At 46.5% G+C, this 142774-nt stretch overlaps 7 protein-coding genes, 1 long non-coding RNA gene and 4 pseudogenes across 26 annotated transcripts in view; 4 read left to right on the top strand and 8 right to left on the bottom strand.

Moving 5' to 3' along the window:
• The first annotated feature begins 13463 nt into the window (after positions 1–13463).
• Positions 13464–14488, top strand: LOC147977705 (rust resistance kinase Lr10 pseudogene; annotated as a pseudogene).
• Positions 14489–17700: 3212 nt separating this feature from the next.
• On the bottom strand, positions 17701–22169 carry LOC147977704 (uncharacterized). Its single transcript, XM_087514508.1, has 5 exons — positions 21973–22169; positions 21186–21844; positions 19495–19862; positions 19301–19430; positions 17701–18953 (listed from the first exon to the last, which is right to left on the bottom strand). Exons 1-5 carry the CDS (start codon positions 22167–22169, stop codon positions 17701–17703), a joined length of 2607 nt encoding a protein of 868 aa, XP_087370634.1.
• A 29175-nt stretch (positions 22170–51344) lies between these two features.
• On the bottom strand, positions 51345–54307 carry LOC147977703 (uncharacterized). Its single transcript, XM_087514507.1, has 2 exons — positions 52873–54307; positions 51345–52016 (listed from the first exon to the last, which is right to left on the bottom strand). The coding sequence occupies exons 1-2, from the start codon at positions 54305–54307 to the stop codon at positions 51970–51972; spliced, it is 1482 nt and encodes a 493-aa protein (XP_087370633.1). The 3' UTR covers positions 51345–51969.
• A 2530-nt stretch (positions 54308–56837) lies between these two features.
• LOC125546495 (rust resistance kinase Lr10-like) lies at positions 56838–63870 on the top strand. 2 transcript variants are annotated; one of them, XM_087545905.1, is made up of 5 exons: positions 56838–57095; positions 57195–57434; positions 61194–61869; positions 62004–62182; positions 62531–63870. In XM_087545905.1, the coding sequence occupies exons 3-5, from the start codon at positions 61475–61477 to the stop codon at positions 63655–63657; spliced, it is 1701 nt and encodes a 566-aa protein (XP_087402031.1). In that variant the 5' UTR covers positions 56838–57095; positions 57195–57434; positions 61194–61474; the 3' UTR covers positions 63658–63870. The 2 variants fall into 2 exon arrangements, with proteins under 2 accessions (XP_087402031.1, XP_087402030.1); XM_087545904.1 differs by lacking the exons at positions 56838–57095; positions 57195–57434 and having other exon boundaries at positions 60974–61869.
• Positions 57441–60723, bottom strand: LOC147977702 (rust resistance kinase Lr10-like). Of its 2 annotated transcripts, XM_087545907.1 has the most exons (4): positions 60440–60600; positions 59811–60015; positions 58935–58958; positions 57441–58760 (listed from the first exon to the last, which is right to left on the bottom strand). In XM_087545907.1, the coding sequence occupies exons 1-4, from the start codon at positions 60464–60466 to the stop codon at positions 57688–57690; spliced, it is 1329 nt and encodes a 442-aa protein (XP_087402033.1). In that variant the 5' UTR covers positions 60467–60600; the 3' UTR covers positions 57441–57687. The 2 variants fall into 2 exon arrangements, with proteins under 2 accessions (XP_087402033.1, XP_087402032.1); XM_087545906.1 differs by having other exon boundaries at positions 59811–60723.
• A 7252-nt stretch (positions 63871–71122) lies between the features above and the next one.
• LOC147977701 (uncharacterized) lies at positions 71123–75063 on the bottom strand. The gene is made up of 3 exons (XM_087545908.1): positions 73499–75063; positions 72584–72662; positions 71123–71452 (listed from the first exon to the last, which is right to left on the bottom strand). The coding sequence occupies exons 1-2, from the start codon at positions 74949–74951 to the stop codon at positions 72622–72624; spliced, it is 1494 nt and encodes a 497-aa protein (XP_087402034.1). The 5' UTR covers positions 74952–75063; the 3' UTR covers positions 71123–71452; positions 72584–72621.
• A 1864-nt stretch (positions 75064–76927) lies between these two features.
• LOC147977699 (rust resistance kinase Lr10-like) lies at positions 76928–84647 on the top strand. 16 transcript variants are annotated; one of them, XM_087545889.1, is made up of 7 exons: positions 76928–77182; positions 77950–78025; positions 78117–78292; positions 82410–82520; positions 82623–82904; positions 83023–83171; positions 83260–84647. In XM_087545889.1, the coding sequence occupies exons 1-7, from the start codon at positions 77052–77054 to the stop codon at positions 84393–84395; spliced, it is 2061 nt and encodes a 686-aa protein (XP_087402015.1). In that variant the 5' UTR covers positions 76928–77051; the 3' UTR covers positions 84396–84647. The 16 variants fall into 16 exon arrangements, with proteins under 16 accessions (XP_087402015.1, XP_087402013.1, XP_087402025.1 ...); XM_087545887.1 differs by having other exon boundaries at positions 82410–82904; XM_087545890.1 differs by having other exon boundaries at positions 76963–77182; positions 77823–78025; positions 82410–82904.
• LOC147977700 (rust resistance kinase Lr10) lies at positions 78317–80358 on the bottom strand. Its single transcript, XM_087545903.1, has 2 exons — positions 79762–80358; positions 78317–79565 (listed from the first exon to the last, which is right to left on the bottom strand). Exon 2 carries the CDS (start codon positions 79525–79527, stop codon positions 78493–78495), a length of 1035 nt encoding a protein of 344 aa, XP_087402029.1. The 5' UTR covers positions 79528–79565; positions 79762–80358; the 3' UTR covers positions 78317–78492.
• Positions 84648–86118: 1471 nt separating the features above from the next.
• LOC147977698 (uncharacterized) lies at positions 86119–87964 on the bottom strand. Its single transcript, XR_015599499.1, has 3 exons — positions 87898–87964; positions 87081–87169; positions 86119–86653 (listed from the first exon to the last, which is right to left on the bottom strand). It is a non-coding gene; the product is annotated as an uncharacterized LOC147977698 (long non-coding RNA).
• A 16-nt stretch (positions 87965–87980) lies between these two features.
• LOC125542982 (uncharacterized) lies at positions 87981–89868 on the bottom strand (annotated as a pseudogene).
• Positions 89869–92803: 2935 nt separating this feature from the next.
• On the bottom strand, positions 92804–116287 carry LOC147977697 (uncharacterized; annotated as a pseudogene).
• A 4955-nt stretch (positions 116288–121242) lies between these two features.
• Positions 121243–142774, top strand: part of LOC125529204 (uncharacterized) — a 25155-nt pseudogene continuing 3623 nt past the window's right edge. The window contains exons 1-9 of the transcript XR_015599241.1: positions 121243–121968; positions 122066–122331; positions 122672–122867; positions 124927–125103; positions 125322–125586; positions 137985–138056; positions 138199–138299; positions 138375–138531; positions 138652–142353. The product of XR_015599241.1 is annotated as an uncharacterized LOC125529204 (transcript). The remainder of the gene's footprint in view (positions 121969–122065; positions 122332–122671; positions 122868–124926; positions 125104–125321; positions 125587–137984; positions 138057–138198; positions 138300–138374; positions 138532–138651; positions 142354–142774) is intronic.

Raw genomic sequence — 142774 nt, 5'->3', positions numbered from 1 at the left:
GGTTTAGTCAACGGATCTGCTACATTCAGGTCCGTATGTACTTTACAAATATCCATGTCTCCATCTTGAACATTTTCACGAATGGAGTTGAAGCGACGCTTGATGTGCCTTGTCTTCTTGTGAAACCTGGGCTCCTTGGCAAGTGCAATAGCTCCAGGGTTGTCACAGTAGAGCTTGATCGGCCCCGACGCATTCGGTATGACTCCTAGGTCGGTGATGAACTCCTTCACCCATATTGCTTCATGTGCTGCCTCCGAGGCTGCCATGTACTCCGCTTCACATGTAGATCCCGCCACGACGCTCTGCTTGCAACTGCACCAGCTTACTGCCCCACCATTCAAAATATACACGTATCCGGTTTGTGACTTAGAGTCATCCAGATCTGTGTCGAAGCTAGCGTCGACGTAACCCTTTACGACGAGCTCTTCGTCACCTCCATAAACGAGAAACATTTCCTTAGTCCTTTTTAGGTACTTCAGGATATTCTTGACCGTTGTCCAGTGTTCCTTGCCAGGATTACTTTGGTACCTTCCTACCAAACTTACGGCAAGGTTTACATCAGGTCTGGTACACAGCATGGCATACATAATAGAACCTATGGCTGAGGCATAGGGGATGACACTCATCTCTTCTATATCTTCTGCCGTGGTCGGACATTGAGCTGAGCTCAATTTCATACCTTGTAACACAGGTAAGAACCCCTTCTTAGACTGATCCATATTGAACTTCTTCGATATCTTATCAAGGTATGTGCTTTGTGAAAGACCTATGAGGCGTCTCGATCTATCTCTATAGATCTTGATGCCTAATATATAAGCAGCTTCTCCAAGGTCCTTCATTGAAAAACTCTTATTCAAGTAGGCCTTAATGCTGTCCAAGAGTGCTATATCATTTCCCATCAAAAGTATGTCATCTACATATAATATGAGAAATGCTACAGAGCTCCCACTCACTTTCTTGTAAACGCGGGCTTCTCCATAAGTCTGTGTAAACCCAAACGCTTTGATCATCTCATCAAAGCGAATGTTCCAACTCCGAGATGCTTGCACCAGCCCATAAATCGAGCGTTGGAGCTTGCATACCTTGTCAGCATTCTTAGGATCGACAAAACCTTCTAGTTGCATCATATACAATTCTTCCTTAAGGAAACCATTAAGGAATGCCGTTTTGACGTCCATTTGCCATATCTCATAATCATAGAATGCGGCAATTGCTAACATGATTCGGACGGACTTTAGCTTCGCTACCGGTGAGAAAGTCTCATCATAGTCAACCCCTTGAACTTGTCGATAACCCTTAGCGACAAGCCGAGCTTTATAGATGGCCACATTACCATCCACGTCTGTCTTCTTATTAAAGATCCATTTATTCTCTATGACTCGCCGCTCAACGGGCAAGTCAGTCAAAGTCCATACTTCGTTTTCATACATGGATCCTATCTCGGATTTCATGGCTTCCAGCCATTTGTCGGAATCCGGGCCCGCCATCGCTTCTTCATAGTTCGAAGGTTCACTGTTGTCTAACAACATGATTTCCAAGACAGGGTTGCCGTACCACTCTGGTGCGGAACGTGTCCTTGTGGACCTACGAATTTCAGTAGGAGCTTGATCAGAAGTATCTTGATCATCATCATTAACTTCCTCTCTAGTCGGAGCAGGCACCTCAGGAACATTTTCTTGAGTTGCGCCTTTTTCCGGTTCAAGAGGTAATACTTCATCAAGTTCTACTTTCCTCCCATTCACTTCTTTCGAGAGAAACTCTTTCTCTAGAAAGGATCCATACTTGGCAACAAAGATCTTGCCTTCGGATCTGAGGTAGAAGGTATACCCAATAGTTTCTTTAGGGTATCCTATGAAGACGCATTTTTCCGACTTGGGTTCGAGCTTTTCAGGTTGAAGTTTCTTGACATAAGCATCGCATCCCCAAACTTTTAGAAACGACAGCTTAGGTTTCTTCCCAAACCATAATTCATACGGTGTCGTCTCAACGGATTTCGACGGAGCCTTATTTAAAGTGAATGCAGCAGTCTCTAAAGCATAGCCCCAAAAAGATAGCAGTAAATCGGTAAGAGACATCATAGACCGCACCATATCTAATAGAGTGTGATTACGACGTTCGGACACACCATTACGCTGAGGTGTTCCAGGCGGCGTGAGTTGTGAAACTATTCCACATTTTCTTAAGTGTGTGCCAAATTCGTGACTCAAGTATTCTCCTCCACGATCTGATCGTAGGAACTTGATTTTCCTGTCACGTTGATTTTCAACCTCACTCTGAAATTCCTGAACTTTTCAAAGGTCTCAGACTTGTGTTTCATCAAATAGATATACCCATATCTACTCAAGTCATCAGTGAGGGTGAGAACATAACGATAGCCACCGCGAGCCTCAACACTCATTGGACCGCACACATCAGTATGTATGATTTCCAATAAGTTGGTTGCTCGCTCCATTGTTCCTGAGAACAGAGTCTTGGTCATTTTACCCATGAGGCATGGTTCGCCCGTGTCAAATGATTCGTAATCAAGAGACTCTAAAAGTCCATCTGCATGGAGCTTCTTCATGCGTTTGACACCTATGTGACCAAGGCGGCAGTGCCACAAGTATGTGGGACTATCATTATCAACCTTACATCTTTTGGTACTTACACTATGAATATGTGTAGCATTACGCTCGAGATTCATTAAGAATAAACCATTCACCATCGGGGCATGACCGTAAAACATATCTCTCATATAAATAGAACAACCATTATTCTCGGATTTAAATGAGTAGCCATCTCGTATCAAACGAGATCCTGATACAATGTTCATGCTCAAACTTGGCACTAAATAACAATTATTAAGGTTCAAAACTAATCCTGTAGGTAAATGAAGAGGCGGCGTGCCGACGGCGATCACATCGACTTTGGAACCATTCCCGACGCGCATCGTCACCTCGTCCTTCGCCATTCTCCGCTTATTCCGCAGCTCCTGCTTTGAGTTACAAATGTGAGCAACTGCACCGGTATCAAATACCCAAGAGCTACTACGAGTACTGGTAAGGTACACATCAATTACATGTATATCACATATACCTTTTGTGATGCCGGCCTTCTTGTCCGCTAAGTATTTGGGGCAGTTCTGCTTCCAGTGACCACTTCCCTTGCAATAAAAACACTCAGTCTCGGGCTTGGGTCCATTCTTTGGCTTCTTCCCGGCAGCTTGCTTGCCGGGCGCGGCAACTCCCTTGCCGTCCTTCTTGAAGTTCTTCTTACCCTTGCCTTTCTTGAACTTAGTGGTTTTATTCACCATCAACACTTGATGTTCCTTTTTGACTTCTACCTCTGCTGATTTCAGCATAGCAAATACTTCAGGAATGGTCTTTTCCATCCCCTGCATATTGAAGTTCATCACAAAGCTCTTGTAGCTCGGTGGAAGCGACTGAAGGATTCTGTCAATGACCGCGTCATCCGGGAGATTAACTCCCAGCTGAGTCAAGCGGTTATGCAACCCAGACATAGTGAGTATGTGCTCACTGACAAAACTGTTTTCCTCCATCTTACAGCTGAAGAACTTGTCGGAGACTTGATATCTCTCGACCCGGGCATGAGCTTGGAAAACCATTTTCAGCTCTTCGAACATCTCATATGCTCCGTGTCTCTCAAAACATTTTTGGAGCCCCGGCTCTAAGATGTAAAGCATGCCGCACTGAACGAGGGAGTAGTCATCGGTACGTGCCTGCCAAGCGTTCATAACGTCTTGTTCTGCAGGGAGAACAGGTGCGTCATCCAGCGGTGCTTGTAGGACATAATCTTTCTTGGCAGCTATGAGGATGATCCTCAGGTTCCGGACCCAGTCCGTGTAATTGCTGCCATCGTCTTTCAGCTTGGTTTTCTCTAGGAACGCGTTGAAGTTGAGGACTACGTTGGCCATTTGATCTACAAGACATATTGTAAATATTTTAGACTAAGTTCATGATAATTAAGTTCATCTAATCAAATTATTCAATGAACTCCCACTTAGATAGACATCCCTCCTGTCATCTAAGTATAACATGATCCGAGTTAACTAGGCCGTGTCCGATCATCACGTGAGACAGACTAGTCAACATCGGTGAACATCTTCATGTTGATCGTATCTTCTATACGACTCATGCTCGACCTTTCGGTCTTCTGTGTTCCGAGGCCATGTCTGTACAAGCTAGGCTCGTCAAGTCAACCTAAGTGTTTGCATGTGTAAATCTGTCTTACACCCGTTGTATGTGAACGTTATAATCTATCACACCCGATAATCACATGGTGCTTCGAAACAACAAACTGTCGCAACGGTGCACAGTTAGGGGGAACACTTTCTTGAAATTATTATGAGGGATCATCTTATTTACTACCGTCGTTCTAAGTAAACAAGATGCAAAAACATGATAAACATCACATGCAATCAAATAATAAAAGTGACATGATATGGCCAATATCACATAGCTCCTTTGATCTCCATCTTGGGGCTCCATGATCATCTTGTCACCGGCATGACACCATGATCTCCATCATCATGATCTCCATCATCGTGTCTCCATGAAGTTGCTCGCCAACTATTACTTCTACTACTATGGCTAACGCGTTTAGCAATAAAGTAAAGTAATTTACATGGCGTTTCTCAATGACACGCAGGTCATACAAAAAAATAAAGACAACTCCTATGGCTCCTGCCGGTTGTCATACTCATCGACATGCAAGTCGTGATTCCTATTACAATAGCATGAACATCTCATACATCACATATAGATCATTCATCATTCATCACAACTTTGGCCATATCACATCACAAAACACTTGCTGCAAAAACAAGTTAGACGTCCTCTAATTGTTGTTGCAAGTTTTACGTGGCTGCAATAGGGTTCTAGCAAGAACGTTTTCTTACCTATGTGAAAGCCACAACGTGATTTGTCAACTTCTATTTACCCTTCATAAGGACCCTTTTCATCGAATCCGCTCCAACTAAAGTGGGAGAGACAGCCACCCGCCAGCCACCTTATGCAACTAGTGCATGTTAGTCGATGGAACCGGTCTCACGTAAGCGTACGTGTAAGGTTGGTCCAGGCCGCTTCATCCCACAATACCGTTGAAGCAAGATAAGACTAGTAGCGGCAAGAAAGTTGACAACATCAACGCCCACAACAAATTGTGTTCTAGTCGTGCAAAGAGAACTACGCATAGACCTAGCTCATGATGCCACTTATGGGGAACGTTGCAGAAAACAAAAATTTTTCCTACGGTTTCACCAAGATCCATCTATGAGTTCATGTAGCAACGAGTATTCAGATTGCATCTACATACCTTTGTAGATCGCGAGCGGAAGCGTTCACTAGAACGTGGATGAAGGAGTCGTACTCGCCGTGATTCAAATCACCGATGACCAAGCGCCGAACGGACGGCACCTCCGCGTTCAACACACGTAGGGAGCGGATGACGTCTCCTTCTTCTTGATCCAGCAAGGGGGAAGGAGAGGTTGATGAAGATCCAGCAGCACGACGGTGTGGTGGTGGATGCAGTTGTCACCGCAGCAGGGCTTCGCCGAGCGTCTGCGCGAGAGGGAGAGGTGTAGCAGGGGAGAGGGAGGCGCCAAGATGCAAGGGTGCGGCTGCCCCCTCCCTCCCCCCCTTTATATAGGCCCCTTGGGGGGGGGGGCTCCGGCCCTTGGGAGATCCAATCTCCAAGGGGGGCGGCGGCCAAGGGGGGTGGAGTGCCCCCCAAGGCAAGTGGGGCGCCCCCTCACCCTAGGGTTCCAACCCTAGGCGCAGGGGGTGGGCCTAGGGGGGCGCACCAGCCCACTAAGGGCTGGTTCCCCCTCCCACTTCAGCCCATGGGCTCCTCCGGGATGGGTGGCCCCACCCGGTGGACCCCCGGGACCCATCCGGTGGTCCCGGTACAATACCGGTGACCCCCGAAACTTTCCCGATGGCCGAAACTGCACTTCCTATATATAATTCTTTACCTCCGGACCATTCCGGAACTCCTCGTGACGTCCGGGATCTCATCCGGGACTCCGAACAACTTTCGGATTATTGCATATTCATATCTTTACAACCCTAGTGTCACCGAACCTTAAGTGTGTAGACCCTACGGGTTCGGGAGACATGTAGACATGACCGAGATTGCTCTCCGGTCAATAACTAACAGCGGGATCTGGATACCCATGTTGGCTCCCACATGCTCCTCTATGATCTCATCGGATGAACCACGATGTCGAGGATTCAAGCAACCCCGTATACAATTCCCTTTGTCAATCGGTATGTTACTTGCCCGAGATTCGATCGTCGGTATCCCAATACCTCGTTCAATCTCGTCACCGGCAAGTCACTTTACTCGTACCGTAATGCATGATCCCGTGACCAGACACTTGGTTACTTTGAGCTCATAATGATGATGCATTACCGAGTGGGCCCAGTGATACCTCTCCGTCATACGGAGTGAAAAATCCCAGTCTTGATCCGTGTCAACCCAACAGACACTTTCGGAGATACCCGCAGTATACCTTTATGGTCACCCAGCTACGTTGCGACGTTTGGTACACCCAAAGCACTCCTACAGTATCCGGGAGTTACACGATCTCATGGTCTAAGGAAAAGATACTTGACATTGGAAAACTCTAGCAAACGAACTACACGATCTTGTGCTATGTTTAGGATTGGGTCTTGTCCATCACATCATTCTCCTAATGATGTGATCTCGTTATCAATGACATCCAATGTCCATAGTCAGGAAACCATGACTATCTGTTGATCAACGAGCTAGTCAACTAGAGGCTTACTAGGGACATGTTGGTGTCTATTATGCACACATGTATTACGATTTCCAGATAGCACAATTATAGCATGAAATAAAGACAATTATCATGAACAAGGAAATATAATAATAATGCTTTTATTATTGCCTCTAGGGCATATTTCCAACAGGTTTATGGTACCGGCGAAAGTTGTGCGGTACTAGAGAGGCTAGCAATTGTGGAAGGGTGAGGGTGGATATAATCCATGGACTCAACATTAGTCATAAAGAGCTCACATACTTATTGCAAAAATATATTAGTTATCGAAATAAAGTACTACGCGCATGCTCCTAGGGGGATAGATTGGTAGGAAAAACCATCGCTCGTCCCCGGCCGCCACTCATAAGGAAGGCTATCAATAAATAAATCATGCTTCGACTTCATCACATAACGGTTCACCATACGTGCATGCTACGGGAATCACAAACTTCAACACAAGTATTTCTCAAATTCACAACTACTCAACTAGCATGACTTTAATATCACCATCTCCATATCTCAAAACAATTATCAAGTATCAAACTTTTCTTAGTATTCAATGCACTTATATGAAAGTTTTTATTATGCCTAAAGGCAAATTTCCATGTTGTTCTAAAGTACTCTCAAAATAATATAAGTGAAGCATGAGAGATCAATTATTTCTATAAAATAAAACCACCACCGTGCTCTAAAAGATATAAGTGAAGCACTAGAGCAAAAACTATATAGCTCAAAAGATATAAGTGAAGCACATAGAGTATTCTAGTAAATTCTAATTCATGTGTGTCTCTCTCAAAAGGTGTGTACAGCAAGGATGATTGTGGTAAACTAAAAAGCAAAGACTCAAATCATACAAGATGCTCCAAGCAAAACACATATCATGTGGCGAATAAAAATATAGCTCCAAGTAAAGTTACCGATGAACGAAGACAAAAGAGGGGATGCCTTCCGGGGCATCCCCAAGCTTAGGCTTTTTGGTGTCCTCGTATTTTACCTTGGGGTTCCATGGGAATCCCCAAACTTAGGATCTTTCCACTCCTTGTTCCATAATCCATCAAATCTTTACCCAAAACTTGAAAACTTCACAACACAAAACTTAACAAGAAAATCTCGTGAGCTCCGTTAGCGAAAGAAAACAAAACACCACTTCAAGGTACTGTAATGAACTCATTCTTTATTTATATTGGTGTTAAACCTAATGTATTCCAACTTCTCTATGGTTTACAAACTCTTTTACTAGCCATATATTCATCAAAATAAGCAAACAACACACGAAAAACAAAATCTGTCAAAAACAAAACAGTCTGTAGTAATATGTAACTAACGCAAACTTATGGAACCCCAAAGATTCTAGAATAAATTTCTGGACGTGAGGAATTTATCTATTAATCATCTGCAAAAATAATTAACTAAATAGCACTCTCCAATAAAAAAATGGCAGCAATTCTCGTGAGCGCTAAAGTTTCTGTTTTTTTACAGCAAGATCAAAAAGACTTTCCCCAAGTCTTCCCAACGGTTCTACTTGGCACAAACACTAATTAAACACAAAAAACACAACCAAAAAAGAGGCTAGATAAATTATTTATTACTAAACAGGAGCAAAAAGCAAGGAATAAAAATAAAATTGGGTTGCCTCCCAACAAGCCTATCGTTTAACGCCCCTACCTAGGCATAAAAGCAAGGATAGATCTAGGTATTGTCATCTTTGGTATGCAATCCATAACTGGATCTCATAATAGATTCATAAGGTAATTTAATTTTCTTTCTAGGAAAGTGTTTCATGCCCTTCCTTAACGGAAATTGGAATCTAATATTCCCTTCCTTCATATCAATAATTGCACCAATCGTTCTAAGGAAAGGTCTACCAAGAATAATAGGACATGAAGGATTGCAATCTATATCAAGAACATTGAAATCTATGGGCACATAGTTCCTATTTTCAACAATAAGAAGATCATTAGTTATTCCCATAGGTTTCTTAATGGTGGAATCCACAAGGTGCAAGTTTATAGAACAATCATCAAATTCACGGAAACCTAGCAAATCACACAAAGTTTTTGGAATCATGGAAACACTAGCACCCAAATCACACAAAGCGTAGCATTCATGATCTTTAATTTTAATTTTAATTGTAGGTTACCATTCATCATAAAGTTTTCTAGGGATAGAAACTTCCAACTCAAGTTTTTCTTCTTAAGATTGCATCAAAGCATCAACGATATGTTTAGTAAAAGCTTTATTTTGACTATAAGCATGCGGAGAATTTAGCACAGATTGCAACAAGGAAATACAATCTATCAAAGAGCAATTATCATAATTAAATTCCTTGAGATCCAAGATAGTGGCTTCGTTGCTATCTAAAGTTTTAACCTCTTCAATCCCACTTTTAACAATTTTTGCATCAAGATCTAAAAACTCCGAATTTTTGGGACGCCTTCTAACTAAAGTTGACTCATCTCCAGTCCCATCATTATCAAGATTCATATTGAAAAACAAAGATTTAATAGGGGAAACATCAATTACTTTTAGATCTTCATCCTTATTATCATGAAAACTAGAAGAACACGCTTTCACAAAGCAATCTTTCTTAGCACGCATCCTAGCGGTTCTTTCTTTGCACTCATCAATGGAAATTCTAATGGCTTTGAGAGACTCATTGATATCATGCTTAGGTTGAATAGATCTAAGTTTCAAAGAATCAACATCAAGAGAAATTCTATCCATGTTCCTAGCCAACTCATCAATCTTAAGCAATTTTTCTTCAATCAAAGCATTGAAACTCTTTTGCGAATTAATAAATTCTTTAATACTAGATTCAAAATCAGAGGGCATCTTATTATAGTTCCCATAAGAATTGTTGTAGGAATTTCCATAATTATTAGAGGAATTACTAGGAAACGTCCTAGGATTAAAATTACCTCTATATGTGTTGTTACCAAAATTGTTCCTACCAACAAAATTCACATCCATAGATTCATTATTATTCTCAATCAAAGTAGACAAAGGCATATCATTAGGATCAGTAGGAGCACTCTTATTAGCAAACAATTTCATAAGTTCATCCATCTTTCCACTCAAAACATTAATCTCTTCAATTGCATGAACGTTTTTACTAGTAGATCTTTCATTATGCCATTGAGAATAATTAACCATAATATTATCTAGGTGTTTGGTAGCTTCTCCTAAGGTGATTTCCATAGAAGTGCCTCCCGCGGCCGAATCTAAAAGATTTCTAGAAGTAAAATTCAATCCGGCATAAATTTTTTGTATAATCATCCATAAATTCAAACCATGTGTAGGGCAATTACGTATCATTAATTTCATCCTCTCCCAAGCTTCTGCAACATGTTCATGATCAAGTTGCTTAAAATTCATAATATCGTTTCTAAGAGAGATGATCTTAGCGGTCGGAAAATACTTAGAGATAAAAGCATCTTTGCACTTATTCCATGAATCAATACTATTTTTAGGCAAAGACAAAAACCAAACTTTAGCACGATCTCTAAGCGAAAACGGAAATAGCTTAAGTTTTACAATATCGTTGTCCACGTCTTTCTTCTTTTGCATATCACACAAATCAACAAAGTTGTTTAGATGGGTAGCGACATCTTCACTAGGAAGGCCAGAAAATGGATCTTTCATGACAAGATTCAGCAAAGCAGTATTAATTTCACAAGATTCAGCATCGGTAAGAGGAGCAATCGGAGTGCTAATAAAATCATTATTGTTGGTATTGGCAAAGTCACACAATTTAGTATTATCTTGAGCCATCGTGACAACCAAGCAATCCAACACACAAGCAAACAAGAAACGGGCAAAAGAGGCAAATTGAAAAGGAGAAGGGGAACGGAAAGAGAGAGCGAATAAAACGGCGCTAGAAATACTTCTTGACTTGGTGTAGATCTCCCCAGCAACGGCGCCAGAAATCCTTCTTGCTACCTCTTGAGCACTGCGTTGGTTTTCCCTTGAAGAGGAAAGGGTGGTGCAATAAAGCAGCGTAAGTATTTCCCTCAGTTTTTGAGAACCATGGTATCAATCCAGTAGGAGACCACGCGCGAGTCACCTCGTACCTACACACACAAATAAGAACCTTGCAACCAATGTGATAAAGGGGTTGTCAATCCCTTCACGGCCACTTGCAAGAGTGAGATCTGATAGAGATGATAATAATAAGATAAGTATTTTTGGTATTTTTATGATATATATTGAAAGTAAAGATTGCAAAATAAAATAGCTAGATTGGAAACTTATATGATGGAGAATAGACCCGGGGGCCATAGGTTTCACTAGTGGCTTCTCTCAAGATAGCATAAGTATTACGGTGGGTGAACAAATTACTGTCGAGCAGTTGATAGAAAAGCGAATAATTATGAGAATATCTAGGTATGATCATGTATATAGGCATCATGTCCGTGACAAGTAGACTGACTCCTGTCTGCATCTACTACTATTACTCCACACATCGACTGCTATCCAGAATGCATCTAGAGTATTAAGTTCATAAGAACAGAGTAACACCTTAAGCAAGATGACATGATGTAGAGGGATAAACTCATGCAATATGATATAAACCCCATCATTTTATCCTCGATGGCAACAATACAATACGTGTCGTTTCCCTTTCTATCACTGGGATCGAGCACCGCAAGATTGAACCCAAAGCTAAGCACTTCTCCCATTGCAAGAAAGATAAATCTAGTAGGCCAAACCAAACTGATAATTCAAAGAGACTTGCAAAGATAAACCAATCATACATAAAATAATTCAGAGAAGATTCAAATATTGTTCATAGATAATATGGATCATAACCCACAATTCATCGGATCTCGACAAACACACCGCAAAAAGAAGAGTTACATCGAATAGATCTCCAAGAGAATCGAGGAAAACTTTGTATTGAGATCCAAAGAGAGAGAAGAAGCCATCTAGCTACTAGCTATGGACCCGAAGGTCTGAAATAAACTACTGATGTCTACTACACAACCTTCTTCTTGTAGATGTTGTTGGGCCTCCAAGTGCAGAGGTTTGTAGGATAGTAGCAAATTTCCCTCAAGTGGATCACCTAAGGTTTATCAATCCGTAGGAGGCATAGGATGAAGATGGTCTCTCTCAAGCAACCCTGCAACCAAATAACAAAGAGTCTCTTGTGTCCCCAACACACCCAATACAATGGTAAATTGTATAGGTGCACTAGTTCGGCGAAGAGATAGTGATACAAGTGGTATATGGATGGTAGATAAAGGTTTTTGTAATATGAAAAATATAAAAACAGTAAGGTAAGTAATGGTAAAAGTGAGCACAAACGGTATTGCAATGCGTTGAAACAAGGGCTAGGATTCATACTTTCACTAGTGCAAGTTCTCTCAACAATAATAACATAATTGGATCACATAACTATCCCTCAACATGCAACAAAGAGTCACTCCAAAGTCACTAATAGCGGAGAACAAACGAAGAGATTATGGTAGGGTACGAAACGACCTCAAAGTTATCCTTTCTACTCTTAAGGCCTTAACTTTCTTGTTTGTGCTTGCAGTTCTTGCACCAGACCAGTCAGAAGGGCGCCATCATCAGCCTGATTGTCTTTCTTTCTCATGCGGCCCTTTCAGAAACATATCATCTCCATTTCGTCAGGCAAGTGATCCACCTGGGTGCGGCTATCAATCTTATGAGCTGGTTTGCGGTGATACAAAGGCTACAATTCACATCGACAACGTGACATACTATGTCTCTGCCATCAAAGATAGTGGTTCTTACTTCTGGGTAGTCGATGCCGACATGGATTTATACAGCAGCTGGAATCGGCCTCCCTCTTCCTTCCGGGTAGTCGATGACGACATGGAAGTCGAATTGGACCCCCTTTCACGTAGGCAGTCTTGCTTTCTTAAATGTTCTTGGGAAGTAAAGGACAATGGTATGTACATGCCTGTTGCTTGCCTTAGCAGCAATGATACTTATGTTTACGTGTTAACTGGTTATGGATATTGTTCTATAGAGTATCTCGAGCCTTCTTGTGGGTACCTGGCCATGACTCCTTGGCCTTGTCACAATCCATTTTGTTGGGACTACGAGCTGCTCGAAAATGCAAGTTATGTAGATGTTGTGAAATCCATGAGGATTGGATTTGCCATTAAATTCCCTTTCAGGAAGAGCAGAAGCATCAAAGAGTGCCTAATACTCCAGTTTCGGTGAGTTCAGAATTTTTGATATATCTGTATAGAGTGGTACTATTTGTTGCCTGTATAAGTGGTTTTGATATATCTTATCCCAAAACTGCTGAGCCCCTCTTTCATTCCTTTTATGTCTCGTTGGACGGTATTGCAGCGACTTGTCACAAGTGTGTAGTGAAGACGCCAGCAGTTGTGTTCAGCAAATTCTTATGGTCGATGGATATTTCTGGTACTGCTCACTGCGTGCAACTGGATTTGGTGATTATGCCTCATCAGTCATACCATTCATCTTCTGGTCTGTCAAGTGGATTGCTGGTAATTCGGAATGTTCTGCTCTTAATTGAAGTTTCTTCATCATCACATCTATGCATGTGTGTACCCACCCACCAAACCTATATAAACTTGTTTATACAGTGCTATGCAGATTTGTGTTGGCACCACTGGTTGTATTGATCTTCCTCACCCACAAGTATTGGAAAACGAGGATCACAATCGATGCTGTTGAGAAGTTCCTCCGAATACAACAAATGCTAGGTCCAATGACGTATGCCTACACTGACATCACAGCAATAACAAGCCATTTCAGAGATAAGCTGGGTCAGGGAGGCTACGTGTCTGTGTTCAAGGGTGTGCTATTGCCGGGCAATGTTCATGTTGCTGTCAAGATGCTAGAGGGCAATCCTAACTGCAATGGAGAAGATTTCATCAATGAAGTCTCCACCATCGGTAGGATCCATCACGTAAATGTGGTGTGTCTCATGGGATTCTGCTCAGAGGAAATGAGGAGAGCACCGGTTTACGAGTACATGCCTCAAGGTTCTCTGGACAAGTACATCTTCTCAGCTAAGAAGAGTTTCTCCTAGGACAAGCTCGCCGAGATAGCTTTGGGCATTGCCAGGGGGATCGACTACCTTCATCAGGGTTGTGACATGCAGATTTTGCACTTCGACATCAAGCCACACAACATCCTTCTCGACAACAATTTTGTCCCCAAAGTTGCTGATTTTGGCCTCGCCAAACTATACCCAAGGGACAAGAGTTTTGTGCCATCAAGAGCCCTACGTGGAACTATTGGGTACATATAGCTCGTGAGATGATATCACGGAGCTTTGGCATCATATCGAGCAAGTCTGATGTTTACAGCTTTGGGATGATGCTTCTGGAGATGGCTGGAGGAAGAAGGAACGCCAATCCGAACACAGCAAATTCGAGCCAAGCGTACTATCCGTCATGGGTATATGACCGGCTAACTCAACAAGACCATGTGGGTGAGATTTCTACTCATGTTGATACTGAGATGCATGAATTGGAGAGGAAGTTGTGCATCATCGGACTATGGTGCATCCAGATGAAATCTCATGACAGGCCGACGATGAGCGAGGTTATAGAGATGCTGGAAGGAGGCGTCGGTACCTTGCAGATGCCCTCAAGGCCGTTCTTCTGTGACGAAGGGCATGTTCATACCGAGGATACTTACCATTTGTCGTCCGAGCTAACTGAAATCTCGGAGGACATGAGTGAAAATATTGATGTGTGACGTAATGCACGAGATGATGCACTCTCGTAAAAAACTGAAGTAATGGTTGTATAGTTGTACTGAGTCCTATGTACTTCGAGCCAGAAGCATGTAATAGCTAGCAGAGTAGCAGCACTACCACTGCTTTGTCTCTTACATATGATATTTTGCTCAAACCTTTGTGCTGGGGACTCCAGTTTCCTTCATAAGAACTCTTGCCATGGATTTCATGAAAAAGAATAAAAGATGGGGCATTCCACCTACAAATTCCTAAAGCTAAGTTTCTTACAAACGTGTATATTACTAGATTAATTTTTTTTGCCGAAACACATTTTTTAAAACCTGGTAGAATCTTCAGGTGCAGGTTTGGAAGATAGAGAGCCTGAACTGCCGGACATGCCTACACTAGAATCTTCAGGTGCAGGTTTATGCATTTGCTGCAGTTCACATTTAAGCAATGGGTAACTTTGTTTAGTAAAACCGAACAACTTAATTTGCTAATCCTTCCTTTCAACTTTTATTAAGTAGTCACCAGCGATGATGACGAAGGTGACACCCCAGAGCCGTGCTGCAGTAGTATGTGACAGCTGCTGCAGTGCCTCAATTATCATAGAAGAATTCCACCTCTGAATGCAACATCACGCCGTGTGAGATTGCGGTCCAATCCTTTCACATCAGCAGCAGTAAACATACCAAAGACTTGGTAAATGCACACGATCATCAGTAGGAAGGTGGAAGATCTGGTCCATGGTACTGGTGCTACTTGTATAAATGCTGAAAGAAATGTCATTGAATCTGAAAGCAACACAATCTCCCTTACATTGCATCCATAAGTTAGAGGATCTCGGTCATTCTATTAATATGAAATGTCGAGTGCGTCTATGGTTTTAAGTCACAGAAATGATAGCTGGAACAGAGGAGTCATTTAAACACGGGCTCATCTCAAGCCTTTTGCCTAAATTTTCCTTACTAGGCTTTAGTTCTTTATGCGGTCCTGAGCTTTGGTAAAGATTGACCTAGTCGTCGGCGATGAAGGCAACATTGCATTTGGAAATGAGAGGGAAAAGATGGAAGCTCATTCCTATCTCTATCTGTAGGTTAGATGTCAGAGTCATATTGCATTATGTGATAGCTGTGGAAAGGCATTTCTCAGTTATCATGGACGAATTCCAACTCTGAATGGGAAATCTGAGCCTGAACGGTACAGAATAAGTAAATAGCCGTCAACATTAGTAGGGATATAGTGACCAGGTCTATAGTTTCAGTCCTAGTCATATTAATGCTGAAATGTTCTATTTTTGTGTGGTTGCCAAAATAACCTTACCAATTATTTACACATGACCAAAGTTTAGTCTTTGTGCAGATGATTGCAATACCTTCTTATGCAAAGTAATTCATTTCTCTAACCAGATTCTTGTAGATGTTTTATGGCTGGTCTTGATACTAGCAATAGATAAACGAAACCCCCATCTGTTGTAAAATGCACTGGCTATTCAGGAAAGTAGTATGCTAAGCTACTAGTATATCCCAAAATGAAGAATTTAGCTGATAAGAATGAAAAACATGTAAATATCCTAGTATTTTACCATGCAAATTATTCATCACTAGCCATGAGAAGGAGAAAATTTAAACATGCCAAAACCAATAAACCATAACAAGAAAACCAATCTTGTGTATTCAGTTTTAAATAAACATAGTCCAAGAGATAAGAAATTCAATTTTTTATGTGCACCAAGAATGTACTAGTCACCAGGGGGATGGGTGATCGGCAAGTGACAAAAACATATATAAATATTACGTCAGTATCCTCATCATACCCCAGCATCCGACCCGTAAATCTTTTAAACCAAGGAGAGATTCCAAGAATGTTATAGATGTCAACAATCTTCCACAACAACCAGTGGCGTAGTCAGGACCAGGCTAGGCCCCAAGCCGAACATGTTCTACAGTGTCAACAGTATAAAAAATGCTATAATCGACAAAGAAATCCAGTGCCACGAGCCTACGACCCGGGCCATGGCCCCTGGGTCTTGTCTACACAAATGACAATAACCATGTGGTAACACCCTGAGAACTGACCTTCAACCACCACATTTGAAAGCTAGTTGTAATATATAATACAACGATACCAATATCATTATCCTCTACCTTGATGATCTGGTGTCTGCGCTGTTCACAGTTAGGATCTGCCTATCCAAATCAAACTCAAGTATGTTCTCCATATTCCTGTCTCCAAATAAAGGCAATTACCAATAAGGGTCCACGGCATGGAGCAATGTTGAGACCTGATTGCCCCATATTCCTGTCTCGGAGGAGTAAAAACATATGATTGGTCGAAATATGGTTGTGACTATAGGCATATTCATTAAGACCACCTTGAAGGGGCTTGAGTGTCAGCTACCATGCACGTGGTCATGGGAAGGGGCAGCAGTGCAGAGCACCGCCCCCATTGAGGTAGCCCCTATGAAGCCCGGGCGGAATGGGCAAGCTGCACTAAGCCGGTGATGGGGTCACATGCAACGACCTCTTCCCGCAGGAAGTCTTCAAGGAAGACATGGTTGTAACGGGAATCGAGCACAATGTTAGCTGGACGGCTGACATAATGTCCACGGCGGCTAAAGTATCCACGGTCGAAGCGCTCGGGAGGGATACAGTCCGGAAATTCTAGGATCAGGGCGAACTTGATGTACTGATCACCACACGTGCACATTAAGGCTCGCAGGAGGGGCGGCCCCTCCTTCTGGTGCTTGGTGCGGAAGCCACGGAGGAAGCTCGAGTTGGTAACGAGTCATCACCAGCGCTTGCACACTGCAGAGGCGCGGGAGATGGAGGATGGTTGCGGTAGGAGACAACGAAGGATCTGTGTTGTCCAACAGAGAGGCAAGCACCTCCGGTGAGGTGGCGTGGTGGCGTACTGATGGATTATCGCGGCTCCCTCCTAGCTCGTGCGGGTTTGAGGATGGAGGCGTGTGGGCAGTATGTCTTCCTCGCCTGTGGCATGGATTAGTGGATGAAGCTGCCGTGAGAAGAATTGTGAAGCGTAGAACTCTTCGTCTGGGCCACATTGTATTATATAGAGAGCATGCCGTGGCTTACAAGGAAGAGATCGATCAAGAGAAGAGGAGATCAATCATGGTTCGGTACAGGAGGTTTAACAGAAGTAGAGATAAGAGGAGATAATATTACAAAGGTTTAAACTTCTCAACTATTCTCCTATCTCTATACAACGTATTCTAACATTCCCCCTCAATCTGAACCGAGTGAACTTTACCAAGGTTAAGATTGTTCTTGAAGTCATTCAATCTTCCTGTAGTAAGAGGTTTTGTGAAGCCATCAGCAAGTTGATCATCAGTTGGTATAAAGCGAATATCAAGTAGCTTGCGAGCTACTCTTTCTCTGACAAAGTGAAAATCAACTTCAATATGTTTAGTTCGTGCATGGAAAACAAGATTAGCTAAGAGATAGGCTGCACCAATATTATCACACCATAACCTTGCAGCTTGTGGAGCCTTGATCCCAAGTTCATATAACAGAGTCTGTATCCACATCACCTCAGCTGTAGCATTAGCCAAAGCTTTATACTCAGCTTCTGTACTGGACCTAGAAACAGTGGCCTGTTTTCTTACACTCCATGATACCAGATTTGTTCCCAGAAACACAGCAAAACCACCTATGGACCTTCTGTCATCAGCACACCCTGCCCAGTCTGCATCAGAATAGGCAGTAACAAGCAAAGATATAGACTTGACAATCTGAAGTCCAAGACCTGTTGAGTATTTGAGATACCTTAAAATCCTTTTTACTGCAGTCCAGTGTGTTGTTCTAGGTGCATGCAGATATTGACAAACTTTATTGACAGAGTAAGAAATATCAGGACGTGTAAGAGTCAAATACTGTAAAGCACCAACAACACTTCTGTATTTTGTTGCATCATCTGATCCAAGTGCTTCTCCACTGTTAATTGTAAGTTTTTCCAAAGGTGAAATTGGTGTACTCACAGGTTTGCAATGTTCCAATCCTACTCTCTTGAGTATATCAGTGGTGTATTTCTCTTGTGTAAGAAGTATACCATCCTTTATCTGTTTAACTTCCATGCCAAGAAAATAATGAAGATCACCTAAGTCTTTGAGAGCAAACTCCAACTTTAGATCCTTAAGCAAACAAGTGGTAGCATGTGCACTTGAACTGGCAACAATTATATCATCAGCATAAACAAGCACAAAAATAGTGATCTTATCTTTATGATAAAAGAACAATGAAGTATCTGCTTTAGATGGTGTAAATCCAAGTTGTTGTAATTGCATGTTTAACCTGGAACACCAAGCTCTTGGGGCCTGTTTCAAACCATATAAAGCCTTATCCAACTTACAGACATAGTGTGGTGCACTTTGATCCTCATATCCTGGTGGTTGCCACATGAACACTTCTTCCTCAAGAACACCATGAAGAAACGCGTTCTGAACATCAAGCTGACGTAGACTCCAACCTCTGGAAACAGAAATAGACAGTACAAGTCGAATGGTAGCTGACTTAATAACAGGACTAAAAGTATCTTCATAATCAATGCCAAACCTCTGTTTGAAACCTTTGGCAACTAGTCTAGCTTTGTACCTGTCTATGCTTCCATCAGATTTTCTCTTTATCTTATATACCCATTTACAATCTATGGCATTATGACCCTGCCTTGGTGGTACCGAAAGCCATGTTTTATTTTTCATGAGTGCATCATATTCATGATCCATAGCTTCTTTCCAATCTTTATGTGTAAGAGCATCATGCAAACAGGTTGGTTCTCCAATATGACTGAGAAAAGCACGCTTAACTTTGTCATACCTGACCGTGCCATCAGTGTATTCCTTTTCCTTGATAATACCTGACTAAGATCTGGTGTGCCGGCATGGAAGTGTTGATGACGCGAGCGCAGGCGCAGGAAATCCCAGTTCAGAAACTGGCGTAGGAGATCCTGTGGCGGATGGCGACGTAGAATCAGGCGCAGAAGATCCCGGCTCCTGATCCGAGGAAGATACCCGCGCAGAGGCTACAGCAGATCCTGGTGGATCCAGCGCGTGATCCAAGGAGGATCCAGGCCGCACAGGCGCGCCGCTCTCGTTGGCTGGATCGAGGCGCGGGCTCCCGTTGTTTAGTGCGCCACGTGGAGACACGGTTTCCCCTGCGCGGGGGCAGGCGCATGGGCTAGCGGGGTCCACCAGGCACAGCCCGTCGGCCACATCCGCCGCGGGAGAGCTGGAAGCCACTGGATTGGCTGCACGAGAATCCGGCTCGGGGCGAGTACCGAGCGCAGGCCTGACGCGCGGATCAGCGATGGATCGCGCGCCGCTGCTGTTGCTGCTGTTAGGAAGATCAGCCTCGTGCTCTGTGCCAAGTTCATCATGTTCTGTACACATAAAATCACAGCCTGTTCTTGCACATATATCATTAGAACCATCGGTTTGAGTGGAATTTTGCACATTATCAGCCTTATGTAATTCACCCACGTGATCAGAAAGAAGTGCTATCTCAACACGAAGAAGGGCTCCGGCGTTTGGACGAAGTTTGGCAAAAGGAAAAAGAGTTTCATCAAACACAACATCCCGAGAAATATAGATTCGTCCAGTTGAAACTTCTAGGCACTTATAACCTTTGTGACGATCACTATAGCCAATAAAAACGCATTGAGTAGAGCGAAACTCAACTTTATGACGATTGTATGGACGCAAGTTGGGATAGCAAGCACACCCAAATATTTTGAGAAAATTGTAGTCGGGTGTTTGATGATAGAGACGCTCTAATGGAGTGACATTGCCACTAACTTTGCTAGGAAGACGGTTTATAAGATAGGTGGCAGTGATAAACGCTTCGTCCCAATATCTGAGAGGCATAGACGCATGGGCAAGAAGGGATAAACCAACTTCAACAATGTGACGGTGTTTCCGTTCAGCGGAGCCGTTCTGTTGATGAGCATGAGGACAAGAAACATGATGTTCAATGCCTATGCTACGGAAAAAGGAGTTGAGTTTTTCATACTCCCCTCCCCAGTCACTTTGGATAGTCAAAAAATTTCGATCAAAGTGTCATTCAACAAGTTTTTGAAACTCTTGAAACACAGAGAAAACCTCAGATTTGTACTTGAGCAAATAAATCCATGTAAAATTGCTATTATCATCAATGAAACTGACATAGTATTTCTTTCTGCCAAAGGAATCTCTTGCATGCCCCCATACATCACTGAAAATGAGTTCTAAAGGAGCATGAGATATACTATTCGACTTGGGATAAGGTAGTTGGTGACTCTTGGCATATTGGCAAGCTTCACAAACAGACTCACTAATGGAACTATGTGACAACAAGAGGTTGCCTTTATTAACTACTTGTTTAACAATGATCGAAGATGGATGTCCTAATCTTTGATGCCACCTTGCCAAAGAGGGCTTGATGACGGAGAAAACTTGACGACGCTTGCGACTAAATGCTCCGGATGTGATGGGGTAGAGACCTCCAATGCATCTACCGTGATGAAGGAGTTCCCTCGTTGCCCGATCATTGATAAAAAAGTAACGAGGGTGAGTTTCAAACAAGACATTATTGTCATGAGCTAAACGAGACATGGATGCAAGATTTTTATCAGCTTGAGGCACATGAAGGACATCTTTGAGAACTAGATCACGTTTAAGTGTAGGGGAATTAATAAGGGCTTGACCAATGTGTTGAATATCCATACCTCCACCGCTTGCGGTGTGAATTTGATCGCCGCCGTGATACTGTTCACGAAGAGCAAGTTGTTCTAGCTCGCTTGTGACGTGATCCGTGGCACCAGAATCCACGTACCACACCCCTTCTCCTCCTTGTTCACGCATGGCCGGAGCAACATGCTTAGCATCAGGGACGAAGTTCTCGTCATAGCGATGCCAGCAGTCCATGACCTCATGGCCTGGCTTCTTGTAGAGTTGGCAGCGAGAACGTGCTCGGGAAGAAGAAGGAGGGCAGCGGCTGTTGTTGTTGTAGAAGCCACCACCCCTGGCCCTATTGTTGTAGTTGCTGCCGCCGGTGTTGGTGTAGCCAGCGCTGCCGTTGTTGGAGTAGTCGGCGTTGCTGCGCCCACGGCCGCCGCTGCGTTGCCCCTGGTGACCACGCCCACGGCCGCGGCCACGAGAGACAGAGTTGGCAGAAGACTGTCGAATGTTGGCGCCGTGAAGGAGGCTGAGGCGGGCGTCGAAGCTTAGGAGCTGACTGTACAGCTCCTGTACGATGACCGGCTCCACCCGAGCGGCGAGGGCGGAGACCACAGGATTGTAGTCCATGTCGAGGCCGGCGAGGATTTTGGACACGATCTCCGGTTCGGAGAGCGCGATGGCGGTGCAGGCGACTTCATCGGTGAGACTTTTAATTTTTCCAAGGTATTCTGCCATAGACATGTTACCTTTTTGAAGATTCGTGAGCTCAATGCGCGTGTTGATTGCTTGAGCTTGGCTTTGAGCAGCAAACATGGCATGGATCGCAGTCCATACTTCGGCGGCGTCGAGAGCGTGGCGACCTGGGCGAGGATCTCGCGGGATAGGGATCCCATCAAGAATCCTTGGAGCTGCTGCTGCTGTGCATACCAGAGGGATCGAGCGAAGTTGACTACCTGTTCGTCCTTGCCATCCTTGGTGATGGTGAGCGTGGCCGGCGGTGGCGGGCTCTGCGGGTTGAGGTGGTGTTCCATCTGGGCCCCCTTGATCTGGGGCAGCACAATGGCTTTCCAGAGAAGTAAGTTTCCCCTCGTAAGCTTCTCTTGGGGTGGCGATCCGAGCAGGGAGGTGTTGGTGGAGGTGGAGGAGGAGGAGGCAAAAGAGGATGATGATGATGTGGTGAGCGTGCCCATGGTGCTGGCCGTCATGGCGGCGGTGGTGGTGGAGATGCTTCTCGGTCGCTGCGGTAGCTAGACACGATCTATTCCTGATCTATAGAGGAAGAGGCTTCGTTACCAGGTGAGAAGAATTGGAAAGCGTAGAACCCTTTGTCTGGGCCGCATTGTATTATATAGAGAGCATGCCGTGGCTTACAAGGAAGAGATCGATCAAGAGAAGAGGAGATCGACCATGGTTCGGTACAGGAGGTTTAACAGAAGTAGAGATAAGAGGAGATAAGATTACAAAGGTTTAAACTGCTCAACTACTCTCCTATCTCTATACAATGTATTCTAACAGCTGTGCCATTGCGGCCCCCTCTTCAATGCAGGGCCGGCATGACCTAGCTATCATCTAAAGGAAGAAGGAACACACGACACGACGAGGGGGGAGGAGGGGGGGTCAGTTTCTGTTTTTAAGGGTGTTCCTTCTTTGTTCTTCATGCTCCTATTTAGCGCGTGACGCGTTGGCGAACGAGCCAGCACGCACCCCCTCGCCTCCTGTGCGGCCTGTTGGGCCGACGCAGGAGGGGGCGAGATGCCCCCCTGTTTTTCATTATTTATTCTTGCTTTTTTCTTTAAAAGAATTCAGGATTCGAAAAATATCCAAATTTCAAAACAAAAGTGAATTTTGGAAAAATGTTCCGAAAATCATAAAATGTTCGTGCATTAAAAACTGTTCGCATTTAGAAAAAAGGTTAGTGAATTTGAACAAAATTTTCACAAATTCAAAAAATGATCAAGATTTTCTGGAAAAAATAAAAAAAATAAAAAAATGGTCGTGAACTACAAAAAATTAACCGATTCAAAAAATGTTCGTCAAACAAAAAATGTTCATGGATTAAATATATGTTTGTGATACAAAAAATGTTCACCAATTCAAAAAAATGCTCATGGAATGAAAAAATGTTCGCCGATTGAAATAATGTTCACTGATTCAAACAAAATCTTTATCGATTCAAAAAATGTTCACGATTCAATGTTGACCAATTCAACGAAGTTCACCGATTTAAAAAATGTTTGCCTATTCAAAAGAATGTTCAAGATTTCAAAAAGAAATGTTCACAAAAATTAATAAAATGTTCATGAATTTTGAAAATGTGCATGGTTTCATAAAAATATTCGTAAATTCAAAAAATGTTTGCTCGTGGCATTAATTGGGCCCTGACCGCCTGAGAAAGTAAAGTGGTAGTGGGCCTCCGTACATTGTTGGTTGGTCCTGCGTCTGCTGCTATGAAGTTTCAGTTTCGTTCTTGCTGCCATTTGAAGAATGCTGTTTGGCAAGGCGGTGCTGAATTTTGAACAGCAAAACTGAAGTACCCCATATCACTAGTCTTCTCTGCAAGAAAGTCAAGATCACCCGCACTAGTAAAACCTACAGCAACAACAAAAATCAGGATTATTTCCCTGCTTTTGCAGAGCTAGGAGCATTCTGAAACATGCTTTTGTTTGAGCTACAAAACACTAGCTAGTAACAGATTTGTGGTAGAGAAATAAATCTGAACAAGGGAGTAAACCTGAGTTCCTCACTCTGTTGCAACAAAGTCATGATGCACAACAAAGTTTGTCAGGATCATAAAGCTCTCTCCAAACCACATGAAAACAGGCAGATGTAGCTCATCGATCCAGACTTAAATTCCAGCAAACCAGCAACACATTCAAACATTCAGAAGTGTATTCTCCAATCATGCCAATATATATACACCACTTCACCAGCGTATGTTGGTAACCAGATCTCAGCGTATGACAGAGAGCAAAGCATATACAGTTCTAGTATAAAAAAATGCATATATTTTCAGTCCGTGTATTGTGGGTTAGATCAGGCAGCAGTACTGATCAACATCCCATATGAGAAACCGAACTTGCCAAAATACCACTATGAAAAACCAACTTGCCAATATATCACTGCACGCTCAGTTTTTCTTGTCAAAATAACACTTCCATTAGTTGTCAAACTTTTTCTGTTAGTCAAATCGGAGGCAACTTGGCAGTTTTTGGGTATTCCAAAATTACCCCCGTGGCTCTTAACCCTATCCACGAAGAGATCTCATCCACGAAATCCTCTCCTCCCCCTCTCCTTCCGCACGCACACACCAGGAGCATGGCGGCGCGAGGAACCAACCGTCGCTGGCGCCGCCCTGCAGCTCCTCTCTCCCTCTGACCCTCTCCTCATTCTTTAGTTCACCACCTCCAAGTATATACTACACTGATAATAGATAGCAGATTTCTTCAGGTTGTCAGAACAGAATCAGATTCAACAAAGCCTACCGAAGTTGAAGCCTCCGGGTTGCTCACCATCATTACAGAAAATTACAGCCAAAGACTTGCTGCCGTCCAGACCCGCATCTTTACAAGAAAATAGCTGCTGCTAGGATGACAGAGTCCTCTGGCTCATAAACCACTACAAAGTACTCCCACTGAACCTCATTCACAGTGTAAGAAAGCCGCACCTCTGCCATTCAAACTTCTACATCACTAATTTCAGTTATGTTAACAACGGTATCACTTCTTTACCGACACCCAGAACGCATAAGCCGAACCTCATTCACAGTGTAAGAAAGCCGCACGTCACCCACACCGTGCCGACGAGGGTTCACTCTAGTCGAAGGGATGCAAATTTGATTTGATCTAACTCTCTGCCATGCAAACGATCTAGAATTTGTAAAAAAATGTAAAAATCTAGAACAACTTCCTGGCATTCCCAAGAGCTGCCAAGCAGTGGCGAATCCAGGACCCAGGCCGGGGGGGCCTGGGCCCCGGGCGTGGGGAGGAATTCCTTTGTTGATTGTAGCTTCTCATGCACTGTTTGACACTATAGCGGCACTGTAGTAAGCCTGGGGCCCGGGGCGTCTCGCTGGGCTGGCTCCGCCCCTGCTGCCAAGCACATGCTACATATATTTTCAAACCAGAGCTGACGAGCGATGCCTTTCTTTTCAAACCAAAGCTGAGCAGACAAAAACATACAATTACTTTGTGGCAGATACTCTCCTGGCTGAAGAGAAGAGCTACCAAGCACAAGCATATGGAAAAGGCAAGACAGGATGAGATCCGACTTGAAATAATACTAGAATAATTAAGCTAAATTTCCATGGATTAGATAATGAAAAACATCTTGCTACATTACATACTTGGCTCGGCTAAGGCATGATAATTTTTTGTAGATAATAACTTATAAACCACCGACCACGTGGGTTTGCGATGTGACAAACTCACTGACAACTAACAACTGCAGCAGCCCTTTCTTCACCTGGGGAAAATAAAAGCATCAAGTTGTTAGTACACTAGTAGAAAACAGGGCTATGGTCCAGGCCGGCTCAGCCCATTAGTCCCGGTTCAGTCTAGAACCGGGACCAATGTGGGCATTGGTCCCGGTTCGTGAGCCCAGGGGGCCGGCCGGGCCACGTGGGCCATTGTCCCGGTTCATCTGGACCTTTTGGTCCCGATTGGTGGGACGAACCAGGACCAATGGGCCTCGCTCATGGCCCACCACCATTGGTCCCGGTTGGTGGCTTGAACCGGGACCAAAGGCTCCCCTTTAGTCCCGGTTCATGCCACCAACCGGGACCAATGAGGTGCCTATATATACCCCCTCGCACAAGAGCAGAGCACAGTGCTCTGTTTTTTCTGGCCGAGGGGGAAAGGGCTTTGTGGTGCTCTAGCTCACCTCCTATGCACATGAGGTGTTCGATGGAATACCCGAGCCACACTACTTAAGCTTTCTCCTCTCGAAGCTCGACCTCCAAGCTCCATTTTCCTCGAGATTTGTCTAGATTTAAGGGTCCATCACGCCCCGTCCCCGTCTTCACCGCCGTCGATCACCCGCGCCGATCCCATCACCGACACCACCGTGGTGAGCCTCTTGTTCTTATCTTCTTTCTGAAAGGAAAAATATTCTTACTTGTATGTTTAGATAGATACTTATATCATTTTCTTACATTTTTATTGCATCTTATATAGTGCGATGGTTTTGGTATCCGCCCTCGTCGGCCCTCGTCCTGTCTATGATTCGGATTTGGTATGTATATTATCTTTATAACTATTGGTTCATTTATTGTTTATGAAAATTATGCCGACCAACGCGACATAGATTTTATTTATCTAGGATGTATGTGAATCGGAAATGCCAACCGATCCTATTGTCGAGAGGTTAAATTTAGTTGAAGAAGAAAACAATTTGTTGAAGGAAAAAATAAAAAAAATTGAGGAGGAGAAGATGATATTGGAGTTGCATGTTGCGGATGTCGTCGATGATCACAAGATCAAGATGGATGCAATGCGCTTGAAGATTAGAAAGATTAGAAAATATGCCATTCATACCGAGGCTTGGTATCATTATGCCGTTGGATCAATTGTTACCTTGGTTGCGATTATGATCGCATTTGTTTTCGCATTGAAATGTTTTACATAGTTTTAATGTATGGTTTAATTAATTAGATGCTTTGGAGAGCTATATGTTGTTAGATGAGAACTATGTATGCACTTTGGTTTTAATGTGATGATGAACTCCTATTAATTTGGACACTTAATTATATATAATGCACGCAGATGAACCGGCAATGGATGTACGGTGACAGACACACCCGCGAGTACATTAAGGGCGTGCATGAGTTTCTCGATGCGGCTGAGGCAAACAAGTAGAATGGTTTTATGTGTTGTCCATGCACTGAATGTGGGAATACGAGGTCTTACTCTAACCGGAAAATCCTTCACTCCCACCTGCTTTACAAGGGTTTCATGCCACACTATAATGTTTGGACGAGGCACGGAGAAATAGGGGTTATGATGGAAGACGGCGAAGAAGAAGAGTATGATGACAACTATGTGCCCCCTGAATACGGTGATGCTGCAACGGGGGGAGCTGGTGAAGATCAAGAGGAACCAGACGATGTGCCCAATGAAGCTGCCACGGGTGAAGCTGCTGAAGATCAAGAGGAACCAGACGATGTGCCCGATGATGATAATCTCCACCGGGTCATTGTCGATGCAAGGACGCAATGCATTAGTCAAAAGGAGAAGCTGAAGTTCGATCGCATGTTAGAGGATCACAAAAAAGGGTTATACCCCAATTGCGAAGATGGCAACACAAAGCTCGGTACCGTACTGGAATTGCTGCAGTGGAAGGCAGAGAATGCTGTGGCTGACAAAGGATTTGAGAAGCTACTGAAAATATTGAAGAAGAAGCTTCCGAAGGATAACGAATTGCCCGACAGTACATACGCAGCAAAGAAGGTCGTATGCCCTCTAGGATTGGAGGTGGAGAAGATACATGCATGCCCTAATGACTGCATCCTCTACCGCGGTGCATACAAGGATCTGAACGCATGCCCGGTATGCGGTGCGTTGCGGTATAAGATCAGACGAGATGACCCTGGTGATGTTGACGGCGAGCCCCTCAGGAAGAGGGTTCCCGCGAAGGTGAAGTGGTATGCTCCTATAATACCACAGTTGAAACGTCTGTTCAGAAACGAAGAGCATGCCAAGTTGATGCGATGGCACAGTGAGAACCGAAAGAAAGATGGGAAGTTGAGAGCACCCGCTGACGGGTCGCAGTGGAGAAAAATCGAGAGAAAGTACTGGGATGAGTTTGCAAAGGACCCAAGGAATGTATGGTTTGCTTTAAGCACGGATGGCATTAATCCTTTCGGGGAGCAGAGCAGCCATCACAGCACCTGGCCCGTGACTCTATGTATGTATAACCTTCCTCCTTGGATGTGCATGAAGCGGAAGTTCATTATGATGCCAGTTCTCATCCAAGGCCCTAAGCAACCCGGCAACGAAATTGATGTGTACCTAAGGCCATTAGTTGAAGAACTTTTACAGCTGTGGAATGAAAATGGTGTACGTACGTGGGATGAGCATAGACAGGAGGAATTTAACCTTAAGGCGTTGCTGTTCGTGACCATCAACGATTGGCCTGCTCTCAGTAACCTTTCAGGACAGACAAACAAAGGATACCACGCATGCACGCACTGTTTAGATGACACTGAAAGTATATACCTGGACAAATGCAGGAAGAATGTGTACCTGGGCCATCAATGTCGAAATAAAGGCAAGCATTTCAAAGGCGAGGCAGATCACCGGAAGAAGCCTGCCATGCGCACCGGTGATCACGTTCTTGCTATGGTCAATGATTTACACTACGTAATTTTTGGAAAGGGTCCCGGTGGACTAGCTGTTCCGAATGACGCTGAGGGACACGCACCCATGTGGAAGAAGAAATCTATATTTTGGGACCTACCCTACTGGAAAGACCTAGAGGTCCGCTCCTCAATCGACGTGATGCACGTGATGAAGAACCTTTGCGTGAACCTGCTAGGCTTCTTGGGCGTGTATGGGAAGACAAAAGATACACCTGAGGCACGGGAGGACCTGCAACGTTTGCACGAAAAAGATGGCATGCCTCCGAAGCAGTATAAAGGTCCTGCCAGCTACGCTCTTACGAAAGAAGAGAAAGAAATCTTCTTTGAATGACTGCTCAGTATGAAGGTCACGACTGGCTTCTTGTCAAATATAAAGGGAATAATAAATATGCCAGAGAAAAAGTTTCAGAACCTAAAGTCTCATGACTGCCACGTGATTATGACGCAACTGCTTCCGGTTGCATTGAGGGGGCTTCTACCAGAAAACGTCCGATTAGCCATTGTGAAGCTATGTGCATTCCTCAATGCAATCTCTCAGAAGGTGATCGATCCAGAAATCGTACCAAGGCTAAGGAGTGATGTGGCGCAATGTCTTGTCAGTTTCGAGCTGGTGTTCCCACCATCCTTCTTCAATATCATGACGCACGTCCTAGTTCATCTAGTCGACGAGATTGTCATCCTGGGGCCCGTATTTCTACACAATATGTTCCCCTTTGAGAGGTTCATAGGAGTCCTAAAGAAATATGTCCGTAACCGCGCTAGGCCAGAAGGAAGCATCTCCATGGGCCATCAAACAGAGGATGTTATCGGGTTTTGTGTTGACTTCATTCCTGGCCTTAACAAGATAGGTCTCCCTAAATCGCGGTATGAGGGGAAACTGACTGGAAAAGGCACTCTTGGAAGAGACTCAATAATATGCAGGGACGGGTATTCTTGGTCTCAAGCACACTACACAGTTCTACAGAACTCTACCTTGGTGACCCCGTATGTCGATGAACACAAGAACAGTCTGCGCTCCAAACACCCGGAGCAATGCGACGACTGGATTACATGTGAACACATTAGGACTTTCAGCAGTTGGTTGGAAACACGTCTCAGAGGTGACAACACTGTTTGTGATGAGTTGTACTTGTTGTCCAGGGGACCATCTTTGACTGTATTGACTTACAAATGATACGAGATAAATGGGAATACATTTTACACGATCGCCCAAGATCAAAAGAGCACCAACCAAAACAGCGGTGTCCGCTTTGATGCAGCAACCGAGAGCGGAAAGGAAACATATTATGGTTACATAATGGACATATGGGAACTTGACTACGGACCTGATTTTAAGGTCCCTTTGTTTAAGTGCAAATGGGTCAATCTGTTAGGCGGCGGGGTACAGGTAGACCCACAGTACGGAATGACAACAGTGGATCTGAAAAATCTTGGGTACACTGACGAACCGTTCGTCCTAGCCAATGATGTGGCACAGGTTATCTATGTGAAGGACATGTCTACCAAACCGAGAAAAAGAAAAGATAAGGAAGCGAATACATCATACGATGAGCCAAAGCGCCACATAGTTCTTTCAGGAAAAAGGGACATCCTGGGAGTGGACGGCAAGACAGACATGTCTGAAGATTATGAAAAGTTTCATGAAATTCCTCCCTTCAATGTCAAGGCTGACTGAAGCATCCTGATAAACAATGAACATTATCCATGGTTACGGCTCAATAAGCAAATGACACAAGCGAAGAAAAAGTGAAGACTTTCTCCCGCAACTATTATGATGATACCATGCCAAATTTGTAACAGACGAACATGCTACCATTGTCCGTTTTGTACATGCACATGCTATGTGGGTGAAATTATGATACCATCCCAACTTTCAACTTTTTCAGAGTTCATTTGAAATGCTTTCATGTCTTATGGTTCGAAACTTTGATACTTCGAAAGTGATTGTCCATTTTGTACACGAAGTGCATCAAGTTTTTGTCGTAACCCTCTCTACTTTTTGGAACATGCTATGTGGGTGAAATGATGATACCATGCCAACTTTCAACCTTTTCAGAGTTCATTTTGAAATGCTTTCCAATTTCAGAGTCATTTAGCTCAAAGAATGAATTAATAGCAAACAGAATGAACTACAAAACTTTTATGAAAATAAAAACAATCAATTAAAATATTATGTTATGATCAACTAAAATAAAACTATAATATTCTTCAATAGCAAAAAGAATATAATTTTTGTGACCTAAAATCAAACTATAAGTATTTAATTGTAAGTATAAATAAAAAATAAATAGCAAAGAAGAAAAAAAAATTCTATTTTTATAGTAAAGTTACTCATAAACTAGTGATTCACACAAATTTTATAAAATTCAAATTTAAACTATTCAAAATTTTAAAACTAATGGCACTAACAAAAAGTTTATAATTTTTGTGACCTAAAATCAAAAATAAATCACTAAAAAACTATAAGTATTTAGTTGTAAGTATAAATAAAAAATAAATAAAAAAATTCTATTTTTATAGTAAAGTTATTCATAAACTAGTGATCCACACAAATTTTTAAAAATTCAAATTTAAACTATTCAAAATTTAAAACTAATGGCACTAACAGAAAGTTTATAATTTTTGTGACCTAAAAGCAAAAAGAAATCACTAAAAAATTGTAAGTATTTAGTTTTAAGTAGAAATAAAAAAATAAAAAACCAAAAAAATGTAGAAATAAAAAAGAAAAAATCAAAAAAAAATGCCTCCTACTGGGCCTCCACGGCGTGAATACGACTAGAAACCCTACATGGGCCAGGATTCAGGCCCGCAGAAGGCCCAATAGGCCCACAGGCAGTAGCAAGTTTAGGCCCGAAAGCCTGCATTAGAGAGGAGCTCGAATGGGGAGGCACACCAGGGCTTATAAACCAGTGCCGGCGCCCTTCAGCTAGCGATGTGGGACTAAACTTTTGGGCGCGGGGCAGCACAAGGCCATTGGTCCCGGTTGGTGGCACCAACCGGGACTAAAGGGGGCATTGGTCATGGTTCGTGGCACCAACCGTGACCATTGCCCCCCTTTAGTCCCGGTTGGTGCCACCAACCGGGACCAATGGCCTTCGCTTCCCGCCCTTTGGGCTGCCGAAAAGAGGCCTTTGGTCCCGGTTTGTGGCACCAACTGGGACCAAAGGGGTGCATTGGTCACGGTTGGTGCCACGAACCGTGACCATTGCTCTGGCTATATAAGCCGACACTTGTGAAAATTTTGGATCAGTTCTTCAATCCCGCCCCGACGACACCGCCAGGCTGCCCCTCTGCTCGCCTCGCCGTTGCCGCTGTTGCCCCTGCCCCGCCCCCGAGCGCGCCCTGCCTCGCCGTCGTCCGCGGCCGCCCATCCACCGCCCCCGAGCACCCCCTGCGCCGCCGAGCCCATCCGCCACCCCCGAGCACCCTTTGCGCCTCGCCCTCGCCGCCGTTGTCCCTGCCCCACCCCCGAGCGCTCCCTACCTCGCCGTCGTCGCCGGCCGCCCGTCAACCGCCCCCGAGCACCCCCTGCGCTCCCGATCCCGTCCGCCACCGCCGAGCGCGCCCCGTCGTCGCCGACCCTGAGCGCGTCCTCGTCGCCGTCGCCCCCAACGCCGGCCGCCCGCGTCTCCTCCCCGATCCCTCCGGGAGAGGTAGCTACCGCCCCATCCTCCCCCCTTCCTTCCTTCACTGCTCCTTAATTTGCAGATGTATGTATGTATGTATGATGAATTTTGATATTTGTTCATATATACTGTAGATGTATATATGTATGATGAATTTTGATATTTTTTTTGTTCATATATACTGTTCATATATACTGTAGATGCATGTATGATGAATTTTGATATTTTTTTGTTCATATATAATGTAGATGTATATGTATGTATGGAATGATATCGATGGATGTATGTATATAGAACATTCGTAGAAAATATGACGAATCCGATATGACCAATGTCCCCCTCCGGTTCACTCGGGAACACTAACTATCTCGGAGAAAAAAATGTTATCGGGTGGTAGAGGAAGAAGAGGATAAAAAAGAAGAGGAAGAAAAGGAAGAAAAAATGCCCCCCTTTGGTCGAGGGTCGCCGAGCGGTAGAGGAAGAAGAGGATAAAAAAGAAGAGGAAGAAAAAAAAGATTTCTTCTCCTCTATTCTTTCTTCTCCTCTTTTTTTTCTTCTTCTTCCTCTTTTTTTTATCGGGAGCGAGGGTCGTCGAGGGTCGCCGAGGGGTTGAGGGTCGAGAGGGGGTCGACGGTCGCCTAGGGGTCGACGGTCGAGAGGGGGTCTAGGGTCGCCGAGAGGGGAGAGGAAGACGATAAAAAAGGGGAAGAAGAGGATAAAAAAAGAAGAGGAATAAGAAAAAAAAAGAGGAGAAGAAAGAATAGAGGAGAAGATATCCTCTATTCTTTCTTCTCCTCTTTTTTTCTTCTTCTTCCTCTTTTTTTTATCAGTAACGAGGGTCGAGAGGGGGTCTAGGGTCGCCGAGAGGGGAGAGGAAGACGAGGAGAAATAAATAAGAAGAAGAAAAAAGAAGAAAAAGAAGAGGAGAAGAAGAAAGGAATAGAGGAGAAGAAGAGAAAATTAGAATATATATTCTATTTTCTCTTTTCTCCTCTATTCCTTTCTTCTTCTCCTCTTTTTTTTCTTCTTTTTTTTCTTCGACACATGGGGGGGTCGAGAACGCCGGACATTCATGAGAGAGGCGAGGAAGAAGGGGAAGAAGAGGGAGAAGAAGAGGAGAGGAAGAAGAGGAAGTCTTCTCCTCTATTCTTTCTTTTCTTCTTTTTTCTTCTTCTTCTTCCTCTTTATTTTATCGGGAACGAGGGTCGTCGAGGGTCGCCGAGCGGTAGAGGAGAAACTCTAAATAGAAAGTATCGTCGGTGTGAGATACATGTACCGTCGGTGTCGTACACTACATCCACATCCCACAAGTGGCGTGGGCTTCGACTCCCACGTCACTTGTGGGACGTGGATGTAGTGTCCGACACCGACGGCCACATGTATCTCACACCCACGATACTTGCTATTTAGGGTTTCCTCTGCCGAAAAGAAGAGGAGAAATAATTAAGAAGAAGAAAAAAGAAGAAAAAGAAGAGGAGAAGAAGAAAGGAATAGTGGAGAAGAAGAGAAAATAGAATATATTCCTTTCTTCTTCTCCTCTTTTTTTTCTTCTTTTTTTTCTACGATCTTCTCCTCTAGCTATTCCTTTCTTCTTCTCCTAGTGTCAAAGTATTGAAGAAATCCATGCCTTCATCATTAGCCGAAAGTAACCAGGGCATGTTGGTACGAAGTTCTGCAAAATTGTTCTGGAATGGAGTCCCGGATAGAATAATCCGCCTTTTGGTACGAATTCAGCAAAGGCCTTCCAAATAGCGATATTCGGAAGGCTCTTTCTGAACTTTGTACCAAAAAGCGAATTATCCTATCTGGGACTCCGTTCCAGAACAACTTTGAAGAGCTTCGTACCATCATGCACATGTTACTTTCGCCTAATGATGAAGACATGGTTTTGTTGAATCCTTTGACACTAGGCAACCTCCCGACCCCTCGGCGATCCTCTCGAACATTAGAGGAAGAAGAGGGTCATCTAGGGGTCGAGGGTTTCAGGGTCGTCGAGGGTTCGAGGGGTTGAGGATCGCCGAGGGGTCGAGAGAGGTTTCCTAGTGTCAAAGTATTGAAGAAATCCATGCCTTCATCATTAGCCGGAAGTAACCAGGGCATGTTGGTACGAAGTTCTGCAAAGTTGTTCTGGAATGGAGTCCCGGATAGAATAATCCGCCTTTTGGTATGAATTCAGCAAAGGCCTTCCAAATAGCGATATTCGGAAGGCTCTTTCTGAACTTTGTACCAAAAAGCGAATTATCCTATCTGGGACTCCGTTCCAGAACAACCTTGAAGAGCTTCGTACCATCATGCACATGTTACTTTCGCCTAATGATGAAGACATGGTTTTGTTGAATCCTTTGACACTAGGTAACCTCCCGACCCCTTGGCGATCCTCTCGAACATGAGAGGAAGAATAGGGTCGTCTAGGGGTCGAGGGTTTCAGGGTCGTCGAGGGTTCGAGGGGTCGAGAGAGGTTTCCTAGTGTCAAAGTATTGAAGAAATCCATGCCTTCATCATTAGCCGGAAGTAACCAGGGCATGTTGGTATGAAGTTCTGCAAAGTTGTTCTGGAATGGAGTCCCGGATAGAATAATCCGCCTTTTGGTACGAATTCAGCAAAGGCCTTCCAATAGCGATATTCGGAAGGCTCTTTTTGAACTTTGTACCAAAAAGCGAATTATCCTATCTGGGACTCCGTTCCAGAACAACTTTGAAGAGCTTCGTACCATCATGCACATGTTACTTTCGCCTAATGATGAAGACATGGTTTTGTTGAATCCTTTGACACTAGGCAACCTCCCGACCCCTGGGCGATCCTCTCGAACATGAGAGGAAGAAGAGGATAAAAAAAGAAGAGGAAGAAGAAAAAAAAGAGGAGAAGAAAGAATAGAGGAGTTCTTCTCCTCTATTCTTATCCTCTCTTTTTTATCGGGAACGAGGGTCGTCGAGGGACATAGATGTAGTGTCGTTGTTGTCGATATATACCCCCTCCCGATAGCTTACTATGATTAGGTAGCTACTTCTACGTTTGGCACTAATATATCCATCTGTCATGTTTGAATAATAATTGCCATGTTGTAAATATTTGTAGAAACTATGGACACCGCCCTAGACGAAGCAACAAAAGAAGCGTTGTTGAGGGACATAATCGCAGAAGGAAGTGATGCCATCTCGTTGTTTCTCAATGAAACCGATGGTCTGGAAGGAGAGGGTGAATAAGATGGCTACGGTGACCTAATGCCGGTGCAAGAAGAAGAACATGAGGACGGCTCCGGTGACCCAATGCCGGTGCAAGAAGGAGACCGTGATGACGGCTCCGGTCACCGAACCGAGTCCGGCCAGGTATATATATTAGTTAAGCCTATGCTGACTAGCTGATTGATGCATTCATTGTTTTGGTATGTACACATATTAATTAAGTCTTTGTTCTTTTTTCTAGCCCTCCAGATCGAGCACAACTTCGGTAAAGAGACGAGGCCCGAAGAAAAAGTTGAGCTCGGATGAAAAGTTTGAGATCATAGCAATCGCGCCCGACGGCCAACCTATTGAACCCCTCCGGACAAAGAGCGCATTTGTTGCTCAGTGCGGGGTTCTGGTTAGGGACAAGATCCCGATAAGCATCCAGCAACGGTTTAAGCCGGCTACAGAAGACCCTGAGGTGTCTTATGTCAATGACATGCAGAAAAATGATCTTTGGACTGAGCTGAAGTCAAATTTCACCCTACCGCCTGAGGATAATCCAGAGAACCCAGTTAAAGAGAAATTAATCAAGTCTTTTGCTCTGAACAGGATGGCAGAACTATTCAGGAGGTGGAAGAAAGAGCTGAATAAGTTTGTCGAAAATAATGAGACACCAGAATTCAAGGGCAGATATGAGAAGATCAGAGATCACTGGCCCGCATTTGTGGCCCACAAGACATCGGAAAAGAGTCAGAAGATGTCGGCGACAAACAAGCAAAATGCTGCGAAAAAGAAGCTTCACCATCGCACGGGGTCAGGTGGCTACCTCGTAACCCGGCCTAAGTGGTCCAAGACTGAGAATGATCTGGTTCATAAAGGGATCGAACCATAGACAATTAACTGGCCAGACCGTTGCCGGACTTGGTTCTTCGGGGCTGGCGGAACCTTGGACCCTGTAACAGGGAAGTGCATTTGGACGAACGATCAAATGGACATACCAGTCAGTAAGCTTAAGCAGTATATCGAAGCAGCGCAGGAAGGGACATTCTTTCCAGACAGAGAGAATGACGAGCTCACAATGGCCCTCGGAAATCCTGAGCACCCTGGACGGACAGGAGGCACGCCAGGCTCCGTTCCGTGGAAGGTTGGGTTTCCGGACGCAGGCGGTTACAAATCCCATGAGAGGAGGAAAAAAGTGCAGCAGACCCAAATGCAGGCGCTGCAAGCAAGGGTAGACGCGATAGAGGAACGAGAAGCAAATCGCAGCAAACGTACTGCCGAAGCCTCCCCCGAAGCTACCCCGCCATCTCAGCGCAGAAGCAGCGTGGCTTCCACCGAGCTGCTTTAGCCGGAGCATGCCTTGACGGCTCCTGCTAGCTATCACGTGGATGCTATAACGGAGTCTCAAAATTGCCACCTTATGACACAATGGATGAATTTGAAGGTCAAGGCGGCTGTTGGCTCTGTTTATCCTACTGAACCCGGCGCAACTTTTCACTGCCGGCCTATTCCAGAAGGATATGCTAGGGTGATGGTGGATGAGATAACGGAGGGATTTGAGGACCTCCAGCTTGACCACCCTACCGGTGAAAGGGAGACTCGGCTAGGGTCTGCTCTGAAGACTCCGTGCCTATGGCGGAAGGATCTCATCAACCTTCCGAACTGGACACCTCCGCCTCCTCCTCCTCCTCCGGCAAGTCAGGGCACTCCGCCTCCACCGCCTCCTCCTCCGGTGAGTGACGATCAGGGCCCTCGGCCGGCTCCTTCTCCGGCGCGTGGCGGCACTCCGCCTCCTTCTCCGCCTGCGCCGACGCGTCCGAGCAGCCAGCCTCCTCCTTCTCCGCCTCGTCAGCAAGGGCGGAAGAGACCTGCCGCCGCTCCAGCTGCTCCGGCGCGTCGTAGTCCTTCTCCTCCGCCTCTTAAGCAAGTAAAGAAGACAACCGCTCTGTCTGCTCGGTCGGCGTCTAGCAGTACAACCAGAGGCGGGAGGACATACAGATTCGGTCCTTCTCTGAAGACTCCAGACAAGTTACCATATGAGAGGACCCTGGAGGAGAACGCCGAGATCACGCGAGAAGAAGTGAGGAACTTCTTTGAAGGGGTGAAAGCAAAGAAACATCCACCTCCGGAGGAGAAGGTAGATCGGGTGAAAGTGAAGCGCACTCTGGCTGCCCTGACAAAACCACCGAAGTCTGATCCGCCGAAGGGAAACTATGACCGCATTATTGGAAAGGAATTTGCCGAAGCAGAGAGGTCGGGAAGTACTGTCAGTGATCAAAGGCTGAAAGAACGACGAGCTGGGAAACAAATTGCCCAGCTCGGCGAACAAGCGAAGCAATCATGCCCCCCGCTCAAGGTGCCTAGCCACAACGTCGCTAATGATCCGAGGATGGTGCCCGGTTATAGCAATCTTGCAAATTACCTGCCCGACGAAGTACATTATGAACCCATGGAAATGCAGATACAAAGATACGAGTACGGGAAGCCTCTCGTCAAAGATGAAAGATCTCTATCAACGATGATGCGAAGATTGCATGATTGGTACTTGAAAATCTGCAGAGACTCTGGGGGGAGGAGTACTTTGTATGTGAAAGTTAAAAAGGAGCATGACCTCATTGGAATTGATCTGTTGCCTGTTCCATTTGAGGACTTCTATCAGTTTTTCAATCAATTGGCCCTCGATAAAACAACGGTCGCCTGCTACTGTCTGTAAGTAGTACTACTTCTGTCATTAAGTTTCTCTATATAGCTTAGCTCTTTCATTGCATGTATTTATAATCATCCTCACTATATTATGCAGATTGAAGATCGTCGAATTGAAGAAAAGACAAGTCGGTGATATTGGGTTCATTAACACATATCTCATAGATGCAACTCAGGTTAAATTTCATGCCGCAGAAACCGAGGCCAGCATGCTACAATCGTTGATAATAAATCAAAACAAAGATATAATACTCTTTCCTTACAACTTCAAGTGAGTGTTACTGTCTTGTGCGTATTCGCTTTCCCTTATATATTAGTCAAGGTTATAGTAATGTAATTGATGAGTTATGCATGCGTGTGCATTTTCCACTATATTCTCCTACATATTAAGCTTGAGCAGGGACTAGTAACCGTCTTAGACTCAAGACGAAAAGATCCCAAGGACTATGCAGACATGACTCAAATACTCGAGAAGTAAGTCAAATCGATCATTATCCACCATATCAGCAACTTTGTTCATTTCCTGATATATCAAGTAATTGTTTTCTTTGTCCGGCAGGGTTTGGAGAAAATTCACCAGAAAAGCTCCGGGACTGCCGAAGGAGCTGCAATTTAGACACCCGAAAGTAAGTACTAGCTATAGTAGCATTTTAAGCGCATCTACTAGTCATTCAAGCGCTAGTTTCATCAATATCATTTGGCATTCTTGCTTATCAGTTTGATTAACCTCTATTTCTTATAAAGTGGTTGTGGCAGGAACAAGGGAATGATTTCTGTGGATACTATGTTTGCGAGTCCATCCGCCACACGATCTGTGAGCGGTGCTACACTGACGAACAATATGAAGTACGTAAATAACAACATTCACAATTTTATTTTATTACCATCATTTGTGTTGAGTTTCATTCATTCATATATATATATTGACCCCCTTCTTTAAATTAGATGTTTTGGAAGCGGGATGAACTCCTAGCACCAGCTCGCATGCGAGCAATTCAAGAGGAATTGGCGGCATTCTTTCTTGACCACGTGATCCCTGAAGACGGAGAATTCTATGTTGACCCTGAGTCCGTATGATTATATTTGTAAGAGATAATTATTGTATATATGTAGCCGGTAGTGTCAGATAGATATACGAGAACTTGTTGTTCGACCAATCTCTCGGAGAAGGAGAGGTGGTCGATATCACTTCTCTCTGTATGCATATATGTTCATGACGATCTTCTGTTTTCTTCGTTTGCTTACTAGCTAGCCAGCGTGTCTAGTCCTCTCTATACGTATGTATAGTACGTAGCGTCGACCAAGCACGGACATAAGAGAGGACACTTCTCTCTATTAATTATAGCTAGCTAACACAATATATGAAACACCTAAATTAACCCCCAAAACCCCCAACCCCCCCCCCCCCCTTTCAAAAAAAAACAAAAACCCCAGCCACAGAAATGCTGACGCGTGGATGCCTATTGGTCCCGGTTGGTGCCACCAACCGGGACCAAAGGGTCTCCTGCCTGGGCTCTGCGCACTGCCCACGTGGAGGCCCATCAGTCCTGGTTCTGGATTGAACCGGGACTAAAGGGTCGGGGCATTAGTACCGACACTTTAGTCCCGGTTCAGGAACCGGGACTAAAGGCCCTTACGAACCGGGACTATAGGCCCTTTTTCTACCAGTGGTAACTTGACGCAGATACCGGGAAAACCTAGTAGTAGCACCTAGGAGTATGTAACATCGTATGAACAACGCTTGCGTACACACTCATGATCAACTCAGCAACATAAAGTAGAGCTCTATCATATCTCCTTAAAAAAGGAAGAGTCGTTTCATATTGCTGGCTACATAAAAAAGGAATGTTTGTAATAGCACAATGGGCTAGTAATATATTGCTTTCAACTTATGGATTAAGATACATGGACGGGTGGATAGACCCCGCCACGGAGGCCACACTCTCATCGGCGGTCGAGCCGAATATCGACCTTACCCTTCATGGGAGCCATGACGCCGAGCAACCGGATTCTTCCCCGGCCACGGACTCCGAACCGCCTGTGCCCGTGTCTATCGAATCCGACTGGGTGCCGATCATGGAGTTTACCTCCGCGGATATTTTTCAGCACTCGCCCTTCGGCAACATGCTGAACTCATTAAGGTCTCTCTCCTTGTCAGGAGAGTCTGGGCCAAACTATGTTCAGCAGGATTAGGACGCGGATAACGAAGAAATTCGCTGCCCACCCACCACCCACTTAGTAGCCACTGTTGATGATTTGACCGACATGCTCGACTTCGGCTCCGAAGACATCGACGCTATGGACGACGATGCAGGAGACGAACAGGAATCACTGCCCACAGGGCACTAGACGCCACTTCATCATATGATGTATACATGGTGGACACACCCAAAGAAAACAACAACGAGGAACGGAAGGAGACAGCGAAGGGTTGTTCCCTCGAGAAGCAGTCAAAGCGGCAGCGTAAGCGCCACTCCAAATCCCGCCTCGGCAGAAACAACGGACATATAGACCCAGCGATAGAGCAGGGTGAACCATCGCCCGACCAGGGCAACACGGAGAATCAAACCGAACAACCCGACCCCGTCGAAGATAACAGTCCGGACGACATCACACCGGACAAGCACCCGGAGCAACAGAATGCCCATCAAAGGCTGGTTGCCACTGCGAGGAGTCTGAAAAAGCAGAAGCAAAGGCTTAGGGATGCACAAGACACACTCAGAATCAAATGGAGTGAAGTACTCAACACTGGAGCGAAGTACAGCCGTAATCGCCACATCAAGAGCTACCCGAAGCGAAAGCTGCTACCTGAATTCGATGAGGAGGCCTTAGATCCCCCGCAATCAAAAAACAAAACGGCCATCCAATCGGATAGATGACCTCGTGGCCAAAAAGAACGGCAAACGACGCCGCACATAAGCCGGTACGCGATCCACATGAGGATTCGCATCAAAAGTACGGCGCAACCAGATCCATCTACGGGCCACGCAATGCAACACAACAAGCATCCCAATACCACGGTACACCCAAATACAGGGGTGCCGCACACCCCCTTATGTTTCACCGATGAGGTGCTGGACCATGAATTTCCAGAGGGATTCAAACCCGTAAACATAGAGGCGTACGATGAAACGATAGACCCTGGGGTCTGGATTGAGGAATACATCCTCCATATCCATATCGCTCGAGGAGACGATCTCCACGCCATCAACTACTTACCCCTCAAGCTCAAAGGGCCGGCTCGGCACTGGCTTAAAAGCCTCCCCGAAAACTCCATTGGAAGCTGGGAAGAGCTCGAAGACGCCTTTCGGGCAAATTTTCAAGGGACCTATGTCCGACCACCGGATGCAGACGATTTAAGTCATATAACTCAACAGCCCGAAGAGTCAGCCTGAAAGCTTTGGAACAGGTTCCTCATTAAAAAGAACCAAATAGTCGACTGTCCGGACGCCGAAGCCTTAGCAGCTTCCAAGCACAGCGTTCGAGACGAATGGCTTGCCAGACACCTCGGTCAAGAAAAGCCGAGAACAATGGCAGCATTAACAAGCCTCATGACCCGCTTTTGCGCGGGCGAGGACAGCTGGTTAGCCCGATGCAGCACCAGCGACCCAAGTACATCCGAAATCAGGGACGGAAACGGGAAATCACGACGCAGTAAAAACAAGCGCCGGAATAAAGAAGACAGCCCGAAGAGCACAGTGGTAAACGCCGGATTCAAAATCTCTCGGCCAGGTCAGCAAAAGCTGCCCCCCAAAGGCAACAGAGACGAACTGTCCAGCCTAAACAAGATTCTGGACCAAATATATCAGATCCATAGCACCCCCGATAAACCTGCAAATCATACCCATAGAGAATGTTGGATCTTCAAGCAGTCCGGCAAGCTCAACGTCGAACACAAGGGGCAGGATACACCAAGCGAAGACGAGGACGAGCCTCGCAACAAAGCACTGGGGAACAAAAGAAGTTCCCACCAGAAGTCAAAACAGTAAACGTATTACACGTGACTAAGGGGAGAAACAAAGCGGCACTCCTAGAGACACATGCCCCAGGGCCTATCACCGCGGAGTCCTGCCACTGGTCGTTCCAACCGGTCACTTTCGACCATCGAGATTACTCGGCAAGTATCCGGCGTGCAGGATGGGCTGCCTTGGTATTAGACCCAATAATTGACGGATACCACTTCACACGAGTCCTGATGGACGGTAGCAGCAGTCTAAACCTGATATATCAGGACACAGTCTGCAAAATAGGGATAGACCCAACAAAAATTAGCCGCAGCAATACTACCTTTAAAGGAGTAACGCCAGGCCCAGAGGCCCATTGCACGGGCTCCCTGCTACTAGAGGTTATATTCGGCTTTCCCGATAACTTCCGTAGCGAAAATTTAACGTTCCACATCGCTCCGTTCCAAAGTGGCTATCAAGCACTACTCGGACGCGAAGCTTTCGCTCGCTTTAACGCAATACCGCATTACTCTTCCCTCATGCTTAAGATGCCCAGTCCACGTGGCATCATTACAGTAAATGGAAATATTGAGCACTCCTTGCACGCGGAAGACCGTGCGGCTGCCTTGGCAGCCGCACACTAAACGGCCTCACCAACTAAAGCATCCGACATGTCGTTAAGACCACGGACACGGTTGGACGAGTCCGGTACTTCTATATGTAATTGATACAGGTTTGATGGCTATACCCCTATTACAATATAAGGGGCTCAACGCGCGCACACAAGTGACAATCAGGCTCAACTTTACTCATGTTGTTTATTTAGTATAACTTACCTTTTGCACGGCAACTTTTCAATTATGTTCCTCTCTTTTTCAGATGACCATCGTGCTACACCCGTCCAGAATACGGAACAACGGAGACACAGACGCAGACGTGTAGCAGGGACCCGTTCCAAGGATTCTTTTTAGATTAAGACCCTGCGTAAACCTTTTTTATTGTCTCTTGTTGATACACATCCCTCGGATTCTCAGTACAATTGAGAAGGATGCTGACGTATTGACATGTCGCCACGTCAGAATATTGCACATACCTGGACACCAGAGGCTTATTACAAAGGGCACTGTTTAGGCCCGGTTTACACCATAAAGACTGAATACCTTAGGGAGTGTTCGGCGTCGTGAGTTTGGCCTTATATGCATCAGCTCCGAATCATGTCTTTGGTCAAATGTTGGGTTTGCCCGGCTCCTGTGTTTTGCTGCCTTACGTTCCGCTCTATCGGCTAAGGCGGCACCAGGAGAACTACTGCGATTGTGCCCTGGTTCATCCGGACGAGCACCTCACTAGAGAAAGCCGAAAATCGACTGTCATGATATAGCATGAGACTGGTCAACCACTCGATGACCTATAGGAATCTTCAGGATTCCTCCGCCTTAACGAAGGGTCGTTTCCCGGCCAGGCATGTATGCACCCTGAATTTGGATAAGTGCGGAGCCACCAGGGGCTATATAGTAGCCCCACTGTCAAACTCCTCTGGCTAAGTGAAAGTGTTAAAGCATTATAGTCCGGTTGCCTAGTTCGCTGCGCTATCACCTCCTTAATGGACCAAGACGTTGGGTCAAGTGTGAACATGCGTCTTCTTCTGCGAACACCCCCACATTATATGCGTGGGGGCTGAAGCCGACGACTGCAATCTTTCAGGTTATATACATATATACATAAACGGCCGCAGAGGAGGCATCATAATACTTTCGGGCAAAAGTATAAATACAGCCTTGATAAACTTAATAAAACATTGTTTTTACAATGGGAATACATGTCACTCAAACATAATATTCTTCGAGCACTAGGCCTCTATCGAACGAGCGCCTTCAAGAACTTCTTTAAACTAGTGCTCGGCAGCCACTCGACCTATGACCGAACCCTGCGCCGCAACAGTGGTGGCATCCATCTCCGCCAGTATGTTTTAACACGGGAAAGGGCCATCCGCGAGACTTCGATGCACACCGACCTCTTCATCGCATTAATGCGCGGCACCGCCCCAAGGAACTGCTGCACCAAACTAAAATAGCTATTCGGCTTTGGCTTTTCCGGCCACAGATGATCCACAACAGACCTCATGGCGAGTCCGGACAATCTATTCAGCTCAGCCCATTTGGCAAGCCGATCAGTTAATGGAAGCGGACGCTCTGGAACATTAAATTGTGACCAGAATAGCTTGTCCACTTCACGATCTGTTTGATCTCGGAAGTATTCGGCCGCATCGACAGCACTCGCCGCCAAGTCCAGATATGCGCCCGCCGAACTCCACAGCCGGTCCAGAGGGGCATACTGAGGATCTCCAAACTTCCTCCGCAGCATAAAGGGTTTCCCAGCCGTGATATCCTCGGCTTGACGCAGCTCCTCCTTTTTCGCTCTCATCGCAGAGCGGGTATCTTTGGTCGCCATCGTGGCCTTTTCCAGGTCCGTCGCCTTCGCCCGGTTTTCTTCTTCAAGAAGCTGGCAACAGTCGGCATTATCTTTTAACTTTACAGCCATCTTGGCCATTTTATCTTTGCTCTCGCAATGTGCGGCCTGTTCGGCCCTTAACTCTTCGGCTGCTTGCAAAGCAGCCGCATTGCTACTCCTTGCTTGCTCCTTGACTCGGGCAAGCTCCGCAGAAGGGTCTCCACGGTAGCCGCTCCATCTGCAGTCACAACATATTAAAGATACTGGCATCATGCTGCTCTTATTATGTGACGATCACCAGAAAGGCCACTCACCCTGTGCCTCGTCAAGCCGCTCGTTGACAAGCACGATGTCGGCATCTGCCACATGCAGCTGTCGCTTTAGTTCTGCATACCCATCAGTCCGGCTAGCCACCGGAGCCTCCATCACCTGCACATAAAGGCAATCTGGTTATTACCTGGGACTATGATCCTCTGTTTGCCGCCGTTTTCGACGACAACCAGAGTCTCAGGGGCTACTATCTACACATGGCACATCTAAAAATGTGCGGTACTTTCAAAAATATACATCATTTCACGTACCTCAAAACCCGTCAGTAGACTCATAAAGGCTTCATGCAGCCCACTTTCGGCGGACGAAATCCTTTCAATCACCGTACCCATCAATGTGCGGTGCTCTTCTGAGATAGCCGCCTTCTCCAGCAGATCCCTCCGTACATCTGACCGCGCACCAGACGATGCCGGACTCTTTTTGCTCTCTTCGAGAGCCAGATACTGAGGACTTCGGGTGGCCATAGGATTACCTTCTAGCCTAGCCGGATCAGGAGAAGCCCTCCGTGACGACACCTCAGGGTCGCCCGCTTCGTAAGGCGGCGTAGCAGGGGGAGGCGTTTCACTCTCCATCATCTCCGGAAGAAGATCCCCCGAAGACGAGCTCAGCTGAGAAAGCTGAGAAAGGCTAAGATCCGAACTGCAAGATAAATACTTCGGTTATTTTCCTCAGAAGTAAGGTAGGATATCTTCACCATTAAATACCTTTTGATTACTTACAGCTCGTTAGAGGGCTGATCCCCGCGCGGACATTGTGCGGCAAGAACACCCTCCGAGGCAGGACCCTCTGGCGGAGATTTCTTCTCCTGTTTGGAAACCTTGATTTCTGGATCTTCGGAGGTAATCCTCTTCCTTCCCCGGGGAGAGAGAATGTCAGATTCTTCCCCTTGGTTATCCTCCCTCGCGGAGGCGCTCATTCCCTCGGTTGGAATAGGTAGCGATGGAGGCCCGCTTTCACCCTCTTTATTCCCCCCTTCGTATTCCTTTGAGGGCACCGGACAAGGTGCTGGCTCGAGCATCTTTTCCAGCACCGGATTGTCCAAGCCTTCAGGAAGGGGGAACGAACACCGGATCATCTTCGCCTTTGTTATCCAGTCCTGGTCAAAGAGCGATTCTTCAGAATGATGTCATGATAAATAAAAGGATGGTGTGTTCGGCCATGGGATTACTTACTTGGGTATAGCGGTGAGGTTGCTGCTCAGGCCCACGTCCTCGGTAGTGTCCGGACACTCTACTTGGGGTCCGAAAAATGATTTGTACATCTCCTCGTGCGTCATGCCAAGGAAATTCTGAATAGTGCGCGATCCTTCTGGGTTGAATTCCCACATGCGGAGGGGCCGGCGTTTGCAAGGCTGGACTCGAAGAACCAGCATGACTTGCATTACCATAACCAGAATGAAATCTCCCTCGAAGAGATCTCGGATACGGCTCTGCAGTATTGGCACGTCCTTGGCTGGACCCCAGCTCAGTCCCCTGCTGATCCATGACATCAGTTGTGGTGGAGGGCTCGAGCGAAAGGTGGGGGCAGCTACCCACTTGGCACTTCGGGGAGCTGTGACGTAAAACCACTCCCATTGCCACAATCCGGACACCTCTGGAAAGGAACCCTTTGGCCATGGAGCATCAGCAATTCTGCTTATTAAAGCACCTCCGCACGCTGCGTACTGTCCCTCGACCATCTTCGGCTTCACATCGAAGGTCTTGGACCACAAGCCAAAGTGAGGGGTAATGCGGAGGAAGGCCTCACAAACGAGAATAAATGACGAGATGTGAAGAAGGGAGTCCGGGGCCAGATCATGAAAATCCAGCCCGTAATAGAACATAAGACCCCTGACAAAGGGATCCAGAGCGAGGCCTAGTCCTCGGAGGAAGTGGGAGACGAACACAACGCTCTCGTTGGGTTTGGGAGTAGGGACAACCTGCCCTCGGGTGGGCAGCCTATGCGAAATTTCGGCGGTCAGATATCTGGCCTCCCTCAACTTCTTGATGTCCTCCTCCGTGACGGAGGAAGACATCCACTGGCCTTGAAGGCTGGATCCGGACATGATTGAAGGTCCGAAGCACCTGACCTTGGCTTTGGGTGTTAGAACTCAAGGCGGGGGAGGGATTCGATTGAGCACGGGAGGGAGAAAAGTAACAGCCTTGTCCATTTCTAAAGAGGGTGAATATCAAGCGTCCTCCTCGTGGCCGTTTGGGACTTGCCTAAAATCTAGGAGTCCTAGGCATGGTTGGGTTACCCACGTACGTATTGATGAGAATCCCGTAATAAGGGGAACACGATCTCTGCTTTGACAAGACGTGTCAAGAAACCGCCTTGTGTTATGTGCGGGGTTGGTTAAAGAAAAACGGTTCAAATAATTACCGGGCCGTGGCGTGATGTCATGCTGCCAAAACATGTCAGCAGATTAGATTTGTGAAAATATTATTCTCTCTACGGTGGTATGTGGAACTTATTTTGCAGGGTCGGACACTATCCTTGTATTCAAATTCTTCCGTGGTGTATTCGGAGGAGGAACCCGCCTTGCAATGCCGAAGACAACACTGCGCGCCGGACTCATCGTCATTGAAGCCTGGTTCAGGGGCTACTGAGGGAGTCCTGGATTAGGGGGTCTCCGGACAGCCGGACCATATCCTTTGGCCGGACTGTTGGACTATGATGATACCAGATTGAAGACTTCGTCCCGTGTCCGGATGGGACTCTACTTGGCGTGGAAGGCAAGCTAGGCAATACGGATATGTATATCTCCTTCTTTGTAACCGATCTTGTGTAACCCTAGCCCCTTCCGGTGTCTATATAAACCGGAGGGTTTTAGTCCGTAGGACAACATACAATCATACCATAGGCTAGCTTCTAGGGTTTAGCCTCTCCGATCTCGTGGTAGATCAACTCTTGTACTACTCATATTATCAAGAATAAATCAAGCAGGATGTAGGGTTTTACCTCCATCAAGAGGGCCCGAACCTGGGTAAAACATCATGTCCCCAGCCTCCTGTTACCATCCACCTTAGACGCACAGTTCGAGCCCCCTACCCGAGATCCACCGGTTTTGACACCGACACCTAGCCTCACCACCATTTTAATTGTTATTAGCATGTGCGAATCCCTATAGCCAAGTGGAAAATATTTTTAGGGTGCATGCTACCCACACTGACCACCTCATATATTCCAAAGGGAACATCAAACAGTCCAAATCTCACTAATTATATTCAGAGGATCTTACCTGTTGAACCGTTTCAGCACATTAGCACATCAAAACCAGAGTCATCCTAACATTTCAGCTCCATTAGCTCCACCTTCAATGGTTGTTCCTAGAAGCATAAGAACTCCAGCAATTAACAACAGTTTCACAATAAAGACAAATGGATAAGAGATGGCAACATGAGAAAGTTACAAAGATGAGCTGACAAATATAACTAGAACAAAATAATTCACTTATATAACTTATTTCTACAGATGTGGTGTTAGTCACTCTTGACAGTAGCAATAGATAAAACAAAACAACCTATGTTGTAAAATGCGAGGAATATTCATACAAGCAGTATACTTAGATACCTCATAATGGAGAACCTAGCTTGTAAGAAAAGAAAACATGACCTATAAATTTTCTCATGTGAACTCCTTACTCGTAATGTCAACCAGACAAAATTATGCCAAAACAACAAACTCTAGAAACAAAGGTATTATTGGGTATTCTGTTTTAACTAAATGGATCCCAGGAGAAGAAATGCATTTTATTCTACGTGCTATATGAATGTAACAATCACCTATGGAAGGGTTCATGAACAAATGAGAAAATCTAAATTATTTCAAAAGGTATGAATTGAACAGAATGTTTTTATGGAGTTAAATTTAAAAAGATCATAACAAATAATAGTAATAATAATAGGTAAAGAATATAACTAGCTTGGCCACTCAAACTTGCCAGCTAAGTTAATCATTTGACATTTGATTCTGGTATCTTCCAATAGAAAAGACAAGCACATTGAAACATATCACATAATAATAAAGTAATACGACAATAAATTCATCCATCTAGCAAAGATGCAATTACTAAATAAATTTTATCACAGGAAATTTCTTACTAAGTTCAAGTTGTAAGTGGACATTTAAGAATCACAATAACTGCATGCAAGAAATCATTTACAAAACACGACTAGAATGGGTTAGAGCATCCCCAGCCGCGCCCCCAGAACGGCCTCCCCAGGCGATTTTTTTGCGCCGGCGCCGGAAAAACGGCCCAGTCGCGCCCCAGGAGCCCGTTTTTCGCCAGCTTGGGCGAAATCATCGCCGGCGGACCCAGGTCGAACCCGACGCGCCGGGGGGCGGCGGGGCGAGTGTTTTGGCGCGAAACAGCCGCGGGCCCGCCGAGTCAGCGAGACAGGCGCTTCGTCGACCTCATCGCCTCAGTTCCCGCGGGAATCAATGCGAAGGATGCCATGCCGGTCGCCCTCCATTGATGCCTCACGGGCTGCGCAGTGAAGACGCCGCCGACGTGCGTCCCGCCCGCATGCGCAACGCGTCCGCCCGCATGCGGCCCCCCGGCCACCCCGCTTCGGCTATAAAAAGGCGCCCCTCCCCGCCGGTGAGTGCCGCAGCCTCCCCCTCTACCTCCAGTGAAAGCCTTTTCCCCGCCGGCGAGCTCTCCCACCACTCCCCTGCCCGCTGACGAGCGAAACCATGGCGGAGAGATACCCAGGCGACGGCGCAGCGGCGAACGGCTTTGGCTGCCGACACCTCCAGGAGCCGGAGGCGTGCCTTCTGTACGAGGCCGAGTACCCGGCGCCCCCCGACATGCGCGTGCCTGGCTTGTGGAGATTGAGCACCGGCGGCGTCCCGGTGCTGCCTGTGCCCGAAGGGGCGGCACGGCGGGAGGAGATCGCCCGTATCCGCTCCACGTTGACGGAGGAGTAGCGGAACGAGCCGAGGTACGCGCCCGACAGCGAAACGCTGTGGACGATGTACTTCCAGCGCCGCCGCGAGGAGCAGACCGCCTCCGTCAACGGCATCGTCCCTCGCGGCCGCCACAACTCCGAAGGATGGCGCGAGTGGTGGGGCGTCCCCGGCCGCACACTCGATGTCGTCCTCGACCACATCGAGACCGTCAATGTGCCATGGCTGGAGTACCCGACGCGGCCCTCCTTCTCCCGTCGGCACAGCAGTTCCTGGATGCCGCGGCGAATGGAGCCGGGGTCGTCCTCGTCGTCGGGCTCCGGCTCGCCGGCCCTCCGCCCCGTGAAGCCCTGTTAGCTTTTTTAATCTTGATTCACATGTATCTGCATATTAGTTTGCTTGTCCATGCATATAGGTAGTTGTAGCAGGTGAAGCCTCGGAGAACATGCAGGAGGTGAGATGCGAGGCGCCGTGAGATATGGCGCATGTCGAGTTACCGAACGGTGGCGAGAGGCTGCTGTGTATGCATGTCCGAGGTTGTTAGCTGCTGCTGCATGAGTGGCCGGGTCGTGTGGTTCCTAGAGTGATTCTAGGAGAAGATCAAGTCATTAGTTAGTGATGTGCGTGGGTGCGTGCATGCAGTTAGTGGGTGAGTGTGTGGCCCGGCTACGTGAGCGTGAGTCTACTTAAGCACTTGTATGCATATTTGCTTTCAGGAGAGAAATACAGAGAAGAGAAAAGGGTCGGCTGTGTGATACAGCGGCCACCAAATATCTGTGTTCTTTTGTTCTTCCGTGAACTTTGAGAGGTAGCTAGAGGAAGAAGAAGAGGAGCTGGCGATCAGCTCTAACAAGCCCGAGCCGGAGGAGACACCGCTCGGGCGTCGTGCTCGCAGCAGCGCCGTCGTCATCAACGAGCCCTCGCCTGCGATTGCACCGACGAGGCGCTCCCTCCACCTGGTCTGGCCGAAGCCCGAGCCGGACGTGCTCCCCGTGAAGCCGGAGCACGCCCGCATGGTGGCCCTTGACGACGAGTCCGCCCTCAAATGGGCGAGGGAGGACTACATCCGCGAGCAGGTGCGCCGCCAGTGTCGGGCGTACCTGGAGACCCAGGCACATAGCCGCGCCGAGGAGCGTCGCCGTGTCGCTGAGGAGGGCGGCGTTATCATCATCGACATCAACGACGAGGGCGAGGGCGAGGGCGAGGCCGGGCCGTCAACCGCTATCGGCGACCCCGGCGAGGGATGCAGCAGGCACGCAGGTGTGGCGCGCGGCGGCGACGACGACGACGACGACGGCGACTACACCGGCTTCTACGGGCTTCTCGGCATGTAGACGGCGGCGGCGACGGTGCCGGCAGAGGCTTTTAGTTCGTTTTTAAGTTAGTTCATGGATGTTTTTAAGTTTTTGTACAAATTTCGTCGAAAATTGACCGAACTTCACCGAGTTTGCAAAAATTTGAAACGAACTTCGCCAAACACGCAGCGACCACGGGCGCGTGACTGGGAGCAAACCGAGCCCCAGGGGGCGATCTAGCGCTGGCTTGCCCCCAGGCCGCTCTTTTTCGGTGTCTTGGGGGGCTGAACGGCCGGAGATGCTCTTACTCCTAAGATATAAAGAATAAGGATGAGCAATCACCTAGTGGATAGAAACTCGTGAAAGAATAGCAATAATATGTAAAACCAGCTACATTAAGTCTCCTGGCTTGCATTGACTTCAGCTGAACCATACATACAACATCGTGCCAAGTTAAGAAGATTACACTGGTATCCTCATCATACCCCACCAATTTGAGCCATTCATTCCATCCCACTGTCCGAGGGATCTTAAGAAGTTTACGCAATGAAACAGTCTTCCGCAACGACCATATGGCAACACCTCGACAATTGACCTTTCTCTGCCACATTTGAAGCTTAAGGTGGGATAAGGCGGCAAGACCAAAAGCGCCATCCTATTCCTCAATGATATGGAAGTTGTCGAAATCATTCATATTCATACCACGAGGCTCCTTGATCACGGTAAGGTTCTGCTTGCACAAATCGAACTCAACTATGTCGTTTCCCTTATGCTTAGCCGGCCAGTACAGGGCATTACCTATAAGGGTGCTAGTACTGTAACCAAATAGAGTACCATGTGAAGCCTCTGTTGAGATGGAATTGCCCCATGTGTCAGTCTCGGAGGAGTAAACTCGGGCGACGAGTTGACTGGATCCCTATAGCCAAATGGACAATATTCTCGGGGTGCATGCTACCCACATTGACCGCCATACATATTATCCAAAGACAATATCAAACAGCACAAATCTCACAAACTATATTTAGAAGATCCTACCAGTTGAACTGTTTTAGCATATTAGCACATCAAACCAGGCAGTCACCCTAACATTTCAGCTTCATTAGTTCCACCGGTAATGGCTGTGCCTAGAAGCAAAAGAACTCCGGCAATTAACAACAGTTTCACAATAAAGACAAATGGATAAGAGAAGGCAACATGAGACAGTTACAAAGATGAGCTGACAAATATAACTTGAGCAAAATAATTCACTTATATAACTTATTTCTACAGATGTGGTATTAGTCACTCTTGACAGTAGCAACAGATAAAACGAAACAACATATGTTGTAAAATGCAAGGAATATTCATACAAACAGTATACTTAGCTATCTCATAATGGAGAATCTAGCTTGTAAGAAAAGAAAACATGACCTATAAACTCATGTGAACTCCTTACTCGTCCTGTCAACCAGATAATTATGCCACAACAACAAACTCTAGAAACAAAAGTATTATTGGGTATTCTGTTTTAACTAAATGGATCCCAAGAGAAGAAATGCAATTTATTTCTATGTGCTATATGAATAAACAAATGAGAAAATCTAAATTATTTCAAAAAGTATGAATTCAACAGAATTTTTTATGGAGTTAAATTTAAAAAATCATAACAAATAATAGTAATAATAATAGGTAAAGAATATAACTAGCCTGGGCACTCAAACTTGCCAGCTAAGTTAATCATTCGACATTTGATTTTGGTATCTTCCAATAGAAAAGACAAGCACATTGAAACATAACACATAATGAAGTGACTTGACGATAAATCCATCCATCTAGCAAAGGTGCAATTACTAAATAAATTCTATCATAGGAAATTGCTTACTAAGTGCAAGTTGTATGTGGACATTTAAGAATTACAATAACTGTATGTGAGAAAACATGTACAGAACATAATTAGAATGGGTTACTCCTAAGATATAAAGACCAAGGATGAGCAATTACCTAGTGGATATGAACTCATGAAAGTGTAGCAGTAATATGTAGATCCGGTTCCATTTAGTTTCCTGGCTTGCATTGACTTGGGCTGAACCATATATATACCGTCGTGCCTAGCTAAAAAGATTACATCGGTATCCTCATCATACCCCACCACTTTGAGCCATTCATTCCTTGCTGCAGTATGAGGAGGGATCTTCAGAAGTTCACGCACTGAAACGGTTTTCCGCAACAACCATTTGGCAACACCCTGACAATCAACCTTCCTCTGCCACATTTGAAGCTTAAGGCAAGACAAGGCGACAAGACCAACAGCACCATCTTGTTCCTCAATGATATGAAAGTTGTCGAAATCATTCATATTCATACCACGAGGCCCCTTGATCACGGTAAGGCTCTGCTTGCGCAAATCAAACTCAAGTATGTCATTTCCCTTATGCTTAGCCGACCAGTACAGGGCATTACCTATAAGGGTGCTAGTTCTGTGACCAAATAGAGTATCATCTGAAGCCTCTGTCGAGATGGAATTGCCCCATGTGTCAGTCTCAGAGGAGTAAACTCGGGCGACGAGTTGTCGATAATCCTGCATGTAGCGAGTGTACACGAAGACCAGCTTGAAGGGGCTTGAATGGCACGCGCCGTGTACATGGTTCTGGTCTCTGGCAGCGCAGACCACTGCCGCCTTGAGGTAGGCTTTGTTGAACTCGGGCGGAATGGACACGCGGTGCTGCTTGTGGCTGATAGGATCACACACGACGAGCTCTTCCAGAACCCAGTCTTTGACGAGGACGCGGCCGTGGCGGCAATCGAGCACCTTGTGTTCACTGTAGCGTCCAAGGGAGAAGCGCCCAGGGGGGATGCTGTCCGGAGGTGCGACGACGGGCCTGAACATGACCTGTTGCCCGCCGCCCTGGAAGAAGCCGAGGAGGGGCGGCTTGCCGTGGTGCGCGTAGAACCGGCGGAGGAACTTGGGGTCGACGAGGATGCCTCTCCACTGCTTGCAGACGGCGGAGGCGCGGGGGAGCGAGCATAGGTCCAGCGGGAGGCGGAGGAAGATCTCCCAGAGCATATCTTGGTTGTCCGGCAGGGAGGCAGGCGGCTCCGGCGAGGTGCCGTTGCCCTCCTCGCTGACCTGGATCTGGGGACGGAGACGCTTGCCGCCGCTGCCGCGGGTGAGTCGGTCGGCCCCCTCTCTCGCCTGGATCTGGATGCTTCGGCGCTTACTGCTGCGGCGGTGGCTGGCCACCCCGGCGCCATCCCCATTGGGCGGGCGTGTACCTCGCTCGCGTGGATCTGGGAACGGAGACGCGCGCTGCGGCGACGGCCGGGCATTCCGGCGGCGCCCTCGCCGGGGTGGATGTGGCTCATGTCGGCGGCGCCAGACGGCCAGAGGAAGACCTGGCTCGCTGGCTGGCTCTGGCGAGAGGAAGAAGGAACGCATGAGATATTTTTTAGGGGAAGAAGGACCGCACGAAATCACTAATTAAGACTAGCCATCGTGGGAGTAACTTCAGCGGTAATATTAAGTCCAACTTAACAAATTTACTTATGTGACAATGAGTTAATGAAGAGAGAGGTAATTGTAGTAACTTAGCTAGTTACTGTAACATCACATGTCCCAATGCAATATGAGTCTATAACCTAATAAATGAATCTTTGCATGTTACCACACTTAAGTTACTACCCACTATGAAGATAGTAACATAGTCTAGGGATATGTGTATGTTACTAGTGTACGTTACTATCCATTGTGGCTAGTCTAAAAAGAATACTCGTTGCAAAGAACACTCCACTTTCCTAGATCGTGACAAATGGCACGCTGCATATGGGTCACTTGTCGCAACCTGGGAGTTTTCCTTTTTTTCGTAGATCCATTTATTCAAAGCGTTTTATCTTTTAAACCATGCATTCAAATCTTGAACCGTTTTCACCATTGGATTCCTCGCGTCGAGATCTTTAAAACTAGATCCCATGTTGATAGGTTTTGACAAACTTTTTTTTTCAAGAAAAAAACCGGACGACAAAAAACTGGGCGAAAAAACCGAAATCGGGAGCACGGTTTTTTTCAATTTCCGAAAGAGGCACGCCCGTGCCTCTCACGAAATCACACCCGTGCCTCTCGTGAAAGCAAAACCGTGACTCTGGTGGAAGGAAAAAGAAACAGAGAATGCGGTTTTTTTTCGTTTCCGAGAGGCACGGCCTTGACTCTCCCGAAAGCACAACCATGCCTCTCGCGGATGCAAAACCGTGACTCTCGCGAAAGAAAAAAAAACAGAAAATGCATTTTTTTTCCTTTCTGAGAGGCACGGCCTTGACTCTCCCGAAAGCACAACCGTGCCTCTCGCGGAAGCAAAACCATGACTCTCGCGAAAGAAAAAAACAGAAAATGCATTTTTTTTCCTTTCTGAGAGGCACGGCCATGACTCTCGCGAAAGCACAACCGTGCCTCTCGCGGAAGCAAAACCATGACTCTCGCGAAAGAAAAAAAAAGAGAAAATGCATTTTTTTTCCTTTCTGAGAGGCACGGCCGTGACTCTCGCGAAAGCACAACCGTGCCTCTCGCGGAAGCAAAACCGTGACTCTCGCGAAAGAAAAAAAACAGAAAACTCGTTTTGTTTTTCCCTTTCCGAGAGGCACAACCGTGACCCTCGCGAAAGCACAACCGTGACTCTTGTGAAAGAAAAAAAACAAAAAACATGTTTTTTTTGGTTTCCGAAAGGCACGGCCGTGACTCTCGAGGAAAAAAATCGTGACTTTCGCGAAAGGTAAAAAACGTGTTTTTCGCGGGATTTTTTTTTTGAATTTTTTAATCGAAAAGCTAAGAAAGACCGGGGGAAAACCAAAACGTCAAAAAAACCAAAAAAAAAACCGTTTAAAAAGCCGAAAACGCGTGCGGAAAAATAAAAAAACAAAATCCGGAGGGAGCGTCCAGAACATGACACATGACAAATGACTGAGAGCGCGCCAAGTGGTGCTGATCGTTGCGAGGCTCCCGAAGAAGCACTCGTTAACTAGTTGCTCTCAGGACCGCATGTGGTAGCGGGGAGTAGACTTTCTGTCTGCAGCAGCAGTGGGTTGGGTTGGGCCCTGCCCCTGACCGACCCACCAAGTGCATGATAAATCCCCTAAAAAAGGACTCTCGAAAAAAAAGAGTGAACAATGGAGACATACATACAATTTGATTTTGTTTCGTCAGAGCTCAGACTATGCAGTGCAGCATTGTTAGCCTTTCTTTTCTTCTTTCTTCAACCAGGGACAAAAGTATTCTCTATTAGTGATCTAAAAGGTTTTATACTGGTTTACAAAGAGAGTACTTATTTATATAGCAGCAGTAATTAAGCAGTGATAAAATTTTGTAGCAACGTGGAAACATAACATAAGTTTGATAAATGTCATATTTTCTTAGGAAAGTGTAAGACTATTGTAACATTGAAGTCTAATACATGCAAAATACGTGTGTGTCTTATTCTAATCAAACTTATTCTAATACCGGCAAAGCAGTGTTGCCCGTCAATGGGCCGCCACAAACACTGGCATAGGCTCCAACATGAGATGAACATTTTATTACATATATGAACATTTTTCAGCTTTTCACAAATATGTTTACTTATGTTTAACAATATTTGTTTGCATTCTATTAATAGATCATATTTTATTTGTCAGGGAATTTCCAAGTAATTTCCTGAACTATATATACAAAGATAAGTTATTGATCATACTAGTGTCTGTCCGACTCCTCATCACTACGAACGCTTTTTCTTTTTGATGTGTTGGACACTAAGAATGTAGATTTTTTTTAAATATATTTTAGGGATAATACGAACGTTGAATTGGAGCCAACCGTACAATTTCTCGGACGAGCGGCGGTGCAAGAGAAGAGCCCAGCAATCTGGACTCCGCCCTTGGTTGTTTCATGGCCCATTTCATTAGAAAATCCCGGTTGCCAATCATTTTTGCAGGACAGCCCGACCCAAAAGTCCAACTCTGGCTTATCCACCAGACCACCAATCATTTTTCTCGAACAAAATGGAAAGACGGCGGCGAGCGATCCTCTAGTCGGCGGCCGGCGGCCAGCTGCCGGCGTGCTTCCGCGCCGTCGTCATCCATGCTCGCTTTCGGCCGTCGCACTCGCGCAACCACCGCTCGAATTCGCCGCCTCCCTCGCGTATCAGCGAAGCGCCTCCAATCCTCTGCTCTGGCGAGGGAGCTGTCTGCCATGCCATGCCATGGTGAGTAATCCCCTTGTATGCTCTCCCTTTGTTTTTGGTAGTTGTAACTGGTGCAGCGACATGATTAGTTACAGGATTCTCTTCTTTTTTTTTCTACAGTCGAATATAAGCAGGGGATCTGCGCATCTCTGTATCAGTTACAGGATCTCTGTATTGTGATTTGGAGAAGGAAATGGCTGCTACTGCTATCGGAATCACAGCAGGAAACACTAGTACTGATGTGGAATGCACTGTAGAAAATACTGAAGCCTGGAACCGCAGAATAAAGCTCCATGTGAGGAGCAATGCACTGCAGGAAGTACTCAAGTTGAAGATAAATCAGCGGAACATGACAACAATGTAAGCAACGAACCATTGTATTGTTAACTGTTATGCAGTCCAATTAAAATTAAATTTGATTCTCATATGGTCTTGCATATACCTAGTAGTACTATTATATTGCATGGCGACGGACGATTATTCATACAATCAGGTGCTAATAGTGGAAAGATGGAAATATACTGCATCCTTGTGCTATGCATTGCGGTGCAACACATGGACTAAGTGCATGTCTGCAATATGTACCAAATCATGGCAGCATGTTCTCGGTGCTTTATGTTCTAGGATGATTTTCAGACGATACAAAGGGCTTAGGGGGAATCTGCAGGTTGTGCAACCTCCCCGTTAACATGTTTACCACCTTTGTCATTGATGGCCGATTCTTCGGGTTCCACTGGATGCACCACAGGGCCACAACGGTCAGCTGCCTCATCTTTTCTTTGTCTTCTGCTGTCATTTCCAAAGTAAGCTCCCATTCATGCCCACTAATTACTCTCTCGTATACCCACTCCGGGAGATATACCTCGTCCTGGTACTCAACACTTGGGTCTGAGTTCCTCCGTCCGCTCACCATTTCCAACACCAGCATGCCGAAACTGTACACGTCTGACTTGTAAGACACCCCTCCAAAGTTTCGAGAGTATAGCTCTGGTGCAATGTATCCCATGGTGCCTCTTGCTGCAGTTAAGGTAACGATGCTCTGGTCCCTTGCACATAGCTTGGCAAGGCCAAAGTCTGAGATCTTCGGGTTGAAGTTGTAGTCCAGCAATATGTTGTGTGGCTTGATGTCAAAGTGGAGAATGCGCTGGTTGCACCCTTGATGAAGGTATTCCATTCCTCGGGCAATGCCTAAAGCAATATCTAGCATTTTGTTGGTTGCTAGGGGTTGTCGAGAAGTATTAGAAACTTGTGGAAATATGTATTTCTCCAGAGACTCGTTAGGCATGAATTCATAAATCAGAGCCCGTCTTCTTCCTTCGGAGCAAAAGCCCAAGAGACGGACGATATTTGCATGGTGGATCAGTCCAATGGTTGCAACTTCATTGATGAATTCCTCTCCCTCACCTGTAGAGCTCTCTAGCATCTTGACTGCCACAGGCACTCCATTTGGTAGCCCGCCTTTATATACGCTTCCAAATCCTCCTTGCCCTACCTTTTCCTTAAACCGTATTGCAATCTTTTTAACTTCAGAGAAAGTGTACCTTGTGGGTTTTGACGTGCCATATGTTTTGAGAAACATTTCGACCTTCAAATGTATCTCTTCATTATATCTTGTCTTCAATGAAAGATAAAGTGCAGTGGCCACTGTCAACAAAAGAACAACAATTGCGGCCACCGATGATGTTGCTGAATAAACAGAGAACAGGAAATAAGCATATTGATATGGTGATTGTCATAGGTATAAGAGAATGTAAGAGACTAATGACCAATTTGAAGAATTTTATGTATAATGTGGTTAGATTTGTTTCTTTCATGTTTTTCGTCATGTGAAGTGTAGAATGACATGGGTTGTAACTATACCTGCAATGACTTTGATATGCGAACCTGCAAATACAGAAGAGGAGAATCAGATATGGATAATAGTTTAGTGAACAAAAACAAAGGATACTTCTTGAATAAGTTGTCAATACATACATTTGACAAAATATTTTTGAAGGACTGTTGTCTACCCACAGCAATACACTGCTCCCTAGTGGGATACAATACAGTTTTACATTTTTGAGGCACATCTATACAATTATTTTGCCTTTTGTAAGAGATCATCAAATGTCGGACAGATTCATTCGTCATGGCATTTTGTTTTCGAAAATACAGCACAATTGTTTATCTTAATACTAAAAGTGAAGAGTTTGGTACAAACATGTTGTACATGTTGCTTTAATACTAAAACTTCTCAAGGTTCTACAATAGAATCAAATGCAACCAACAACTAGCTGTTCTAAATAGTAATTACCATCTAGAACTAGAAGTAACCTTTTTGTTCATGTATGTGTATTTGTCTATAGCTTATGTTTTGTGCTGATATTTTGTGCCGTTGCAGAGGACACAATTGCAGGTTGTGTTTTATTTGGTCCATTATGTAGCAATGTGGTATTATCTGTATAAGTAGACGGCGAGACAGTAGCATTTAAACATAATTTCTTTCAACTTAATTATCTCTATGAGATCTGTTTGTGATACGTTTGTGTCCCTCAATGTGATTGCTAAAGCTAGGCACTGAAATGATTTCTAATGATAGCGAATCTTTGTGGTTGATAAGGCTGGGTACTCAAACGATTTCCGGTGACAGCAAATCTTCATACACATCGAATTGTAGAATGAGTAAATTCAAAACTAAAGCTGCAGAACCAGTGTTAGTACAATTTTATTGTGCTTTTGGCCAGTTAGAAACATTACCATGATGCATGCAGAATGTTTGATTCCTTTGCAAGCTGAATGCACACTGTCCCCCTTGCCGTTCACATATTTGGCAAGCGATGCCGCCCGTGTCTACCTTAAACCTTGGATACGTCCATTCAAGCAGTATCTCTGCAAAACTAAGGGAACCGTTGAAGAATGGTCCGAAGGAAGTGGGTATCGAGACGACGCCATCTGAGCATGCCTTGCAGTCCAATGGAAGAACATAAATGAGTCGGGAAGCATCCACTAGGTATGAAAAGTGAGTTGTGTTGCTAAGGCAGGAGACTGGGCTAGCCACATCGATGAGCCTTGGCGTGAACTCTCTCGTACAACATATTAGGATGGCATCGTACTCAAAAAACATGTTCTGACATGGGCCCTGGTTCTCTGCATAGGCAGCATCAACCGGTATGCTTTTGGAGAAGAGTTTCTGGAGCAGACATGGAGATACAGAGTATACAAGCGGGGTGACATACATGCCACCACTGCTGTAATCTATGGCAGTCACCTTGCATCGGCCAAGGCCTGGGTGAGCTAGGATGGTGTCCTGGCCAGAGCATGCTAACTTTATGCATGGTGTACCGCATGATGATGATGTATTGCTGGATTCAAGTCGGAGAGGAAACCTGATTTCTGGCCCATGTTTGCTGCATTTTGATGGTGGACAGTAGCTGAAGAAATCTTTATCATCCCACGCTCTGGCCAATTCGGTTCCATGGTAGACAAGAGATAGCAGGATAGCAGCAACAAGGAATTTACCCATCTTGGTGTATATCTCTACCCAGAATCTAGAGGAAGAGGAATGGAGAAGAAAGCAAGCAATTATAAAAAAGTAGCACTAGCTTATTGATTAATCAGCTTCACATGTAGCAAGTCATTCTGTAATGCTCTGATATATAGTTGTACGCCTTAGTGCAGAGGAATTTCTTTCGACTAGTAGCTCTTCTGCCCTGCGTCAGGGGGCACTTGTGTGGAAACACTAGTGTACAGTCGTTGTCACCTATGGAAAATATGAACCCTTACCAAGTAAATGGGGCCAGAACATTAAGTAGGTCCTAATTAGAGGCACACCCGCCGTGCGGAAAGGGGCACTGTGGAAATCCTAATATAACTGTAATTGCCATCTCTGGGGAATATGAACTCTATATATTACCAGGTAGATAGAGCAGGGGAGAAAAAAAATCTTCCTTTCGTTCTCTACAAACTTGTTTTTCTTCTTATTATGGTGAATAGTATTCCCTCCTCAGGAAAAATAAGAGTAACCTGTACTCTTCTCAGTAACCACCAGGATATTGATCTGGGAAGCAACTATGGCTAACCCTGGTGCACTTTGTTGTTCCATTACCTTGCAAGCATTTACTTTCTTATCTTTGCTTGCAGCTGTGGTAGCAGATCTCCAGGGAGGTGACGGGTGCCCACATTTCTCGTGTGGACATCTCCGAAACATATCTTATCCATTCCGCCGTCGAGGTGATCCACCTGGATGCGGTTCTAAGTACTATGAACTGGAGTGCAGCGATAGCCATGCAAAAATCCGCATTGGCAATGCGGAGTACTATGTGGTTGGCATCAACTATAATGATTCATCCTTCTGGGCCATCGACACTATCTTTGATACGAAAAGAGGCTGCCTTCTTCCTTGCTACTCTTACCCGGAGGGGATGGTTGATTCACATGGCCTCGACATTTTGGAGGTTGAATTATTCCCTTGGGCATGCTTTGTTAATTGTTCGCGAGCCATAACGAAAAATAGTTGGTACAAGCCTGTTGCCTGCCTGAGTGCAAACAATTCATTTGTTTATGTCTGGGCTGGTTATTGTGACATCTTACATCTTGAGCATTCCTGTGGATACTTAGCCATGACACCTTTTGATGGTTCCTCAATCCTAGACAAACAGCTACAGAATGTGTCAATCCGAGACAAACAGCTACAGAATGTAAGTTACGCAGATATCATGCACTTGACAAGGAAGGGATTTCCTGTTAGCTTTCCTGTTGATGGTAGACTCGACAGGCTTTCGAAGATCATCAAAGAATGCCTGCACAATTCAACAAGGTGAGTCTGCCCTCTGACCTCTGGAGTGATGACGGGAACCATGTGGTTCTATTTCCTCTTGAATTCTGTTTATTTTATAATCGACTTAAAATTGCATCCTCTCTTAAATCATTTTTTTCAATGATGACTTGCAGCGATTTCAGGAAGCAAGTATCTCCTGCAAACATGATGAGTCAGATTCGTGCTTTCTTCTGGAGTGAGTTACAGTTCTTAAAATGCTTAAAAGGTTCTCATGCACTATCAACAACGCATATCATGTATGTGGAGGTTAGAGCCATAATATCCGCTATTGATATCCCCAAATTCCTTGTTGGTATGTGAGCATTGCCTTTTTTTAATCATCACAGCTATTATCTTGTACTCTCTCCGTTTCTTTTTACTATGCATATAAATTTATTTGAAGTCAAACTACACAAAGTTTGACCAAATTTATAACAAAAATACGAACATCTACAATACTAAAACTATATATAGTATGAAAATACATTTCAGGATCCATTTGATAATATTGATTTCATATCGTGAATGTTGATATGTTTTAATATAAAGTTAGTCAAACTTTACAAAGCTTGACTTTGACCAAATTTTATATGCAAACTAAAATGAAACAAAGGGAGTATACATGTTGTCTAACTTAAGGCACCCCTACTTGTTTGGGTAGTACTATGCAGGTTTGTGCTGGCGCCCCTGGCTGTATTGATCTTCCTTGCATACACGTATTGGAAAACAAGGATTACAATTGATGCAGTTGAGAAGTTTCTTCGGATGCAACAAATGATCGGGCCGATGAGATACGTCTACACCGACATCATTGCAATCACAGGCCACTTCAGAAACAAGCTAGGCCAAGGTGGCTATGGCTCTGTGTTCAAGGGCGTGCTACTGCCAGGCAATGTTCATGTTGCCATCAAGATGCTAGAGGGCAGCTCCAACTGCAATGGAGAAGACTTCATCAGTGAAGTCTCCACCATCGGCAGGATCCACCACATCAATGTGGTCCGTCTTGTGGGGTTCTGCTCAGATGAAATGAGAAGGGCGCTCGTCTACGAGTACATGCCTCGAGGTTCTCTTGACAAGTACATCTTCTCGGCCGAGAAGAGTTTTTCTTGGGACAAGCTCAATGAGATTGCTTTGGGCATTGCCCGAGGGATTGATTACTTGCATCGAGGTTGTGATATGCAGATTCTCCACTTTGACATCAAGCCGCACAACATCCTTCTAGACAGCAATTTTGTCCCAAAAGTTGCTGATTTCGGTCTCGCCAAACTGTACCCAAGGGACAAGAGTTTTGTGCCATCGAGAGCTCTACGGGGAACTGTTGGATACATAGCTCCTGAGATGATATCTCGGAGTTTTGGGGTCATATCGAGCAAGTCTGATGTTTACAGCTTTGGGATGCTGCTGTTGGAGATGGCTGGAGGAAGAAGGAACGCCGATCCGAATGCAGCGAACTCGAGCCAAGCATACTACCCGTCATGGGTGTATGATAGACTAACTGAACAAGAAGTGTGTGAGATATCTCCCGTTGCTGACATGCATGAGTTGGAGAGGAAGCTGTGTATCGTTGGACTATGGTGCATCCAGATGAAGTCTAATGACAGGCCGACGATGAGCGAGGTCATAGAGATGCTGGAAGGTGGCTTCGATGGCCTGCAGATGCCTTCCAGGCCATTCTTCTGCGACGAAGAGCACACCGCTGTTCCGGATTCTTACCCTTTGTTATCCGAGCTGACCGAGATCTCGGAGGAGGATGAGATCTCAGATTCTTATGTTTCCCGGGTCCTATGAACTTCTATGTGGAAACATGTAATAAAATCTAGCAGTTAAAGAGGATATATAACTCCAACTGCTTAATTGGTAGTAGAATCTAGAATGTAATCATCTTTCTGGAAGACACATATTATCCGAATATATGAATAACAACTTGTGAAAGCTGAAGTGTTATTTGCACTTGCTGTTAAAACATTGTTGGCATGAATACATGAAGGTTGACAGAATGTATTATGGTGATTCAGGCAGAGGCAAACCAAAACATGATGTAAGAAATGCAGAAAAATCCATTTTCGACAGCTGTTGGTGACGATATTTTTCTGTTGCCCCATCCTCTCCTGTCTAAACCCTTGTGTAGCCAAAACTTCTGTAAATGCAGAGAAATGTATAATGGTGTTTTGTAGGTCAAAACTTCTGTAGTAAGTGTGAACCATATCCCATTCTTTGTAAATGGTAGCCCCCAGTCTTTTGTATCGAAATTTCTGTAGTATGTTTCCTTCCTCCTGTAGCAAACTTACTCTTCTTGCTCTTGTCAGTGTATGGAGACGATGATGACCGCTAAGGGGAAGAATTCGTATCGACTGCGAATGCAACCTCCTACCGTGTTCACACTTTTTTCGAAGGCCAAGTTGTTACAACCATGAATGTGATTGTAGACATCTTGCCGTCCCAGTCCAGGTCAGTGTCTCATCAAGTAAATTGCTGCAAAAATTATGAGTCCTTTGGACCATTACAAATCAGTGGACAGCAGTAGCAACCTCAGCCTCAGGGTAAGAAATTGAGTTGTGGAATTTCAGTCAGAGTCGCAGTGCACTTACCTCTGGAATTTCAATGACCCGCAGTCCAGTGTCGCATATATGGAGTACTGGACAGCAGCAGCAACCTCACCGTCAGCTCAGGGCAAGAAAAATTAAGCCGATTTCTTGCTGTCACACGCATTCCGAATTAATCGGCGGTAATTTCAGCCGTATAAAAAACATTCAGATGACCTCAAAGTTCAACAGAAAACTACAAGCCAAGAATGAAACCTCCTGCATACGTGTTCCTGCGATTACGAGGGTGATTGTAGACTCGCTGCCACCCAGTCCCGCATCTTCAGCAGTAAACAGCCGCTGCGAGGACGACGAGTCCTCTGGCTCATATGAACCACTACAAATAACTGGACAGCAGCAGCAACCTCGCACCCAGGGCACCTCGCTCTCAGGGCAAGGAAAGTCCTGTCTCTGTCATTTAAATTTCTACAGCAATAATTTCAGACATGTAAATAACATTCAAATGACTTGGAAGTCCAGCAAAAAACTGCAAGCTAAGAGTGCGACCTCCTGCCGTATGTGTTCTTGCGATTAGGAGTACGACCGTACACTTGCTGCCATGTGTGTCCTGCATCTTAAGCAGAGAATCATGGATGTGATTATAGACTTGTTGCGGAAATTTCTGGCCCGGTATCATTACCATCAAGTAAACTGCTGCGAAAATGACGAGTCCTTCCATTACAAAATCAGTGGACATCCGTAGCAGCGTCAGTCTTAGGGTAAGTTCAAAAAGGGTTAAAAAATCAATCAAGTTTGGTCATAAGCGTTGCAGCAACATGGAATTTCAGTCAGAGTCAGAAATCAATCCAGCTGATATCAATTTCAGTCATAGCTCTCTAGGAATTCAGTGGACAGCAGTAACTACCAGTCAGTCTCAGGGGGCAATAAAATTCAGTCGTATAAAACTCGCTCGAGACGACTTGGAAGCCCAGCAGAGAACTGCAGCTAATAATCCAATTTCGAGTGCGACTGTAGACTCGTTGCTATCCAGACCCGCATCTTCAGCAGCCGCTGCCAGAACAACGGTCCTCTGGCTCATATGTACCACTACAAAATAACTGGACAGCAGCAGCAACCTCGCTCCCAGGGCAAATAAAGCCCCGTATCTCTCAAACAAATTTCTGCAACAATTATTTCAGACCTGTAAACATCGAAATAACTTCTAGACCGAGACAAAAACCATGCTTACAAGGGTTCGTTTTGGTCAAATGGGTGCAGATCTGATTTGATCTAGCATATAAACAGATCAAGAATTTCTAAAAAATCTAGAGCAACTTCCTGGCATTCAGTTAGCACAGCCATGCCAATTCTTCTCAGACAACGGCTGAATAGCACAGACAAACATACAAGTCTAGGATCAAGAGATGAGCTGCCAAGCACGCAGCATGTAGAAAAAAGCAAGACATGTAGAAAAAAGTATAGGCCGAAATTCCCCAGATTACGATAAGTTTTTTGCAGATAACATATAGACACCACCGACCACATTGATGCGATGCAATAGACTCGGTGACAACTAACAACTGCAGCAGCCATTCTTCACCAGGAGAAATCAAAAGTGTTAATCTACTAGTAACTCAATACTGATAAATATGAAATTTTACAATAGCACCTATGTAACATAGTGTATGAACAAGACAGTAAAAATAAGCAAGTGAAAAAAAAAGATAGTACAAACTCATGATGGGCTCAGCAAAATAAAAAAGAGCTCATAACCCCTAAAAAAAGAGGTATATCATAGTACTAGCTCCACCTCCCAGAACACCACCGACAACAAATGCCTTTTGACACATATTTGTTGGGTGGGGGAGTTGAATGATGAGAATGGTGATTATGCTAATAAAATTGGCTAGAAATACACTGGTTTCAACTTACAAAATATGAAACAACCAAATTACTAAGCACCTTCGCACGCATGGATTTATGCCAAACTTTCATATGCCGATAAACTTTGCCCAACAGGACCATGGTAGAGAGGAGGTGATATGACAACGCGTCGCTCGTTATGAGGATGATGGGGTTAGAGACATGCTAGATGATGTCTTTGCTGCACAGCCGACACCTCCGTCACATTCAGCGAATGAACCGGAGGAGCCGGAGGAAACCGCAAAGGCCTTTCTGGATATCTTGGCCTCGTCAAAGAAACCTCTTTATGAGGGTGCCAAGCTCTCTGTGCTGGATGCCATCTCGCAATTGATGGCAGTCAAGGCCGAGTACGGCTGTAGCCGAGGTTGCTTCGAAGCATTTCTAGGAGTATGGGCTAATAGCCTCCCTGAGGGCCATGAACTGCCGAAAACCATGTACGCTACGACGAAAATCATGAAGGCGCTCTCCAAGGATTATGAGAAAATACATGTTTGTCCAAAGAATTGCCTTTTTTTTAGGCATGAGTATGCGAATGACAACTACTGTAGGAAGTGTGGTTCCTCTCGGTATATTGAGGTGGTCGATGGCAGGGTTAGAAGCAGCAGCTAAAAATCCCTGTGAAGGTTGTTCAGTATCTTGATTTTATAAAAAGATTGCAGCGCCTTTTCATCACCGAGGAGTCTGCCAAAATGATTAAGTGGCACAAGGAAGGGAAAAGGTACTATCCAAATAAAATTGTACATCCATTAGAAGGTGAAGCATGAAAGTCATTCGATATAGAATACCCGGAGGAAGCAGCCAAGGCTGGGAATGTAAGAATTGTTATATCATGTGATGGGTTCAATCCATATTGTATGTCGATACAGCTGCTGGCCCGTGTTTGTTATTCCGCTCAATCTCCCTCCCGGCGCCATAATGCAACGCAAGACCATGTTCCTGTCGCTTACAATTTCAGGGCCTGAATATCCATGGAAGAATTTGAGTGTGTTTATGCAGCCGTCGGTGGATGATTTGCACCATTCTTGGTACTTCCCGAGGTTGACATACAACCGGCATCTGCAGAAAAATTTCTTGATGAAAGTTTGGCTACAGTATTACATGCATGACTTTCCCGGCTATGCCCTATTCTGCGGATGGTGTACAAGTGGGAAGATGCCTTGCCCAGTGTGCATGCAGGCTTGCGTTTCATTTGGCTGAAGAAGGGTGGCAAGTATGTTGCCTTTGACCTGAATCGACAGTTCCTCCCTCCAGACCATCCTGATAGGGAAGACAAGAAGAACTTCACAAAAGGCATAGTCGTCCATGAAGTAAACAAGATTCCAACGTTTTCTGGTGCGGATGTGCTTGCTCAGATGAAAGCTCTTAAGCCTGCCGGTGAAGGGAAAGGCAAAGCCAAAGCCAATGCCACAGGCGAAGACGGGGGCGAGGGCGAGGGCAAAGGAAAAGGGAAAGGAAAAAAATGTTTTGAGTTAGATTACAATAGTATGCTTAATCTGCTCTTCTGTTATTAATGTTCTTTTATGTATGCTTAATGTGCTCTTCTATTATTAATGTTCTTTTCTATATGCTTGTTTATTTGATATCCTTACTAATTGTTTATTCTCTTGTCAATGCAGGTTTGCTAATCATGGGCAAGTCCAGCGGCGCCTGTTTCCTCAACAAATTCAAATCACTTACTCGGAGTGGACGAGCCCACAAGGTCCCCCCTCCCCGGCTACGCGATGATGACACCTCATAGGGAGGTCGAGGGGTAGGGGGAGGAGACCCTAAAGGAGGAGGGGGTGGGGGAGAGCCCCTAGAGGAGGAGGAGGTGGGGGGAGAGGCACCCTGGTCAAAAAAACTCCGGGCCCTATCCGAAATAGGGGGGTCTTCTTCGATGCCCTCCTATACTGAGGCACCTTCTGAGTCTGAGGAGGAGGAGGAGTATGTTCCTGATGGTGAGGAGGAGGAGGGCGAGGAGGAGGAGGCCGAGGAGGAGGGGTGCGAGGAGGAGGAGGAGGAGGAGGGCAAGGAGGGTGGTGGAGGGGAGTTTGACCCCGAGTTGTGGGGTGACTTACCGTCGGGTGCTCCGAAGGGGTGGCTGCGTGGTATTGTCGGAGTACCTACACCACCTTCTATCGAGGCGCACAAGTGGCTCATTGAACCTGCGGGGATAGAGTAAGTGCCTCTCAATCATATTTTCAACACATGATAACATTTTCTTATTTTACACATGCCAATTCTTTGATTCTTTTGCGGGAACTGGATCCTTCACGGAAAGGGCCGTAAACTGAACGGCCTTATCACTGTCCTGTTGAAGGAGTTTTGGCCGGGCCTATTCTGCCCGCGGCTGGACAGGGACTCAGAGCTGTGGGTTTTGGCCACGGGTTGGGCCCACTACGAGGCTTCCAGCCACGCGGAGTACGGGACGGCCGCTAAGGTCGTGATCACCAAATTTTGGGTAAGTTCTCTTCTGAATCACTTGTCTTCAGTCTCGTTCATAGTTTATCATTGAATCACTCAACTCATGCCTTGTTTGCTTTTGGTTTTATGCATGATTGCAGGAACTCTATAGAGTTCTTGACGAGCACAAGGCCAGAGCTGACGTGGTCTTGCTGGCGGCTGCGAAGAAGAAAGCTCGTCAGTTGCAGTCCGAGGTGTGCTGGGTTGTCGTCTCGCACTACTACCTTCATCAAAAGATGAGCAAAACTGAACTGCGGAAGCAACGACTTACCTTGAACAGGGAGCAGTTCATGAGGGTAACTATTACTGACTTTTCATTCCAACATATAAGCAGTCTATTTAATTGTTTCGTGCTCACATGTCATGCTTCCAAAATTTGCATAGGTTATTCCTCCTTGGTGCTATGCAAAGGATGACAGATGAGCGATTTTGGTGGATAGGTGGCTTAGCGACAATGCAGAGTTTGCTGCCAAGAGCTGCAAGGGTCGGGCTAACCGTGGAAAAGACGGGACACGCGGCCAAGGAAACAGGAACCACTGGGCTTCAAGGCCATGAAGGTATATCTATATGCATGATGTATTTTTGTTCTTCTTTTTACCGTCATGTTCTTATGTATGGCTAACTTCTGTTTGACGTTGCAGGAGGACAAGTTGAAAAGGCCGCTCTCAGACATGGAGTCGTGAAAGATGGCCCATGAGCGGAGTGATCGCAAGGCCGGCGAGAGCCAATACCACGGCAAGACCGAGGAGCACCTGGAGTCTTACACTCAGTAGTTTCGGAGGTTGCGTCCGCCTGGTCCGGATGCTCGTGACGTCGTCCAGTCTCAGATAGACGACACGGCGGTGGTGGCCATCCAGCCGAAGTCCCATGGCCGGTACCCGTGTTTCGATGGCTTGATCACTCCTTCGGTCTGGTACACACGGCTTCGGGCTACCAACCCGAGCCTGTTAGAGAGTACGGGGAGTTCGCAGCGTCCCTTAGCCTGCCAGCATGTTGTAAGTACTTCCCCCTTGTCTTCTTTCTCTCTAACTTTCTCAGTTTATTTTCAGCATTGCCCACTTAGAAACAACCTAAATTTTGTAGGCATATAAGGCCTTTGTCGAGCATAGGAATCTTGAGGTGCGGGAGTACTTGCAACGAGTGAAGGCAAACGATGATTACAACCGTCAAATGATGGCGGTTAGTTTTGGCCTCTTAAAACCAAGCTAAAATTTGCACTTTCATTCCTTCTAACCTTCTAGTTTCCTTGTTTAACTAACATCCAGGCTATGTTGGCGTCTTGGACTAACCGCACTGATCCACCACAAATGTGACCCGCACCGCCACCTGCTGGAGAACCCCCACACGTGCCCACGTTCGATGAATGGGTGGCACTAGGAAGTGAGACTCCGGTTAGTACATTTGCCCTTACAATCTCTTCATTCAACAATATCATATCATATTTACCATTACAATCTCTTCTCAAACATGTAGGAGACCGGGAGCTCGACTCCAGTCACTCCGATCTGGTAAGGAGGTGGCGGTCTTGGCGGCGGTGGTCTTGACGGTGGTGGTTTTGTCGGTGGCGGTCTTGGCTGATGTCGGTGATGATACCCGTGTTGGTGCATGTCGTGCCATACTTTTCATGTTCCATAGTTCTTATTTACCGTTCTTTAGATGACGATGATGATGATGATGATGTCCGTGTCTCATACTTGTGTTCATTAAGTTTCGCCGATGATGATCTTGATGATCTTTAGATGATGACGATGATCTTTAGATGATGATGATGATGATGATCTTGAGATGATGTTGCTGTGATCTGTCATATTTGTGTGCTGCATTTGCTGTGAATTTGAATGAAATGAGCAAAACAAAGAATATATAAAAAAAACAGAGCAGAACTATGCCGACGGCACGCATAGCCTTGCCCAGGAGAAGCCAGGGGCCGACGCGTGGCAGTGGTAAGAGAAGCCAGCGGCTGCCATGTGGCAGTGGTATGCCGACGGCCATTTCCATCTATGACGACGGCTTGGCCGTCGGCATACCACTGCCACGCGGCAACCCGTGGTTGGCCAGCGTGTTTGACGGCGCCGGCAAGGTGAAAATCTACGCCGACGGTGTTTCTATGGTGACGGCCGTACCGACGCCTTCGGCATATATGCCTATGCCGACGGCTTTTCTATGCCGATGACTTTTCTATGCCGACAGTCTGACACAAGTACGCTGACGTTATTTACGCCGACGGGGATATGCCGACGGTAGCCGTCGGCATAGATCTAGGCCGACGGCCACGACCGTCGGCATAGGGTGCTGGACTTCTCTCGCTGATTTTCTGCTCTTAGTCTCAAGGCAAATAAAAAAAAGGAGGAAGCAGGGCTGGATCATGATCGCATTAGATCGACAGCGCTCACATGCTTTTCAAACCACAGCTGAGAAGCACACTCAAACACACACGTTTTGCTGATACACGAGGCTGAAATTGTCATGGCTAAAGAGAATAGCTGCCACGCACAAGCACATGCATAAAGCAACAAACGACGAAATCCGACTTGAAATAATACAAGGGTATTCAAAAGCATCTTGCTACATTAGAAACTTAGCTACACTAAAGTGCACACTTGGTAAGTTTTCTTCAGATAACATAATGCTGCCGACCACGTTGATGCACGACAAACTCATTGATAATAAAAAACTGCAGGAGCCCTTTCTTCACCCTGGAGAACACAAAAGAATTAATCTCCACATAAACCAGTACAAATAAAGATAAAATTTAACAGAAGCACCTATGTAACATAGTATATGAACAAGATGCATGTACAAACTCATGATCAGCTATGCGTGTACAAATTATTATTAGTATGTGTGAATCCCAATAGCCGAATGGTTAGTAGTTTCAGGGTGCATGCCCAGATTGGCTGCCAGATATTTTCCAAAGAGAGAATCAAACAGTTAAAATTTCACAAACTATGTTCAGAACACTAGTGTAGTGTCTCCTACTCACGGAAGACAAGGCGAGGGAAACTCCCTGGCTGGCTCTGTGCAGCGTGAAGAACTGATGGGCTGTCGGTCTACTAGGACCTGGGACGCCGGAGGCAATGGGGTCCAGGACCATGCTCAAGATGTTGTTCTGAAGAAAAGCTTACAGCTGCTATTTAAGAAGCGTAGCTGTTATCTCAGGAGCGTAATATCCATTCAGTTTTGCTGAGCCTTTTTTGGGCTGTGTTAAACTGAATTTGGTCTGCTGAGTTGTTCAGCCTGCTAAGGCAGTTGCAGGCGCTTAAAAGAATGATGTTACTGACATTTCATTTTAATAAAGGGAGCGGGGTGTGAGCCTTATGATCTATCAAAAAATGTGTGTACAAACTCATGATCAACTCAGCAACATAAAGAAGACCTATTTCATCTCCGCCAAGAAAAAGATGTATCATCATATTACTGGCTATATCTCCTAGGAATATCAATGAAACAAAACAAACCTTCAGCCTTTACACATGAATTTGTTGGGTAACGGAGTTGAATGATGTGACTGGTGTTTGTAATGACAAGATGTGCTACTAATATATTGTTGTCAACCTATAGATTCCAGAACAACTAAACCAAGAGAGAACTTCAGGCATATAATATTTGAATCATCTGGATATCCTTAATGACCAAAAAGGAGTCACTTTTCTTGGCATCACTTCCATTTTAATTGCTTGTCTATGTTATTACCATGTGTGAATCACTATAGCCGAAAGGACGGTAGTTTGAGGATGCATGCTAACCATAGTGTCCGCCAGAGATTTTCCAAAGATAAAATCAATCAGTTCAAATCTCACAAAGTATATTCAAAAGATACTTCTTACCTGGTGAACCATTCAGCACATCAAAACAGAATGTCATCCTATGTATGGGATCCATCACATCCACCAACAATGGTTGTGCCTACAAGCATAAGGCATGCATTTAATAAAATTCCAAAAAAAAAGACAAATGGAGATGAGAAGGCAACAGTGAGTCGTCTGTTACATAGATGAATTGACAAATATAAAAAAACAACTCACTTTTGTATTTATGTTTTATAGCTCTCTACTCTACTCATACTGCCAACAGATAAAACCATATATGTTGCATTTTGCAAGGGATATTCTTGAAAGCAGTATACATAGGTACCTCATAATGAGAAATTTAGCTCATAAGAAAGCAATACACTGCCTATAATTTATCTCATGTATACTCATCCCCCCTCATATGTCAAGAATACAAAATAAAAAGGTGCCAAAACTCATAAACATTACCGAAAAAAGTGATCTTGAGTATTCAAACTAAATAAAAAAAGCATGATTAGAGATAACAAACATTGGGGAAAAAAGTGGTATAGATGTACTAGTCACTTGCAGGACAGTATTGAGCAAGTGACAAGGAAAACTACTATTCCTGAAGGTACGCTTTCAATGAAAGTTCTTTTATGGAGTTAAGAAAAATAGGATGATTAGAAGTACTAGAAAAAAGAATATAGCTAGCTGAGTTGCCAAACATGCCAAATGAGTAAACCATTTGGCATTTGAATTCACATTGCTACACATTTCATTTGATATTTGATTTGTTATCTCCCAAGGATGAAGACAACTATATTGAATGATAACACAATGTACAACTATATTAAGTGAAACAGTATTGTTATAAGTTCATCTATATAGCGAAGGCATTCGAGCATCTATGTAAAAACATAACAAGACTAGGTTAATCCTACAATGCAAGGGCTAATGAAGAACAATCACCTGGCATATAGAAACTCTTGAAAGAATAATAGCGATTAACATAATGGGCTTCACAAAGTTTCTTAGATTGCATTGACTTAAGTTGAACCACATAGACACTGGTGCCCACATGGAGAAATATATCATCAGTATCCTCAGCATATCTCAGTCTACATAACTCTGGCCTCTCTCCTTCAAACCCATGGGGGATCCCATGAATGTTACGCATATCAATGGTCTTCCAGAGCACCCATTTGGCAACACCCTGACAATTAACCTTCATTTGCCACATTTGAATGTTATAGTAATAGTGAGACAATATGGCAAGACCAACAGCGCCATCCATGATCTCGATAACCTCACGCATGTCAAAGCAGTCGCGGGCATCATTTATAGTGCGAGGAGCTTTGATCAAAGCAAGGCTCTGACCTTCCAAATCAAACTGAAAAATGTAATCGTCGCACGACCAGTAAAGTGCATTACCAACTAATGACCCATGTGTACCAGTATCATGAAGCTGACATGGAGTCGGTGTTGAGATGAGGTCGCCCCATATGCCAGTCTCCGAGTAGTACACACGTGCTAAGGCAATCGGTGGACCAATAAGGTATCTGCCCATGGACAGCAAGACCACCTTGAATGGGCTTGAGTGGCAGCTCCCGTGCACATGGTTGTGGTCGGCGGCAGCGCAGAGCACCGCCCCATTGACGTAGCAGCCGCTCTTGAACTCAGGCGGAACTTGCACTCGGTGCTCCTTGCCCGTGATGGGGGCAATGACAATAATCTCTTGCTGCAGCGAGCGTATGATGAGGAGGCGACCGTGGCGGCACCCCAGCAGTTTGACCCCCGTGCCACGGCCACTGTCAATGCCGTGGAATCGCACGTCGAAGCGCTGATGAAGGATGCGGTCGGGAGGGTCCAGGACAGGTTTGAAGACGACACCATCGACTCTCTGCTCGAAGAAACCGAGGAGGGGCGGCTTCCGGTGGTGTTGAAAGAAGCGGCGGTGGAACCTGGGGTCGGTGACGGCGCATCGCCAGCGCTTGCAGACGGCGGAGGCGCGTGGAAGGGAGGAGGGCTGCGGCGGGAGGCGGAGGAGGATCTCCCACAGGAGATCGTCGTCCTCAAGCGGCGAGGACAGCGCCGCCGGCGAGCTGCCGCGGCGGCGACGACGACTGCGGCGGGTCACTGCGGATGCCCCCTCAATCGCGTGGATCTGTGGACGGAGGAGCGCGCTGCGCCGTGGAGCTACTCCGTCGCCCTCATCACTCGCGTGAACCCGGGGATGGAGGCGCGGGCTGCGGCGGCGGGCCAGTCCGTCGCCGTCGTCAGTGGCGTGGATCTGGGGATAGGGATGGAGCCGCGTGCTGCGGCGGCGGGCCACTGCTTGGCCCGCCTCACTCGCGTGGGCATGTGGATGGAGGCGCGTGCGCGTGCGCGTGCTACGGCGGCGGGCGTCCTCGGCCGCGCTCATCTCGCCGCCGGCGGCTGCGGCAAGATTCTAGAACCTTCCGAAAATAACAAGAAAAAGGAGAAAAATTGATTTGGGAAGGTTCTAGAACCTTCCGAAAATTGTAAATGAGCACTTCGGTCGGGCCGATGTACCTAGCGGGAAGCCAGGGGGTACGCACACGATCGTTATCTCGCGACCCACGCGCCAAATAGTTTCCGCCGTCCTTGAGGATCTGGCAGCTAGTCTCGACCCTTCTTCCACCCGTGGAAACCAGACCGAGTGCATCATCTTGTTATTTGCAGACATATTTTGATAGTTCACATGCCCCATTTCATAATCTGCGTTTCCAATCATTTTTGCAGGTAGCCCGACCCAAAATCCCAACCATGGCTTATCCAAAGGAAAAGAGGCCTTCCACACATATTCTACAACGGGTTCCCCTAGGCGACACACAGAGGTCGAACCGCCTCCTAACTCGTCGGAGGTGAGCACGGAAGACGACAAAGAGCTCGTGTCCGCGCCAGTTTCTGGCTTCACCATGGAGCAAGTGTTTTTTGAGGCCGCCATGGTGGGGGACTAATCGGAGCAGCTCGCGCCACCTGAGCCGCCGTTCTCCGTGTCCTGGATGTTGCAAGGGGAGCTGTGGTAAGAACATGCGTCTCCTCGAGCAGCACCAACTCGCAGAGGGACATATCATGAGTGAGCAGGCGAACGAGGATGCCATCGTGCCCATGGTCACGAAGAACCCAACCTTAGTGGATGAGCAGCGTGTGTTGTACGAGTCATGTCGCAGCGCCCGTGAGATCCACTGTGAGCTGTGGTGGGTATGCGTCATGGAAGCGGACACTGCACCATGTTCGAGCATGTGGAGGCAGGGGCGACGCAGACAATCACATATGGGAGCACGGGGAACCTGGCCACCTCCACGTCCTTTGAGCCGGGCTGTAGCGACCACAAGGCCGGTCTGTCCACTCTATCGAGGACCTCACCTCGGCCAAGGACGTCCATGGCCACACGGTTGACTCCCCAAAAGAGTAGGACATGAAAGATAGCACCGTCCACGTCCGACAAAGAGTAGGATGTGGAACACAGACGTGACCATGTCCGTTGAAGATTTAGAATAGGATAACATTTGCCATGTGTGATTTTTTAATGAAGTATGTCAAACTTTTCATGAATTTGGTCTGGTTTAAATAAAATTCGTCCGACTTGTTCAATTTACGCTTGAAATGCAAGCGGACACGTTAGGCACGGCGTTGGATGGTCGACTACCATATCTCTGTCCATGGACACGTCCAGACCAATCTAAGTACAAACACTATGTCCATATTATGGGACACGTCCGGACCAGTCTAAGTACAAGCACTATGTCCGTTTTATGGGACGGGTCTGGAGGTGCCCTATGCTCTATTGCCTCTTTTTTTAGGAAAAGTACGAGTGTGGCATTTTGGATCTTGGCCTCCATGGAGGCCGAATTTTTGAAAAATTCAAAATTTGAAAATTTTGATTTAAAAAAATCAGAATTTTTTTGTACAAGTAAATAAGGATGTGAGGTGTATGTGTGTAAAATTTCAAGATAAAATACGTTGAAATGCGACTTGTACAAAAAATACAAACTCATGGTCTGAGAGGATGAATAGTATCATGTGTTAAAAGGCTCCAGATTTAAATTATGTTTTTTTCACAGCCGTCATTTGAACTTATTTTGCCCTGAAAATTTACACATTTGTGCATCATGCCTTCGTGTATATCTTTAATTTTTTCAGAATTTTTAAATGTAAAAATATGAATTTTCATGAATTTTAAATTTTGCATTTTGGGGCCTCCATGGAATTCGGCCTCCAAGAGCAATTTCTCCAATAGTATGCTCTATTGTCTTTTTTTTTCTTCTATTGCCTAAAACTACCTATTCGACGCAGGAGCTCTGATCAATTCGTAATGTTCCCACGGCCCATTTCATAATCTGGGTTGGCAATCATTTTTGCAGTGGAGCCCGACCCAAAAGCCCAACCATGGCTTATCCAAAGGGAAAGACACCTTCCACGGGTTCCCCTAGCCGGCGGCCGGCGGCCGGCGGCCGGCGAACGCTTGCTCCGGCGTGCTTTCGCGCCGCCGTAATCCATGCCCGCTCCTGCGGGGGGCCATCGCGCTCGCGCAGCTACCGCTCCCATTCTCCCCCGGCTTCCCTTTCCTCGTCTTCCTCGCGTCTCACAGGTCCGCTGCTCTGCCGAGGTACACCGGCAGAAGCTATGGTAATCCCTTTGCTTCCCTTCTCCTTCCAGAACAGAAATAGTGAGTTTGTATTGTAGATCCTGCTTTCGGGCAGCGGCATGGTTAATTGCCCGCTTGCAGAGTCCCCTCTTTTTTTCTAAAATATAAGCAGGCCATCTCAGAAAGACCATCCTGTCAAGGAAATGGCCACAGTTTATGGTAGAAAGGAGATGAGATCACAGCAACAACAACATAGGATAATTTTATTTGACAAGTTATCGTTATTCAAGAGGGCGACGCGAGGGGCGGGGTGGGGGGGCTTGCTGCCTAATCTTACTACGAAATATACTCCCAATCCCGGATACATACATTCATTCACGTTGTAATGCACTGGGATTAAGATGTCATGACATGATTAACCTGCCTGTGGGATGAACCTATGAGATTCTCAGCGTAATAGCAAGTACCACGTTGTCCTGCTCACAGCTTACTGAGGAGTAATGCACTGTTCTACAAAATACCCAAGTGTGGAACAGAGGAATAATAAGGTAAGCAACGGGTTGTTGTTGTTTTAACTGTCTGTCAGGATGCAAATAAACTTCCATGTGATTCCGATATGTTGCAAATAGCTGCTAGTACTAACTATGACACGGTGACGACTGGTTATTTTTCATGCTTCAGGTGGCACGTGCTAATTGAGGGGGGAGATCAAAAAACATTCCATGCTAGTGCTATGAATTGCTGAGATTTGTAAGATAAGGCATGATTTTTAACAACTGCTCAATCTGAGCACACCTCCCCAATCCAGGTCTGCGATTAAAATGGCCTGCTTACTGAGGAGGAATGCCCTGAGAAAATACTCAAGCGTGGAACAGCAGGATAAGGTTGTTGCGTTTTATATGTCAAAATGCAAATAACGCTATGTGATTCTGTACTATGACGTGGTGACGACTGATTATTATTCATACACATCAGGTGGCATGGATTGCTGAGATTTATTCATACATCAGGTGGCCTGGATCCTCCGACATTCTCACCATAATCGGAGTGACATCAGATGGCCTCATAATGTTTCTCGAGGACTTCTATGAGGATGAATGCACTGAGGGAAATGCTGAACTGGAGATAAATCGCCGGAACATCATAACAAGGTAACCAACAGATTATTGTATTTTTAACTTTTTTTTACAATCCAAATAAAGTTCGATGTGATTCTGATTACAAATAGCTAGTAATAGTATTACATGGCAATGGATCCGTATTCATACATCAGATACTAATGTAGTGGAAACATCCAAATATATTACACGCCTCAGTGTTTACTAAGTTATGGTAGCATGCTCTCCATGATTTACACAACAGGATGATTTTCAGATGAGATAAATGGCTTTGGGGGCATCTGTAGATTCTGTAACCTCCCGGTTAACATGTTTACCACCTTTGTCATCGAGGGCCGATTCTTTGGGTTCCACTGGATACACCATAGTCCCACAATGGCAAGTTGTCTGACCTTTTCTTTCTCTTCCTGTGCCATGTCCAAAGTAACTACCAAGTCTTGCCCAGTGCTTACTTTCTCATAGATCCACTCAGGGAGGTAGACATCGTTCTGGCTCCCGACATTTGGGTCTGAGTTCCTCCTTCCACTAACCATTTCTAACACCAGCATGCCAAAACTGTACACATCTGACTTGTATGATATTCCCCCAAAATTCCTTGAATATAGCTCTGGTGCAATGTAGCCCATCGTTCCTCTTGCTGCAGTTAAGGTAATGATACTCTGGTCCCTTGCACACAACTTTGCTAGGCCAAAGTCTGAAATTTTGGGATTGAAGTTGAAGTCCAACAAGATGTTGTGAGGCTTGATGTCGAAGTGGAGGATGCGTTGGTTGCACCCCTGATGCAAGTACTCCATTCCTCGAGCGATGCCTAATGCAACATCTAGCATTTTATTTGGCACTAGGATATCTTCAAAAATATTAGAGTCGCGAGAAAATATGTATTTCTCCAGTGAATCATTAGGCATGAATTCATAAATAAGAGCTTGTCTCGTTCCTTCAGAGCAAAAGCCTAGGAGACGGACAATATTTGCATGGTGAATTAGTCCAATGGTTGCAACTTCATTGATGAATTCTTCTCCCTCTCCTGTAGAGTTCTCCAGCATCTTGACTGCCACGGGCACTCCATTTGGTAACTTGCCTTTGTATACACTGCCAAATCCTCCTTGCCCTACTTTTATCTTAAACCGTCTTGCTATTTTCTTAACTTCAGAGAAAGTGTACCTTGTGGGCTTTGATGTGCCATATGTCCTAAGAAACATTTCAACCTTCAAATGTATTTCTTCGTTATATCTTGTCTTCAGTGAAAAATAAAGGGCAGTGGCCACCATCGACAAAATAACAACTAATGTGACAACCGATGAAGTAGCTGAATAAAAGAGAATAGGTAATCAGCATGTTGCATCAGTATTAAAAGCCTTTACTTAGTGTTTGTTATGGAGACAAGAGGATGTTGAGTCAGAACAGGCAGCAGTAAGTGTTTGTGCATTAATGGTAAACCTTTCCTATTTTTATAATTAATTTCTTCTTCTTTAGAAATAGAAAAAAATTGGTTAGAGTAGTACCTGCAATAACTTTGGTGCGCACTCCTGCAAATACAAATAAGAGAATGAGATCCGATGGATGGTCCCAGTAAACAAAAGGAAGTACTTCCTATTGTCTAACTTCTAGAAAAATGTTGCTCAACTAACAAGTGTTTTAGTACTGCCTAGTGTCGTAGTGTTTTATGAAATCGGCATGAACAAGATTTAAACTGTGCTTGGACACAGAGATCGCTCAACATCCTATTACAGAGTGAAATGCAGCCAACAACTAACTGGAGTAGGGATCAATCTAGAACCAAGGTTTCTCTTTCTCATGCTTATGCAAGCTTTTGTCTGCTGTATGTATTTTTGTTTTGATTTTCTCATTAAATGTCCGTGTCTGACTATCTGGAGTTCTGCCTTTCTGTTGCTGTTGAGTTATGTTGCAGAGGATGTGGTATTGTGGTTGCAGGTTTAAGCTTTGTTTATTCCCTGGCTTTCAGTCTGTCTGCATCGCAATTGGTCAAGGGTTTGGGTACCTGACCTGAATGTGAGTCTTGGTAGATGACTTTGAGTGCAGTGGGATCATTTATATGATCAGACTAGGTCCATCTTATTTGGGTAACATGGCCGATTAGGGACTATCAGGTGGGCTACCGTGGATTATGGGCAATTTCTTATTTTATTTTGAATGAACAGATAATTTCTTAGTGCAAGCTCTATTAGATTTTTTTTAATAAATAAATAAGTACCCATTTCCACTTTACTTCTATTATTTAGGAATTTTGTGCTTCGTGGTTCTTTTTGTAGCAATGTTATATATGTATATCTCTACAGGAGTGTTAGACTAAATAACAAGTAAAGTGTTCTGAATTTTATAAAGGTCACAGTCTAACTGATACACGAACAATACAATTTCTTTCCATCTTAAATATTTCTATGATATTTTTAGGAGAATTGGGCACCTCATTATGATTGCTCAAGCTAACTGAAATGCTTATGTGAAAAAGGCTAGCTGCTCAAATGCTATTGTCAAAGAAAAAAAGGACAGCAAATGTTGTGGATACGTCAAACACATGGAAATGTTTGAATTAGAAACTCTAAAATAAAAACAGTAAAAATAAGGGAATTAAAAGTCCCATTACAAAATAAAACTGCAAATTATAATTGGTTTTGTCCAGTTTGAAGTGATACCGTGAGTGTTATGTATGCAGAATGTTTCGTTCCTTTGTGAGTTGAATGCGCAGCGCTTCCCATGTCCTTCACATCGTTGACACTCATAGCCACCTGAGGAGTAGAGTGCTCTGTCTTGCTGATCTAATCAAACTGCCCAGCTGACTGTCGTCGTAGCAAAATTGAGGATTCTTTCTGCCCTTCCCTTGAATGTTGAGTCATCGAGTAATTTGCCGGTACTAGGATTGTAAGTTTTGGGTATCGGAATGACTCCATTAGATACAACCTTGCAGTCCAGTTTAAGAACAGACATAGGCACATCAGAATCTACCAAATATGAGAGGTGGCTTGTGTTGCTAAGGCAAGGGATAGGGCCAACAATAAGATCGGATCGAATACTTGGCGTGAACTCTCTCGAACAGCTCACTATGCTCCCCCCGTTGTAGAAGTACACTGCAGTTGGATCATCAGTTTGACCACCAGCAAACTTTGTTGATTTGATCTTCTGAAGGGGGCATGGAGATAAGAAGTCTCCTAGCGGGGTAATGTCCATAACCTGATGCAGGTAATCAATCGAGGTCACTTGGCATGGGCCAAGCTGTGGGTGATCTAGGATGGTCTCTTCTTTTGCAGAGCATGATAAGTACATGGATGGTGCACTGCATGATTTATTGCTGGATTCAAGCCGGAAAGGAAACCTGATTTCTGGGCCATGCTCGTGGCACCGGGATGGCGGGCAATATCTGAAGAATTCTTCATCTTCCCATGCTGTGGCCATCCTGATTCCATCTTTGAGAAGAAGAGAGAGCATCACAGCTGCGGCAAAAAGGTTAGTCATCTTTCTGTGAAGTAGTGTAGAAGAAAATGAAGATGTAGCCAAGCAAGGAAGCTACCCCATATTATAAATGTAGTAATAAGTGGCCAGGATTGAGCACTTGCTTGTTATCGGTGGAGTAAAAGTTCTTCCGTGTGGAAAGGGGTGCAGTCCTGATTATGACTGTGATTGCACTACAGTCCTGTCTCGTCAGCCACATGCAAATTAAGCTCTTCTATGTGGAAAGGGGTGCAACGTGGAAAAGTTGGGAGCACCAATGTTGAATAAATGAAACAGAATCTGAAACCTCCACAAGAGAAGACTTGAAACAGTAGACTCGCCATCAAGAAAACAAAAGAAAAATAGCGAGCTCTATATATACAGAGGCACTCGTCTCTGCTCCCGAACTAGTCATGCCATCCACGTGTTGCGTCTGTGAAACCTTCATGCCAAACTTCATTATGATGAAAGCCTTAGTGGTTTCTTCTTTTCTTGCAGTCCTTGCAACAGATGCTTGGGGGAGCCCGTGTTCTCCTTTCTCTTGTGGTGAACTTAGACATATATCATATCCTTTCCGTCTTCTAGGTGACCCGCCTGAATGTGGTCTCAAAGCATACGAGTTGACTTGCAGTGGCCCCAAGGCTACAATTAAGATCAACACAGGTATGTATGTTGTCACTAAGATTGAGCCTTATTCCTTCAGGGTCATGGACGCCAACTTAGACATGAATAGCAGCTGCCCTCTTCCTCGGTGGAATCACATTCCTTTTCCAGACGATGGAACATACAGTATCGACTCAGGTGTAGATGACTGGTTAGTTGATTCGGAAGGTCGCACTGATTTGGTCAGTGGTGGATATTACTCGGCATGCTTTGTTAATTGCTCACGAGCAATAACGAATAATAGTTTCTACAGGCCGGTCACTTGCCTGAGTGCGAACAACTCATTTGTTTATGTCTCCATTGGCTGCTGCTCTTGTCCGGTTGGAGCTCTCGAACCTTCTTGTGGATACTTGGCCATGATTCCCTTAGACCTATATGATTATGATGAGTATAGAGAACCATACACAGGTCAGAACAGAAGTTATGGAGATATCGTGAAATTAATAAGAAAGGGATTTCGTGTAATGTTTCCTACTGATGTTGTTCCCCATACAAATTCTCAGATTCTCAGAACATGCTTGACTTATTCAATCAGGTGAGTCAGCACTCTGGGGAGCGTTACATTTTCTTTTTAATTCGCCTATTTTACCATTTTTACTGAAGTGTGTTACCCTCTTTAATACTTTCTTAATGAACAATCATGCGCCTTGCAGCTACTTTGACGACAGAGTCGACATTAGTACTTTCATCTGGAGTGTGGTGGGGTTCGCAATGTGCGTAAATGATTATTCAGAACAAACCAAGTTATTTTGGGTTGTAACAACCATAATATCTTTTATCGAAGTCATCAAGTACATAATTGGTATGCAAGAATTATCTACTTGGGTACTAATAATCATGACTGCAATCTTTGTATCCATATGTCTAACTTAGTTGTATCTGTTGTGCAGCCCTAGCCTTGTTATCCAGGTTCTTCTTTGTGCCTTTGGCAGTGTGGACATTCCTTGCCCACAAATTCTGGAAAACAAAGATATCCATTGATGCTGTAGAGAAGTTTCTTCGAATGCGACATGCTTTCGGTCCAACAAGGTTCGCCTACACGGATATCATTGCAATCACGAGGCATTTCAGAGACAGGCTAGGCCAAGGTGGCTATGGCTCTGTGTTCAAGGGTCTGCTACTGCCAGGCCATGTCCATGTGGCCATCAAGATGCTAGATGGTAACTCCAACTGCAATGGAGAAGACTTCATAAGTGAGGTCTCCACCATTGGCAGGATCCACCACGTCAATGTGGTCCGTCTCGTGGGATTCTGCTCGGAAGAAATGAGAAGGGCTCTGGTCTACGAGTACATGCCACGAGGTTCTCTGGACAAGTATATCTTCTCACCCGAGAAGAGTTTTTCTTGGGACAAGCTCAATGAGATTGCCTTGGGCATTGCCCGAGGGATCAACTACCTGCATCAGGGGTGCGAAATGCAGATCCTGCACTTCGACATCAAGCCACACAACATCCTTCTTGACAGCAATTTTGTCCCAAAAGTTGCTGATTTCGGTCTCGCCAAACTGTACCCAAGGGACAAGAGTTTTGTGCCATCGAGAGCCCTAAGGGGAACTGTTGGATACATAGCTCCTGAGATGATATCTCGGAGTTTTGGGGTCATATCGAGCAAGTCTGATGTTTACAGCTTTGGGATGCTGCTGTTGGAGATGGCTGGAGGAAGAAGGAACGCCGATCCGAATGCAGCGAACTCGAGCCAAGCATACTACCCGTCATGGGTGTATGATAGACTAATTGAACAAGGAGTGTGTGAGATATCTCCCGTTGCTGACATGCATGAGTTTGAGAGGAAGCTGTGCATCATTGGACTACGGTGCATCCAAATGAAGTCTCATGACAGGCCGACAATGAGCGAGGTTATTGATTTGCTAGAAGGTGGCGTCGATGGCCTGCAGATGCCTTCCAGACCATTCTTCTGTGACGATGAGCACACTGCTGTTCCGGACTCTTACCCTTTGTTGTCCGAGTTGACTGAGATCTCGGAAGAGGATGAGATCTCGGATTCTTATGTTTCCCATGTCCTGTGAACTTTTATTGGAAACATGTAATAAAATCTAGCAGTTGTAAAAAGAGGATGTAGAACTCCAACTGCTCAATTGGTTGATGTAATTATCTTTCTGGAAGACATGTATTATTCGAATATATATGAAATAACAGCTTGTGAAAGCTGAACTGTTATTTGCGCTTTTGTATGAACTAGAGCTGCTGCTGGTGTTCCAGTTTGTTGCTGCCCCAGTCTTTTGTAAGTCAAAACTTTTGTATGAACTAATTTTGCATTCTTTGTAAACGGCAGCCCAGCCTGTCCTGTATGACGCCCTTGTGATTGATTAAAAGCTTGGGCACCTGGCTGGCTCAGTGTATGCATATTTCCCTCCTCCTGTAGCAAACGTACTCTTCTCAATGTATGGACTATGGAGCGTTGAAGACGATTGCGGATGGACTTCTCATATTGACTGCGAATGCAACCTCATGCCGTGCTCAGTTTTTATATTTCTGCTGACCGAGTTCTTGTAACCATGAATGTGATTGTAGACTTGATAATCAAGCAAATTGCTGCCAAAATGAGGAGTCCTTTGGACCACTAGAAATCAGTGGACAGCAGTAGCAACCTCAGCCTCAGGGTAAGAAATTGAGCTGCGGAATTTCAGTCAGAGTCACGGTACATGGATAGCTCTCTACCTTATCTCCGGAATTTTGGTCAGTGTTCATGTGAGTGTAGACCTGCAGTCCAGTGTCTCGTATATATATGGACCAAAGTAGTGGTCAGTAGCAGCAGCCTCAGTCTCAGGGTAGGAAAATTAAGTTGGATTTCCTGCTGTCACACACATTCCGATTTAATCGGCGGTATTTCAGCCATATAAAAAACATTAAAATGACCTCAAAGTTCAGCAGAAAACTACTCTACAGGCCAAGAATGCAACCTCCTGCCGTGCATATCGCTCCAATTACGAGTGCGATTGTAGACTCAGCTGCTGTCCAGTCCCGCGTCTTCAGCAGTAAACAGGTGAGGACGACGAGTCCTCTAGCTCATATGAACCACTACAAATAACTGGACAACAACAGCAACCTCACTCCCAGGGCACCGCACTCTCAGGGCAAGGAAAGTCCCGCCTCTATCATCCAAATTTCTACAGCAATAACTTCAGACATGTAAACGTCAAAACGACTTGTAGACCGAGAACAAATTGCCACGGCATTCCAATTTAATCTGCGTTAAGAATGTGACCTCCTGCCGTATGTGTTCTTCTGAGTACCAGTACAGCTGCAGACTCAGCTGCCGTATGTGTCCCGCATCTTCAAAGGAGAATCATGAATGTGATTGTAGACTTGCTGCAAAAATGACGAGTCCTTCCATGACAAAATCAGTGGACATTAGTAGCAGCCTCAGTCTCAGGGTAAATTCATAAAGGCAAAAAAAATATCCGTCAAGTTCAGTCATATAAGCGTTGCAGCAACTTGGAATTTCAGTCAGAGTCAGAGATCAATCCAGCTGAGATCTATTTCAGTCATAGCTCTCGAGGAATTCAGTGGACAGCAGTAACTACCAGTCAGTCTCAGGGGGCAAGAAAATTCAGTCTTATAAAACACGCTCAAGACGTCTTGGAAGCTCAGCAGAGAATTACAGCTAAGAATCCAATTTCGAGTGCGACTGTAGACTCGTTGCCATCCAGACCCGCATCTTCAGCTGCCGCTGCGAGAACAACAGTCCTCTGGCTCATAAGTACCACTACAAAATAACTGGACAGCAGCAGCAACCTCGCTCCCATGGCAAATAAAGTCCCGTATCTCTCAACCAAATTTCTACATCAATTATTTCAGACGTCTAAACGTCGAAATAACTTCTAGACCAAGACCCAAACCATGCTTACAAGGGCTCGTTTTGGTCGAATAGGTGCAGATCTGATTTGATCTAGCATATAAACAGATCTAGAATTTCCGAAAAATCTAGAGCAACTTCCTGGCATTCCGTTAGCACAGCCATTCCAATCTTCTCAAAGAACGGCTGAATAGTACAGACAAACATACAAGTCTAGGCTCAAGAGATGAGCTGCCAAGCACACAACGTGTAGAAAAAAGTAAGACATGACGAAACCAAACTTAAAATAAAACTAGTATAGGCCGAAATTTCCCAGATTACGTATTCAAAAGCATCTTAGTACATTACATACTTGACTCGATTAAGGCATGATAAGTTTTTTGCAGATAGCATATAAACACCACCAACCACATTGATGCAATGCGACAGACTCGGTGACAACTAACAACTGCAGCAGCCATTCTTCACCTGGAGAAAACAAAAGTGTTAATCTTCTAGTAACTCAATACAGACAAATATGAAATCTTATAATAGCACCTCTGTAACATAGTGTATGAACAAGACAGTAAAAACTACCAAGCGAAAAAAAAGACAGTACAAACTCATGATGAGCTCAGCAAAATAAAAAAGAGCTCATATCCCCGAAAAAAAAGAGCTATATCGTACTAGCTCCAGCTCCCAGAACACCTATGACAAAAAAGCCTTTTGACACATATTTGTTGGATGGGGGGGTTGAATGATGAGAATGGTGATTATGCTAATAAAATTGGCTAGAAATACAGTGCTTTCAACTTATAGAATATGAGACAACCAAATTACTTAGCGCCACCACATATTTTCCGAAGAGAAAATAAAAAAGTCAAATCTCACAAAGTACAATAAAAAAGCTTCTTACTGGTTCAAATGTTTCAGCACATTAGCACAGCAAACCAGATAGTCATGCTAACATTTCAGCTCCATTGCACCCAGCAGTAATCGCTGTGCCTAGAATCATGAGAAGTCATACAATTAACGACGGTTCCACAATAAAGGCACATGAATAAGAGAGGCAACATGGGACAGTTAGAAACATGGTTTTTAAGGCGTTCATAAGGTGATGCTTAGGCATTTTGTCTGCCTTAGGAGCTTAAGTGTCCATTAGGCAATAAGGCAGGGGTTGATCGCCTCTAGATGCCTTGCTTCCTTAATAACATTGGTTAGAAAGATGAGCTGGCAAACATAACTTGAGCAAAATAATTCGCTTTTATAACTTAATTTTACAGATGTGTTACAAGTCACTGTTGATACTAGAAATATATAAGGCAAACAACTTCTGTAGTAAAATGCAAGGAATATTCATAGTAGCAGCATACTTAGCTGCCTCATAATTGAGAATTTAGCTGGTAAGAAGAAAAACAGACATGGCCTAGAATTTTTCTCGTGTAAACTCATTCCTCGTCAGGTCAACGAAACAAATTATGCCAAAACAACAAACTCTAGCAACAGAAGTGATATTGGGAATTCTTTTTTAAATAAATAGATACAAGACAGGAAATTCAATTTCTTTTATGTGCTACAAATGTACAAGTGGCAGTGAAATGCAGAAGGGGTCCTAACCAAATGACAAATTCACTTTTATATTCAAAAATATGGATTCAATATGGAGTTAAGTAAAGGATCAACAAATAATAATGGATAAAATAATATAACTAAGTACGTGCCAACTGACTTACTGATTTGAAGTTTGATTTGATATCCTCAAAAACATAAGACAACTACTCCCTCCGGTCCTTTTTACTCTGCACATTGGATTTGCCGAAAGTCAAATTTAGCTAAATTTGACCAATTTTATATTAGAAATTATTAGCATCTATAATATCTAATAAATATAATATGAAAATATATTCCGAGATGAATCTAATGATATTGGTGTTGTTATGTAAATGTCAATAATTTTTTATATAAACTTGGTCAAAGTTGGATGAGATTGACTTCAGACAAACCTAATATGCAGAGTAAAAAGGACCGGAGGGAGTACATTATAAGATAACATTATAAGACAACTACATAAGTCCAATTATGAAAGGGACAGTTACTAAGTAAGTTCTATCAATGGAAATCACTTAGTAAGTTCAAGTGATGAGTGTATATTTAAGAATCAAAATAATTGTATTCAAGTAATCATGTGCATAACATAAGTAGATTGTGTTACTCCTACGATATAAAGAATGATGAGCAATCACCAGGTGGATAGAAAACCGCCCAAGGGCAGCAGTTACCAATATCATGGGATGCACCAATTATCTTGGATTGCATGGACTGAAGTTGAACCATGTATGCATTGCCATCCACATGTATGAGTATCCTCAGAATATCCCAACAACGCAGTCATTCCCACAATACGAAAAGGGAGCCCAAGAATGTTATGTATTTCAATGGTCTTTCACATCACTCATGTGGCAACAGCATGGCTATTGACATTCCTCTGCCACAATTGGAGACAGTATGGCTAAGCCAAGAGCGCCATTCTCGGTCTGGATGATCTGACCAGCATCACGGTTGAAATCAAGTGTAATGGCAGGTCCCCTGATAACAGCTAGACTCTGCTCATCCAAATCAAATGCGAGTATGCCATCGGCAATATCATGCTGTAACCAGTAGAGTGCATTACCAACAAGTGATCCTTGATGGTCAGTAATATAAAGCCTACACGGAGACTCCGTTGTGATGATGTCGCCCCAGCTGGCAGTCTCAGAGGAGTAAAGAGAGGCAATGGGTCTCGGAGTGCACGTACTCACCAAGACAACCTTAAAGGGGCTCGAGTGGCAACCGCCATGGACGTGGCCCTGCTTGCTGGCAGCGCATAGCACCGCCGCATTGATGGGGATTTGCCGAACTCCGGCGGAAGTGACACGCGTTGCTGCCTGCTGGTGATGGGGTCGCACACAATGACCTCATTCCCCATCATTCCTTCGGCGAGTACACGACCATGGCGGCAATAGATCACAATCCCAAGAGAGTACCGGCCGAGGTCGAAGCGCTGAGGAGGGATGCGGTCGGGAGGGTCCAGCAGCGATGTGAACACGAAGGTGCCGCGGAAGACGCCGAGGAGAGGCGGCTTCCGGTGGTGCGCGTAGAAGCAGCGGAGGAACTTGGGGTCGGTGACGATGCCTCGCCAGCGCTTGCAGACGGCGGATGCGCGCGGGAGGGAAGGATGGGTTGGGCGGGAGGCGGAGGAGGACCTCCTAGAGGAGATCGTCATTTTTCGGCAGCGGCAAGGAGGCAGGCTGATCCGGCGAGGTGCCGCGGTGGTGGGGCATCCCGTCGCCCTCCCCGGTAGAGTGGATCTGTGGACGCAGGCACGGGCTGCGTCGGCGGCTGGCCGTTCTGGCGCAACCCTCGCCGGGTTGGATGTGGTTCACGTCGGTGCTCCGGCGCGTGCTGCGTGGGCGGGGAAGCCCGGGGCCCTCCTCACTCTCGTGGGTTCGGGAATGGAGGCGCGCGCTGCCAGAGGAAGACCTAGCTAGCTGGCTGGCTGGCTAGAGGAAGACGAGTGGGCTTTGTTCGTTCACTCGCAGTAGTTAACTGGATTGGGCCACCAAGTGCATGCAAGTGGCCCGGTTTATTCCCCATGGAAGTGACTCTAGATTCTCGAAAAAAAATGCAAGTGGCTCTCCGGAAAAAATCCCCTAAAAAAAGGATTCTCCAAGACAAAAAGTGAGTGAACAATGACACATACTCCCTCCGTAAAGAAATATAAGAGCGTTTAGATAACTAAACTAGTGATCTAAATGCTCTTATATTTGTTTACAAAGGGAGTACATACAATTGGATTTTCAGTTTTGTCATAGCTCTCAGACTATGCAGTTCAGCAAGTTAATCCCTCGATTCAACACAGCGGCATTGTTAGCTTCTCTTTTCTTCTTTCTTCAACCATGGACAATTAATTATTTTATTTATATGGAACCACAATTAAGCATTGATGTTGGAATGAGTACAATGCCGCTGCCTCGAGATGTTTGACGGTAATTTCCTCGCCATATCTTAAATATAAGGAAGTTAATAGAAAAAAAACATACGAGTTGAAATTTCAGCTTGAGGTTATGGTTTTCAAGCATTTTGTATGAACCGCAATGTTGGGGCTAAGTGTGATCTCCTTGCCATGGACGTTCGAAGAAGTCATCGTGAGCAGCTTGTAGTGGTGGACAAGGAACCGGTGAAGGAATTTGGGTTCAGCGATGAGTTCTCTCTAGCACTTGCAGATGACAGAGGTGCGCGGAGGGACGACTGTGGCGGGAGGCGGCTGACAAACTCTCATAGGACATCGCCATCATCTGGCACTGGTAGGGAGACAGACACCTCCATAGAGGTGTCGCATCGGGTCATTCCGGGGACCTCCTCGCTTGCATGGATATGACAATGGAGTTCGAATTTTAAGAGAAAAAGGAAAAACACAAAAAAAGAAAACAGTAGTCCGGCTACATGGGGGGGGGGGGGTAGTTCATACATATGGGCACATCGATATTTATCCATGTCTGGGTCTAATACGGAGCTTACTACTATTAAAAAAATTAAACATATACACCTCTTTTACGGGTGTTCATGAACTACTCGCGGCATGCCTCGATTTTCTTGTTTTATAGGATACTTATGATTTGGTTTATTTTGACTAAGAAAAGGTTTGTCTCATTTACTGCCAGTTTTTTAATTGTTATTCTGGTTTCCGGTCTAACCCTTTTAGGTCTTCTAAATGCAGAAGTCAAAGCCATGTCATTCAATATTGTACATCTTGCATTGTCCATTGACATGATCCATAGGGTTTTGTGTTTCGATAGTTAACTATTAAACTTGTTTTGGGGTGGCACCATCGGCGAATGGTTGGTTGGCGACTAGATCATTCACCTCTCTAGAATTGGCGGTTGGTCATTTGGCGCTTGACTTCCTCTGGTGAGTTGCTGGTTCGTTGGTTTAATGACTTCTCAACCACAAGTAGCAAAGTCATGCCAGCCTGACAGTGGATTGTAAGTGATAGTGCCCCACTGGCTCATCGGGAAGTAGAAGATTATCTGTCCAAAAGGACTTGGATGTAATTAATACTCCATCCGTTCCATAATATAGTGCATATTGATTTTTTAAGAAGTCCAAATTTTAATCAAGTTTGTGGAGAACAATATTTACATCTAGTATGCCAAACATATATTCCCTCGGTTCCCGGAAATTCAATTTGGCTCCCGAGAGCACATGCTCCCGGGGCCAATTTTTTTTAGATGTCAAAAAATTTGAGACAATTTTTTTTGTGATCTTTGTCACATACAAATGCTACCCATAAATTTTGAGGCAAAAAGGTTAAGCATTTTGGCCTGCGCAAATAAAACAAATCGAAGACCAAATGCCACCCAAATTTGTTTTTTTAACCGACAAAACACTGCACTCTGTTCCGCATGAAAATCGTCAAGCATGCTTGCGACACCAACACGATCATCTACAATATTTTTCAGAATTTTTTGAAAACATTTACCATTTTTCGGGTACTGTGTTCACCCGGGAGCATGTGCTCCCGGGAGCGAAAACACCGCTCCCCTTCGTTCCGTGATGTAGTGTGTATAGATTTTATAGGAAGTCAAACGTTACAAACTTTAATCAAATTTGTAGAGAAAACCTTATACATATATAATAGTTTTATCTACAAACTTGGTCAAATTTTGTAGAGTTTGACTACAGAAAATCTATATACACTATATTATGGAACGGAGGGCGTATCATTAAATTCATGATAAGATGTTGTTTCTTTTTTATATATATTTGGTATTGTAGATATCATAATTTTCTCTATAAACTCTGTCGAAGTTTGGAAAGTTTGAGTTTTTAAAAAATCTATATGCAATACATTATGGAACAGAAGGAGGATCATTTTGGGTGCTTTGTAACGCTGGACTTTGGGTGACGCATTTGCTGTCTCTCTCGCAAAAAAAGGAAGAAACCCTAGAGTCGGAGAACAACCAGGGGCAAAAGTATTACTTTCCCACAATAGTAAAATTGTATTGTCAACCAGGTTGTACTAGAAGCTAGAGCTGGTGTGAAAAGTTCTTTTACAGAGTTAATAAATATAGCAGGATTAAAAGTACTCGATAGAAGAATATAGCTTGTTGAGGTTCCAAACATGCCGAATGAGTTAACCATCTGACATTTGAATTTACATTATTAGCCAATTCATTTGATATTTTGTTTGTTATTCCCCAAGGATGGAGACAACTATATTTAATGATAACACAAAGTACGTCCATCTTAAGTATAACATATACTAAACAGTTCGGCTATAAGTTAATCTGTGTAGCAAAGGTACTCGACCACCTATGTATAAAATATAACAAGATAAGTCTACTCCTATGGTATAAGGACTAATGTAGAACAGTCACCTGGCATATAGAAACTCTTGAAAGAATAATAGAGATTAACATAATGGGTTTCACAAAGTTTCCTAGATTGCATTGACTTAAGTTGAAGCACGTAGACACTGCGGCCCACATGGAGAAATATGTCATCAGTATCCTCAGCATATCTCAATCTACATAACAACTCTGGTCTCTCTCCTTCAACACCAGGGGGGATCCCATGAATGTTATGCATATCAATGGTCTTCTAGAGCACCCATTTGGCAACACGCTGACAATTAACCTTCCTTTGCCACATTTGAATGTTATAGTAATAGTGAGACAACACGGCGAGACCAACAGCGCCCTCCATGAGCTCGATGATCTCACACATGTCAAAGCAGTGGCGGGCATCATTTGTAGTGGGAGGTGCTTTGATCAAAGCTAGGCTTTGACCTTCCAAATCAAACTGAAAAATGTAATTGTTGCACAACCAGTAAAGTGCATTACCAACTAATGACCCATGTGTACGAGTAGTAAACACGTGCTAAGGCAAGCTGCGGACCACTACGGTAGCCCCATACGCCAGTCTCCGAGTAGTCACTAGTAGAAAACGGGCCTATTGTCCCGGTTCATAAGGGCTTTTTGTCCCGGTTCCTGAACCGGGACTAAAGGGTCGTTACTAATGCTCTGACCCTTTACTCCCGGTTCTAACCAGAACCGGGATAGATGGGCCTCCACGTGGCCTGCCCGCTGAGCCCAGGCAGGAGGGCCTTTGGTCCCGGTTGGTGGCACCAACCGGGACCAATAGGCCTCCACGCGTCAGCATTTCTGTGGCTGGGGTTTTTGTTTTTTTGAAAGGGGGGGGGGGGGTTGGGGGTTTTGGGGGGTTAATTTAGGTATTTCATATATTGTGTTAGATAGCTAATTAATAGAGAGAAGTGTCCTCTCTTATGTCCGTGCTTGGTCGACGCTACGTACTATACCTACGTATAGAGAGGACTAGACACGCTAGCTAGCTAGTAAGCAAACGAAGGAAACAGAAGATCATCATGAACATATATGCATACAGAGAGAAGTGATATCGACCACCTCTCCTTCTCCGAGAGATTGGTCGAACAACAAGTTCTTGTATATCTATCGTCCGACACTACCGACTACATATATACAATAATTATCTCTTACAAATATAATCTTCTAAATTATGGACGCATGGTCCACATAGTATTCTCCGTCTTCAGCGATCACGTGGTCAAGAAAGAATGCCGCCAATTCCTCTTGAATAGCTCGCATGCGATCTGGTGCTAGGAGTTCATCCCGCATCCGGAACATCTAATTTGAAGAAGGGGGTCAATACATACATACATACATACATATATATATATATATATATATATATATGAATGAATGAATGAAACTCAACACAAATGATGGTAATAAAATAAAATTGTGAATATTGTTATTTACGCACTTCATATTGTTCGACAGAGTACCCGCCCCGCTCACAGGTCGTGTGGCGGATGGTCTCGCAGACGTAGTATCCACAGAAATCATTCCCCTGTTCCTGCCACAACCACTTTACAAGAAATAAAGGTCAATCAAACTGATAAGCAAGAATGCCAAATGATATTGATGAAACTAGCGCTTGAATCACTAGGAGATGTGCGGAACATGCTACTATAGTACTTACTTTCGGGTGTCTAATTTGCAGCTCCTTCGGCAGTCCCGGAGCTTTTTTGATGAATTTTCTCCAAACCCTGCCGGACAAAGAAAACAATTAGTTGATATCAGGAAATGAACAAAGTTGCTGATGGTGGATAATGATCGATTTAACTTACTTATGGAGGATTTCAGTCATGTCCGCATACTCCTGGGGATCTTTTCGTCTAGAGTCCAAGACAGTTACTACTCCCTGCTCAAGCCTAATCTCTAGGGGAATATAGTGGTACCTGCACACGCATGCATAACTCATCAATTACATTACTATAACCTGGACTAATATATAAGGGAAACCGAATATGCACAAGACAGGTAACACTCACTTGAAGTTGTAAGGAAAGAGTATTATATCTTTGTGTTCATTTATTTTGAATGATCGTAGCAAGTTGGCCTCGGCTTCTTCGGGCCTTTTGTCAACCTCAGTTGCATCTATGAGATATGTGTTAACGAACCCAATATCACCGATTTGTCTTTTCTTCAATTCGGCGATCTTCAATCTGGATAATATAGTGAGGATAATTATAAATACATGCAATGAAAGAGCTGAGCTATATAGAGAGACTTAATGACAGAAGTAGTAGTACTTACAGACAGTAGCAGGTGACCGTTGTTTTCTCGAGGGCCAATTGATTGAAAAACTGATAGAACTCCTCAAATGGAATAGGCAACAGTTCAATTCCAACGAGGTCATGCTCCGGTTTAACTCTCGCATACAAAGTACTCCTCCCCCCAGACTCTGCAGATTTTCAAGTACCAATCATGCAATCTTCGCATCATCGTTGATAGAGATTTTTCATCTTTGACGAGAGGCTTCCCGTACTCGTATCTTTGTATCTGCACATCCATGGGATCATAATGTACTTCGTCGGGCAGGTAATCGTCAAGATTGCTATAACCGGGCACCATCCTCGGATCGACGATGTCGCTAGGCACCTTGAGCGGGGGGCACGATTGCTTCGCTTGTTCGCCGAGCTAGGCAATTTGTTTCCCAGCTGCTCGTCGTTCTTTCAGCCTCTGATCACTGACTGTACTTCTCGACCACTCCGCTTTGGCCCATGTCTTTGCAATAATGCGCTCATAGTTGCCTTTCGGCGGAGACTTGGGTGGTTTTGCCAGGGCAGCCAGAGTGCGCTTCACTTTCACCGGATCTACCTTCTCCTCCGGAGGTGGATGTCTCTTTTCTTTCAACCCTTGAAACCAGTCCTTCACCTCGGTTCGCACGATCTTCGCGTTCTCCTCTGGGGTCATCTCGTGTGGTAACTTCTCTGGAGTCTTCAGAGAAGGACCGAATCTGTATGTCCTCCCACCTCTGGCTGTACTGCTAGACGCCGGCAGAGCAGACGGAGCGACAGTCTTCTTTACTTGCTTACGAGGTGGAGGAGAAGGACTACGACGCGCCGGAGCAGCTGCCGGAGCGGCGGCGGGTCTCTTCCGCCCTTGCTGACGAGGCGGAGAAGGAGGAGGCTGGCTGCTCGGGCGCGCCGGCGCAGGCGGAGAAGGAGGCGGAGTGCCGCCACGCGCCGGAGAAGGAGCCGGCCGAGGGCCCTGATCGTCACTCGCTGGAGGAGGAGGCGGTGGAGGAGGCGGAGTGCCCTGACTCGCCGGAGGAGGAGGAGGAGGCGGAGGCGTCCAGTTCGGAAGGTTGATGAGCTCCTTCCGCCATAGGCATGGAGTCTTCAGAGAAGAACCCAGCCGAGTCTCCCCTTCTCCGGTAGGGTGGTCAAGCTGGAGGTCCTCAAATCCCTCCGTTATTTCATCCACCATCACCTTAGCATATCCTTCTGGAATCGGCCGGCAGTGAAAAGTTGCGCCGGGTTCATTAGGAAAAACAGAGCCAACAGCCATCTTGACCTTCATATTAATCCATTGCGTCATAAGGTGGCAATTTTGAGCCTCCGTGATAGCATCCACGGGATAGCTGGCAGGAGCCGTCAAGACAAGCTGCGACTGAAGCAGCTCGGTGGAAGCCACGCTGCTTCTCCGCTGAGATGGCGGGGTAGCTTCAGGGGAAGCTTCGGCAAGTCGTTTGCTGCGATTTGCTTCTCGTTCCTCTATCGCTTGTACCCTTGCGTGCAGCGCCTGGAGTTCGGTCTGCTGCACTTTTTTCCTCCTCTCGTGGCTTTTGTAACCGCCTGCGTCCACAAACCCAGCCTTCCACGGAATGGAGCCTGGCGTGCCTCGTGTCCGTCCAGGGTGCTCAGGATTTTCGAGGGCCTTTGTGAGCTCGTCGTTCTCTCTGTCTGAAAGGAACGTCCCTTTCTGCGCTGCAGCGATATAGTACCGAAGCTTCTTCAAGGGTATGTCAAGTTGCTCATTCGTCCAAATGCACTTTCCTGTTACAGGGTCCAAGGTTCCGCCAGCCCCGAAGAACCAAGTCCGGCAATGGTCTGGCCAGCTCATTGTCTCTGGTTCGATCCCTTTTGCAACCAGATCATTCTCAGTCTTGGCCCACTTAGGCCGGGCTACGAGGTAGCCACCTGACCCCGTGCGATGGTGAATCTTCTTCTTCGCAGCATTTTTCTTGTTTGTCGCCGACATCTTCTTACTCTTTTCCGATGTCTTGTGGGCCACAAATGCAGGCCAGTCATCTCTGATCTTCTCATATATACCCTTGAATTCTGGTGTCTCTTTTTTGTCGACAAACCTATTCAGGTCTTTCTTCCACCTCCTGAATAGGTCTACCGTCCTCTTAAGAGCAAAAGACTTGATTAATTGCTCTTTAACTAGCTTCTCCGGATCATCCTCTGGCGGTACGGTGAAATTTGTCTTCAGCTCAGTCCAAAGATCATTTTTCTGCATATCATTGACGTAAGACACCTCAGGGTCTTCTGTAGCCGGCTTGAACCATTGCTGGATGCTGATCGGGATCTTGTCCCTAACCAGAACCCCGCACTGAGCAACAAATGCCTTCTTTGTTCGGATGGGTTCAATAGGTTGGCCGTCGGGCGCGATTGCTATGATCTCAAACCTTTCATCCGAGCTCAACTTTTTCTTCGGGCCTCGTCTCTTTACCTCAATTGTGCTCGATCCGGAGGGCTAGAAAAAAGAGCAAAGACTTAATTAATATGTGTACATACCAAAACAATGAATGCATCAATTAGCTAGTTAGCACAGGCTTAACTAATATATATACCTGGCCGGACTCGGTTCGGTCACCGGAGCCGTCCTCACGTTCTTCTTCTTGCACCGGCATTAGGTCACCAGAGCCAGCTTCTTCACCCTCTCCTTCCAGACCATCGGTGTCGTTGAGAAACAACGAGACGACATCACTTCCTTGTGCGATTATGTCCCTCAACATCGCTTCGTTTGCTTCGTCTCGGGCGGTGTCCATAGTTTCTACAAATATTTACAACATGGCAATATATTAGTGGCAAACGTAGAACTAGCTAGCTAAACATAGTAAGGAATCATATATATTAATTAGTGGCCTCGACGCTGCTTCTCCAGGGTTTGGGGTGGCCTCGACAACGCTTCAAGGGTTTGGGGTGGCCTCGAGAACGCTTCAAGGAGGGGGTAATATCGACCCCCCCCACGTGTTGAAGCTATCGGGAGGGGGTATATCGCCAACGACGACACTACATCTATGTCCCTCGACGACCCTCGTTCCCGATAAAAAAAGAGGAAGAAGAAGAAAAAAAAGAGGAGAAGAAAGAATAGAGGAGAAGAACTCCTCTATTCTTTCTTCTCCTCTTTTTTTTTTCTTCTTCCTCTTCTTTTTTTATCCTCTTCATCCTCTCATGTTCGAGAGGATCGCCGAGGGGACGGGAGGTTGCCTAGTGCCAAGCGATCCTCGACCCCTCGAACCCTCGACCCTAGTTCCCGACCCTCGACCCCTCGGCGATCCTCGACACCCTCGTTCCCGATAAAAATTAAGAAGAAGAAGAAGAAAAAAAGAGGAGAAGATCGAAGAAAAAAAAGAAGAAAAAAAAGAGGAGAAGAAGAAAGGAATAGTGGAGAGGAAGAGAAAATAGAATATTCTATTTTCTCTTCCTCTCCACTATTCCTTTCTTCTTCTCCTCTTCTTTTTCTTCTTTTTTCTTCTTCTTATTTATTTCTCCTCTTCTTTTCCTCTCCTCTTCTTCTTTCTTTCCTCTTCTTATTTTCTTCTTTCCTATCCTTCTTTTTCTAAAATTGTAACTTTTGCATATATAAAACTTTTCTAAAATTGTAACTTTCCATATATGAACAAAAAACTTTCTATGAACAAAAAAACATTTTTAACATATATATTTAGCAAATTCTAGCCACATACTCCCTCCGTCCAAAATACTTGTCATCAAAATGAATAAAAAGGGATGGATCTAGAACTAAAATACATCTAGATACATCCATTCCTTGGACAAGTATTTCCGGATGGAGGGAGTACATCACATACACATATACATTATAGCCACATACACATATACATCACATATGAACAAAAAAATAAACTAATAAAAATAAAAAAAACATATTGCAACATATGAACAGAAACATATAGCCACATACATACACATACATTATATATATATGAAAAAAAATAAACTAATAAAAAAATTGTTGGCGCCGGGGGGGCAGAGGGGCATGGCGGCAGCGGTGGCGCCGGCGGGGCAGGGCAGGGGCGGTTGGGCGGCGCGCGGCGCCAGCGCGGCCAGGGGCGGCGGCGCAGCGGCTGCGCAGGAGAGGGGCGCAGGGGCGCGGAACGGGAGGGGGCTGTGCTCACAGGGGGCGGCGGCAACGGCGAAGGCGATCAGCCTGACGGCGTCGGTGGCGGCAGCGACGGCGAAGGCGAGCAGCCTGACGGCATCGGTGGCGATGGCGACGAGGAGGAGCAGGGGCGTCGGGCGGCGATGGCGACGAGGAGGAGCAGGGGGCGTCGGGGGAGAAGTGCGTGATTTGGTCAAAAACTGCTAAGTGTTTGCTTATATAGAAAAGGCTTTGGTCCCGGTTCATGGCACCAACCGGGACCAATGCCCCCCTTTAGTCCCGGTTGGTGCCACCAACCGGGACCAAAGGTCCCTTTTCAGCAGCCCAAAGGGCGGGAAGCGGCGGCCTTTGGTCCCGGTTGGTGCCACCAACCGGGACTAAAGGGGGACATTAGTCCTGGATCGTAGCACCAACCGGGACTAATGCCCCCCTTTAGCCCCGGCTGGCGCCACCAACCGGGCCCAAAGGCCTGTGCTGCCCCGAACAAATATTTAGTCCCACCTCGCTAGTTGAGAGGGAGGTGCACCTGTTTATAAGGTGCGGTGCGCCATCCCTCTCGAGCTCCTCTCTAAAGCAGGCTTTCGGGCCTAACACTGCAATCTGTGCCTGTGGGCCTACTGGGCCTCCCGCGGGCCTGAATCCTGGCCCATGGTAGGGTTTCTAGTCGTATTCAGGCCGTGGGGGCCTAGTAGGTGGCACTTTTTTTGTTTTTTTATTTCTACTTAGAACTAAATACTTATTGTTGCTATATTTAATTTTTTTCCAGTTTTTTTGTTTTGTTTTCTGCATTATTTATTTTCTTTTGTTTCTTGCTTTATTTTTTTAATTCTTTTAGCTTTTAGTTTTAGAAAAATTATAAACTTTCTGTTAGTGCCATTAGTTTTCAAATTTGAAAACACTTTTTTAGTTTTTTTGTTTTCTTTGTTGCTTTATTTATTTTATTTTGTTTCTTGCTTTATTTTTTAATTCTTTTTGCTTTTAGGTCAGCAAAATTATAAACTTTCTGTTAGTGCCATTAGTTTTAGAAAAAATATAAACTTTCTGTTAGTGCCATTACTTTTCAAATTTGAATAGTTTAAATTTGAATTCTTTGAAATTTGTGTGAATCACAAGTTTGTGATTAACTTTACTAAAAAAATGAACATAGATGCACCTATAGAGAAAATTCGACCTAAATTCATAGTTTTCAAATGAACTCTGAAAAAGTTGGCATAGCATACTCGTCTGTTACAAATTTGGCATGGTATCATCATAATAGTTGCGGGAGAAAGTCTTCACTTTTTCTTCGCTTGTGTCATTTGCTTATTGCGCCGTAACCATGGATAATCTTCATCGTTTATCAGGATGCTTGGGTCAGCCTTGACATTGAAGGGAGGAATTTCATGAAACCTCTCATAATCTTCAGACATGTCTGTCTTGCCCTCCACTCCCAGGATGTCCCTTTTTCCTGAAAGAACTATGTGGCGCTTTGGCTCATCGTATGATGTATTCGTTTCCTTATCTTTTCTTTTTCTCGGTCTGGTAGACATGTCCTACACATAGATAACCTGTGCCACATCATTGGCTAGGACGAACGGTTCGTCAGTGTACCCAAGATTTTTCAGATCGACTGTTGTCATTCCATACTGTGGGTCTACATGTACCCCGCCTCCTGACAGATTGACCCATTTGCACTTAAACAAAGGGACCTTAAAATCTTGTCCGTAGTCAAGTTCCCATATGTCCACTATGTAACCATAATATGTGTCCTTTCCCTTCTCGGTTGTTGCATCAAAGCGGACACTGCTGTTTTGGTCACCTCTGAGACGTGCTTCCAACCAACTGCTGAAAGTCCTAATGTGTTCACATGTAATCCAGTCGTCGCACTGCTCCGGGTGTTTATAGCGCAGACTGTTCTTGTGTTCATCGACATACGGGGTCACCAAGGTAGAGTTCTGTAGAACTGTGTAGTGTGCTTGAGACCAAGAATGCCCGTCCCTGCATATTATTGAGTCCGCTCCTAGCGTGCCTTTTCCAGTCAGTCTCCCCTCATACCGTGATTTAGGGAGTCCTATCTTCTTAAGGCCAGGAATGAAGTCAACACAAAACCCGATGATATCCTCTGTTTGATGGCCCATGGAGATGCTTCCTTCTGGCCTAGCGCGGTTACGGACATATTTCTTTAGCACTCCCATGAACCTCTCAAAGGGGAACATATTGTGTAGAAATACGGGCCCCAGAATGACAATCTCGTCGACTAGATGAACTAGGACATGCGTCATGATATTGAAGAAGGATGGTGGGAACACCAGCTCGAAACTGACAAGACATTGCGCCACATCACTCCTTAGCCTTGGTACCATTTCTGGATCGATCACCTTCTGAGAGATTGCATTGAGAAATGCACATAGCTTCACAATGGCTAATCGGACGTTTTCCAGTAGAAGCCCCCTCAATGCAACCGGAAGCAGTTGCGTCATAATCACGTGGCAGTCATGAGACTTTAGGTTCTGGAACTTTTTCTCTAGGATATTTATTATTCCCTTTATATTCGACGAGAAGCCAGTCGGGACCTTCATACTGAGTAGGCATTCAAAGAAGATTTCTTTCTCTTCTTTCGTAAGAGCGTAGCTGGCAGTACCTTCATACTGCTTCTGAGGCATGCCGTCTTTTTCGTGCAAACGTTGCAGGTCCTCCCGTGCCTCAGGTGTATCTTTTGTCTTTCCATACACGCCCAAGAAGCCTAGCAGGTTCACACAAAGGTTCTTCGTCACGTGCATCACGTCGATTGAAGAGCGGACCTCTAGGTCTTTCCAGTAGGGTAGGTCCTGAAATATAGATTTCTTCTTCCACATGGGTGCGTGTCCCTCAGCGTCATTCGGAACAGCTAGTGCGCCGGGACCCTTTCCAAAGATTACGTGTAAATCATTGACCATAGCAAGTACGTGACCACCGGTACGCATGGCAGGCTTCTTCCGGTGATCTGCCTCGCCTTTGAAATGCTTGCCTTTCTTTCGACATTGATGGTTGGTCGGAAGAAATCGATGATGGCCCAGGTACACATTATTCCTGCATTTGTCCAGGTATATACTTTTAGTGTCATCTAAACAGTGTGTGCATGCGTTGTATCCTTTGTTTGTCTGTCCTGAAAGGTTACTGAGAGCGGGCCAATCGTTGATGGTCATGAACAGCAACGCCTTTAGGTTAAATTCCTCTTGTCCGTGCTCATCCCACGTACGTACACTGTTTACATTCCACAGCTGTAAAAGTTCTTCAACTAATGGCCTTAGGTACACATCAATGTCGTTGGCGGGTTGCTTAGGGCCTTGGATGAGAACTGGCATCATAATGAACTTCCACTTCATGCACATCCAAGGAGGAAGGTTATACATACATAGAGTGACCGGCCAGGTGCTGTGATTGCTGCTCTGCTCCCCGAAAGGATTAATGCCATCCGCGCTTAAAGCAAACCATACGTTCCTTGGGTCCTTTGCAAACTCATCCCAGTACTTTCTCACGATTTTTCTCAACTGCGACCAGTCAGCGGGTGCTCTCAACTTCCCGTCTTTCTTACGGTCCTCACTGTGCCATCGCATCGACTTGGCATGCTTTTCGTTTCTGAACAGACGTTTCAACCGTGGTATTATAGGAGCATACCACATTACCTTCGCAGGAACCCTCTTCCTGTGGGGCTCGCCGTGAACATCAGCAGGGTCATCTCGTCTGACCTTATACCGCAATGCACCGCATACCGGGCATGCATTCAGATCCTTGTATGCACCGCGGTATAGGATGCAGTCATTAGGGCATGCATGTATCTTCTCCACCTCCAATCCTAGAGGGCATACGACCTTATTTGCCGCGTATGTACTGTCGGGCAATTCGTTATCCTTTGGAAGCTTCTTCTTCAATATTTTCAGTAGCTTCTCAAATCCTTTGTCAGGCATAGCATTCTCTGCCTTCTACTGTAGCAATTCCAGTACGGTACCGAGCTTTGTGTTGCCATCTTCGCAATTGGGGTACAACCCTTTTTTGTGATCCTCTAACATGCGATCGAACTTTAGCTTCTCCTTTTGACTTTCGCATTGCGTCCTTGCATCGACAATGACCCGGCGGAGATCATCATCATCGGGCACATCGTCTGGTTCCTCTTGATCTTCAGCAGCTTCACCCGTTGCAGCATCATTGGGCACATCGTCTTGTTCCTCTTGATCTTCACCATCTCCCCCCGTTGTAGCATCACGGTATTCAGGGGGCACATAGTTGTCATCGTACTCTTCTTCTTCGTCGTCTTCTATCATAACCCCTATTTCTCCGTGCCTCGTCCATGTTGGGGAACGTTGCATAAATTCAAAATTTTCCTACGTGTCACCAAGATCTATCTATGGAGTCATCTAGCAACGAGGGAGGAGTGGATCTACATACCCTTGTAGATCGCGCGCGGAAGCGTTCAAGAGAACGGGGTTGATGGAGTCGTACTCGTCGTGATCCAAATCACCGATGATCCTAGCGCCGAGCGGACGGCACCTCCCCGTTCAACACACGTACGGAGCAGCGATGTCTCCTCCTTCTTGATCCAGCAAGGGGGAAGGAGAGGTTGATGGAGATCCAACAGCACGACGGCGTGGTGGTGGAAGTAGCGGGATTCCAACAGGGCTTCGCCAAGCGCTGCGGGAGGAGGGAGATGTGTCATGGGAGGGAGAGGGAGGCGCCAGGGCTTAGGTTGGGCTGCCCTCCCTTCCCCCCACTATATATAGGGCCAAGGGAGAGGGGGAGGGCGCAGCCTTGCCCCTTCCTCCAAGGAAGGGTGCGGCCAAGGGGGGAAGGAGTCCATCCTCCCCAAGGCACCTCGGAGGTGCCTTCCCCCTTTAGGACTCTCCCCTCCTCTTGTCCCTTTGGCGCATGGGCCTCTAGGGGATGGTGCCCTTGGCCCATATAGGCCAAGGCGCACCCCCTACAGCCCATGTGGCCCCCGGGGCAGGTGGCCCCACCCGGTGGACCCCCGGGACCCTTCCGGTGGTCCCGGTACAATACCGGTGACCCCGAAACTTGTCCCGATGGCCGAAATAGCACTTCCTATATATAATTCTTTACCTCCGGACCATTCCGGAACTCCTCGTGACGTCCGGGATCTCATCCGGGACTCCGAACAACTTTCGGGTTACCGCATACTAATATCTCTATAACCCTAGCGTCACCGAACCTTAAGTGTGTAGACCCTATGGGTTCGGGAGACATGCAGACATGACCGAGATGACTCTCCGGTCAATAACCAACAGCGGGATCTGGATACCCATATTGGCTCCCACATGTTCCATGATGATCTCATCGGATGAACCACGATGTCAAGGACTTAATCAATCCCGTATACAATTCCCTTTGTCTAGCGGTACGATACTTGCCCGAGATTCGATCGTCGGTACCCCGATACCTTGTTCAATCTCGTTACCGGCAAGTCTCTTTACTCGTTCCGTAACACATCATCCCGTGATCAACTCCTTGATCACATTGTGCACATTATGATGATGTCCTACCGAGTGGGCCCAGAGATACCTCTTCGTTTACACGAAGTGACAAATCCCAGTCTCGATTTGTGCCAACCCAACAGACACTTTCGGAGATACCTATAGTGTACCTTTATAGCCACCCAGTTACGTTGTGACGTTTGGCACACCCAAAGCACTCCTACGGTATCCGGGAGTTGCACAATCTCATGGTCTAAGGAAATGATACTTGACATTAGAAAAGCTTTAGCATGCGAACTACACGATCTTGTGCTATGCTTAGGATTGGGTCTTGTCCATCACACCATTCTCCTAATGATGTGATCCCGTTATCAATGACATCTAATGTCCATGGTCAGGAAACCGTAACCATCTATTGATCAACGAGCTAGTCAACTAGAGGCTTACTAGGGACATGGTGTTGTCTATGTATCCACACATGTATCTGAGTTTCCTATCAATACAATTCTAGCATGGATAATAAACGATTATCATGAACAAGGAAATATAATAATAACTAATTTATTATTGCCTCTAGGGCAGATTTCCAACAGTCCAAACATTATAGTGTGGCATGAAACCCTTGTAAAGCAGGTGGGTGTGAAGGATTTTCCGATCAGAGTAAGACTTCGTATTCCCACAATCAGGTCATGGACAACACATAAAACCATTCTGCTTGTTTGCCTCAGCCGCATCGAGAAACTCATGCACGCCCTTAATGTACTCGGAGGTGTGTCTGTCACCGTACATCCATTGCCGGTTCATCTGCGTGCATTATATATAATTAAGTGTCTAAATTAATAGAAGTTCATCATCACATTAAAACCAAGGTACATACATAGTTCTCATCTAACAACATATAGCTCTCCAGAGCATCTAATTAATTAAACCATACATTGAAACTATGTAAAACATTTTAATGCGAAAACAAAGGCGATCATAATCGCAACCACGGTAACAATTGATCCAACGTCATAATGATACCAAGCCTCAGTATGAATGGCATATTTTCTAATCTTTCTAATGTTCAAGCGCATTGCATCCATCTTGATCTTGTGATCATCGACGACATCCGCAACATGCAACTCCAATATCATCTTCTCCTCCTCAATTTTTTTATTTTTTCCTTCAAGAAATTGTTTTCTTCTTCAACTAAATTTAACCTCTCGACAATAGGGTCGGTTGGAATTTCCGGTTCACATACATCCTAGATAAATAAAATCTATGTCACGTTGGTCCGCATAATTTTCATAAACAATAAATGAACCAATAGTTATAAAGATTAATATATATACCACATCCGAATCATAGACAGGACGAGGGCCGACGGGGGCTGTCGGTGTCAAAACCGGCGGATCTCGGGTAGGGGGTCCCGAACTGTGCGTCAAGGCCGGATGGTAACAGGAGACAAGGGACATGATGTTTTTACCCAGGTTCGGGCCCTCTCGATGGAGGTAATACCCTACTCCTGCTTGATTAATATTGATGATATGGGTAGTACAAGAGTAGATCTACCACGAGATCAAGGAGGCTAAACCCTAGAAGCTAGCCTATGGTATGATTGTGTATGAAGATGGTTGTTCTACGGACTACAACCCTCCGGTTTATATATAGACCAGATAGGGTTAGGGTTACACAGAGTCGGTTACAATGGTAGGAGATCTTGAGTATCCGCATCGCCTAGCTTGCCTTCCACGCCAAGGAAAGTCCCATCCGGACACGGGACGAAGTCTTCAATCTTGTATCTTCATAGTCGAGGAGTCCGGCGAAGGTATAGTCCGGCTACCCGAACACCCCCTAATCCAGGACTCCCTCAGTAGCCCCTGAAACAGGCTTCAATGACGACGAGTCCGGCGCGCAGATTGTCTTCGGCATTGCAAGGCGGGTTCCTCCTCCAAGTCCTTCATCGAAGATTGTAGACACCAAGAATAGTGTCCAGCTCTGCAAAATGAGTTTCCACATATTGCCATAGATAGAATAATATTAACACAAATCAAATCTGCTGACGTATTCCGCAGTGCGTCATCACACTACGGCCAAGTCCTTTTACGAATTGTCTTTACTTTTTCCCCCCTCAGCACGTTTTGTGAGGCGGTTTCCTTGGCACGTCTTGTCAAAGCAGAGATCGTGTGCCCCTTTTTACGGGATTCTCATCAATACGGACGTGGGTAACCCAACCGCGCCATTTACCACGGCGCTTGGGAGGCAAGCGAGTTTTATTAGGTAGGTGGGGACGCATAACCACATCGGCCCATGTAAGGGGATAAGGATCCACCTTTTTACCTACGCCTTCTTCCTCCTTTGCCAATCCATCTCTTGCGCACTCAAGCTCCAGCGCCCAAGCCCGCCCTTCCCACCTCAACCTTCTCCAGCAATGTCCGGAGCAGGAGGCAAGTGGATGGTCTCCTCCGTCACGGAGGTTCAAGTAAAAAAGCTAAGGAAGGCCGGATACCTGTCCAAGGACATCCCGCACCGGCTTCCCGAGAAGGGGCAGCTTCTCCCCACCCCAAGGCCCCATGAGAGGGTAGTTTTCCTTCCCCACTTCCTCCGTGGACTGGGTTTTCCACTTCACCCATTCATCTGGGGACTCATGTTCTACTACGGCCTAGATTTCCACGATCTGGCCCCGAACTTCATCCTCAACATCCCGGTGTTTATCGTCGTGTGTGAGGCCTTCCTCCGCGTCCGCCCCCATTTCGGCCTTTGGCTCAAGACCTTCAACGTCAAGCCCAAGGTGGTGCACGGCAGCCAAGCGGAGTGCGGAGGCGCCATGGCTGGCAAGATAGCCAACGTCCTCTAGTTCGAGGGCTCCTTTGTGGAGACCCTAAAGGGGTGGCAAGCTGGGTGGTTTTACATCACCGAGCCACGCGACCCGGAATGGGTCGCGGACCCCGAGTTTAGATCCGGACCCCCCACGTGGCTCGTGTCCTGGAAAGAGACCGGCCTGTCATGGGGCAACGAGGAAGAGGTGACCGGACTGAAGACATGCATCCAGTCCCTGGTAAACAAGCCAATCCGGCTTGTCAATATAGTCCAGGTCATGCTCGTTCACTTGATCCTCTCGTGCCAACAACGGGACTTCAATTTGTGGGAGTTCGACCCGGCGCAACACCGAACCCTCAACAGGCTCTTCGACACGACGCATGAAGATGTCTGGAAGGCGCTAATCAAAGGCGCCGAGGCCCCAACATCCACTTCTGAGGATCGCGGATACAGCACGCAGCGTCAAGCTAGCGCGGTGAGCTATCTTTACCCTTGATAGGATATCAAGCTCTTTTTTATTTTTTCATAGTTTGACTCTATGCGGGATCTAAACTCCCATACCTTTAACAGGCTTGGCAGGCGATATCCGGACCAATTAACTGTTCGGCTCCCCTGCCCGAAGACCCAGCCCCTGCGCTCCTAGTGAAGCTGCTAGTTCTGGCACCTTATGTGGTGCCGGAGAAGAAAGTCAAGAAGAAGAAGACCACCGGGACTCGAAAGAGTGCCCGTAACGTGGTGGTGTCGGACTCGTCGGCTGACGAGTCCGAGACGCCCTCCTCCCATGAAAACGAGGGAGAAGATAAGAAGAAGGCCGCCCTAGCCGGGGGGCCCGAGGGGTCTAGAAAAAGGAAGACCCCTCCGCCGGACTACTCCCACGACGCCGAAGAGGGCGAGGAGGATTGGCCGAACAGGGCCAAACGTCCGGCGAAATCGTAAGTTCGGATGTCAGAGTAGCTTATGATGCTCCTTTTAGTGCACAGCTCTCCCTAACGACGATCATAATTATGCAGCCCGCCCCGGGCCGAATTCAACGAATTGTCGGGTGGCTCCCTGGACCCATCGGACGTGGACTCCGTCCCGCCCGCTGTCTCCCCCCTGCACTGCAGACGACGCCGAAGTGGCGTCGCGACAAGCTCCGGGGCAGGAGGAGGTGGTCCTGGAGGAGCCGCAAGGAAACCTCCCGGACTCCAGGATTGAAGGGGACAAGACCCCCCAGGGCTCCATGTCCGGCCTTGAGCCGGACACCGCGCCGGAAACTTCAACAGTTCCGGACCACGGCAGGCGAACTCCTCTCAAGAGGAGCAAGCCTTCTGAGCCAGCGGCTTCCGTCCAACCGAAGACGCTGGACAATCTGCTGGAGGTGCTTGACGGCGCCTCCATCGACGAGGGGCACCGTACTATCATGAGTACGGTGATCCAGAGGGTTCAGTCCGCCAAGAGCGGACTGACTGAAGCTTGCGCTAGCCTTCTGACAGGCTTCGAGGTAAGTAAAAATATGTCAAAATATTACCACATAGACAGTAGCCCCTGATGCTCTGTTTGGCGTTCGGAAAGAAAAGCCAAATAGAGGATCCAATAAATTTCGCAGGAGTCTAACAAAAAGGAGTCAATGTGCGTATGCAGGCTTCGCTGCTATCCACCGCCGCACTGACTGCGGAGGTGGGTGTCCTAAAAAAGGACCTCGAGCGGACCGAGCAAGAGCTCGGCCTTGCCAAACGGCAGCTCGAGGAAAAGGAAGGTAAGAAATACCCTACAGAAAAAGGTGCCTATAGAAAGGCGTGATTGCAAAAAATAACAGGATTGTACTGCTTATTGTAGGGGCCATGACTGAGGTGGCAACCCTCAAGCAGGCGCTATCTGAGGCCAAAAAGAAATTGGCTGAGGAGCGCACCGAGCGAGAGAGAATTGGGGCTCAGGTCGGCGAGGTGCAGCAAGAGCTGCAGGCTCTCATGAAAAAACATGAGGGCTTGGAGCTTGAGTCAAAGGCGCAAGCATCCGAGCTCGCGTCGGCCGTTGAGACTGCCAAGGGTGCCAAGGCCGAAGCCCAAAAGGCCCTCCAAGAGTTGGAGGAGATGAAAAGGATAGCAGTGGGTAAGGCATTCTTGATGCAAAGTAGAAATATAAAAGTAAACTACTTGTCACTTACCCGAATCCGGAGTTCTCCAGGGGCGTTCGCAGATCTTCCCCGCAGCGTATCCGACGCCGCCGCATTCTACCGAGCTGAAGAGGGCAGCTCGACGAAGAGTGTGTTCTGGTCTCAGTATTCTGAGGCCGGACACCCTGTGCCCTTGAGCGACCAACTTAAACAGCTGGTCGAGCTCCACAAGGCGGCCGAACAAGCCATGAAGGGCTTCATAGTTCAGCTGTGGCCCGGAGAGTCCCTGCCAGGGAGCTATTTCGGGCTGGTGCGGCGGCTGGTGGAGGCCTGTCCAAGGCTCGACGTCGTCAAGCGCTCCGTTTGCATCAAAGGTGCCCGGCGGGCCCTTGCCCGTGCAAAGGTGCACTGGCGTAAGCTGGACGGTGGGAAACTTGTGAAGGACGGGCCGCCGCCGGGGAAGGAGCATCGCAAGCCCGAAAACTACTACAAGGATGTTCTTGCGGGTGCCCGCCTTGTGGCGGATGAATGTACCAAAGATGTAATTTTTCAATGAACTCGCTCGTGTTTTATCCTGTGCGCTGAAAACTTGTTCATATGCGCTAAGCAATGCTTATTGAATTTAAAATATTATTTTTTGTGCGGCCGTTTATCAAAAATTGAGAGATGGCCAGTCGTCGGCTTCTGCCCCCGTGCCACTAGTGCTGGGGTGTTCGGGATAAACCTGAGCGCTCTTTTTCCCATGGTTGGGTCCTTCGAGGGAGGCGCTCAGCACAACGAACCAGGCAATCGGACTATAATGCTTGAACACTCTCTTAGCCATAGAACTTTATAATTTTAAATTTCGGCGAAGCCCCTAGTTCGGAAGACCGAGTTCGGGGCGCTATCCACGCCTTGGCCGGACAAAGCCAGCTCCTCGCTCGAAGCGGCATAAGTCTTTAGGGACTCAAAAAACCTCTCGAACAGCGACCGGTCTCTCGCCTTATCATGACAGTCAGTTTTAGCTTTCTCCACTGAGGTGCTTAACCCAGCTGAACCGGGGCACAATCGCAGTGGTTCTCCTAGTGCTACCTTAGCCGATATAGCGGAACGTAAGGCACCAAAACATAGGAGCCGGGCAAACCCAACTATTGACCCAAATCATGATTCGGAGCCGATGCATATAGTGCTATAAGTTCGGGGTGCCGCACTTGGGAAAGTGTACGGACTTCTCACACCAGATTGAAGGGTACTGAAGCCCCTGGCGTGTTTGTCGTACCATGGTGTACGGGTGCGATCATGTTATTTAATAAACATATATATGAAAGGAGGATAATGCAAAAAATAGACAAAAAGCTATGCATTGTTTATAAAGAGGCTATTGGTCAAAGCCGAACGATACAAGTAGTGCGATAAGCAAAAAGATATTGGACTATTTAACATGTCCTGACCAGGGGCAGGCCACGGAATTGTATTCAAAACAGGTATACTGCTCGTATCAGAGACCACCTGGGAGTTCCATAATGCGGCGTTGCTTGTCTGCCTCCCTGGATCTTGCATCGTTTGTGCGGCAGTCGAATTGCCGAACAGGTCGTCCGAAATGTAGAGTCCTGAAAGTAAGAAAAAGGAAAAAGAATCCGGCAGCCCCTAGTACGTTTTAAGCCGTATTTCGGGCGTGCCGTTATTGTGCCCCTTCCCCTGTGCCCATGGTATTTCGAGGGCGTAGTTATGTACGCGAGGCACTGATTTCGCGATGTCGCGAAGGCTGGGGTTGGGGCCGCATTGCTACGCCTGCTCAGAATGTGCCAGGCGGTCTTGTTGTAGGTTACTCTGGGCGCGCTTGGCAGTGTCTAGCTTTTGAACAGCCGGACTGGAGAATTGCCTAAGAAGGCTGCTTTGTACTTCCGCTGCGAGAGCCGCCGTGTGCTCCTCCGCACAGAGGGAGCGTTCGGTGTTTCCGTTGACCGTGATTACGCCTCGAGGGCCTGGCATCTTGAGCTTGAGGTATGCGTAGAGCGGCACCGCATTGAACTTTGCAAATGCGGTTCGTCCGAGCAGGGCGTGATAGCCACTGCAAAACGGGACTATATCAAAGATTAACTCTTCGCTTCGGAAGTTATCCGGAGATCCGAAGACCACATCAAGTGTTACTGAGCCTGTACAGTTGGCTTCTACACCTGGTATAACGCCTTTAAAGGTCGTTCTTGTGGGCTTAATCCTTGAGGGATCTATGCCCATTTTCCGCACTGTATCCTAGTAAAGCAGGTTCAGGCTACTGCCGCCGTCCATGAGGACTCTTGTGAGATGAAAGCCGTCGATGATTGGGTCGAGAACCAATGCGGCAAAGCCGCCATGACGGATGCTAGTGGGGTGGTCCCTTCGATCAAAAGTGATCGGGCAGGAGGACCATGGGTTGAACTTTGGGGCGACTGGCTCCATCGCGTATACGTCCCGTAGCGCATGCTTCCGCTCCCTCTTGGGAATGTGGGTTGCGTATATCATGTTCACCGTCCGCACTTGTGGGGGAAACCCCTTCTGTCCATTGTTGTTCGGAAGCCTGGGCTCCTCCTCGTCGTCGCTATGCAACCGCTTGTCTTTGTTTTCGGCTCTTAGCTTGCCTGCCTGCTTGAACACCCAACAATCCCTGTTGGTGTGATTGGCTGGCCTTTCGGGGGTGCCATGGATCTGGCACAAGCGGTCGAGTATTCGGTCCAAACTGGACGGGCCCTGAGTATTCTTTTTAAATGGCTTTTTCCGCTGACCGGATTTATAGCCTCTGAATCCGGCGTTAACTACCGTATCTTCATTGCTGTCGCTGCTAACGCGGCGCTTTTGCTTATTTCGACGTGTCCTGCCAATTTTGTCCTTGGTATCCGAATTACCAGGGTTCTTTGATAAGTTGTTGCTGCGAGCTAGCCAGCTATCTTCGCCCGCGCAAAAGCGGGTCATGAGTGTCGTGAGGGTTGCCATAGATTTCGGCTTTTCCTGTCCCAGGTGCCGGGCAAGCCACTCGTCGCGGATGTTATGCTTGAAGGCTTCTAGGGCCTCTGCGTCCGGACAGTCGACTATCTGGTTTTTCTTTGTTAGGAGCCGTGTCCAGAATTGCCTGGCCGATTCCTCTGGCTGCTCAATTATGTGGCTTAGGTCGTCGGCATCCGGTGGTCTCACGTAAGTGCCCTGGAAGTTGTCGAGGAATGCGGCTTCCAGGTCCTCCCAAGAACCGATTGAGTCCGCTGGCAGGCTGTTAAGCCAGTGCCGGGCCGGTCCTTTGAGTTTGAGCGGGAGGTATTTGATGGCGTGTAGATCATCGCCACGTGCCATGTGGATGTGAAGGAGATAATCCTCGATCCATACCGTCGGATCTGTTGTGCCATCGTATGATTCGATGTTTACGGGTTTGAAACCCTCTAGGACTTTATGATCCATTACTTCATCTGTGAAGCATAGTGGGTGTGCGGCGCCCCTGTATTGGGCTATATCACGACGCATCTCAGAAGAGCTATGTCTGTTGTGTTCGGCCCTGCCGGATTTGTTGTATCCGGAGTGAAGATCATCGTCACGTGTCGTAGGGCGCCTGCGCGATCCGTAGATCGATCTTGTTTGTCTTGCCTTATCCTCCAGTACATATCGCAGGTCTGGCACATTTTCCCGTGCCTTAGTTGAGCAGCGTCGGGGCATGGCTTGGTTGGAGGGCCGAGAGGCCTCTCTGTCGCGGCCGCGAGGTGGCCGGTCTGTGATGTCATGCGCTGGTGATGTAGGCGCTTCCTCCTCTGATCGGGGTAGCGGCCTGTGCTTTCGGTAGCTCTTGGAGGGGCGTTCGAGTTCATACTCTTCAGCCGCAAGGACTTCAGTCCATCTATCAGCTAGCAAATCTTGATCAGCTCTAAGCTGTTGCTGCTTTTTTTGAGGCTGTTTGCCATGGCTAAAAGCCTGCGTTTGAAATGCTCTTGTTCGGCGGGGTCTGATGGTACGACGAATTCGTCGTCATGGAGGCTTGCCTCGTCTTCGGAGGGAGGCATATAGTTATCATCCTCAACCTCTCGGTCTGCCGCTCTCTCATGAGGGCTGGCTTCTCCATCTTCCTGCGCCGAATCTTGCTGGGGAGGGTCTTCTTCGGTGCTATCTGGGGTGCTATTATCTCTGGTGCCGGAATCACCGTTTTTGCTTTGGCGGGATTTAGAGCGGCGCCGCTGACGCCGGCGCTTTGGCTGTTTCTTGGAGGTGTCATCCCCCGCTGTTCCGTCGCCATCTCCATCTTTTGGAGTATCCACCATATATATGTCATATGACGAGGTGGCCGTCTAGCGCCCTACAGGTGCTGGTTCCTGTTCGTCTCCTACCTCGTCGTCCATACCGTCGAAGTCTTCAGAGCCGAAGTCAAGCATGTCGGTTAAATCGTCGACAGTGGCTACCAAGTGGGTGGTGGGTGGGCTTTGAATTTCTTCATCGACCGTATCCCATCCTCGCTGACCGTAATCCGGCCAGGGCTCTCCTGATAAAGAGAGAGACTTGAGAGAATTCAGGATGTCGCCAAAAGGCGAGTGCTGAAAGATGTCCGCGGCGGTGAACTCCATTATCGGCGCCCAATCGGATTCGACTGGCAGGGGCGCGGGGGGTTCAGAGTCCGGGGAGGAGTCCGGACCCTTGGGGTCACAGGTCACGCGGAGTGCGGGGCTGGCGCTCGGCTTGATCGCCTTTGAGATCGCAGCCCCCGAGGTGACGTCCAACCGTTCATCCTCGCTTGGCGCAATAGGCTCCGAGTTAAGGGTCGGAACCGGTGCTTATGCGGCCCCCAGGACACTGTTCGGAGGCAGAGCTAGATCATGCCCCTCGAGATAGTGCGGCGCACTTGGCTGTGGCTCAAACCCGTCGAAGATCAAGTCTCCGCGGATATCAGCCGTGTAGTTTAAGCTTCCAAGCCTGGCTTGATGGCCAGGGGCGTAGTTTTCGATCTGCTCCAGATGACCAAGCGAATTGGCCCGCAGAGCGAAGCCGCCGAAGACGAAGATCTGTCCGGGGAGAAAAGTCTCGCCCTGGACCTCATCGTTGTCGATGATCAGAGGAGCCATCGGGCCTAAAGGCGACGACACAGAGTAACTCTCAATGAAAGCACCAATGTCGGTGTCAAAAACGGCGGATCTCGGGTAGGGGGTCCCGAATTGTGCGTCAAGGCTGGATGGTAACAGGAGACAAGGGACACGATGTTTTTACCCAGGTTCGGGCCCTCTCGATGGAGGTAATACCCTACTCCTACTTGATTAATATTGATGATATGGGTAGTACAAGAGTAGATCTACCACGAGATCAAGGAGGCTAAACCCTAGAAGCTAGCCTATGGTATGATTGTGTATGAAGATGGTTGTTCTACGAACTACAACCCTCCGGTTTATATAGACACCAGATAGGGTTAGGGTTACACAGAGTCGGTTACAATGGTAGGAGATCTTGAGTATCCGCATCGCCTAGCTTGCCTTCCATGCCAAGGAAAGTCCCATCCGGACACGGGACGAAGTCTTCAATCTTGTATCTTCATAGTCGAGGAGTCCGGTGAAGGTATAGTCCGGCTACCCGAACACCCCCTAATCCAGGACTCCCTTAGGGGCGGATACCAAAACCATCGCACTATATAAGATGCAATAATAAAAGTAAGAAAATGATACAAGTATCTATCTAAACATACAAGTAAGAATATTTTTCCTTTCAGAAAGAAGATAAGAACAAGAAGCTCACCACGGTGGTGTCGGTGATGAGATCGGCGCGGGTGATCGACGGTGGTGAAGACGGGGGTGGGGCGTGACGGACCGCTAAATCTAGACAAATCTCGAGGAAAATGGAGCTTTGAGGTCGAGCTTCGAGAGGAGAAAGCTTAACTAGTGTGGCTCGGGCATTTCATCGAACACCTCATGTGTATAGGAGGTGAGCTAGAGCACCACAAACCCCTCCCCTCGCCGGCCCAGAAAAACAGAGAACTGGAGTGCTCTGCTCGCGGGCGAGGGTATATATAGGCACCTCATTGGTCCCGGTTCGTGGCATGAACCGGGACTAGAGGCCCCCCTTTGGTCCCGGTTCAAGCCACCAACCGAGACCAATGGTGGTGGGCCAGGAGCCAGGCCCTTTGGTCCCGGTTCGTCCCACCAACTGGGACCAAAAGGTCCAGACGAACCGGGACCAATGGCCCACGTGGCCTGGCCGGCCCCCCGGGCTCACGAACCGGGTCCAATGCCCCCATTGGTCCCGGTTCTAGTCTGAACCGGGACTAATGGGCTGACCCGGCCTGGACCGTTGCCCCCTTTTCTACTAGTGAGTAAACACGTGCTAAGGCAAGCTGCGGACCACTACGGTAGCTGCCCATGGACAGCAAGACCACCTTGAATGGGCTTGAGTGGCAGCTTCCGTGCACATGGTTGTGGTCGGCAACGGCGCAGATAGCGCTGCCGCTCATTGAACTCCGGCGGAGTGGACACATGGCACTCCTCGCCCATGATGGGGGCAATGACAATAAGCTCTCCATGCAGCGAGCGTATGGCGAGAACGCGTCCATGGCGGCACCCAAGCACTTCGACCCCTAAGCAGCTGCCATTGTCAATGTCGTGGAGTCGCAGGTTGAAGCGTTGAGGAGGGATACGGTCAGGAGGGGCCATGGCGGGTTTGAACACCATCCACAGTATCCACAAAGATGCCTAGGAGGGGCGGCTTCCGGTGGTGTGCACGGAAGCGCCGGTGGAACCTGGGGTCAGTGACGGCGCATCGCCAGCGCTTGCAGACAGCGAAGGCGCATGGAAGGGAGGAGGGCTGCGGCGGGAGACGGAGGAGGATCTCCCTTAGAAGGTTGTCATCTTCAAGCGGCGAGGTTAACGCCGTCGGTGAGATGTCGCGGCGGATCCCTCCAGCGCCCTCCTCCCTGCCATCGATTGGGACGGGGGTGTAGCAGTCCGGCAACTTGCTTGCTCACGTCGACCTGGGGATGGAGGCGCAGACTGCAGGGGCGGGGAGGGGCCATGCCGACGGCATCCAGGGTGGCGCTCATTGAGGCGCAGCCAAGAAAACCTCGAAATCACTAATTAAGGAGTACTCGTTGCAAAGAACACCCCACTTTCCCTGGCCGCGACAAGTGGCACACATGCAGCATGCCACTTGTCGCAACCTGGGAGTTTTCCCTTTTTTCGTAGATCCGTTTATTCAAAATGTTTTATCTTTTAAACCGTGCATCCAAATCTCGAACCGTTTTCACCATTGGATTCCTCGTGTCGTGATCTTCAAAACTATATCCCATGTTGATAGGTTTTGACGAACTTTTTTTCACAAAAAACCGGATGAAAAAAACCGGGCGAAAAAAGCGAACCGGGAGCACGGTTTTTCCCTTTCCGAAAGAGGCACCCCCGTGCCTCTCGCGAAATCACAACCGTGCCTCTCCTGGAAGCAAAACCGTGACTCTCGTGGAAGGAAAAAAACAGAAAACACGTTTTTTTCCGTTTCCGAGAGGCACGGCCGTGACTCTCGCGAAAGCACAACCGTGTCTCTCTCGAAAGCAAAACCATGACTCTCGTGAAAGAAAAAAAACAGAAAATGTGTATTTTTTTCCATTTTGAGAGGAACGGCCGTGACTCTCGCGAAAGCACAACCGTACCTCTCGCGAAAGAAAAAAACAGAAAACGCGTTTTGTTTTTCCCTTTCCGAGAGGCACGGCCGTGACTCTCGCGACAGCACAACCGTCCCTCTCGCGGAAGCAAAACCGTGACTCTCGTGAAAGAAACAAAACAGAAAACACGTTTTTTTTCTTTTCCGAAAGGCACGGCAGTGACTCTCGCTAAAGCACAACCATGCATATCGCGAAAAAAAACCAGGACTTCCGCGAAAGAAAAAAAAGAAAATGCGTCCTTTTCGCACAAAATTTTTTTTTTTGAATTTTTTTATCGAAAAGCTTAGGAAGACCGGGGGAAAACCAAAACGTCCATTTTTTTGAAAAAAAACCGTTTAAAAAGCCGAAAACGCGCGCGGAAAAATAAAAAAAAATACAAAATCCGGGGGGAGCGTCCAGAGCGCGACACGTGGCGAATGGCTGAGAGCGCGCCAAGTGACGCTGATCGTTGCGAGGCTCCCGAAGGAGCGCTCGTTAACTAGTTGCTCTCAGAAAACCTAGATACTTCCTGGTTGACAAAGTGGGTTCGATTGAGTCGCATGTTTTTTTGGGCCCTGGGTGACAAAGTAGAGTGGTGTTGGGCCTCCGTTCGTCATGCTCTTGGTCTTGGCTGCTGCAATCTTTTTCTCAAATATATATGAAAAAACTCTGCTGCAAGTATTACATACGGTTGAATCTTCTCATCAAACTCGAAGAAAAAAAAAATAAAGATTGAAGTTTCAGTTTGTGATATGCTCCTTCTGTAGCAGGTATGCATAGCAAATGATTCTACTCTCCTTTTGGACTGGCCCGCAACATGGATCCACTGAAAATGCTATGTGCCCATGACACATGGCACCACCACAGGGGATTAATTTGCTGCAGACTGGATCCAGTTGGTTGTGTACACAATTTTTATAGTTTGTATTCAGTCAGACCAATTTTTTTTAAGAACAATTTAGTCAGAACAAATAACATTTTTGCACACTCTGTAGTAGATTATCCTGTAGCGCAATAGTTATTTGGGGCAAGCTGGTTCTAATTCGTATTGACCACAACGGAAAAAAAAGGAGCGCCACCGGATCATGACCATGTTAGATCGACGCTGATTTCATGCTTAGATCCAAGTACATACAGATTTATCGCCGCTGCATTTAGTTGTAGCATTTCAGGGATCTCTAGTCCATTCATTGTGAACACGACATAAATGGCAATTACTCAGCATTCTCATTGTGCATGCATGGTTTGTAGTTCTTCAACATCCACGTCTCGCTTGGATACCACGGTGTGATGAAGGTAGCGCAGTGTAACATGCCCTTTCGATGCACGATAGGCACAATATACCCTAGTCAATTTTTGGTGGAACATGTATTCACAAGATTTCATAGAGTACGTGGATCATAAGAAAGCGAAGTGAAACCAAATTCTCGATCCTTCCCAAGCCCAATGGTATGTATGCATGACCCGCGGCCAACTTGCTACCGAGTGTTCTCCATTGTGTTCTCTCTATCTATATACTACATCAAAATGTCTTACTAGAGCTCCTTTATATAACACCCTGATGTAGGATGGACGCATTTACATGCACTTCTGATATGAAGATGGCATTGGTGGCCGCCATCAAAGTTAGTGAGTTATTGAGTACAGTTGTTTTGTCCTTCTCAACCACACTTGTGTGTTGTTCAGTCGGCTCAAAGTAATAAGGTTTTGAAAGAAATTGAAAACAATGCATAAATGTGCATTAACAGGATGACTTGTGGACATATATGCCACTTCCTAGCCTCTCAAAAAAAAATTGTGTACACTCATAGTTATGATATAGACCTTCTCTCACATGTTTTTCTGCTTCTGGATAACTTTCCACTCTTGAGAATTCTCAGTTGTATGGAAGTTTCATAAATAGCAGTCACCTTAAGTTGCGCACATTACTAACACGACTGAAATTGCACCCTTATGTGGTTTTAGTACAACGTTAGACGATTTTATTAGTAAGTTATATATGGAGTAAGGCGAAGATGTGATAGTTTGATATTCATCCAAAGGCTTAGGAAACGGTAGAGATTCTAGAAAATTGTTAGCAACATACAAAATCACAGCCCCACATGCACACCAACCCAGAATATTCATCTATGAGTTTTGTGTTTTGGACATTTGTTTTATAGTGGCCCAAGCTTGCAGCAACTAAGCCCATGCCAAATAGTACTCCCTCCAAGGGAGTAAGATCTTTGTGTTTCTCGCTGCACTAGCTGCAACATGAGGTAGGTGCAACTCTATTGCCAATGAAATCATAGCATACTAGTGTAGCCTCCCCCTTCGTGTCTCATTTCTTACTGAAGAAAAACAACATGCTGCCATAATGATTCAGAATTGAGGGGACATGGAACTGCACTAATCATCGCGTTGTTCTCCAAATCCTCCATGGGCTTGTCACACGGGTTAATAGTTAGACTTTCACGAGATAGAAGGCATAATCCAGTTCTTGATACTTCCATGCAAATCCTCATACCTAAAAGTAGTGCACCAAATCTTCTCTTAAATGCTTATTTATGCACCTTCAAAACTTTAGATGAAAGCATTTCATGTATGTGCCTTCAATGTCAAATTGTCGATCGTTGTCACAAGTCAGAAGAGATTGAGTACACTAGAATCGTCCTTTGCCACCAACCAGTTGGTGTTTATTTACCAGGCGTGAAGATATTATGTGAGATTTAAGTGAAATTGTATTATTATCATGCTCACAAAATAGAAATGCAATCGCTGAAAAATAATTATGTACTGTACTGGTTTATGGAGTGTTGTATTTACACTAAAATTGATAATGATGTAATCCTACAAAATTCCTTCTATTAATCATTTGTTGTTGTTTTTTTTAGAAAAGGAGGATGTACCCCCAGCCTCTGCATCTAGACGATGCATGCAGCCATTTTATTAATTATTCACAAAGACCATACAAGGTGATACATCAATAAGCCTGAAGCCACCATCTTGACAATGCCTGTTGCTACTCCTATCCCCTCGATGAAGGTGTGCCGAATGTACGAGCCTAATACCAAACAGACATCGCACCAAAACCTAACATCTAAAACCGGATGCCCCATCCAAGCCACTACCTGGACTGGGTGACACACCGGTCTGGCACACTCCTAGTGAGCACCGCACGCTGCAAGGGCCGTCACCTCCATCTTCCATCTATCCATCCTCAGAGCAGAACTGATGCACCGACCTTGCCAGGCCTCTCTGCCGTCGACGCCACCACGATGCCAGACAGCGTCGTCCTCCTGCGCGAGGCCGCCAACCCGCATCGGACGCCGGAACTCCATTGCGCCACGCTGCCGAGATCCATCGGTGTCGATGCGTATGATGAAACACCGCTCCACCTCCTAATCCAGATCACCGCCAACGCCCTCCCAAAGGTGTCCATAGTCACACAGCTCCCAAGGCAGCGCCTTCAAGAAAAGGCGGCGTCTCCACCCACCACAGTTAGGGCTTTCACCCGGGAGACAAATGACGCGGTGGAAGTAGAAGCAGATCTGACGAGCGTCTCCATGGAGAAGAAAGTGGCGCCCTCGGGTGTCAGCGCCGCCGCGGCCGAAAGGTCGACTAGGGATTTCTCCCGATCTGAATCCTCACCTCCAGTTCCGTCCATATCGAGGATCGGCAAGTCTTGCGACCCAGATCCGTATGGAGAAGCACACCTAGCAGGGGGACGAAGGCTACAAGGCGTCCCGATCCAGATCAGGCATCGCCGGGCAAGCCCAACCGCCGGTGTCCCGAACGGTTAATCATTTGTTGTTAACCGATGTGTTTTGAAAACAAAGCTTTTGTTGCAATAGTCACCGATGTTTCTGAAACAATACTCCTGTTGCAAAGAGAAATTGTGTGCTGAGCAATCTAGATCACACGGCTCGCCAGGCGGCGGATCTTTTAAAAAAGATCCGCCGGTAGGCAGACACGTAGCACTTCCCAAATAGTATTACTTTCGGATGTGAGGATCCATAATAGCCAACAGCGGGAAATAAAAAACAGCAGGTCTCTTGCTGGGCTTAGTGGCGCCTGGTCTGGCTTGGTTTTGATGGGCTGGGCCTTTCGTTCCTACTTAGCGGGTTGGGTTGGGTCTTCTTCCTACCTAGGACCATGACCCCCGGCGGTGTGGTGCTCTGCTCTGGCGGCGGCAGCGACCGTCATCCTGTAGGGCGGCCATCGAGTCCACAGATGCCAGTATGCCGCCACATCGCGCTTCCAGTTGAGATCCGCCGCCACCTCCTCATCTGCGTCGCCTAAGGTAGCAACCCCTTTCGTTTTGCACTGCTCAATCTAAGCACGAATTCCATCTCCTTCTGTTTTGCACTGCTCAATCTGAGCACGAGTTGTACCTCAACCCCAATCTCGCTTATTGAAGAATGCTCTTTAGAAAATACTGAAGCTTGAAATAGCAGGATAAGGTTGTTGCGTTTTATCTGTCAAATTAAACCCTTTAACGGTCGCGCAAAGGGCGCATCGTGGCGACGTCCACGTAGGCGTCGCGATTTCACTGTGGCGATAGAAAAATCATTCCCGAGAAACATCCCCAGGTAACACCTCCCTCTGTGAAAATAGGGAGAGAGATAGAAAGGAAACTTCCCCACTAAGGCAGCCGTCATCTCCTCCCCTGCATCCCAAATCCAGTAGTCCACGCAACCGTCTCCTCCCACCACAAATCCTTCGACTTCGCCGCCCTTGCCACCGGAGGAAGGGCTTGGACGACATCGTCGTCCTCGCCCATCTACGCATGACACCTGAGAGAACCCCGTCGGCTCCGTCGATCTGCCAGACATGTCCAAGGAGAGGGAGAGGAGGGGTCGCGTTTGGACGCGAGGAGGGGGAGTAGCCAACCGCGCCCGGCCGGCAAGTACGGCGCCGCTGCATCATGCCTGCATGGCCCGATGGCGCCCGTCGTCGTCCAGGAGCAGCACAAACAGCTGGTGCTCATCAACGGCCGCCGACCACCTCTCAAAGATAAGTTTCTCGTCTACGTTGTCGTCAGCTCGGTGGTTGGTTCATGGGAAACGTTGCCAAGCGCTGGTGAGGACAAGTTGTGAGTTGCGATGATGGTTGGTTCTTCCCCTACTTCTTTTTGTCTCCTCTTGACCACTACTTGTCAGTTGTCACCTGGTTGATTCCATTCATCATCGATCTGTCCCTCTGCAGGTTGTCACTAAGAGACTCGAAAGTCAATTACAACATCAAGTTTAGAGAGTAAAAAGAAGTAAGCAGCAAGGAGATGTAGCATGGGCTGCACAGGGAAGTGGGCGTCTCTAAAGAATTCTAGATGGCGGTGAGATAATTTGGGTCAATAATGTGGAATTTCTATGTGTACGCTGCAAGAGCACTAACTTGCTTCCATTAACACACCCTTTTGCTGCTTGTGGGAGGGAAGTAATTATTTGCTGATGTCTCCGCCCTATGGTTTCCAGGTTAAAATTCAATCCTTCTCGATGCAGTTATTATTATGTAGGATCTAAGACTGAACAAGTCCCACTGCTGATAATTTAGATCACCCTTGCAAAATAGAGTTGATTGGGCTGGTGACATAGTTCTAAAATTTCATTAACTCGAAGTAGGCGGCGTCCTTTTTAATTGTTCTTCTTTTTCCTTGAATGTCAAATGCAAGCAAGCATGCCTGTGTTGAGGCTTAAAAATATCAAGGCGCATGTGTCCATGTCACTTTTACATAGTAAGCAACACTTTATTGTCCTTTCTAAATGCACATGATAGACCTGAAAGAGTTCTGTTATTTTACCCTTTTTTGTGTAGGTTTCTTCTCACCCAGCAGCTTCCACAAAGTAGAGTATATCGCAACTTCGGAAACTTATTGAAGATGATAGTTCTGATGTTAATATCCAGGATGATGCAATAAGCTCTTTTGACAATTTATCAGAAGAAAGAGCCGAAGAAAATGGAGGATTCTAAAATGACTCAAATAGAACTACAAAATATCTATGCCACAAAGGTAGGTATGTTCAAGGAAATAATATGATGCATTATATTTTGCCTATATGCCTAAGTATACTGACATGACGGTAAGCGATATGATATTGTTGAACAGTGAAAACCAATCCAAATTTTTTTTTCAGAACAATCTGTATGCATTAGTTGAGCTGGTATCTAGCTTTGCTATTTTTATGCAAGGTGCTGAAGTTCAATAACATTCATGATAATCCCCAGCTTCAGTATCCAGCAAAAGAGAAGTTACATTACAAATTCACAACTCAGCTGCGCAGCTGCAAGTCGATATATGATATCAATATTTTCAGTTCCTCTTATATGCTAATTTAGTTCCTTTTGATCTAGAAAAGATTTTGGTGTTTTTGTTCTAGAAAGACTGAACAGACGGAGGAGCCACTCTAATCATAAATATTTTTGGATTATGATTAGGGCTAGGGGAAGGTCATACCAACAACACATCTTTATTCCCTTGATGTCCCATAATAGGGAATAAAACTCTTGTTTACACTTGGTATTTGGTTAAGCTTAAATACAATCTAATCTCCCATGTGTTGGGACTTGGGAGCTGTGACTATATTTTTTATGAACTTAAGGACCAGTTGACGAAGATAGTCCAAATCCAGTTGGATCATCACTTCATGTTTGGACTCTTGAGTGAATTTTTTTTAGAAGGTTAGGAGCAGAGGGATACAGTTCTAAGATTAAATTGACCATTTTTTTCTATGAGTGTACTATTTATACGCTCATACCACAGAGTAATTGCTATTTATTTCCTTAACTTATTACCACATGCCTCCTAACCAGTCAACGATCAGATATTTAGCTCCATTGCTAATAGTAAGAAATGTGTTGTCCAACAATATGAAGAGGTTCCCTTTCCAGCTTATCTAATGGTACTGATATCCGCCGTAAGAGAATTTGATTGCTCTACTAAGTCCCGTCTATTAGATTTCTTGTTTTTTTACATGGTTTAGTTACTTTCAGAAGCACAAATACTCAAACTATTTGATTTCTTTGTGGCTGAGTTGGAAAGTTTTGCTGAAACTGAAGGAGACGATTTCCACTTGCCCGCAGGCAGACATAGGGATCTAGGTTTCACCTTTTCTTTCCAAGTACACCGAACCTTGATATCGCCTATGTTCCTCCACCATTAGGTTTTGTTGTAAAGAAAATTTTAACTCCCACGCTTGCTGGGAAAAACATAGAAATCAGAAAGTTCCTCGACACCGGATGTTCATATACATGAGTCAAAACAAGTAACAAACAAGTCAGTCCAATGTAAAAATCCAACATAGCACCAAACAAGTCGTCTAATGTACAGATCAAACATGGTAACACATATGATCGCTATCTGGAGACCCGCCATTGGCACACCACACATGTATTTTGGTCTTATTAATACTAGCCGATATCATGTTTCATTTTTTTTCCTCTCATGAAATTTATGTTTCAAAATATTATTGCAGAGTATGACATGGTAGGGAAATCTCAAGCATGGGTGATGTCTATAGCTATGGTATTGTTCATCAGGAAATGCTAACACATAAATCACATGAAGAATTCAATGATAAATTTATGCTTCATAAGTATATGTAGGCATCTCTTTCACGGACTGAAGACATTATTCACCTCAACGTTATTTCAGAAATATTATCTCTTCACCTCAACCTTACTTCAGAAATTTATGCTCAAGGATATATGTGCTCTCCGACTCTTTAAATTTGGCATTTTATGCGCGGTAGAATCACCAAAACAAATACACATGTATGAAACTACTATGCTTGCTCTGCTTTATCAATGAACACTCTTGCTGCTGCAGTTCTATCGCCATGTCTTGGATTTGTAACAACTAACAACCAACATGCAACTATTACTCATTTGGATTGATATAAGAATCCTGTCATACAGGGACGTTAACTAATTCGTCAGCTTGATTAGTGCGCACAGTCCCGACTCAAGAGGCGCCACCAGGTGGCGCCCCAGCCACTAGTGTCAATTAAAGCTATGTGATCCTGCACTATAACGCGGTGACAACTGACGGCTGATTATTATTCATACATCAGGTGGCATGGATTGCTGAGATTTATTAATACATCAGGTGGCATGGATCCTCTGATATTCTCAGCACATTCGAAGTGACAATCAGATGGCGTAATCATGTTTCACGAGGAGTTCTGTGAGGATGAATGCACTGCAGGAAATGCTGAACTGGAGATAAATCGCCGGCACATCAGAACAAGGTAACCAACTTATCACTGTATTTTTAACCCTTTTTTAAATACAAACAAAGTTCGATGTGATTCTGAACTTCTGATTACAAATAGCTAGTAATAGTATTACATGTCGAAGGATCATTATTCATACATCAGGTACTAATGTAGTGGAAACATCCAAATATATTACACGCCTCAGTGTTTACTAATTTGTGGCAGCATGCTCTCCATGATTTACACCACAGGATGATTTTCAGATGAGATGAATGGCTTTGGGGGCATCTGTAGATTCTGCAACCTCCCGGTTAACATGTTTACCACCTTTGTCATTGATGGTCGATTCTTCGGGTTCCACTGGATGCACCATAGTCCCACAATGGCAAGCTGCCTGACCTTTTTCTTTCTCTTCCTGTACCATGTCCAAAGTGATGATTGGGCTCTCTTTTACAGTTTTTGGAGCTGCCATGTCCTTCATTATGTAAAGCAATAATTCAGAGCAACAATTCCAAGGTATATCTGGCCAGACATGCAACTAGTCACTACCGGAATCGGCATAGCCCTGAAAGGCCGTCGGGACAGGCCTATGCCGACGGCACCCGTCGGCATAGGGCCGTCGGCAACATATCCGTCGCCGTAGCCAGGAATGCCGTCGACATAGAAAGGCCGTCGGCATAGGCCCTATCCCGACGGCGTCCGTACATCTATGCCGACGGCCCAGGCCGTCGGCAACGTTATCGCCTAACGGCGGCCGCCGTCAAGTGCTGACCAATGCTTGCTCGCCATGTGGCAGGTCTGTGCCGACGGTCTGGCCGTCGGCATAGCTGTCGGCTTAGGTTGAAACTATGCCGACGGCTAGACCGTCAGCATAGACCTGCCACGTGGCAGCCACTGGGAGCTCCTGGAGCAGGCCTATGCCGACGGCTTAGCCGTCGGCTTAGTTTGAAACTACCTGCGACGTGGCAGCCACTGGGAGCTCACGGCAGCTCTATGTCGACGGCCTAGCCGTCAGCATAGTTTCTGTCTGTTTTTTTTTCTTTTTTCTGTTTTGTTTCAGCTCAATTCATTTGAATATATACAGCACACAACAAATATATGCATCACATAACAGCTGGCCCAGCAGCATCACAGAACAAATTCATCATCACACATCATAAGAAGCATCGCAAAGCATAAACATATAAGTATCATCACCACCAAGCATAAGAATCTCACAAACAACAATAAGAAACATCACAAGCATATAAGTATCATCACCACCAAGACCGCCACAATGTGACCCAAAGGCTTAAGCGCCAGGACGTCGAGCACCACGGAGGTCGTCACCGCCAAGACCGCCGAAGCCCAGGTCGTCACTGCTAGCGGCAGCGCTACCGCCAAGACCGCCTCCTCCTCCGCCTCCGCCTCCGTGGATCGGAGTGGTCGGGCTCCGTGTCTCCGGAGTGCTGCGAAGACCACCACCAACGGTAGATCCACCTGTTCCCTGGATGTTGAAAAGACATATGCACGGGATATATGACTGTGTTGAAAGGCATGACATGCTTTGGGTGAATAGATTGGGGATGAACTAACCGGCGAGGGGCCAGCGGTCTGTGCCACAAACTCCTCAAAGCTCATCAGCACTGGTTGTGCTGGAGGGCATTGTGCTGGAGGGAACTGAGGACACCTGCCGGCCGCCATATCCTGAAAAGCCTGCTGCATCTGGCTATCCCTCTGCACATGGTGTTCATAAAGCCTCTGATGCCACGCCATGGTCTCCTGGCGTGTGTACTCTATGTAGGCCTACGGTATGACATGATGGAACTCATAAAACTACTAAATGCGGAAAATGAAGTGAGAAATGAAGATAAGAGGGAAAATACTTACAGATTGTTGCTCCTGAAAGAGGTACTGTGTACTAGTCACTGGCTGGCTCGTGCGCTGGCTCAGGCTCGGGTCGATCCGACGAAGCTGTGTGTAGGAGATACTAGGAGTGATCACAGCATCGAGAACCGCCTCCCGACCGTGCTCCTTGGGCCCCATCCTCACCACCGCCATGTCGTCCAGAGGTGCCGCAATGGGGTCAGGTGTGTCAGGATGTAACTCCAGATACGCTTCGGAATAGGCCTTCTTCCTCTCTGCGGTCTTCTTGCCGTAGTACTTGGGCTCGCCAGGCTTGGGGTCCTTCCGCGTATGGGCGATCTCCCACGCCTGCATGTGTGAGCGGCCGCTTCAGTTTCTCCTCCTGCACCACCAAACAGAGGTTAGTCATACATAAGAAAGTGATGGTAAATAGAAGAAGAAAAATGTTTAATGGGGTTAGTCATACATTAACTGCCTTGTGGAGATAGTGGTTTCGGTTTCCCTGAGCATGTACTCCCTCCGTCCCTCGGTTAGCCTTATTTTTGGTTCTCATAGCCGCCCAGGCTCCAGCCTCATCACACCAAAGAGCCACCAGTGCCGCCCAGGACTCGTCTTTTCCATAACACCAATTTGGACACACCTACATAATAAAAGCATAATGGCATGTAGGTGTGTCCAAATTGGTGTTATGGAAGCATAAAGCATAAAGCATAATGTACCACAAGGTAATGAAAGCATAATGAAAGCATAATATATGAAAGCATAATGAAAAATCTTTTATACTTACCGCCAAGAACTCGGGCCTCTCCAAGGTAATGCCCATCCTCCACGCTTCTTCCTTGGTCATCTTCACACCAAGATAGTCGTGGTAGTATGTGGAGATGGCCACATAGCGCACCTCGTACTGCATCTGGCGGGCCTTCTTCTTGCATTGGCGCAGCACAATCTGGTCCGCTCTAGCCCTGTGCTCCGGAAGAACTCGATAGAATTTCTACAATCATGCATGAAACAAGAATGGGAGAAGCCATGAGTTAAATCATTCATGAAACTAGAATGGACTTGTGCTTCTGAAGAGAACTCACCCAGAAAGTAGTGATCACGGCCTTGGCATGGGTCTCATGGTCCGCGTGACGGGCCGTTTCCCAGTGGTCCCAGCTCGTGGCCAAAACCCGACGGTCCGGCTGCCTGACTGGATCAGGACAGTACAACCCCGGCCAATATAACTTCAGCAAGACGGTGAAGACGCCGTTGGGAATACAGACCCCTTTAGAATATATCCAGTTGCTGCAAAAGAATGAACTATTAGCATGTCACAAGAAAAATAAATAACAACCGGAATAAGCATGTGACAAGCAACATAATGAACCACTTACTCTTTTCCCGTGGGCTCAATGAGCCACTTCTGCTCCTCAGTAGCAGGAACCTGCTTTGGTAGCTTTGCGTTGCCACGCAGCCACCCCTTCGTGTCAACCCCCTTCCCGTCACCACCATCATCCCCGCCACCACCCTCCTCCTCGCCTGCCTCCCCCTCCCCAACCTCCTCCTCCTCCTCGCCTGCCTCCTCCTCCACCTCCTCCTCCTCCTCCTCCTCCTCGCCTGCCTCACTAGAGGAGGGTACCTCACTAGAGGAGGGCCTCGAAGACAACACCCCTAAGTCGGTGAGGGTGCGCTCTTTCTGGCCGCGACCCCCTGTAGTGGCTCTCCCCCCAGCACCTCGTCCTCTAGAGGCTCTCCCCCCGCCCCCTCCTCCTCTAGGGGCACCTCTCCCTTGACCTCCCTGTGAGGAGTCATCGTCAAGTAGCCGAGGGGGAGGATTACGTGCTCGACCACTCCGACTAGGCAGGCCGACGACCTTGCGTAGGAAACCCACGACGTCGGCCTTCCCCTTGCCCATGTTCCACGAACCTGCATTGAAAAGAGAAAAAGCAATTAGTAAATTAATGAAATGAAGGAAAAGGCATGATAATAAACACAATAATAAAAATGCATAAAAAGGCATATTCCTAAACTATAGAAAAAAAATACTTGAAACGTACATCTGCTAGAACCCATATGAATCATCACTGTTGTAACCTCTTTCTCGGTCCGTCTCATCATCACTATCAATCATATCATCTTCGTTGTCCGACGGAGGTGGAGGCTCTTCCTCGTCGTCAGCGTCTTCGTTTAACTTTTCTAGCATAAGTATGTCATTTTCATTGACGATGGTCTCACCATCATTCCGTGCATCATGGAAGTTTGGGTCCACATCATCATCACCCAATGGTCTAGCGTCATCGTTTCTAACCACATCATCATCATCATCATCAGGTTGCTCTTGATAGAACACTCCCTCGTATGTCATGGGGTTAATGTTGTAGTAATCGTCTTCATTCGGGTCTGGTAGCTTACCATGTGGCGACACCTTGAACACAACTTCCCAACCCTTTAGATACAGTTTCTGGCATGGGTAAGGCAGAAAATATACTTGTGTAGCTTGGGTAGCCGCAATGAAGAGATCGGCTCCGGCATAGACGGTTGATGGTTTAACTTCGACCAAACCAATGGAAGGCGTATGTTTTACCCCCTCCCGCGGATCGAACCATCGGCATTTGAACACAGGCAGACTTAGGGTCTCACGCCCCTGGCGGAATTTAACCTCGTATATATTTTGTACCCTTCCGTAGTAGTCTACTGAATTTTGACCGGGGGTGTACACTCCAGTATTTATAGTTTGGGATCGGGGCGGCTGTTTTGGTGCTCCTCTGTATGGAAGCGATACCCATTCACATCATACTTTTTACATGTCATGACGGCAGGGTCAAAACCCATGGAAACCCATCTCAATTCATCATCCATAGATATGTTCAGATCTTTTCCCTACAAGTATAATGTAAATTGTTGCGTGCATTAGTTCGGTTAACTAATAAATGTTGAAGTAGGTATTTAATAGGGGAGTGTGGAAAATTACTTTCTCCATGAACCAAGCAACAAAATTTTTACGTCCAGGGTTTCCATGACGGAGAAGAGTAAGTGCCTCCGCCTCAGTAGGAGGATTCACTCCCGTCCATTCCTCTTGAACGAAATCACTAAAAAAAGATAAGCGGTGTTAGACCGGGACTAAGTGAACATGAAACATGATGATGTGGAAGACATAAAGGAATGGTGTAGTGGTATTACCTCATCCACACTTCCTCAACTTCCTTGATGTTGTGCAAGATATAGAACATGAGGTCCTCCCACTCTTGTCGTGGCATGTTATAAGATTTCGAGGCCCCATCCCTCCCACCTTGCACGTTGAATAGATCGAGCCTGGGTTGATACTTGGGCTCTTCTATATTGTATCGAGGCACCTTGTTATGCAGATGGGGAACGTGGTCTGGATAGTATGATGTCCTGAGGTCTGACACCTCCTCTAGGATAACTGCCTCAGTTATGGAAGCTTCAATCTTAGCTTTGTTTCCACATTTCCGTCGGAGATGCTTGTTCTGCCTCTCAGGGCCGTACTGCCAGCGATTTTGCACAGGGCCCCCCAACAATACCTCGTTCGCGAGGTGCAGAATGAGATGTGTCATCGGAGTAAAGAAGCCTGGTGGAAAGATCTTCTCTAGCTTGACTATCAACTCCGGTGCCTTCTTATGCAATTTTTCAAAATGGAGGAGATGGACTTGTAGCTCACCTTCGGCTGTAGGGGAAGGAGTCGAACAACAGAGGGATGCTCAGGGAACAACGCGTCGGACGACGGTCACTTTAATGAAATGCAACACCACAAAGCCTGCAAATTCCATCGGACGACGGTCAATTTATTTTTGCATCATGTAGGCAAAAAAAACTAAAAACATTAACAATATATTCATCATCGTCATCACATATTCATCATCATCATTATCACCTATTCGTCATAATCATTGACTAATCCATCGAACCAATTTTTTTGCAAGATATGCAACATATAGCACCTCATCTAACCAATTTTTTTTACTACATACTAACTATCTAACTATCTATCTAACCATCTACCTATCTAACTATATAACTATCTATCTAACTAGGTATCTAACTATCTAAATATCTATCTAAATACCTATCTAACTAGCTACAAAATTACTAAAAAACACTAAAAATACATAAATTTTTCACCTTTGAGAGGGCCTGCCGGAGTTGGGGCGGGGAGGCGCGGAGTCGGGGCGGGGAGGCCGGCGGGGGGTCGGGGCGGGGCGGCCGGCGTCGGGTCGGGGCAGGGAGGCCGGAGGGGGGTCAGGGCGGGGCGGTGCGTGGTCTGGGCCGGATGGTCGGAGGCGGGTCGGGGCGGGGCGGTCGGCGCGGCCGGCGCGGGGCGCCGGAGTCGAGGCGGGGCGGCCGGCCCGGGGTCAGGGCGGGGAGGCGCGGGCGGCGGCGGGCTCGGGGTGGGGCGGCGCGGGTCGGAGCGGGGAGGCGCTGGCGGGGGCGTGCTCGGGGCGGGGCTGCGCGGGCGGTGGCGTGCTCAGGGCGGGCGGCGAAGGAGGTGGGCGGCGGCGGTTGGGGTCGGGGTCGGGTGCGGTTGAGGGAGAAAATGAGTGGAGGAGGTCGGGTGCGGTCGGGTGCGGTGCGGATAAAGTTGGCCCTATGCCGACGGCATGGCCGTCGGCATAGGCCTGGGCCCACATGTCAGCAGCCGGGGGAGTTGATAACGTGCACATATGCCGACGGCCCGGCCGTCGGCATAGATGGGAGGCCTATGCCGACGGCTAGGCTGTCGGCATATATGCAAACCACAATTTTTTTTAAAATAGTCCCACCTCGCCGAGGAGAAAGCAATTTGACCTGTTTAAATAGTTCACTAATCCATACGTTACAAGCTCCGGTATTCATTAGACTTATATGAAGAAAACGGACAATTACTCTGAAACTTTCAGTGCCCGGGCAGCCGGCCCGGTGCCCGAGCACTAAAGGTTTCAGAGTGATAGTACGTTTTCAATGATGAATACCGGAGTTTTTAATCAATTCAATTATTACATTTTTAGATTTTTAGTTTACTGTCTGTGTGGGACCCGGTACCCGGTGCGACGACCGTGACACCGGGACCCTGGGAGGTTAGGCGCTATGGGGGCCGTAGGGGGTGCCGGCGGCTGCGCCGTCCGTGTGCGGGGGCACACCCCGGAGACGCGTGCCGCCTCTTCGGACATGCCAGCACACCATCCCGCATGTATGAGAGCCTGGTGCGATGCTCGGGTGGCATTGCTACCCCCCCCACGGCACCCGTCCCGCCTAACCCTGCAGCGTTTGACCACGGGATCTAGCCCTTTGACTTTGCACGGACGCGTTTTGACCAGTGGAACTATCGACCCGGTCGTGTTAGGTCAGCCCATACGAACACTTTAGAGCTACATCCGGGCCAAACCCACAGTAAGATCCCCTCCGTGTAGACCCGACGCGTCTGTTTCCCCCCTCCAGGTGCCGGCGTCGGCGCCGTCCGTGTGAGGGGGCACACCCCGGAGACGCGTGCCGCCTCTTCGGACATGCCAGCACACCACCCCGCATGTATGAGGGCCCGGTGCGACGCTCGGGTGGCATTGCTACCCCCCCACGGCCCTCGTCCCGCCTAACCCTGTAGCATTTGACCACGGGATCTTGCCCTTTGACTTTGCACGGACGCGTTTTGACCAGTGGAACTATCCACCCGGTCGTGTTAGGTCAGCCCATACGAACACTTTAGAGCAACATCCGGGCCAAACCCACAGTAAGATCCCCTCCCTGTAGACCCGACGCGTCCGTTTCCCCCCTTCAAGTGCCGGCGGCGGCGCCGTCCGTGTGAGGGGGCACAACCCGGAGACGCGTGCCGCCTCTTCGGACATGCCAGCACACCACCCTGCATGTATGAGGGCCCGGTGCGATGCTCGGTGGCATTGCTACCCCCCACGGCCCCCGTCCCGCCTAACCCTATAGCGTTTGACCACGGGATCTAGCCCTTTGACTTTGCACGGACGGGTTTTGACCAGTGGAACTATCCACCCGGTCGTGTTAGGTCAGCCCATACGAACACTTTAGAGCAACATCCGGGCCAAACCCACAGTAAGATCCCCTCCCTGTAGACCCGACACCTCCGTTTCCCCCCTCCAGGTGCCGGCGGCGGCGCCGTCCGTGTGAGGGGGCACACCCCGGAGACGCGTGCCGCCTCTTCGGACATGCCAGCACACCATCCCGCATGTATGAGGGCCTGGTGCGACGCTCGGGTGGCATTGCTACCCCCCCCCCCCCCCCCCCCCGCAGCCCCCGTCCCGCCTAACCCTGTAGCGTTTGACCACGGGATCTAGCCCTTTGACTTTGCATGGACGGGTTTTGACCAGTGGAACTATCGACCCGGTCGTGTTAGGTCAGCCCATACGAATACTTTAGAGCAACATCCGGGCCAAACCCACAGTAAGATCCCCTCCGTGTAGACCCGACGCGTCCGTTTCCCCCCTCCAGGTGCCGGCGTCGGCGCCGTCCATGTGAGGGGGCACACCCCGGAGACGCGTGCCGCCTCTTCGGACATGCCAGCACACCACCCCGCATGTATGAGGGCCCGGTGCGACGCTCGGGTGGCATTGCTACCCCCACCCCCCACGGCCCCCGTCCTGCCTAACCCTGTAGCGTTTGACCACGGGATCTAGCCCTTTGACTTTGCACGGACGGGTTTTGACCAGTGGAACTATCTACCCGGTCGTGTTAGGTCAGCCCATACGAACACTTTAGAGCAACATCCGGGCCAAACCCACAGTAAGATCCCCTCCGTGTAGACCCGACGCGTCCGTTTCCCCCCTTCAGGTGCCGGCGGCGGCGCCGTCCGTGAGCGGGGGCACAACCCGGAGACGCGTGCCGCCTCTAATTTGGACATGGCACCACACCACCCCGCATGTATGAGGGCCCGGTGCGACGCTCCGGTGGTATTGCTATCCCCCAGGGCCCCCGTCCCGCCTCTTCAGACATGGCACCACACCGCCCCGCATGTATGAGGGCCCGGTTAGACGGGAGGGTGTACCTGGGGGGTAGCAATGCCGCTAGGTGTTGCTTTGGGCCCTCCTACGGTTGTGAAAGCGTGGTGGCTAGCGCAGGCACCCAACACGCAGCTCCGGGGTGTGCCCCCCATCTCCGGCGTCGCTGTGGGGCACGGCGCGGCGGCAGCAACGTTCGTGAGGGGGGCAATCGATATACCATCTGGGTATGTTTTTTTGTGTTAGACAAGGCACATTTATGTTGTGAAAAAAACAGGGAAAAGTAAATAAAAATAAGTAAAAAAATAAAAATAAATAAAAAAGTAGAGATATGCCGACGGCAAGGCCGTCGGCATACCTGCGCACATGGCCACGGATCGATGACGTGCCTAAGGGCGCGGATCGGTGATGTGGCAACATCCATGGGCCAAACCTATGCCGACGGCCAGGCCGTCGGCATAGATTTGCCACCCCACGGACAGGCGAGCGACGCGGATCGATGACGTGTCGGGCGACGCGGATCGATGACGTGGCGTCTATGCCGACGGCCGCCGTTAGCCCGTCGGCGTAGATTGACGCCGTCAAAAGGCCGTCTCCGTCCGGGTAGCCGGGCCCACGAGCTATGCCGACGGCCTTCTCTATGCCGACGGCCACCGTAGGCATATTTCTATCGACGCCGACGGGTGAGCTTTGCCGACGGGTGCCGTCGGCATAGATTGATATACGCTGACGGCTTTTCTATGCCGACGGCCTGGGCTGGGCCTTCGGGATAGGCCAATCTATGCCGATGGGGCCCGTCGGCATAGGTTCGGCCGTCGGCATCGCCAGTTATTCTGGTAGTGAGTGCAGTTCTTGGTGACATGTGAGCAGTCATGCATGTGAGTGTGTACCTGGAGATCAATAATTCACCAACATCTCAAACCGAGTGTGCTGTCTTTCCCCCATTTCTATTGCCCACTCCATTCTTTCAGAGTGAGTTTCAGACTCAGCCAAGCCAGCTCTGTCCTCTGTGTCTTGAGGTGTTCAGCTGCAGAGAGAGACATGGCACAAATTTTATTTAAAAAAAAGAGAGAGACATGGCACTAGCAGGCTGTGACATGAGAAGTTGCTTCAGTTGTCTTCTTCTGAGGCTGCTGTCCGGCTGTCCGTCCTGCACTATTCAAAGCATCTCTAAGGATTCACAGTCCCACAGTCGCACAGCATGTTTTTTTCCGCTCAGGCTTGAATGAAAGGGTTTTGTTTTTCAATATTCAGTTTTTGGAGCGTGCGTGTGTGTACAACGTTATTATGATTAGAGATGAAAACCACACATCATGTGGTATGTGTTTTACTACCAAGTGTGTCAAATCTCACACGTAGTAGAGGGGCCTGTTGGATGCACGGCTGGAGATGCTTTTATACATCAACTGCAGAGACACCACAGCTCTCCAGACATGAATTCCTCATCTCTCTTGTTGTACAGTTTGCCAGTAGAGACACGATGCGGTCCTCCAACGTTGGCAGCCCACCTATGCTGATTAATGTGGCCACCGCCGTGCAACGGTGACCACGACTGACTGCCACCTCCTCGAGCTCTCCGCTCCGCATGCATCCGAACCCCAATCGGATCGGCAATTAAGCTCTTCATTGGAAGAGTTCCTGTGAGAATTTTTTAAGAAGAAGAAGGGCTTGGAGTTGCGAGTTGCAGCCTTCATTCAGTTGACAAGTATACTAAGTAACCGAGTGATTTGGTTGGCATTCAACTTTTTACTAATAAGGTTGAGACTAGTCATTCTAGTGGTAGTTTAATTGGCAATACAATATGTTAATTAGGTACTAACCCGACCATTGCTGGAACCACTTCAATCATCATCGGTAGGTTTCTCTCCCGTCTGAATGAACAAAAACTGCGTTCTCTGTCTTGAGGCTTACTATACAGCAGCTGCAGAAAGAGACATAGCTATAGGTATAAGCAGTTGGTTCAGCTGTCTTCTTCTCCATTATTCCAAGTGTCTCCAACGTTCACACCTACACGGCATCAAGAAAAAGGTTTGGTTTGGTAGAGTGTGTGCTAATAATTACTCCCTCTGTAAAGAATATAAGTGCGTTTAGATCACTACTTTAGTGATCTAAAGTTAGTACTAGTTAGTACCCAAAGTTGGCGAGTTTTAACCTCTTGCATGCGTTGAGAGTTCAGTTGACAATATACTAATACCGTAATACGTTTCCTTTCTACTTGTGAGATACCATGCAATATGTTTCTGGAATCATTTGAATCGTCATCGCTCTTTACACTCTGTACTCGGTTAGGTTTCTATCATCTGAATAAAATCTCTCATCTGTGTCTGAGACTTATACAGCAGCTGTGGAGATATCACAGGCAGTGAGTGACATGAATGGTTCAGCCCTCTTCTACACTTGTACAGCGGCCGGTGTCCTCTACATGTCCTCTTTTGAATTATTGGAAGCAATAATTTGATTCAGAGCAATAACTGCTGCAGTCCTTGGTGGCCTGCAGTGCACACAACATGACATGCGAGTGTCACCGTTGGAGATCAATAATTCACCCTGATCTCATTCATCTCACACGGACCCCCATTCCTGAGCCATTGCCCACCCCATCCTTTCAGTTTGTTTCAGACAGCCTGCTCAGCTCGGCCTTTCTCTTCTTCATTGCCGCTACTCTCTGCCGCCGCCGGCTCATCTGCGCCAATCATCTTTGGATAGGAGCAGCCAGTCAGGTAACTACACTCTGCGTAGATAGCGGTGTTAGGAAAGCAACTTATCTTTATTGAAGGCCCAAGAGGCATATATATATTACACATGACTTGAGGTGCAAGGAAACTAAACATAGACTAATAAGGACTCCTAGACCAATACTAATACTCCTTAACACCCCCCCTCAAATGCAAAGCGTATGCAATAGCATTGCATTTGAAGAAGTGTAATACTAAAAAAAAAATGATAATCCAAATCCGTGTCTTGAGAGTGTCGTCGTAGCATGAAGAGTCTTCAAAACCTGTCGAGTCGCCAAAGGGGATAATGAAGAGATGGCACATCAGAGGAAGACACCGCACCGATAGAAGATACAAAAGAAGTATCAAGAGAAGATGGGTTGTCGAAAGAAGATGGTCCATCAAGAGAATAAAGCATTGCTTAAAGAATCATGGCCCATAAAAACCAATGGCGAAAGAAGCTCGGCGGCAAGGGAATGGGCTTAGATCAACAATGCAAAGAGAGGCCACAGAAATTCTATAGAGAGGACAATGACCAGAAAAAGGCTGACAGACATAGGTATGGTGGACTCACATGACATGAGAAAACACAAAATATCAACGAATTTGGTGGACGCAGCGAAAAATATAGAAAAAGCACATGCCAGACTAATGCAATGACTAAAAGATCAGCAGCGGCAGCTAGCAAATAGGCTAGCAGGAACGCATCAACTAGCAAGTAGGCTAGCAGAACGCATCAGCTGAGTAGAGCAGCAAAGGGCAGCGGAACAACAGCAACACGCAGATGGACGTGCGGGAGCAGAGCAGCAGCCAGCCAGCAGGGGCACACGCGGTCCACAGGAAGCAGTAGCGTTGGCCAAGATGAGATCCAGCTGCAGGCAAACGTGTGCGGACAGAAGCCTGCAGCTGCAGGAGAGCAACACGCAGGCTGCTGGAGCTGTACGGGCGGGCCTGCACGTGGAGCGGAGCCTTCCTGCAGCCTGGAGGTGCTTCCAGCCGAGCGCCCCAGCCGAGCGCACAGGAGGCGATGGTCCCGATCTGAGGCAGCCGCCATCGATCCAGGGGCAGGTAGCGGCCCACGAGGTGCCCACGCCGAAGCAGCTGGGCGAGCAGTCAAGGCGCCAGGCGGATCGCGGGGCTGGTGGTGCCATGGAAGACGAGATCGATCCAGAGAAAAACAGATCGATCGAGAAAAAAAATAGTGGATCGCAAGGACGAGTTGCGGCGTCCGGAGACCTAAACCTAGGCTCTAATATCATGTTAGGAAAGCAACTTATCTTTATTGAAGGCCCAAGAGGCATATATATATTACACATGACTTGAGGTGCAAGGAAACTAAACATAGACTAATAAGGACTCCTTAACAAGCGGTATCTCCAAAAGTGTTTTTTTTTGTTGAACTCGGTTGCTCTGCTGCATCCAGATGCCAATGGGTTCTGCAGCTCCTAGCTAGAAGCACCTCTCTGCACCAAGATCTCAAGTCTCAACACCCACTGTAAGTGAAGAACTTTTCTTTCCCTCCGGGATCTGTATTTTTTCTTGCCTTTTTAGAGATGGCAAGTGCTCTTATGAATTGCTCCAATTGTTGTATTGCTACTTGCTAGTGACTAACTGCAAGCACATTCCTTTTTCATTAGGCCAGAATCCTTCGGCCATCCAGCTCAGCTCTCCTGCTCTGCTACACCGCACATCTGTCCACCGACGCCAAGGACCAATCATCTTTGAGTAGGAGCAGCAGGTACGTATTGATCGGCTAGTAGTATCTCGATAAAAAGTATGAGTGTACTGAACTTGGTTGCTCTGCCTCCTGCAGATGCCAATGGGTTTTGCAGATCCTAGCTAGAAACCGGGCCTCGACGGCAAACTCTCTGTTTATGAACTCATCTGACCTCTCTGGCATCCTTGTGCAAGATCGCAAGTCTCAACACCTAGTGTTGGAGATCTCCAACACCCACAGCTAGACACTTAGTGTAAGTCGACTTTTATTTTCCTCTGGCTCTAGGCTTTGTTTTCTTCTTTCCAAAACTAGTATTGCTGCTTACTAAGTTGCTAGTGACTAACGGCAAGTGCACTCCTATTCCTGCATGCAGCATCATCTGAGAACGTGAGGATGAACGCAGCCATCAGTGCAGCAGCGTGGGTGGTAGGCAAGGCGCTGTCACCTGTTTCGGATGGCTTCCTAGAGAAATGGGCGGCCAGCGGAAGTCTTGGGGCCAATATCAGCGCCCTCAGGAGGGAGCTGCTGCGTGCGAAGGGGATACTGTGCACCACTCAAGAAAGGGACATCACCAATTCTGCGCTCAAGGAGCTGATGGACATGCTGCGGCAGCAGGCAGATGAGGCGAATGATGTGCTTGATGAGCTCGACTATTTCCGCCTCCAGGACAAGCTTGACAGCACCTATGATGCCGCCGATGACCATCCCGGGGGTCGCATCCAAAGCATCGGTCTCAATGTGCGGCACAACGCCAGAGCCGTTGTTGCTAATAAATTCAAGCTCTCCTCATGCTTCCGTGATGCTAGTCGTAGCGATCTTGATGACCAAGAAGTTGATGCAAAACAAGGATGCCTATCTTTTGTCCGCAAATGTGGCGGGCAGCGTGTTGGTGGTGGTGGATGCATACCAATATCAAAGGGAGCCTCCGGTGCTCGTGGTGCTGAGCATGCTGTTGCTAAACAATTCCCATCCGTCCAAGATGATGCTCACACTAGCATCTCAGAATCATCCAAGGGACCACTAGAAGATAGACAAAAAATGAAGTTTAATCGTGTGGAAATGTCTAAGAGGATGGCATACATTGTGCAGGAGCTGGGTCCCATATGTGCTCAGGTGAAGGAAATCCTTGATCTAGAGCCTGCAAACCTACCCAAGGCATTGCCGAAAACAGATCCAAAACCACCCCATGAATAATAGAGCCAGTGTTATTTGGGAGGGATGTCGAGAAAAGGAACATTGTAGATGGCATTATCCATGGAAAATATTGTGTCGATGGACTCACCGTGCTTCCAATTTTTGGCCCGGGGGGTATTGGGAAGACGACTTTCACACAACATGTGTATCAAGAAGTGAAGAGCTCTTTTGATGTTTATATTTGGGTTTGTGTCTCTCTGAGTTTCGATACCGATAGGTTGACGCAAGAGATTGTGAAGAAGATCCCTAAGGTTAATGATGAAATGAAAAATGCTACTGCAGAAGAGCTTATTGAACAAAGATTAAAGCATAAGAGATTCTTGCTGGTCTTGGATGATGTGTGGAGTTGTCAAGAGGATGACTGGAAAAAACTGCTAGCACCCTTTGGAAACGGAGAGACAAGAGGTAATATGGTTATTGTCACTACTCGAATTCCTGAGACGGCAACAATGGCAAAAACAACTGATTTCTCATTAGACCTGAAGCGCTTAAAAACTGAAGATTGTTTGCATTTATTTGAAGCGTATGTATTTGGTCACCAACAGCCATGGAAAAACCATCCTGAATTGCTTGATGTTGGAAGAAAAATAGTGGACAAGTTAAAGGGTTTCCCACTTGCAGCAAAAATTGTAGGTAGATTACTAAGAAACCAGCTTACATTGGACCATTGGAGAAGAGTTCTGGAAAGCAAAGAATGGGAGTTTCAAACCAGCGCCTATGACATTATGCCAGCTCTGAAGCTAAGCTATGATTATCTCCCTTTCCATCTCCAGCAGTGTTTTTGCTATTGCGGTTTGTTTCCTGAAGATTATGAGTTTGGTAGCAAAGAGTTGATTCACTTATGGATAGCGCTCGATATTTTAGATTCATGTAATCAAAGGAAAACACTTGAACATGTTGGGCTGTTCTATTTAAATGACTTGGTTAATCTTGGTTTTCTCAAGAAGAGTGAAAAAGATGATGGCAGTCCTTGTTATGTGGTGCATGACCTACTGCATGAGTTGGCAGCGAAAGTTTCATCTTCGGAGTGTCTTAGCATATCTAGTTCTAATGTGAGATATGTACAGTCTTCCCTATCTGTACGCCACTTGTCTATCATTGTAGATGAGAGAGATGTCAATGATAGAGTGACCTTTGATGATTTTAAGAGGGACTTGAGTACATTAAAAAATAAGTTGAAGGTTCCGTATCTACAAACCGTGATGCTATTTGGAAAGTTCCATGGAAGCTTTGAAAGGACCTTTGGTGATCTGTTTGCCGAGGCAAAAGCCCTTCGTGTTATTCTTCTGTCAGAGGCATCATATAGTTACATTTTGGAGGATGTGTTCCGCAGCCTTCCGAGATTTGTCCATCTTCGTTATCTAAGGATAACTACAGGAGAATATGCAAAATTAAGTTTGAACAGCAACATCTCAAGATTTTATCACCTGAGGGTCCTAGTTATTGAGCAACACAATGTCCGCCCTGTTTTTCCCATAGGAATGAACAACCCTGTGGTTTCAGTTCAAAAAGTGAGCAACCTTGTAAAGTTGCGTCATTTTTTTGTCCACCAAGATAGCGGTTTTGAATTAAGGCAGATAGGACAGTTTGAGGAGCTTGGTGGGTCACTGAGAATCCATAACATTGAGAATGTTGAACGAAAGGAAGAAGCAAATGAAGCAAACTTGATACACAAAAATCACCTGGAGAAGCTAATATTACATTGGGGTATATATGGGGAAAATATGAATTCTGTACAAGATTATATTCTTGAAAGTCTTAAACCTCATAGCAATCTCCTAGATCTGCACATTCGAGGCCATAGAGGTGCTACTTGCCCGTCATGGCTAGGTGGGAGCCTCTCAGTTGAATATTTGGAATCTCTTTGTCTGCATGATATAGGTTGGAAAATTCTTCCACCTCTAGGAGAGTTGTGGTTTGTTGGTGAGCTTGGTGAAGAGCATCAAAGTTGTATCCCGGGTCAGAGATTTCAAAATCTGAAAAGGCTGGAATTAGTTAATAGACCAAGGTTGAGAAAATTGGTTGACAATAGAACCTGTCATTTGTTCTCTCAGCTAGAAGTGCTCATTGTTCAAGACTGTTGTGAACTCATGGAGCTTCCATTTACACGATTTCAATTAGAGGAAGAAGCTGCAAACATGACTTGGTTTCCTAGATTGCGGGAGCTCAAGATTATGGACTGCCCGAAGCTGTTGTCGTTGCCTCCTGTTCCTTGGACTCCTGCTCCATGCTCTGCCAAGATAGAGCGGGCAGGATCTGGTGTGGAAGAGTTGTTTTTCTTTAGAAAAGAGGAGCAGACCCTTGGTTTGGAAGAGCTGTATTACTCAAAAAAACATGGGTATTACACAGTAAGAAGGCCAAATATAAGTTTGTGGATTACAGGGCAGGGAGGTCAAGATGCCATGTTCTGGAATGTGTTGGCATTCTCTAATCTAGCTAATCTAAAAGAGCTGACGATGGATGACTGCCCTCCCCTCCCACTGGCTCACCTGCAGAAGTTAACATCTCTAAAGTCCCTTGAAATAGATTATTCGAGTAATAGTAATGTCTTGTCGCCGGCTGACAGTGACAGTGATGTCATATACAGATTACCAGTTGAACGCCTCAAGATCAAGTCTTGCGGTGCTGGTGAGAAGGAATTGACACAGTTGCTCTCTCATTTCCAAGATCTCAGCGAGTTGGAAATATCTGATTGTGAAAGTATAACAAGGGTTGGTGTGGTGGAGCAGCAAACAACAAGAGGAGAGGAGGAAATAGCAGCAGGAGGAGAAGGTGGACTTTTGCTCTCGTCTCCCCGTCTACAGAGATTGGGGATCAGTAATTGCCAAAAAAGGGTTTCCCCCCGCTTTGTATACAAAGCAACCAACCGATACATCCAACGATAGGTGCTGGAGCGGAAGCAGCACAGTCACGCCCAAAAGAAAAGAAAGAGAAAATACTAGAGAAACAAATGCCAACAACGACGGATCGACAAAAAACGGAGAAGCCTCGTGGCAGCTGCACCCACCGGAGATCGCCCACCAAGCTCCGAGCCTCCGAAGCACCGGTACCAATCAGCACCTCCAAGAAGGGACGCGACGATGACGACGCTGCTGCCAAGGGTTTCCCCCGGTACGCTGTGAGGAGAGAGGAAGGGTAGCCCCGACGCCCTCGAGGAAGGTCAGGCGGTACCCACAAGCGCCACCGCGTCGGTGTCGGCCAAGCCAACAGGGATTTCTCCCGATCCCATCCTCCACCTCAGGCACTCCAGAGCTCGCCACCAAACAGACCCTCACCCTGCGCCAACCCGGTCACGAAGCTTC

Source organism: Triticum urartu, chromosome 3A (assembly GCF_056163025.1).
Source record: "Triticum urartu cultivar PI428250 chromosome 3A, HENAU_Tu73, whole genome shotgun sequence".
Classification (NCBI taxonomy): Eukaryota; Viridiplantae; Streptophyta; class Magnoliopsida; order Poales; family Poaceae; genus Triticum; species Triticum urartu.
Note: the sequence above shows the minus strand (reverse complement) of the source record. Positions and strands in the feature narration are given on the sequence as shown.

Coding starts and splice junctions, on each gene's coding strand:
- LOC147977699 (XM_087545887.1), top strand. CDS start 77,052: ATGCCCGCTCCTGCGGGGGGCCATCGCGCTCGCGCAGCTACCGCTCCC. Junction 77,183..77,949: donor GTACACCGGCAGAAGCTATG/GTAATCCCTTTG, acceptor TCCCCAATCCAG/GTCTGCGATTAAAATGGCCT. Junction 78,293..82,409: donor CGCCGGAACATCATAACAAG/GTAACCAACAGA, acceptor TTATTCCTTCAG/GGTCATGGACGCCAACTTAG.
- LOC147977700 (XM_087545903.1), bottom strand. CDS start 79,527: ATGGTGGCCACTGCCCTTTATTTTTCACTGAAGACAAGATATAACGAA.
- LOC125546495 (XM_087545904.1), top strand. CDS start 61,124: ATGGCTAACCCTGGTGCACTTTGTTGTTCCATTACCTTGCAAGCATTT. Junction 61,870..62,003: donor TGCCTGCACAATTCAACAAG/GTGAGTCTGCCC, acceptor GATGACTTGCAG/CGATTTCAGGAAGCAAGTAT. Junction 62,183..62,530: donor TATCCCCAAATTCCTTGTTG/GTATGTGAGCAT, acceptor TTGTTTGGGTAG/TACTATGCAGGTTTGTGCTG.
- LOC147977701 (XM_087545908.1), bottom strand. CDS start 74,951: ATGAGCGCGGCCGAGGACGCCCGCCGCCGTAGCACGCGCACGCGCACG. Junction 72,663..73,498: donor CAAGAGTTTCTATATGCCAG/GTGATTGTTCTT, acceptor TTATGCTTGTAG/GCACAACCATTGTTGGTGGA.
- LOC147977702 (XM_087545906.1), bottom strand. CDS start 60,576: ATGGGTAAATTCCTTGTTGCTGCTATCCTGCTATCTCTTGTCTACCAT. Junction 58,959..59,810: donor AACATTCTGCATGCATCATG/GTAATGTTTCTA, acceptor CTGTATTTGCAG/GTTCGCATATCAAAGTCATT. Junction 58,761..58,934: donor GCATATCAAAGTCATTGCAG/GTATAGTTACAA, acceptor CTGTTTATTCAG/CAACATCATCGGTGGCCGCA.
- LOC147977703 (XM_087514507.1), bottom strand. CDS start 54,307: ATGCGTTCCTTCTTCCTCTCGCCAGAGCCAGCCAGCGAGCCAGGTCTT. Junction 52,017..52,872: donor CATGAGTTCATATCCACTAG/GTAATTGCTCAT, acceptor TTTTGCTTCTAG/GCACAGCCATTACCGGTGGA.
- LOC147977704 (XM_087514508.1), bottom strand. CDS start 22,169: ATGGAACACCACCTCAACCCGCAGAGCCCGCCACCGCCGGCCACGCTC. Junction 21,845..21,972: donor ACGCTCTCGACGCCGCCGAA/GTATGGACTGCG, acceptor AAAAATTAAAAG/TCTCACCGATGAAGTCGCCT. Junction 19,863..21,185: donor TCACACCGCAAGCGGTGGAG/GTATGGATATTC, acceptor TTATGTGTACAG/AACATGATGAACTTGGCACA.